General features: G+C 33.3%; 5 protein-coding genes across 8 annotated transcripts in view; 3 read left to right on the top strand and 2 right to left on the bottom strand.

Moving 5' to 3' along the window:
* LOC124355708 (astakine-like) overlaps positions 1-1,042 on the top strand; it is a 1,947-nt gene extending 905 nt beyond the window's left edge. The window contains exon 2 of the mRNA XM_046806869.1: positions 784-1,042. Coding sequence (XP_046662825.1) covers positions 784-980 — 197 coding nt within the window. The 3' untranslated portion in view covers positions 981-1,042. The remainder of the gene's footprint in view (positions 1-783) is intronic.
* Positions 1,043-24,260: 23,218 nt separating this feature from the next.
* LOC124352730 (spermine oxidase-like) lies at positions 24,261-55,626 on the top strand. Of its 3 annotated transcripts, XM_046802364.1 has the most exons (10): positions 24,350-24,368; positions 33,053-33,109; positions 41,629-41,777; positions 43,249-43,507; positions 45,321-45,528; positions 46,633-46,860; positions 52,771-52,902; positions 53,668-53,864; positions 54,248-54,371; positions 55,437-55,626. In XM_046802364.1, the coding sequence occupies exons 2-10, from the start codon at positions 33,102-33,104 to the stop codon at positions 55,551-55,553; spliced, it is 1,422 nt and encodes a 473-aa protein (XP_046658320.1). In that variant the 5' UTR covers positions 24,350-24,368; positions 33,053-33,101; the 3' UTR covers positions 55,554-55,626. The 3 variants fall into 3 exon arrangements, with proteins under 3 accessions (XP_046658318.1, XP_046658320.1, XP_046658319.1); XM_046802362.1 differs by lacking the exon at positions 33,053-33,109 and having other exon boundaries at positions 24,261-24,368; XM_046802363.1 differs by lacking the exon at positions 24,350-24,368 and having other exon boundaries at positions 32,846-33,109.
* An 11,379-nt stretch (positions 55,627-67,005) lies between these two features.
* LOC124352729 (spermine oxidase-like) lies at positions 67,006-91,625 on the top strand. 2 transcript variants are annotated; one of them, XM_046802360.1, is made up of 10 exons: positions 67,006-67,160; positions 71,996-72,089; positions 76,224-76,372; positions 80,202-80,448; positions 83,109-83,319; positions 84,660-84,890; positions 87,394-87,525; positions 89,333-89,529; positions 89,651-89,774; positions 91,229-91,625. In XM_046802360.1, exons 2-10 carry the CDS (start codon positions 72,016-72,018, stop codon positions 91,367-91,369), a joined length of 1,506 nt encoding a protein of 501 aa, XP_046658316.1. In that variant the 5' UTR covers positions 67,006-67,160; positions 71,996-72,015; the 3' UTR covers positions 91,370-91,625. The 2 variants fall into 2 exon arrangements, with proteins under 2 accessions (XP_046658316.1, XP_046658317.1); XM_046802361.1 differs by lacking the exon at positions 67,006-67,160 and adding an exon at positions 67,186-67,344.
* A 2,676-nt stretch (positions 91,626-94,301) lies between these two features.
* On the bottom strand, positions 94,302-106,192 carry LOC124352728 (venom serine protease Bi-VSP-like). Its single transcript, XM_046802359.1, has 5 exons — positions 106,068-106,192; positions 99,526-99,687; positions 98,839-98,955; positions 96,251-96,416; positions 94,302-94,539 (listed from the first exon to the last, which is right to left on the bottom strand). The coding sequence occupies exons 2-5, from the start codon at positions 99,599-99,601 to the stop codon at positions 94,317-94,319; spliced, it is 582 nt and encodes a 193-aa protein (XP_046658315.1). The 5' UTR covers positions 99,602-99,687; positions 106,068-106,192; the 3' UTR covers positions 94,302-94,316.
* A 9,851-nt stretch (positions 106,193-116,043) lies between these two features.
* Positions 116,044-140,090, bottom strand: LOC124352727 (venom protease-like). The gene is made up of 8 exons (XM_046802358.1): positions 139,931-140,090; positions 132,058-132,177; positions 130,025-130,141; positions 129,253-129,400; positions 125,462-125,628; positions 122,456-122,563; positions 118,932-119,077; positions 116,044-117,171 (listed from the first exon to the last, which is right to left on the bottom strand). Exons 2-8 carry the CDS (start codon positions 132,119-132,121, stop codon positions 116,989-116,991), a joined length of 933 nt encoding a protein of 310 aa, XP_046658314.1. The 5' UTR covers positions 132,122-132,177; positions 139,931-140,090; the 3' UTR covers positions 116,044-116,988.
* Positions 140,091-143,723: the final 3,633 nt, after the last annotated feature.

Raw genomic sequence — 143,723 nt, 5'->3', positions numbered from 1 at the left:
GTCCAATGGCAAAAATGGCTCTCATATTTGCAAATAAAGAGTACAAAAATCTAAATCCGAGTCAAGGGTACCCTTTTTATTCTATTGACAAATTAAGGAAAGTGTATACAATTAACATAGAGCGAAGGGCAAATAGTTAATGCATTTATTCAAAAAAATGTAGTAAAGAGTCAAAATAAAAGTCTTGACTTGGTCCAAGCTAAAATAATATAAGATAGAAAGTCTTAATACGCAAGATAGGATTTGTTATTCCAATTTGTTTGATTATTCCATTTCCTTTTAAAATGTAGATATTAAAATAGATACTTTAAAGAGCTTATTTTAGAAAACGAGTAAAGTAAACCTCTCAAGTATTTAATGGAGTTTTTGCCTTTCATAAGTCTCGAATATCTAAGACTATTTAATATCTAAACACAAACTATATCTGATTTTCGTAAATGAACATCAAATGTATAAAAAATGACAACTAGGTATTCCTCTCCAAATACGAGTAGTTAGTATTAGTTGCCTATCGAATATATTAAGTCATACGTAAATTATTAAGAAATTTATCAATTCGATTAACAATATGTAAAATCTACGAGGCCCCATGATTGTACGAGTCATGGGGATACCAAAACGGCTACTGTCAAATTTATCTTGAAACTTCTAATTTACTCATAATTAGTAATTACGATTGGAAAATTTTCAAGTAGCGTAAAACGAGAAACCTTATGCTAAAACTGACAAAGTAAAGAGATAAATCAATAACTGAAATGCTCATCCTCTAATCTTTGTTCGCAGTGAACGGGAGGTACCCTACCACAGCGTGCGACTCCCACCGTCGGCAAGGGGAGAGCTGCCGTCCTCGCGGCCAACCCTTCAGTCAGGCACTGAACTACCCCGGGGGCGCCACAGTGCAAGTCACCGACGTTTACCAAGGGTTGTGTCCCTGCGACCTTGGCCTTTCCTGTAATAAGGCCCAGTGTGTTAAGGCGTGATTTCACACTTGAGTCTGTCTCAGTCACAGCTTCTACTATCTATCAAATAGCTTTATTATTTATGTTGTTATTATTTATTTATTTATTTTGATTGTTATTTGTCATAAAACTGATTACTCTTTATATTCAAGATTTTAAACACCAATTTTAATTCAATCAGTCATTTCTGTCAATTATTGTTGGGCATTCACAAACAATGCAAATAAACTATGTAAATATGAAGTTATGTAATTGATTTTTTATTTCCTTCAGGTCGTTGGTCCTGGAAAAAGCATTTATTATTTATTCATACACTCAACCCCACTTGCGAAGATTGTAGTAATGGAAAGTCCTGCCAACGCCCTACACCTTGTACGCACACATACCTTCCAGTGCTGTTCTATTATATTATTTATATTACAAATGTAAACGAAGTAAGGATTCCCGAAAATACTCCTCTTGGAGGATCTGGTTCTAATACAGCAAGATGGTTTGTGTTGTCGTAGAGCTGGGATTCCGGCTAATATCATATACCTTGTATGGTTACAAGGCTTCGAGTGTTGTTCTACTGTATTATTTAAAGTACAAATATAGACGAAGTAAGGATTCCCAAAAATACTCCTCTTGGAGGATCTGGTTCTAATACAGCAAGATGGTTTGTGTTGTCGTAGAGCTGGGATTCCGGCTAATATCCTATACCTTGTATGGTTACAAGGCTTCGAGTGTTGTTCTACTGTATTATTTAAAGTACAAATATAGACGAAGTAAGGATTCCCAAAAATACTCCTCTTGGAGGATCTGGTTCTACTACAGCAAGGTGGTTTGTGTTGTCGGAGAGCTGGGATTCCTGCTAATATCCTATACCTTGTATGGTTACAAGGCTTCGAGTGTTGTTCTACTGTATTATTTACAGTACAAATATAGACGAACTAAGGATTACAGAAAACACTCCTCTTGAAGGCTCTTGATGTTCATGTGGCAAGTTGGGATGGGTTAAGAGATGGGAATTACTGCTGTATCAGTAACTATCCATCAATTGCATCTTGCCATTCAGATTAAAGGGCCCGATTGCACTAATGCTGAAGGTCCAATACTTGTGTTCCAATCCATGAAACTGTATATGAGATAGATAATTATCTGATATACTACAGCAAATCTCCTATTAGGGTAGTATTACTCTTATTGTTAAGGCACTCGGTTTATGGTGGTTACGGTACCTAAATTGTATACAGTCGTACAATGTATAAACATAACCCTTACTTTAACTGAGACAGATTATTGATTCACCATGTTAAATATGTGTTGAATTGATAATTGAAGGCTAGGAAGGTATCCTGGGAAAGTTTTAAATAGGCAGGAGAAATTCCAAGGGTTTACTAACGAGGTATTTTAATATACCAATTTGGTAAAGAACCCTTTATCACACATCAACAAGTTTAATAAATTGCTTATCGCAAATCAACAAGGAAATTACAATATTATATTGCAGTATTTGATTACAAGACAATTAACAAGCCATACACTATGACATCTCTACACTGACTAACCTGTTACAGGTGATTTCGCTCTAAGATGTATTTTATATTATTTTACGGTGAATTTCCAAACTTCTAATCCACTTCTTATCTTCCATTTTACAAAATCTTCGCCACAGCTAAGCCGGTTGAACTTATTATCCACCACTAAAATCTTTCTCTGTTATATGATGAAAGGTTGCAGGTTTAGATCTACACAAGTTTTAGTCCGCCTTGATAGTAAACGTGATTACATAGGCAGAGAAGTAGTTTTAAACCCAAGCAAACGCCTCTACAATGTCGATCACCGATGCTGTGACTACTGAAAGTGAATGAGGACCCAAAGAAGTGCAGTTGATTGGAGAGTGGTTCCAAAGCAATATCAATATTTGAAAGGATTTGTGTGGTCTCCCTCCCCCTGCGGCAAAACATTAAGTAGCTGAAGAAACTGGGCGACTATAGACATTTAAGTATTTTTAAGTAGCTCACGCTTTTTTCAATTAATATATTTAAGTATTATATAATACTTTTGTTAAGTAAAAATCAATATTACTTATAACACCAGAAATAACGTATATAGTATTTTAATTACATTATAATTAAATGACCTTATATTTTTGTACTAATACTTATTCGTAACTAATTTAGCTATAAAAATATTCTAATACTCAGATTTATTACACAAATGGTTTCTTAAAATCTGTTTGTTTAGAAATGTTTGTCGTCACTCTCAGCCATTATAACTGGGAACTATAAACACAACACATTTATGCATAGAAGAAAGCTAACTGAGAAAGAAGGCACTTTAGTCTTCGTGTTAATTTTAATTTCTTAGTATGAGCACCTGATTAAGAGGTCTATGGTTATGTTATGGTCTATCCCTATTAAATATTATAGGCATTACAGAACATGTTTTCTCTAGGTCTTTAAATAACAGAGTTATGATTATTTTTAACAGTTTAAACTGTTTAACAGTTTAAACAGTTTAAAAACAGTTTAAAAGTAAACAGTTTAAACTGGTGCCATAAGGGAAAGAAATGACTTTCCAAGCTGGTCAATGATAGTCGGGATATTTAGGATATCAATTTTGTGCCAAGTTAGAATTTGTTCCAGCAATCATATCACCAGTTCTTGGCGATAGAAAAGTTCTTAAGGGATTTACGTGTAAGCAATATGTCGAAAACCGTTCAAGATGTCAAAAGGTTATTTATTACTTATTGTTTATTTGGTTTCATTTTTTCATCATCTTTCTTCTTCCTTATCAGAAACATGTTGCCACAAGTTTTTGAATTTGCAGCGAGAGCTCCTACATGTAATACGTTTATTTGCTAATTAAATATATTTTATTATTCTTGACTTGTTAGGAACGTAATTTATTCACTATTACTTTCTTTTTATATTTTCAAGTTTTACTACTTTAGTTGTAGTGCTATGAATAATTGGTTCTGACAATACCGAAATCATAAATAAAACGAATTATATTTGTACAAAATAAATGTTTGCTTTTTGAATGGTTGTAGAGTGAATTTAGTTTCAGTAATTAGAGTTTAAAGTAATCAAAATCATTGTACTCTATACTCCCCATACATTATAAATAATTTTATTATCATTCTTCAAAAATAAACCCTACCAAAAAAATTGTAAATTATTATATAAAAATTGTAAATATTTACATTGTTAACGGTTTTGTGTTATTAAAACGTTAAATAGTGAATAGACGTCAATATATTTATTAAAACTCCGTAAGATTGATTTTGACAGTGTTTGCACCATAAATACTGAAAACATCTTGAACACTCGCGTCCGTGCTTGATATTCTAATATTGCAATAACTATCAAGTTGTCAAGTTTAATAAAACGAGAAGCTGTCTTGACATTTAATTGAAGTCGAGTTTTTTGGGTCATCCTAATGTCCATCTATAAATAATTGTTATCTCCTTCGACAAATCTCATTAGAATGATGTTAGGTTATAAATACTACGAAACCTTCTCGTTTCAGGATTCCTTTCTCTGGCCATTGAATATCATGTGAATGAAGCGTGGAAGACATCGTAAACTAATTTTGTTGATTAGTTTCTTTTTTTAAAGTAAAGACAAATGTTTCTATAAATGTACGTGTTGTTATATAATAATATTGACGTTAGAACAATAATTTTAAATATATTTTGGAAGTGGTTATGGTTCTGATACGAAGCTCGTTTAACTAATATATGTGTAAGTTACTAAGATAAGTGTAACATAATTTTCTCTTTTAAAATTATTAGGAAATAATTTGAAAACGAATTTCAAGAAAAAACCATTTTTACAACATAATGCAATGACAAATAAAGGTTAGCAGTCATATTTAGATAATAACGATACTTTTGGTTTTAGAACTGAATAAACAAGAAGCCGCATTGCCTTACGAATGATGCAGTGGATATATTGCAAGTGCTGGAGTGGGCCAGGCCACCTCCCGTATAACCGACAGTATAACGTAGTTATTATTTAAAAGAAATCTACTAATTGGGCTTTAAAGAGATAATTGTTAAAATTTAAACATTTTTAAGGTTCACTATCTACAAAAATAAGGTATATTTATATTTCCGCCGCAATTCAAAAGTTGCCTTTTAAATCTTAAGAGCACTGATCTATTTTTCCACATTTACAGATAGCATTCTATGGAATTTCAACATTTTCGTAGTAAGCCTTCTAAGTAATTACTGTTATATTACTATTATAATGCTTGAAAAGCATTATTTTAAAATTGGACATGGGGTGAAACTGCATCTAAGTGCCGGTGGTGATTAATTACTTTAGCTGTAGGCTAATTATCATGAGAATATATTCCACTCAACTGTATACACAATTATATGTGAGCGCGCAATTGATGTTTGTATCTAATCAATTGTTGCTTACGCGTCTTTGTTGTTTGTATGAAAGTTGCTCTATTTCAACGTGTAAATTAATTCAAACAAACTTTTTTAATACATTGTTTAAATTAAAAGTTTATCAATAGGCGGGTAGGCAAAAACCAGATGAGTTTGTTTTATATATATATATATTATATATATATATATATTTTTTTTTTTTTATTGTTGTTACGTCAAGGGATACACATATCACATGTTCCTTTTTCCTCGAAATCTAATTCAATATCGATATGAATTATTCATATAAACTTTCCAAATTAGTTTTGTTCATTTACAATTGCGTAAGGTTATGTATAATAAACATGATGAGTGTGGTGTGTAAAACATAAATGTGGAGAATGGTTTACGTCACAAGAAATATAACAAAATGATGCACCTACTATTTGGATTTTAATTTAGTGACAAATATTTTTCTAATTCGATAGTCCCCAAATAAGTAGTGAAAGTTTTGCCATTAACATTTTAATTCGATAGGAGATGTGTTTTTTGACGTGACAACGTCTTAAATTAGGTCTCATGAAAAAGTGTAACGCCCGGTAACGTTACGATGCCCGTCCAGTGGGTCCACCGCACGGGATAAAGCAGATAACTATGTTTATTCGTGAAAATGTGGAGTGCTTAGATTCGTCATTTACAACAACTACAACAATAAAGGTAAATAATTGTACACTGATATTTCATTATCGTAAACTATGATTGATTGATTAATTGTTAGATTGACACAAAAGTTGAGAAACTGAGTTTATAGGTTATGTCATACTATTGACAAATGTTGATAGTGTTAAGTAAATTATTAGTTTAAATCAATCTGCAATCAATCGTAATTCAGTCGATTGAGAAGAAACAGCGCGTATTGCTAGTCAAACATTTAAAATAACAAATTATAACCTCTAACCTGTCATAACAGTGCGACCAAACAAACGAACTAAACCGACCAATCACCACGCGCGGAGTTAGAATTTAACTGTGTTTAGCAAGAATTTCAAATTCCAATTTTAGTAAATGTTTTATTCAACTTTACCATTTACAATAACAAATTATAATTAATTTCAAATTATGTACAATGTTTTAGTAAACAAAATATATTTCTATAGTTAAAATTTGTGCAATTCTTATTTTCATTCAATTCCTTGTTCCTATTGTGCAATTTAATAATATTCATATCAATAAATATTCTACCGAGAAAAAGACGTTGTCACGTAAAATCTTCGCCCGTAAAACCGACTTTACAGGCAACCATAATTTTTTAACATTACTTCAGAATATCAGAATAGAATAAAATGATATGTTTTTAAAATATAAAGTCCCAAAGAGTTAAACTGTTGACTTTATCAAACAGGTAAAGAATAAGGATTATGTCAAATTTATAAAAAGATGAATAACCTTATTCAAAAGTTATTAAACTGATAATAATTATTCTCAGTTTAATAATAGGAATATTATAGGAATATTAAATATTACTTTTCCCAGATTAAATTTTTTATTAATTTGTTCCATATTTTAATTTTATTTGTCCTCCGCAATGACTTCCAAAAGTTTTAAAGTCTGTATAGTAATAATATTAAAATTATTAATAATAATAATATTAATAATAAACTAATAAATATATAATATACTTTTCTTCAGAAGAATAAAAGAGTATTTTATCTCCACTGGAGTAGAGATAAACGAATAAAAGCAGTCCATTGCTTAGAGACAGTTTTGTCAAACTTTCTCCAGACAAGGGAAGTTTTACTTCCTGTTTCAAAACTCCGAAAATTTGTTAATAATAGAGACTAGCAGATCAACAAGTATAACTGCTTACTTCTTTAAGTGAGTTGTAAGGTTAGTAAGGTTGTTTGAGTGTGAAAGTGTATGATAATATTTTAAGTGAAGATTTGGATTGTTCGTAAAAGGATTTCTTGCAGTGAACTATTTGTCAGTGATTTCAAAATTAGACCACTCTTTCAATCACATGGTCATTTATACTTTTAGATTTCATATTAATTTTAATTTGACTGCTTAATTTGCTAGTGTTGTGAATATTATCCGGTAGTAGGCCTATTTGAATTCCTTCATTTTATAAATTTCAAAAAATCAGTAACACGACGTTTCGACATCTGCAATCTGATATCTTCTTCAGGTAAATAACTAACCTAATACGTAATTACAAACTAGGTTAAAATACACAAATCATGCCAGAGCGATGTGACACGTTTACGTCAGGATTCACAACCACCATGCTGTGTGTCAACTTCATTAATTCTAAAACATGCACTTTAGGATAATTTGATGCTCAGCCAATAATCTTAAAACACTAATTTGAGACAAATTTCTCTATTTCCAATCCAACAACTTATATTTGTCTTAAAATGTGTTGAAATTGTTTTTTAATTCACAACACAGGTTCATTTTCAGTTTTAAACTTTAGCCTAATTTTAAAAGCGGGGCCTCAGATACGTGGTCAGTAGCTGACTAGCATGTTATGTTAAGGTGATGTACGATTTTACACACAAGAAATTAAATTATGGTGCTCCCCTGGGCACATCACTGTCTGGCTTTTACATCGTCTCCGGGCACACCGAGTAATTAGAGGGGGTTGGAAGCGTAACGATGCGGCGACAGACGGCGAGCAAGGGCTCGATCCTGGGCAAATGGAGAGATCCAGAGTTAAATCCGTCCACCATTCGGTATTTATTTATTCAATGAAAAATTGGTAATACAACCATAGCTTATCTTATCTAGAACTGTGGAATAATAGCTTATAACGTAGCTGTCTAGAATGGCCTCATAATAATAGCTTGTTAAGGCAGATCTGTACAATAGTATTAGTGGTTAAAACAGACGAACATTTCATGCAAACATGGTAACAGATTTACTCACGTTATACCCCACACTTCTAATGCAGTCAGAAATTTACGTTATGAATGGCAAATCTTGTTGTAGTTAAATATGTGAATCTGTGAGATCCTCGCTAATATGAGTTTATGTATAGCTCAGTTCTAATTGTACAGGATTTCACTGAGAATCTAGGATTACGTAAATAGAACTACGACCTCCCAATAGCATCCATCATAACCAATTCCTCTAGTTATGAAAGATCCAACTTCATGTTTGTGCCATCCAATATCTTCCTGCAAATGCTGGCATTAACGCAAAATATTCCTCCCCCCACAGGATTTTTATCCATCAGTTATATTAGTTATATTATTAAGGATCCCGTAACCGATTTTCTAACCACACTAATCTATGTTACAGCCTTGCCATGAGTGCACTGAGATAGATCCTGGTTCTCTGTGTAACCGTCACTGTCTGCTTTGGTGGGATCGTTGACTTAAATTGTCGATCCAGTTCTGAATGTGTAGCTGGCAGTTGTTGCATCAGCCGTAGTAACTTTCTATCTATATTTAAAAGAATCATTTAGTACGTCTAGAAAAGAGTAATTCCTGTAACAATCATAAGTAGCAGCCGGCATTCAATAATGTAACTCTGGAGTGTGTGGATCCGATCTCGTTGCTCGTTTTGGGCCGGGCATTCCGTTGCCCTTTTTTTCTCTTGTGAACTAAACTTCCCCTTGATCCGCTTTAGATTTTACAGTAGAACCCCTCATATCGGCGACCACGGGACCGAGCCTCTGGATCCGGATAACGATTCGGCCGGATAAACCAACCTACAGTACAAAATACTTGACGAAACAAAACAATTGTATTGTACTGTACTAACTGCACTGTGTAATCAACGAACTGTTTACAGGTTAAACCTACTAGCTCATGGGGGACAACACAGGAAAATGTAAACAAATAGATACACCAAAATAACGCACGAGTCGTAGAACAAAGTGCGCGCATAAATTAAAAAATAATATTAAAATGCGCGTCCGTCAAGCCGTGGTAAATAAATTTCGATATAGGCTTCCGGGAAGTGGCCGGATAAACCGAGGTGCGGTAAAACCGAGGCCGGATATGAGGGGTTCTACTGTGCTCCATGGAGAGTTCGTCTTCGCGACCCTGGACAGATGTGGATCCCGTGTAATTGGACATTCCTACCCATTGATGCCAAAATACTCTGAGTGTAAAATGTGCTATAGTCTTATCAGTAAATGTGTCTATTGACAGTGTGTAGACCCTGTGACAGTTCTCTGGGAGGGTGAGACATCTCTGAGCCGTACCATGTTGCATGAAGCTCATAAAGACGACCTTTGTGAGTGTTATGATTCCTTTAATCAAACATTCCCCCCTCCTCCTTCCTTTTTTAAACCTCCTCCCTTCATACGTACAATGGTCCTTAAGTGGTTAAATTATTGATTGGTCCTTAGAGCCGGATTCAGTTCTTAGTTCTATTTATTTAATTTGTAATACACTCCATTAATTGTGTTGTAATTTATATCTATCTAAGTCCGTTTTAAGATAGGCCAGCATTTTACATTGTAAAAGTGTTGTGTCCAATGTGTTGCTAGAGTCGTAGTTCATTTTTATTACTAGAAATAGCGAGGATTTAAGACTGGTAGAATTAAGTCTGAAACCGCTTTACCCCTCGCCCACGACCGATGTATACGATTTGAGCTATTGAAAGTTTGGCCCAACTCCAGCACATTCCATTGCCATACTATTGTTTAATTTCTGAAAACGTCTCTCCCACTGTCAAGTACTGCCGTTCAGGCTATTGAAAGTAATCTACAATATAATGATATGTTGTTACCTTTTGCCTTGAAAATGTCACTCTTTAATATGGTCTTGTAACTTTAAAATATTAACTAAACTAATTCGAACCTCTTCTATAAGGGAGCAATTACTTATTAATTTTCCTTTAATTTGATTATGTATTCTACACTACATGCTTTAGGCGAGTCACGAGACTACCCTAGTCTTTAGTATATTGGGAAATTGAAGGCGCTAGTCGCCTCTCTACAGACTAAGCGTAATAACAATTTCGTATACATAAGTTAGAAAAACCTTTTTATTACAAACCTTTTTAAAATAACTCTCATTTCAACCATCCACAACTGCATTTCTATTATCAGGTCACTTCCTATTTTTCCAGTAATAAGAATTTTTTCATTTGGTGTGTTTCTTTGGTTCATTTTGAATACTTTTGAAAGTCTTATCGAACATGTTACAATACTTTGCAGTCTGTACAGTTACCATTGTCATAGTACAAAAAAACTATTTTCCCGTGCTTATTATCACAACACTCACTCTTCTAATCACTATTCTACATATGAAAATCAACCACCATAATAAAGGCCGTCTATTAAGGAGTACCACTGAACAGTCCTGCCATAAACAAAAATACTCTCTTATATCAAATTAAGGCTAATGTTTATAAATGTTTTATTTTATAATATGCATATTTATTAAAGTTAGTTAAATTTTTAATGATTTATTGCTTGCTGTTTGGAGTAAATAATGGCATATTGATTCAACGTTGTTCTTTAGTGTTATAATAAATTTAACAAAATAATCTGACATCAGTGCCTGAAAAATCGGGTGATACCGCTCCAAAACACAGCTGTGCCGCGTGTTTGGCCAGGAGCCATCTCGTGACACCTACAATTTGTTTATTAAATGTAAAGAATGTCTCTCTCTTTTCGTAGTATTTCCAAAGCAAGTTAAACTTTTCAAAAAAGCTAAACAATTTTTCTTTATTTCCTTTTATTATTCCTAATATACATATTAGGTTAGTAAGTAATGTACAACTGACACACTTCATTGAAAAAGAGTTAAATTTTATCATTCTCCAATTGCTTATATTGTTCTATAATCAAATCAGTATGCTGTGTAGTCTAATAGGCTATAATATTTGTTCTTTCAAGCATATATTTTGTTCTTTAAAAGTTATTAAAATATTTTACTGCTCTGTAATAATTATAAATCAAACATATTATTGCAATATCTATATATCTCTAGTAGGTTTTTAATATATTCCAACTTTATTCAAACTCTATAGTAAAGTGTTCTACTTGCTCATAAATACTAATTTTATTTAAAACTGAGCTTATGATTTTTTTATAATAGCCTACCTATTCTTGGGCATATTGTTATTCTAAACAACTGATTTTATTTACTACAGTTTACATTGAATGTTTACGATTACTATTATGTGTAAAGGGTTAGAACATGACTTTGCTAATGCTGTATTTCTCTTAATAGTATTTAACTAACTCTGCCTGTATACTCAGACCACATACAAGTTTTAAACTTGTTTATTTAAGCTGGACTTCTTTTTAGAATTTGTATTATTCAATATTGATTCTATTGTACTTTAGAATATTAATGCCCTCTCAATTAGGCTATGTATAATAATTTTTTAAACAGTCCCTTACACCTTTATTACAGGCTAATTAGCTGCTATAGTCGGTTCAATTCTATCAGTTGTCTCTAATTGCCACTAAACTACTCATGCTAATTAAATATTTGTTGTGTAGACGCTCACCTAATGAGGTCATACTCAAGCTGAAAATCAGTTGTACTTTTTATTAGCTTACTAAGTAGGCATTTATATCTCTTTTTGGGATTTTATATCCAAGCACTTGGCACATTTGTCTATTTAGGATGTTTGAATATCTCAAGGTTTTATATATATATATATATATATATATATATATATATATATATATATATTAATAAACATTGAATCACAAAAAGTACTTCCTTCGCCGGAACTCGAACCCAGATCTCTCACTTGCTGGGTGAATATGCTACCATTACACCACAGATCCCTTACTTTTTACAATTTCATTATTTTGTATTTGGCCGTATCTGTCACATATGCGTTTAAATAACTAAAATAACATATGATCGGAAGGCCAAATACCTGTCAAACGACTTTTATTTACATTAATTAAATTTGTATAAATGGCAAGTAGAGAAGTAGCGTTGATGTATGGCTGCATCCATCAGGAAACCTTACGAGATACGAAACAATTTGTAAGAACAAACCTTGTAACTATAACCTGAGCATACTAATCTCGTTGTTGTTTTTCTCTATAATAACTAATAGCTGAGGTATAACCATTATTATTGTAAAATTTAAAAGACCGCCATTTTTTATTTGCTAGAGACATTAAACACCCCATTAGTATTCAGCTATGTTGCAATTATATCCGTGTTCTTGTTCCCTTACTCCTATGTGCTGGATAGGAACCAATGGACTTTATACTATTCAAACCATTCATTAATACGTTAAAGTCATCATAAGTCACAAACAAAAAGTTTAAGAGCCAATTTGTGTGTGTTAACCTAGCCATAGTAAATTTCAGTGTTTGGGAATTCTTCTTAATTGACAATAGATACTTCGATAGGTTTTATTACACACAAATTAAAAATCATCTTAAGAAAACATAATTTTAAAACTACAAACTTATACGAAAGGCTACAAATTAACAGAAATCGGTTCAACTATGAAAACAAACTAAAACCCAAATCTCAAATGATATAAAGTTACAATAAAAGTAAAGGTTCTCATTAAACATTTAATTGTTGGGAATGTGTTCAAACTTATGTTATAACTAACTGTCTAGATAAAAGGCAGTTTTTACATGAACTATAAAATATAGAACATGAAAGATAAATATGGTATTAATTTAAACTAATAAGTTATTGTACTCGTTTGGTGTGTTTTTATTTTTATTCACAGCCATTTATGAAATCATTCCTGAAAACAAAAAATTAGAATAATGATGGTTTAGATGTAATTAAAACAAGTTGATAGTTTAATAGATAATTTTAATTATTTGGAATTTTGTTAATATTGGCTCATAGTATATTTTTGGAGTACCTTGTGATCTGACCCAGACAAACAATAGAAGATAAGAATAAGAAATTGTTCAATAAGAATTGGCCTGATTACAAAAATTGTCAGAAATGTCTACCATAAATGTTTAAAAATTATCGTGAAGTACCATAATAAAATAAAGTGTTTTTGGTCTTAAGGGACGTTTTCTTCAAGCAAAATTGCTCTGAAGTTATAAAAATCACAAAAAAATGTATTGCTCCATCTTAAATCGTAAAGTATGGGAAAGCCAAATGAAGATGATGCTATCAATTACTTTAGATAAACACACCAGTGGTGTATAAATTACATTCGCAACATTAGCCCCGGTGCTTAGAGAAAGCTTGCCACAGGTTTTGCCCCGTTATCGGTTCTTGTATCCAGAGCCGCCTCTACCGCTGCTGCAGTCAGACTCACTACTGCTGAGCCAGTGATCACTTGCTGAGCCACTACACCATTTATCTCTGCTATCAGCCAGAGCTATCTGCTGACACACAGAGACCATTTCTCCTGCTGTTTTTGTTTATCTTGAGTACATTCAGAACTGATCTAAGTCTGCTGTATATTTTAACCTTGCACTCGATCCCCCTCATGTGACTGAAATAGTATAACTTATTAAACTGTTTTCCCAATTATAAAATATAAAAGTGACTGGGAATGAGTAGCGGATTTGTAGAAATCTATTACCTTTGAGATTCTGAGTAATAAATTATGAGATAATCACACACGTCTCTAAAAATTCGGTTTAATACAATAATAAATCTACTTTAAAATTTACTTGATTTATTCAATTCATCACACAATAAACTTAGTATATGCGGTACATTTAACAAGTACTATTATACCCTAAAATTAATAATTAAATATTTTAAATAATTAAAGATAATTAATACCTTTTTACACATAATTTAGACCAAACCGCTACTAATTAGATTGCTTTAAGTGATCAAAATTGTTTCTTAACGATCAAGAAGTAAAAATGTCTCTTAAGAATAATTTTCATTATGATCAACACTACATAAACTATAAATGTAGCATGTTTTCGTGATTAAATTATTTGAAAATATTCGTGATACACATGACACGAGGCACTGAAATGTGACAACAGTCATGTGTTTGTGACCGCATCCACCAATTCTGCTGATATTGGTCAAAATATGAGGTTGCTTTTTTCTCTCAGTAATAAAACAGGATATTATAAATAGCTACGACACACGATTCTCGGCGCCTTTTTGGAGTTTCTTTTGCGGTTAATTTAGTTGGTAATTTTCGTCTTGTTAGTTCCTTTACCCATCTGTGAGGGATTTTGAGTTAGTAGCTCTTTTATAGTCGAATTACAATTTTCAAATGGGGGTTACTGTTTATGGGAGTAGCTATAGTTTACAGGGATATTGTATAAATTTTTATACAAAAGGGAAATAAGAAGATTTGAATTCACTTAATAATTAACGCAAGTTTTCAAGAGAGTACATGTCGTTGCAAGTATAGTTCAGAGTAAAGTTTTCCATTTAAATATTATGTAAAAATTACTGGTAGTAACCATTTAGTATTCAACGGTCAGAATAACTGTTATACATCAAGATATAAAGGGTTTAACAAATAGTTTTATTATTTTGAAACGTAGTTAAATTACAGATTAAACTTTGAGACTGTGCCAACAGCAACTGGTCGTGACACATGTGATACAACGAAGTTTTCAGGAAGTTTTTAGTTCACCTTTATTTAGCTTCGTATATGATAGAGAAAATTACATTTTATTTTGTATCAAATTATAAATTTTATTTTATTTGAGTTTTGTAAGAAAATACAATTTTTAGTTCGATGACTCGAGGACGTGTGAAGTTGAATTAGACATTTAAAAAATAATCTATCCAAACTGCAAGTTCCTAAATATTACAACATAGAATAACTTGTAATACTTGTATATTTAACTTGTTAATAACTTTAAATAACTGTAACGTCCACTATACGTGTTGCATTGTAGAACTCGTTTTCATGCATAATTTCAAGTCTAAAGGTCATTTCAGTTTTAAGACGTACTGCGAACATACAGTCATAGTGAAAAAATATTTTTTCTTCCCTCGGAAGATAAGAGAGAATTTGTGGGTACCTACTGAGTGATGCACTTCAATGACGCTCAGCCAAGTCCCATGAACAGGCGCGTAATCAGGCCGGCTTGTCAGACTATTTTACAGGGGCCCGGATCCCACCATACGACTACGAGAAGGGGGTAAAATATCTTTTACGGGGCCTGGCAAAGCTGAGTACGGCCCTGCCCATGAATAGACATTCACAATCATAGAAACTATTCTTGTCTATATAGAGATTAGGTTTCATACACAATTTAAAATGTAGAGATGAAATCTTTCTTGAGATGCCACATAATATATCAACAGTGTTGTACATAAGGTTTGGAAATTGACGCCACAGAGAGAAACCGGAAACGAGATCATCATGTTTTCGGTGAGCTAGGGAAGTTACTAAAACGTAAGAATGTGCTAAAATGAAATCATGTCACCGACTTTTAAAAATATGTTTCCACTTTTTTAATTTGTTTATACTCTATGTCTAAACAAAAATTCGATAAAAGATGTTGTAGTGTTGGGTAGGCTACATGTGTTAATATGATACAAATAAAAAATTCTGATCATTTTCTAAGTTTGTTCTACAAATTTATTTCTTCTGCTGTTCTCATTGCCTTTATGGGTACACATAATACTAATGTAAAAATATTCGCTTACGCTCAACCAAATTCCATGGAGTAACATACACCATCATCGACTGAGTGTTGCGTTTTGGGAAATGAAGCTTCATGCAAAATTTCAAATTTATAGGCATTTGGTTTTTGAGATCTCGTCAGACAGACAGACATAATAATCTTTTTTCCAGCCCCTCCAGTGATAGACTTCGCCAACGCTTAGCCAAAAAGGTCACATTCGTGTTAATAGAGAAATATTTCCGTATGTTTCAGGCTTTTCAATTAAAAAAATATCAAGCAATGCATCACATAATTAAGAGCAGTTGTGGAAATGTAGTAGAAGGTTATCTAACTGGTGTTTTCAATAAAATAGGACTGAAACATTAGATTGAAGATCTAGATAAAATAATTTTAAATTTGCCTTTATATATATATTAATCACCTTATATATATATATATATATATATATATATATATATATATACATGATTTTACCTATTGTATATCTCTTGAAAATGTCTTAAGACGAAATATAGAGAATTTTTATATTATTTTCTATTCTTATTGAAGATATATATATATATATATATATATAAAAGGGTTCGACTCCCGGCGGAGAGCAAGTACTTTTTGTGATTCAATGTTTATTGAAAAATAAATATGGCTATTGCCATTTATACAGTTTAATGTAAATAAAAGTCGTTTGACAGGTATTTGGTCTTCTGATCATATGTTAGTTTGCTTATTTAAACGCATATGTGACAGAAACGGCCAAATACAAAATAATTGAATCGGAAAAAGTAAGCGCTCTGTGGTGTAATGGTAGCACATTCACCCGGCAAGTGAGGGATCCGGGTTCGACTCCCGGTGGAGCAAGTACTTTTTGTGATTCAATGTTTATTGAAAATAAATAAGGCCATTGCCATTTATACAGTTTAATGTAAATAAAAGTCGTTTGACAGGTATTTGGTCTTCTGATCATATGTTAGTTTGCTTATTTAATCGCATATGTGACAGATACGGCCAAATACAAAATAATTGAATCGGAAAAAGTAAGCGGTCTGTGGTGTAATGGTAGCACATTCACCCGGCAAGTGAGAGATCCGGGTTCGACTCCCGGCGGAGCAAGTACTTTTTGTGATTCAATGTTTATTGAAAATATATATATATATATATATATATATATATATATATATATATATATATATATATCAACGAGGAAGATGAACTGAAGCTAAACTCAACATTCACATTGAGTAAACCCTACCCACCATATGTACGTTGTACGGTTGATCAACCGTGCTTAGAAATCATGTCTAAAACATAGCAATGCACTCAATCTCTTCACTCAGATTATACTATATTTGTATATTTATTAGTATAGGTCTCTGATGTCGTTTTAGCTTCTTCCAGGAGTCAAGACTGTACTAAGAGGAATGTGAAATGGATCAAAACAATTGTTGTGAAGTTCAACAAATGCTAGCTTATTAAACTTGTGTCAATGTATAAAAAAATAATTGGAAACAAACTTTAAGTGGTTCATTGACCATCCTCTAAGTTACAGGAGAGGAAGAGCCTGTGCTTTATTTCCAGTCTTTTCCGCATTGCTCACATATGAATAGAAGTATAAATAAATGCTGTCCAATCACAAATGACCAGCACGTTACAGCTAACACAACACAACAATCGAATTGTTTATATTCCGACGAATGTCCATTGACTGTTTACTAATTCATAGCATTAAATGTAAACAATGAACGCTGAATAAAAGGTTACATTGTGCTGATTGCTTTGTTCACACCGAATAGTGGGGATACCGCTTTAAATAGTGGAGGGGAAGGGATTATTGGATTGTTATATAATAGAGGATATTTCCTGAATGCGCAAATACAATTTAGGAGCCAATTTATTGTATAACAATCAATAAATCAAAATCATTCAAATCATATAGTACTCAAAAATACTGACTTAATTAGAGAGAAATCCCAAATATGTAAGAGAGTATGCCTTACAATGCCTTATTCTGTAATGTACAGTATGCTGTTCTTTGGTACCGGTACACTGTTGTTTCACAGACTGTTCATGTCAATAAATTATTAGTTAAAATACGATAACTAGGAATTTTGTGTTGAAATATTTTGACTCTGTAACTCCTTGATTCTAAAATTCCTAATAATTATTGTGTTTCTTTGTGTGTAAAAAATAAACCTGTTCAAAACATCTACTGCAATCCAAACTTTACTCGTAAAATAATTGTTGTTATTTTAAATAAAACACTAAGGTCCATAAGTTTTACACGACACCAACATCTATTTTTACTAGTTTAAGGATTTCACTTTCAATAGTTCCAATAACTTTACTAAATAACTATTATTTTATTTATAAAAATAACCATACACGCAATGTAAACATAGTAATTTAGTCTAGAAATAAAAAAATTAAACCATAAAAGGTTATAAAACTTAGACAATCCCTTACTTTTACTTCATTGCGAAATATTGCGCTATAAACCTAAACAAAACCCATTTTTGCAAAAAGTGATCGAGAATATGTTTTATGGATCATATGATTAACAACACACATCCATAAAAACCATAGAATTCGTTTAACTGTGTAAATTTAGTGTAGTTGGTAAAACTGTGGAAATTGTTTTTAAATTTACGGATTGTAATTACGTTAGTTCATTTTGAATATTATAGTTGTTAAACTATATACTATAAGAGTAATTAGTTAGAACGATTTTAAATATTTCATGTGTCGGATAAATTCAGTTACGAATGCACATTAGATATCAGTAATCACTAGTTTATACATATTATATGTATAAACAACACAAACATGCACTTGGACGTCAATAATTATTTGTAAAATAATCACTTTTAGCACCAGGTAACCAAACGAGAACAAATTTTTGTACAGAAAAACTTCCACTTTTATACAACATATCCCGTATACGGATTGAGGATATTATATTCTCTTGTTGATGTTCAAACAATACAATTGCTTAAACGGCTACATTTGAATTATAACATTCTTCGCGATTAATGGTATGACTTTATCTTCAAGAATCGTAAGACTTAGACCTGGAGGAGACTTTAAGTTATCTGTCTGTCAGGCAAAAAGAGTTATCGCTAAAAGTTGTCTAGTGAGGCACGCCCAGCAGCTGTAAACGTCGGACAGAGTTTCAAGTCCGAGTCCCGGCGATCTGACACGGTCGGCTCAGGATTTTACGAGATCAGCAGGACCATAAAACAAGAAGCAGGTAGACACTATTAATGCCCACTTTTTATCACTTTCTTGCAGCGCTGGGTAATAAAATTGCGCCGTAGTCTGGTGTCTCCGAGTTTGCTCTTTTCGCACAAAGTAAAGAGTTTTCGATAACAATGTACATTACTTTGCCATAGTATTCTACGATCTACGTAATATTTTTCACTGTCATTATCCACCAAGTTTTAAGCCGTAATTAACAATGAATTACCTAACAATACGAACAGAATATTATTGTTATTTTTAATGACCAGAAAGAATGAGCACTGAAATGTGAAATTTTATAATATCTAGGTGGTAAGAATGCGCCCGACCAATGTCACAGAACAGGATTCGCTAAGCTTCAAGGCAATAGGTGTTTTGTCAACGGCATCTATGGAATACGGTTCAGCCGTGTTCCAAAAAGGTGTCTTAACCTAACTTCCAAAAAAGTACCAACAGTTTTTCTGTAATCAAGTCAGAGAGACTCTTGCCTAAAATTTATAAATGACCCGTTATTTTTTGAATGATGAAGGTTATGGTTATTTAACATAAACAGAAGCCAAACATGGAGTTTCGTCGAATATAGTGCATAAATTATTATTTAAATTCTTTTAAACTGTACAGTACTCGCCATTAATACAACCATTCACTTAAAGTATACATATGTATAAATAACCTTTACTCGTAAGATTTAATATATCATAAAATATATGTTTTAGCAAATACTTATAACGTACCTAAATAAATTGATTACATTTTATAAATCATTATTTGTTAATTTCTCGTTGCACATTGAATACAATATTTTGTCACAGGGGGAATTTTTATCCCTTTTTACTAAGGCACAAAATTAATAGAAATATAAAACGGCATTGAACATTAGAAATGTTACGCTTGAATTGATATACCAAACCCTACCACAGTATGCTCTGAGCGATAACGTATAACTTATTTTGGAAACATTCCTCTAAAGCTGTGGGTAAAGCTCTGAATGTTATAAATGTTTACTCGTACAACATTGCTTTCAGTCATCTTTCTGTCTCCTCCCAATGTTACGTTTGTTTTAAATTCCAGTTAACAAACAATGACTGATTGTCTTTTAGCATATAAACTGCATTGTTTCACAGTTTGTAATGTGAGGTACTGTTTAATAGTGCGCTCCTAAAAGTTTAAATTTAATTAAAAATAATGTTGAGCATTTTAAATGATATTAACTTGTATCCTATGGAATGCTATTGTGTGTATATTATATACATCACATCTTCGAAGGGATTGGATAATCCAAACACAAAATAATAGAATCAAAAACGACAAAATAATAGAATCAAAAACGACAAAATAATAGAATCAAAAACAAGAGCCGAGTTCGAGTTTCTGTGGACCAAGCTCTTTATGTAGATAAGTATTTATCGAAATTATAAATAAATCTTCAAGCTTACTTCTTATGATTTTATTTGTTATAAAAGCAACGCACTAATTCTATTATCAGGGTTTTTAATATCGTTTATTCACTTCAGAAAGATAAAGGGCGCATTGATTAAGATCCTTAGTTTTAGATACTTAATTTAACTAATTAATTAATCGATATTACATATGAACCTCTTGTCTAAAAACTTCAAGGAACCTTTACTTAAAATTGCGGGTATCAAAACATTAAGTAGTCTTTCTCTATACCCTTAGATCATAATTTTAATCAAAGTTACACTTTTTATAAATAAGCAGCAAACTTAAGAAAACTTGCAAAGATTTTAAACTTGCTTATTATAATTATTGAAATTTGTTCAATCTTATCTTGCAAATATCTTCATTACAATCATAAGTATGTTTTAAAATCGTTTAACGTTTATTTTTTAAACAAAATGCCAATTTTTAATAATACAAGGTAGGAGTACGACACACCAAGTGGTTGCGTATATGACTTCTGTGGTGTTGCTTGCAAAATTTGAGATAGTTAGCTCATTTCACACTCGAGAAGTCCGGGTGAAATATAGAAAGAGATAAAACTTTTTTACACCCCCTCCCTCCGCAGCAGACAGAGAAATTATGGCAGCCTACTGAGTGGTATGATAGGCTTCAATGACGCTCCGTCAAATTCAACTGTTCGACATGCACTATCATAGAACCAATTTAAAAAACTGTTAAAACAGTACTAACAAACATATCATATATAATTGGCTTACTTTATGTAATACAAGGTAGACATACATAATACAGAACATAAATTTTTACGTCCTTCCGGCAGACAAAAAATTATGTCAGCCTACTAAGTTTATAACCAATGACGCCAACCATGACGGTAAGCCAAATTACGTGGTTGGACGTGTACCATTTTATAATTCATTCTTGACTATGTGTAACTGAGTTTCATGGAAAAGTTAAAGCCTGCAGATGATCTTTAACGAGATATCTTGCCAAATGATACATGCACATTTTTTTCGTTTAGTTAGGTTGCAAAACAGAAATTATATAGTAAAATTTCCTGTTTGATAGGGAGTGTATTACAAGGCAAGAGTACGCTTAAATCTCTTGTCACCAATTTGATTTTCGCTTCATGCAAAATTTAAAGTCTGTAGTTCATTTTGTTTTCGAGATATCATGAGGACAGACAGAAATGAAATTTTCCAGCTCCACGAGACATACGCTTCGCTGACGTTCACCCAATAACGGTACCAGAACAATTAGTATTTTGTAGATAAACTAATGTTTGTAAAACTGTCTCGCTTAAAGCTATGAAATAGGCTACAGCTGAGCTGGCCATTAGTTATATTCTTCTCTTCAGCTATTCTGAGCATAAATGGAAAGGAATTCAGGACAGGCCCAAGACAAAGAAGATAACAGAGACCAAGATCCAAGTTCACTCCCTTATCCACCACCCTATTTACTTCCAGAAATGTTTGAGTGTATGTTCATTAAAATAATGTTACAAAACAAGACTTTATATTCAACTTCTACTGTGAAACTTGGATTGCAATATATTTATCTCAATCACGCTTATACGCTTCACTTAGTTGTGTTTTTTTTAATGTCAGATTGCCAAATTCCTTTGTTACTTGAGATCCATCCAAATCTAGCATCGTGCAATTGTTATTTTCCTATTCTGCAGAATGCGCCACGCTTCTTCTCCTTGCCAAGTTTGTAGTGAATAGTCTCATTTCTTTCCACTGGAGGTTCTTTCCACCTTTCTGTCTTAATAAGGTATGCTCATGTAGTGAGTTTAGCTTGTTTTGAGAAGGTTTGTTGCAGTGGTTGGTTTAGCCTACTTGGAGTCAATAAGAGCATTGGCAGTAGGGGAACTGGGATTTAAGACAGAAGAAGACATTGAGGATATGATGTATCATGTGAATAGCCGGGCAAGGTGTTGGGACTGGCGGTAGTTTGGCAATTTTTCTATCGGATATGAAACTGGAACCAGAGTAGCCCAAATCCGCTGTTTGGGAACAATCAAGCCACTAAGATAGTTTAACGCTAAACATACTCATAGCTTCACTTAGATTCCTGCCACTTTTTGCAAGGAGCTTTTTGGTCAAGAAGTGTTTTAAAAGAATCAGAGGGATTTTAGTTGTCACTTACAGAGAAATTAACATATTATTGAGAATGTCTACTTCAAAGGTTTTTGCAGTATACTCTCTCAGCAGCTGAGGTACTTCAGAGGAAACTATTTTTCATGAGAAAGTATTAATTATATGTAACAACATTTCTTTAACTTGTAAGCTGTGATCAAGGCTTATCTTGTTAGTAACTCTAACAGTTATCACTATGTAGTTTTCATTACAAACTTGCTCACAACGACTAAACTTCGAAAGAACAAATGCCAGGAGTGCGCCTGGGTACAATGCTCGGAAACTGCATTTTTTAAGAAGGCTTTTCATATTTTAAGGCCCCTTGTGTGACTATCACCATAGATATTAACTTTACACTTTTGTGTTAGTTTGGACTAGTTAGACAAAACAGCTTTACCTCATGGGGTTCCGTTAGTATAACTGGTGGCTCACGATTCTTTGTTTACTTTTACTTTATTAGAGTTTTCATAGAGAGCAGTTAATTGGTTGTATTTAGAGACACATGATTTGGCGTTGTGTATTAAGTCCGAACAACAACTAAAACTATCCTTTGTTGTTCACAGGTTGTTTCTTCAAATGAAATGTTTTTGGTACTGAGGACTTTGTCAAGACTGTTACAAAGATTGAGAGCACAAGTTCTGTTGACTCCTTGCAGGGAATCCAAATAAACATGCGTCCAAAGCCCTCGACCTCATCAAAAACAATCAAACTCCAGTGAGTCCCCTCAGCGTTACAATATAGGTAATAAAAAAAAGTAAAATCGTTTTTGTTCAACATTTTTTAGACTTTCCAAGATGAAAAACTCGTATTAAAATAAATACAAAAATACGCCCAATATTAAAATAATTAAGTACCATAACTTACTGAAAATTATGTAACTTATAATTTGTTATTGCTTGCCTAGCATCTTAAAGGTTAGAAAGTACTATCATCAACATAAAGAGATATTTAGCGTTCATCATCGGTGCCTTCTGTGGTGGCAATCAAAAACATATATGCAAATTAATAACTATTCATATTTAATAATAACACTTACGCTGTTTATCCGTTACTTTGAATGCAATACTGAAAGATTATATAGAATAATTATCTTAAGATAAACGGATAAACGGATTAAACCCATATTAACCAAATTTAACTCTTTAAAGAAAACTGATTTATTAGAGTGGAACACTAATTATAAAATAGATACAAATAATCAGTTATTATTTCTAAAATATACAAATAAGAGAAACCTCTAAATTAATATTTTTTGCATTGCCTTTTTGTTTTACATTTTCATTATTTTATAATACTCAAATAAATAGCTCATTTTGACAAAAATGTATGAAGAACAAGTCCTTTAACACCTCATTTTTGGTGATAACGGAGAACTTCTTTGCACAGAAATATTTAAGCATATATTGTAAAATATAGTTTATTTAATTGAAACTTATCAACTTTTTTACATTCATTTAAAACAGGACAGACATCAAATTGCTGTAATCTTCGGCTTTACCCGTAAATCTTCGTAATCGTTCGGATGTGCCTCCCACCTTCATCTCGTTGGCTCCTCTACCGGTCCTGGTACTCAGAGTTTATAAAATAGTAAAAAGAGACAAATAATGTGGCTAGAGCAGGAGTTTCAGCATCAGATTTGAAGTTCAGTGTTGCTCTATCTGCATCATGATGTACTCCTTCTTCCTGCAGACGCTGCTCGTTCATCTGACTTGCTCCGAAATCATCAGGTACTTAACTAATGAAAGTATAATCATTCTTTCTACGATTTGATAAACATTTTTGATTAAGCATAACGTTTCTGTTCTTACCCTTGTACTTATCATTTCGTAAACTACTGGTAACGTATATGATTATGTAATTAATTTTAATTAATGAAATATATACTTATAATACTGTTCTTGTAGATTAAACACTGAATCCGTGCAGCAGATTGAAGAATATTGTTTATCCATTATTGTTAGAAAGTTATGTCCGAAATATTGTATATCGGAAATATTGTAGGCTATGTCCTAAACATTATAAGACAAAATTCTTTCAAAAATATTTTTGTCTGGAATATCGTGTGTGAAATATGTTTTCTACGAAACTGAACTACCCGTTTTATCCTCGTTGTCCCTCAATTTCCTTTTCTCTACTGCGTTGTATGTGTTAACAACGGTAGGTACAATCTTTGACCTAAATCATTTTACTGAAACGGTTATAGATTTATTGCGTTAAATGTAACCAGATAATAGAATTAATTATAAAGTCCGGCTCTAGCAGCCAAGTAGATAAGACGCGTATTGCGCTACCAAGTTCAAGGTCACGCGACTGTTTGCTTTGGTGCGAGTAAAAGCCTGATATAATTACGTAATTTAACCGTTCAATTTGCTAGCATGCCAGTGATCTGCGGTATTTGTGTAAAGGAATGTCACCCAGGTGATAAAAATGTTATAAAGTGTAGTGGTTTGTGTTCGGCTGTGTTCCACGTGCAATGCATTAAGACGGATGGAGTTACTACCAGAACGAACCTGAAGGACTTCAAGTGTAATGACTGTAAAAGGGATAATCCTACATCTGTAAGTAGCAATGCTTCGTCAAGTCTCACTACTGCAGTGGACGAAAGAGTTTCTAATCTCAGTATTGGAATCGTTTAAGCAGGAAGTCTCAGGCGAGCTGAAAAAGTATTCAGAACAATTCGAAGAATTTCGCACATCTGTACAATTCCTCTCAGACAATATTGACAAGTCAAATGATCTAACTGCTAAGTTGAGAGAAGAATATGCTGCCATGAGGAAAGAGAACGAGCATTTGCAGGAACAGAATAAAAAACTAAATGAAACTGTGACTGATTTAAGAACCAGAGTTAGAAACCTTGAACAGTACACTCGAAAAAATAATATAGAGATCAGTGGAATACCCCAGACACCTAACGAGAACAGCCTTAATCTGCTAAAGGACGTAGGAGAGAGCTATGGGACAGGAACTAGTGGAAGCCCAGGTGTCAGCGGTGCACAGAGTTTCCAACCTACAAGGCCGACAGGACGCCCTCCATCGTGGTCCAATTTACGGAAGGATGCAGCGGGATGCCTGGATCACAGCTTTCAAAAAGAAGAAAACCCTGACGGCATCGGAGATTAACCCTATCTTCCCTAAACAGCAAGCCGTATACGTGAATGAACACCTGTCACCAGAAAACAAACAGTTACTAGGCCAACTTAAGAAGAAATGCAGTGAAAAAAATGTGAAGTTTGTTTGGGTGAAGGAGGGGAAGTTCTTCGTGAGAAAAAAAGGAGGGGGAAAAATGCCACAAGGTAAATAACATTGAAGACATTGAAGTATTATTTAAATAGGCCTATAGGCAAATGCATAGTAACATGTTTTGTTTTATGTTTTCTTTAAATTAAATTTTAAGTTGTTAGTTTGTAACGGAGTAGAACAAATTGTACTATGGTAATTTTTGAAGGATTTACTCAAAATTATGATAGCCTAAATTGTAATTTTTTTAATTCCCCCAATGAACTTCAAAATATAACTTTCATTCATGTAAATATAAGAAGTATAAGAAGAAACTTTGATTCCCTACTCGTTGAGCTAAGCCAATTAAACACAAAAATAGATTTTATAATTCTATCGGAAATATGGATTCAAAGTGAGGAAGTAAATTTTTTCAAAATTCCGGGATATAATGTTAAAGCGAAGTGTAATGACACTTACAGGGCCGGAGGAGTGTTGTGTTTTTGTAACGAAAATGTTTTAATGTTAGGGAAGTGGAGTGTACAATGACAACTGCAGATTGCCTTTTACTTAACGTCAAACTTGATAATAATTATTTCAACATATTTTGTATATATCGATTGCACGAATTTTCTGAGTATAATATTTTATTAATGAACTGGAAACCAAACTTTTAAATATAACTAATAATACAATTTTCATTGGCGATGCAAACTTAGATATTCTAAAAGATCTTCCTTGTGTGCATAAGTATATGAACCTAATGTCGAATAATGGTTTTCATATCGGTGATAAATAATCCTACAAGAATTACTCTGCACAGCTCCACTTGTGTGGACCATATTTTTATAAGGTTCAAAAATATAAACTTATTCAATAGTGCCATTTTTTGACATAGGTTTAACAGACCACTACCCTGTTGGGCTTAAGTTGAAGCCTACCGTTATAAAAAATGTGAAATTCGAATCATTTAATAAATGGGTTTATGATCTGGAAAAATTAAACTTGAAATAGAACTTTTTGATTGGAAAGAAATTTTAACTTCAACTGATGTAAATCATTGCTACAATGAATTTATAAATATATTGACTAATATTGTGCAACGTAATAAAATTGAAATTTATATTTCAAACCGTTTATGCAAAGCAAAACTTGTTAGTCCCTTGGATAAACGTTAGCATTTTTAAGTAGAATGAAAAAAAAGAAACAAGTTATATAAAATATATAAAAGAAGACCATACGACATTAACTTTAAGAAATACTTTGATCGATATGGTCACATTTAAAATCTGATATAGAAAAAAACTAAAAAATAATTTTTATTCGAGGTTAATAGGCAGTTGTGGAGGTGATACCAGTCAGCAGTGGAGGGTTGTAAATAAGTTAACAGGTGCTATAGGAAACACAAAGTTTGATAAGGTAGTACTAGAAGATGGTTCAATCATTGAAGACCCGCTGTTGATTGCAAATGAAATCAATTCTTATCTGGCTAATGTGTATAGTGTTGCTGATAACATTATCGGTAACGACCCTGCTTTGAATGTAAGCTTTGTCAACCAAATGCAATCATTTTTTATTTCTCCTGTTGACAAAACAGAATTAGAGAATGTTATCAGGAAACTAAAAAACAAAAAGTCCACTGGATATGACGGTATAATGTCGAGCTTGTAAAGAAGATTGCTGTAAATATTTCACATATTCTTGTACATATAATTAATTTGAGCTTTTTGACAGGTATTTTTCCTGATAGCCTTAAAAAAAGTATAATTGTACCTATTTTCAAAAAAGCAAACAATTTTAGTATAGAACAAATTCGTCCCAATTAGCCTACTCTCAGTTTTTTCAAAAATAATAGAAAAATGTATGAAATCAAGATTGATGGATTTTTTTTAAAATTACAAAATTTTCAGTCCAAAAACCAATTCGGTTTTACTGCAGGAATAGGGACGGAAGATGCTTTGGTGCAATTCGCTGACTCAATTTATAGTAAAATGAATAGGAATGAAAAAACTTCCGGAGTTTTTGTAGATTTTACAAAGGCATTCGACCTAGTCGACCATAATATTCTATTTGAAAAAATGGAGGCAAGCTGGAATCAGAGGCGTAGCTCTACAGTGGTTTAAAAGCTTTTTAATCGGCCGGGTCAGCAAGTGAGAGTGGACAATCACTTGAGTGCGCCTCTTACTGTAAAGGCCGGAGTCCCACAAGGCTCAGTCATCTCGGCTAATTTGTTTATTATTTTTATTAATGATTTGTTAAAACAAAATTTTAATGGCACAATCAGTGCCTTTGCTGACGATGTTGCTTATTTATATTCAGATACATGTAGAAATAACTTATGGGAAAAAATAAATAATGATCTTAGACTTTTAAGAGCCTGGTCTAATAAAAATAAAATGTTAATAAATGTAAATAAGACTAAGTTTATCAATTTTGATTTTAAGGGCTTTGGTTTTGACGTGCCTGTGAAGTATCACGAAGAAACTTGTACAACCTTTAATACATGTAAATGTATTGAATTAGAAGAGGTAAATTTTTTTAAGTATTTAGGTGTATATTTTGACCAGAAAATAAATTGGAAAAAACACATATCTTTCATCCAAAATCAAATTAGAAGTAATGTTAGGAAGTTTTATTTTTTTGAGAAATTTTTGTGACGAAAAAGCTGTTACGTACTCTGTATTATGCACTAATTTACTCTAGGTTACAGTAACGGTATTGTATGCTGGGGAGCAGCTCCAAAAACAAAAATAGACGAAATTAGAGTAACACACAAAACACTTTTATACGTTTAATCTTAAGGAAAAAAAGGCGCGACTCTTCTTATCCTCTTTACCAACAATTACAAACTTTTCCCATACAATATATTTTATTTATTAAAGTATTAAGATTATTTTTTATAAGAAGTGGAAATAGAAATAATATTGAACAACAAAAAACAATATGTCACAAAGAAATTTGCAAAGAGGTCTTATCCAAAAACCCAAAGTTAATAAACTAGCTTTCAGGCGTTCATTTTCCTACATGGGTCCACATTTGTTTAATCAAATTCCAAATAAAATTAAAAAAATTAAAACCTTAAATGGCTTTTTGTAATGCTATAACTAATTGGTTACTTAGTCAAACTGAACAGATAGATATTATACACAACAGATTAGTCTAAAAATATTCTTAAATGAATTCATTCTTTTTCTCATATGCAAACTAAAATTCGTCCCCTTTATAGACAATTTATTTTATTTGATTGTATTCTCTATTAAATTAGTAACCAATATAACAAAACAGTCTGTAGAATCTTAATATGTGTTTAGTAACCATTTTAATATATCTTATAATCTTATAATATCTTATCTTATCTTGTAATATATATATATATATATGTATGTTGATATATCTTGTATATCTTAATATGTATATATCTTAATATGTCTTGATGTATAATAATATAACATATCTTAATATTAATTAGTAACCAATATAACAAAACAGTCCTGTAGAATTCTTAATATTGTTTCCATTACTCTAAAATGTTAAGATAATATTGTCATTAGATAAATTGTATTTTTTACATAGATGATTTAAAGTCTTCAATATATTAGTCTTTTATGTATATTTAAACATTGTATGTACGAATAAGATTGACTAGAGTTTAAATTGATTAAGTTGTACTCTTATCAACGTTAATGTATTTTTATTTTAATGTTGATTTTAGTTAATATAGTGAGAAGATTTCAATATACCGCAGTGATCTGCACATCAAGTCCTTTTCAGAGAAAACCGGACTGTTATCAGACCTTTCCTTGTTTTATTGTTAGTTTTATCTAACCACGCAACTTGTTAATGTGGTTAGATTATATTCCTTAATAATCTTGTTTGTAAAGTTTATATTTTTTTGGAATAAATCTCATTATCTCATTATCTCATTTAATATTATAATTTTATTAATTTCAGCTAGTATAACAATTATTTCATTTCTTAGTATTAACCACAGAAATTGTTTAGCCTACCTTTAATAGTACATAGAACTGCTTAAACTTTCAGCTGGAGAGATTATGAAGTAACAAAAATATAAACACCTAGTGTCTAAATTTTTTATATAATTAAGAATTATTCTTATATTATTTGCATGGATATGTGCTATCTAACTTGGAGGAGTACAGAACAACCAGAGGAATAGACTTTTATTGATGGGTATTAGGCTTTTTTAGTGTGACAATTTCCGTTTACCTTTGCAACAAACTCTCTTTCGCATAAAAGATTTTTTAGAAATAAACTATTTAAATTAATTCATTTATAAACATCCATAAATAACTTAACTACATAGAGGTTACGGTATCAATACATAGAGTAAGTTATTAAATCCTTATTTAAATATTATGCCATTTTTGACTCACAACAGTTCCCACAATATCCTACTTTCTATGTTTAGTTCTCGTTTATTATATTTAGGTCAGATACGAACATACCTAATTCAAATTATGTTCAGTTCTGGAAATATTTTGTATCATCAAATATGCTTATCGTTCAAAACCGTGATTTATGTTTTATGAAATATGTGGTATGAACTTAATAACACTTTATATAAAAAAAGATGTATCGATGCATTAAATCTAGGATCATAAAGTTACTTCAGCCTCAATAATGTCTTAAATAAAATCATCATATATTCGAAACTGCAATATTTTATGAGAATAATTAATATTGTAATCCCTTTACATACTATGTATGCCCAAATAAGCCTACATAGTCGCGATATTTATTATCATAGATGTATAATATGCTTTTAGGTATATTTTAATAACTATTAAAGGCAGTGGAATCGATTACATTTTGTATGCTAAATTCATAGATTTTTAAGATAACCTTTCTCAATATAGTAAAGGTAGAATATTTTCACTCCACATGGAATTACAGGCACCTAAAGTAGCAAAATTTAAGCATTTTGTAATCAAGCCCAAATAAAACGGCTGAAGATTAAAATTTATGAATGTTCTTTTCATTTATAATTTTTTTGAAGAAAAAGAATGTCATTCTTAAACTATATTTAACTAAACAAATATCATTTTCTTCATTCTTAAATTAATATAATAATGCACTCCCTGAATCTACAGTATTATTCTGGTACAAATTGCAAAACTTTCAAACTTTTATTTCCAGCTGTTTGTATTTAGACCTGACTACAAAACTGCATAAATGTCATTTTTTTAATGTTTGTAATATCGGAGTGAAATTTCTACTATTTCTGTATTAGCCTAAGGAAATTATCTTGAAAAATTATAAATTTGATATAAAACATATTTTTCAAGCCCAAAATCGACTACACCACCTAACATTGTTCAGTTTTATTTTTATTCGTTTTGATGTTGTAGCTAAACAACAGGCAGACAGTATATCACAAGATTCGCGCTTAGGGATTTTCGCGGAAAAGCGAGTCCATCTGCAACCCATAGGGAGTTGACTATACAGCTACTGCTTCCAGCGCGGGAGAGATAACTAGTATTAACAAAGAACACTATCGGGTCGTCTTCTTGATTGATAGTTGCGTTAACAACTTTGTAATCGCTTACGTTGTTGACGCTATTCGTGAAATGTTGATTATAAAGAGGGCAGATAGTAGTAGTAATAAAGTGATTATTCACTATTTTAAAATGTTTTGTTTCTGTTACGCTTTTCAGTAGTGTTTTTACTCAAATTGCGCGCGTGAAAATATCTAGAATGTATTAAAAACAAAACTAATATTTTGCAAAACCTTTGGCATCGATTTCCTGATACAATATAAAAAAATTATGTAATAATTTGTTTATATTGGTTTTATCACATTTTGTATTAAATGTTTCTAAAAATTAATATTTTTGACTAAAAGTTCTATTTGTAACAACGCGTAATTCACGGGCAACATCTGATCAGAAAATTATGTATCTATTGTACAAATACAATTACTAAGATATTGTTTATAAATCACTATTATGTACTTTATGTATGAAACCCCATAGTAAATTATAAAAGCAGAGTAACGTATTTGCTGTGTTTTAATCATTATACAGGTAACAATGAACCCATCAGGGCTTAAGGATTCTAAAATCATAATTACTACTTTATGAACGTCATGAATCGAACTAATGACAGTATTCTTTTCTATAACGATGATACCACGAAATTTTGTTTATGTAATGAATTTTGGTCAAGCATGAGTGTTATGCGGTTTTGAGAGAGCTCCCATAGGGTTGACTTTCGAAACACTAGTGAAAAGAACTTGGTTATGCTATAAAGGGAACTGGGAAATTGGTTTTATAAACCACTTTAAATGGAAAAAAGGAAAATTAATATTGTAACAAATATAGCATAACCTACTTATCTGCCACGTGGCCGTGATTTGTATATTTCTGAATTTAAAGTAAACTTTTCCTCAATCAACTCTTCAGTCGCTGCAAGTCTCTGAGCTTGGTGAGTAGATTACAATATTCATTCCGTCATCAATTACAACACATTCCGAAACAACAGTTCAAGTTTATTAAATACTAGATAAAGATAATTTTCGTATCACTTATAGATGATGCCTTCATCATTTCGGCGTTTGGGCTTCCCCAGTAGTTTTATCCAATCTTGCTAATACAAGTGGCACTTTCCGCAGTTCCTTTAAAATGTATAACCATTCTAACTTCCAAAATTTGGCAATTATGCTCCTATTGATTTTGTGTTAATCACAAGTACCTTGGCAAAACCATTTTATATACGGTACTAGAATTAAAGTAAATTGTGTGGCCTAGTAACCTTAAAACTGACACTTTTCCTATTGTCATGAATAAAACAACGTATAAATAATATGAATTTGATGACATTGAGTTGAATGACATCAAAGCAATGCTAGCGTAATTCTTATGTAATACATTTACACCAAGACACATTAGTGCAGTGTTATTCCTGACCTTGCCCAAACAGACAGACAGTGAGTGGCGGCAACGCTGGTCAATAAACGATCTGGCAACGTCGCAGCGCGGAATATCAGTATGGCAGTGACTCAACACGTGTGCGGTGTAAAGTAAATCGTTGCGTCTTTACGACTCACTAGACCCAGCCTTGATGGAAACTAACCTATATTTCATTACGATATAGCACATAACGATCTCGTAGTTAGTTATTAGTTATTACAAGAATACAATACCTGAAACTCAGTGACAATTTAATGGTGTTTCAGTTAAACAACTCTTATAAACCGAATTTTTCCTAGCTGTCATCAAGAAAATATGACAGGGTAAGTATGTTGTTGTATGTATAATATGGTATCAAATAAATTATTGTTTTAATAAATAATTTATTTTAATCTTACACAATTTCCAATGATGACGCAATCGTCAATATTTAATTCGCTAAAGTATTGCACCAATATCTAACTTATTGATTATGCCGCTTTTCCTGGTTCGGCTGCAGTATAATAAGCGGACACCACCACAATCAAATCAACTAAATAAAAACAAGGCGCGTAAATCTGGTGCGTGAACAGTGGAACGTACACGCCATAGAGTAATAACTGGTTGCTTCATGAATCCAATTTAAATCAATCAAATTTGAGAAGTTATCTATGAGCTACTTCAGTTTACTAGCGATAAGTTGTTGAAATCGGTTTACGAAATTGCACAAGTTATTGTACATTTATTATCATTTTGTTACCTGGATATGAAAAAGATTAATAATGTTATTCTTCATATAAGAATGTGGAAGATTAGTTTTTTTCCGGAATGTAAATTCCAAAACCAATAACATCTTAAACTCTATGCATTGAAAATATAAAGCTTTTTTATATTCAACGTCTAATAAACCTATACATTTTCATTGATATAAATTTTCATGATTTTCATTGATCAGCGTCTATAATTTCATTTATCCTAGATCTAAAATCTAAATAAATATGGGCCCAATACATCCTACTAAGTTTTACTTGTATTAGATACATATTTATTTTTATTTTACTTCTATTATCAGTGAAAGAAATTATACGATATATGAACACAATAATAAATCCATTAAAAAGCCTGCTGTTTCAAAATTATTTGATTTTCTTCACCCACATCATATGAGGATTTTGCATACACTAGAGGTAATCATAAAGTGGGACTTACAAGGCAAGATTTGACTGTATATTTTTTTCAATTTCTCATGTAAAATATATAAAGTAACTCATTATGATAGTTAAATTACAGAACAAGAATAGGTTTGACTCATCAAGAAAAATGCTTAATCAAGCGACGTGACCTTAACTGCGATCAAGATGAATGAATACTATAAATTACTTTATCAACTCATGTGTTATTGTGGTTATGATGTTGGTAGTCTAATACATAATATTCTTCTTCAGAGATTAAAACTATATAACTTAATAATCAACAACCTCTTTGTAATAATATTAAAATATTTTACTTTGAAAATTTAGTTTATTAATTCCTACAATTTGTAACGTTATTTTGTAAAGGTATTTTATTATCTCACCTCTCAGGTTCTTGGAAACACGCTGTTGTTATCCATAACCTATCAAAACCTAAACTCTTTCCTAGCCTCCTCATCAATATAAAATGTATTGAGGAAATTTCCTTTTAAAGCAATAGTGTCTAAAATAGGATATTTCAACTTGTTTCTTGCATAGTATCATGTCAATTTCCCCTCAAACATTTTTAAACTCATCATATCTAATTCCAAATGACTCAATGCTATAATGAGCATCACTCATCTACAGCAAGCAGGTTCACTATCATATCATAAGCTTCCGGTTAAATGCCATAGCTAGTTAAAATTCCAACAATTTTAAGGTTCTAAAAAATCTGTAAGTATAGTCATACAATATAGATATTACATCCATATCATCCCACGGAACAATTCATCCAATATAATCAGATATACCTCTGCCATTACATTTTATGATATAACTCTTAGTATCTGAACTTCCTAACACTCTTCCGCCTCTCTGTGTAGAACATCTCTAATAGTCCAAATTCAGATGTTACACAACAACCATTCTATTATAAATTTCCAATGTGAGCTTTCACGGTGGTTTAAAAGTTTAAATTGTATATGAAAATCCGGGTCTTTTTTGTTTCAGGCCCAGCACAAAAGACCCTAGCTTGCCTATTCAAAACTCAGCTCACGCGATTCTTGCCCGCTGCGCAGCGCTTTGCGCTGCTTGCTCTTTTAGAAAAAAACTAACTCGAGCTTGCAAAGTCCAAGCCCATATCAATTCACGACTGCTTACACACACAAAACTCAGACAGAACTAACGCAGGTTTCATCACAGGCAAAAGATAAGCGGCGCGCGTTTATCACTGATAAGATAAGGCGAGTTTATACTAGAAGTAGTACCTGGACTACTGTCCTACGAACTAATAACACAAAAAAAACGATTAAATGCACTGTCAGTCAGGTATAGTATGTTTGTAAGGTGCTGGCCCTTAAACGAAAAAGACCCGAAAATCCTTTGATTGTGAAAACCCTATTTTCTCCTAGAAGATTCATACTGAACACGGAATGTGTTTTTAGTTACATTCATTAAGAATGTGATATCTATACTATACTCTATTTTATAAAAATAACTTCTTAAAAACTACTTGTCTCATCTAATTCTTATGTAAATTGACGTTGATCTTTCAATTTCCAATTCAAATTGACATTTAAAACTTGAACCTCTCAAGACACTTAGTAATACGGACTCCTTCATTTAAATGCTTCCTTTTCTGTGATTATTTATGGCGAGAGGGGATGACTCTTTGCATGTGAACACGTGTTTTCATCGGCTCTTACTTTTATGTCTAATTTCACGTACTTTTTCGTCACAGTATTTATTTAAAGTTATATAAGTTTTTAAAGCATTTCTTCCACTTCGTTTTAGTGTAATAGTTGCGGGTTTAAACTGGCCGAAGAGTTTTATTATTTTATAAAAAAGATTTTATGTTTCGGTCGCCACCGCATCTGAGGTCGGGAGCGAAGGGCAAACCCGTTCCCTTATCTACAACTGATAAGAGTAAACCTACCTTCCAGCGCTCATTATCAGCGTCATCAGCGATAACTTCGACCGGATCCACAACAATGGCAAGCTCTGATAAAAACACGGGAGGGGAGGTCTCGATTCGGTATCTGTGGAGAGTTGTGCGTCAATTCTTATCTGTCGAGCGCGGGTGTAATCACTGAGCTTGTTTCAGCGCCTCGGAGACAAAATAAAGGACATTGTGGAGGTAGCGGTACGAGCTGCGTTAGCTACCTTCCGAGAAGAGTTGAAGAGGCTGCATGACAAGTTGGTCACCGTGACAGCAAGAGTAGGCGAGCTGGAGGATCGAGTGCTGGACAAGACGGGGACGATCTTGAACAATATCAAAGGCGGGATAGCCTGAGAATCTTTGGCATACAGGAGACCAAGGGCGAAGACACGGACAAGCTGGTAGTCGAGTTGTGTCGGGAGAAGCTGGGAGTGGAGTTGTCCGATGCGGCGATTCACCGGAGTCATCGCATCGGTCAACAGTCCAGGCAAAAACAGTGAAGGGAAGCAGCTGCCTCGCCCTATTATTGTGAGGTTTACCACCTACCGGCAGCGCCAGCAAGTGTATGCTTCGAAGAAGAAGTTAAAGGGCTCAGGAGTTACCATCCGCGAAGATCTGACCGCACGCACGCAGGATGGAGGTGTTCCGGGCGGCAGTAGCTCAGCACGGGCCGAGGAACACTTGGACGCTGGATGGTCGTGTTCTGTGGGTTGATCGGGGCGGCAGGAAAGGTGTTGGTACTCGGCTAGCGGACCTCGCATCGAACTCAACAGGCACCAAGTAAATCGTTTGTTGTATCTATCAAGTTATTTTAGTTTTCATTTCTTTGTTCCTTTTTATTACTTTTGGTTCATAAAATTTATTATATAAATATTACCTTATTTTTTTTTTTTTTTTTTTTTTAAGAATATGAGTATAATTTAATTTTACATATACACATTTTATTTATTCCAAATAAACTTTAAAAAGGAAATATCATAATATAACTATTTCGTTTAATAATACAAATAATTTTCTGTAAATGCTACAAATTAATAATCAGTCTATATTATATGTTTAGTTCCAATATTATTTTATTAATATAAATTTTTATTTTGTTATTAAATAGTACTTCTACTAATGAAGAATAGTCTAAGTATTCCGTTTATCTAAACACGTACTTCATAAAATCGTATAATAATTGTTATTTATATTAGGCTATTCTATCCAAGTTTACAGTAAAATAATATTTTTGCAATAGATTTCCACCATTTACTATTTTCTGTTTTACTAGAATAATAAAATATTGTATTTTATATAATATATTTATTTCATAAATATGACTTTTATTTCGTTACACAATATTATTCTTTAAAACATTCAGAACAATAATTTTTTATACAAAACTATAATATTTTCTATTAAATCTCACATAACAATCAATAGTCATAATATATATACAAGTTTGTGGTAAATTGTAAATAATATTAGGTACTTAAGATCTAATGGTTAGTTTTATTGATTTTTTTTTTATATTGTGAGTTTCTTTTTTTTAAGTAAGTGGAAGTCAACTGTGGTGTATTTATTTATACTACTATTTTAGCATTATTGATATGGTTTTGTTTATTTTAGTTGATTAGATTGTATTTATTTGAGCTGATGGATCTATGTTGTGTTACTGTATGTTACTTATGTGGTCATATATAGCCCTTTTTTCGAATAATGTTAGTTTTAAGTTTTGTAAATTAAAACTAACACGGTGAAGTTGGAAATGTGTGTGTGTGTTGCATGAAAGGGTTGTCTGCAGTGACGCAGCCACGGTCTGTCGGTCGCGGCCCGCGGGGCCTCGCGGCGTGTTGTGGTGCTGGCGTCTGACGGTGCTGCCCCCGAGCCAGCGCGTGCTTCCGTCAGCCCTCCCAGATCTTCTCTGCAATCTCTCACTCCTTTCTCAAACTTCTTAAAGGCAGCTCATGTCAATGCACAATCTCTTTATGGCCACATTGATGAATTTCGTTCCATGTTTCAACCATCTCCTGTTGACATTATTCTAATTTTCAGAAACCTGGCTGAAAACCTCACTTAAGTGACAGAAGTGTCGAGCTTCCAGGTTTTAACCTGTACAGAAATGATCGCCTGCACAAAGGTGGTGGCGGGGTAGCTGTGTACGTCAGGTCACACTTCCTTGTCTCTGTCCTGCTATCATCCGATACATCCAGAGATGGACGGCCAGAATACATGTTTCTGGACGTCTTGTGTTAATGGATCACACATTTTAATTGCTGTTTGTTTACAGAGCTCCTCACCTGGGCTACATGGCTGAGTTTTGAACATGATCTTCTGGGTTTTTTGGCTCACTACAGTCATGTTATTGTGATGGGAGATTTTAATACTGATTTACTTGGACCAATTACTTATGACCAAACTTTTTTAACTAATATGTTTTACTCGGTGTAACATGACCCTACTTCCTCTGCAAGCCACTCACCACACTGAGACTGCCGACACCTGGCTTGATATCATTGCTGTCTGTGACCAAACCCTGGTTGCGCACCACGGGCAACTTCCTGCTCCTGGCCTTTCCAAACATGACCTTATTTTTCTTGCTTATAAACTAAGAACTCCCAAGATCGAACCAAAAGTTATGTTTTATAGAAACTACAAAAATATCAATCTTTATTCCCTGCTTATCGATGCTTCTATAACTCCATGGCATGAGGTCACATCGGCTGATAATGTGGACATTATGGTATCAAAATTTAATTCATTAATGAATGGCCTTCTTGATAAACACGCTCCATTTGTTTCAAAAAAGAGTAACTAAACAGCCTGCCCCATGGATCTCAGAATTTATTCGACACCTTCAGAAGCAAAGAGATAGAGCTTTCCTTAAGGCTAAGCGATCAAAGTTACGTGATGACTGGGCTGTATATAAAAAATTAAGGAACAATGTGCAACAACAAATTAGAAATGCCAAGATCAGGTTTTACTACTCTTCCCTGTCTAAAAAACAATCTAGCAGAATTTTATGGTCAAAAACTGAAAGATCTTGGAGTTGGCAAGCCTAACACTTACTCCCCGGTTTTCCCTTAATCTCGATGATATCAACAACTTCTTTGTTGAGATTCCTGTTGATCAGTCTGGGGCTCAGGAGTATGTCTCCGAGCTCGAAGGTGCTACTTTTGATAAACCTGAGTTTCAGTTCTCTTTCACTCCGGTAACAGAGACAGATGTGTTAAAGTCTATTATAAGGATGTCCAGTAACGCAGTCGGGGCCGATGGCATTCCTATAAGGTTAATAAAAGATACTCTTCCAGTTACTCTTCCAACTATCACTGCTATTTTCAATAAATCTCTGGCTACTTCAATGTTCCCATTGACATGGAAGTCTGCTTTAGTTCGCCCACTTCAGAAATGTTCCTCTCCACAAAATCCTTCACAATTCAGGCCAATAAGTATACTCCCTGCTTTATCAAAGTGTTTGGAGCGGATTTGTTCATCAGCAATTTTCAATATACCTTGAAAGTAATAACATTTTATCAAATTTTCAATCTGGTTTTCGCTCCAACCACAGCACTACTACTGCACTTCTAAAAATAGTTTTGATGATATACGCCTTGGAATTGATAAGAGTCAGGTAACCATTTTAACCCTTTTCGACTTTTCAAAGGCTTTTGAACTGTGTCTATTATCCCCTTCTCCTCATCAAACTTAGGAAGGAATGGTTTCTCTGATGGTAGTGTCAAGTGGGTTGAGTCTTATCTTTCGGGACGACGCCAGTGTGTCAGGTCGGGTGAGAAGCAGTCGAGATGGAGACCAGTCCACTCGTGGAGTTCCGCCAGGGTTCAGTCCTGGGGCCACTTTTATTTTCACTGTACATCAATGACATTACTACTCAAATTACTCATTCCAATTTTCACTTATATGCAGATGACTTACAAATATACCGCCCACTTTTCTATAAGGGACATACAAACTTGTGTGACTCTCATGAATTCCGATATTGACGCTGTTACTCACTGGACTTGGAAACATGGACTAAAATTAAACGTAGACAAAACTCAGTGTATTATGATAGGTCATTCAAAGCTTGTTCGTAAAATTGACTTTACCTACGGCTCCCAAATTAAAACTAAATGACCAAGATCTAGAATACTCTGAGAAAGTAAAGAATCTAGGACTTATTATTGACAAACACTTAAGATGGACTGAACAGGCTTCTTTGATATGTAATAGGGTCTTTGCCGGTGTTCACAGCCTCAAGCGGCTGGCTTCATATCTACCACACCAGGTTAAAATAATGCTGATAAAGACTCTTGTACTGCCTCACTTCAACTACTGTGACATAGTCATTAATGACATGACTGTGGAGCTTTCAAATAAACTCCAGCGTGCTCAGAACTTTTGCATTAGGTTCATTTTTAATCTCAGACGTGATGATCACGTAACGCCCTTCTTCAAACAATTATCTATATTAAAATTACAAGATCTTCGAGACTATCACTCACTCATTCTGTTGCACGCTCTTTTAAATACAAATTGTCCCAGTTATCTTTCAAACAACTTTCAATTTATGTCTGAAATAAGTGAACGAAGTACAAGGAGGGGTACATCCTTATTATCTATACCAATTCATCGAACAACTACCTTTAGTAAGTCGTTTACAGTTTCTGCCTGCCGATTGTGGAATGCCTTACACTATAAACATCAGAGCCATTGATAAGCGCGCTCGCTTTGGGCGGGGGTCAGGGCCTTGATGCTGGGGGCTCAGGGGTATAGCGGTTGGCGGCCTTTGGAATGTGTTACTTTAGGCAACTGAATGCAAGTTGAATGAATGCATGCGTGTATGTCTTATTATAGTTTTGTAAATATTTATAAAGTTACATTAATTATAGAATGTTGTTTTTTATTATTTTAAAGCTAAGATTCTTTTAATGTATAAGGTAAATTAAATAGATTTATTTTTAGTTATACATGTATATGTATGTTAGTTTAATTTTTTTACGAGGTTAAGTGGTAGAGAGGACTTTATAGTCCTAACTTCGCCTCTAATAAAGACATTTTTCATTTCATTTCATTTTTCATTTCATTTCCTTTCTGGTTGATTTCGTAATATTATTTTAAATGTTTAATTTTTTATGCATTATCTCTGAACAGAATAAAATTAACATAACATTATAATGTTTTAGTTAATTGTTTCTAGTTCTTAACTCTGTGTATAATTCGTATCCTATAAGCGTAAATATACTTATTAAATAAAGGATTTTTATACATTGTTTTTTAGAATTATGTATCTGGTTGTTTACATTTTGTATGCGGTTGGAAACATTAAGTCGTGCTCAATTTATTTTTTACGGATTCAAATTGGAAACAAACAAATAGGAAACATAGACAAACTAAAAGATAAATTTTTACATGGTTTCTATTAAATTGTTTTCAAAATATTTTGTTTAATACCAACTGCTAAATCAGTGTAAACATTACTTAAGACAGGTTTCTTAAGCACTAAAGGAAAAACTTTACAATAGAGTGATAATAATTCATATTTTTCCGAACTAAAAAATAAGATTTCGGCCCTGACGGTTTTTCATACAATATTAAAAAATGTTTTCCCAATCATAAGTTTAAAATGACTAAATAAAAATATTCAATTTAAGTAGGTTTATTGCCTGTTCGTTTTTGTGGGGCAACTGCATAGATCCAAGGCACTAGCTTTCATTTTACGGCTGTCACGTAAACGAACTATACAGATGTAAATGGTAAGGCGATGTTTCAGTGACCCACAGAAACACCGTGTTGTGATCATCGGTGCTGGAGTCTCCGGGTTTTCTGCAGCAGCAACTCTCCTGGAGAACGATGTCTCGGACATTGTTGTACTGGAAGCTTCCTCCAGGATCGGCGGCAGGATACACACCGTAGAGTTAGGTATTTTCTCAATTAATTGTTTTTTGTTTTTGTGAAAATGTAAACTAGAAAGACATTCATCACATCAAAGATGCTGTGTCATCGACATATGATTAAGGCTACCGGTAACATAATACATCTAATTGTCTAATTGAAATTATTTCACAAGTGTGGTTCTTTTATGCAATGTCCCCCAAAGACAAAATATTATCCATAAAATCTAGACTGCAGTAAATGATTTTAACAATATATTGTCCGCCCGGGTTATAAGGATTAACTATGGTTTATAAATACGTGTGTTGTTACGACTGAGCAGTGTATGCCATGATGTTGGTTTTGGCCCACCACAATATGATAAGCGTTATCGCTTTTACTATCAGATGAGGGCCATCTGTTATGTACACGCCTATCAGTGAAGCTATCCAGTGTTTACTTGTAGCGGACCAAAGAGTTTTTATTTTGAGTTTATTAACAAAAGTTACATCCAAAAAGTTCATATTTATATTTTACAATATATTTGGTACGGTAAATTTGTCATAAATGTTGGGACATTCCGGAAACCCCCCAAAGATTTTAGAGTGAGAAAATAGATTCTTGTAAAAGTCTATGCACGGTCTTCAGGAATTTAAACATTAAACCTAGGAACTCTCTATCTAAATCAATCAATGCACATCTAAAATGTATTGCAAATTAGAGAAGTTTCAGAAGGTTAAAGGCAGATTACAAAGGTACGTCAGAATTTGAACATTCAAATATGGATACCTTTGATCGTAAACAATTGTTCATTAGAAATTTCTGATATTAAACAGTATAAAAACAATGTTCTATCGCTTATATTAAATTACAAAGATTACCCCATGTGAAATTACAGGTATTTAAACTAGAAAATTAAATGTATGCAATTTTGCACTCAGGTTTAGTTAACACGGTTGAAGATGATAATGTGAAAATTTTACAGTATGTACATGAGTTACAGCTTCAGGTAAAGATATATTTTTAAATTCACAAATAACCTAATGTTTCTTAATAAAATTTAATTTGATGAAATTATTTGTTTTAAAATCATTTTTCTTATTATTATCTTCAGGCGTTTTGATTTGGGTCTGATCAGAAACTGTCTACATTTCTTATTTAAAATATGTGTAATTGGACGTGAGGTTAACGAAAGAATGTTCAATGTACAAATATATTTCCTACCCTAATCGGTTGCACCACCTCAAAGGGCTTTATTAAACCTAAACGCGTGGGAGGCAAATAATTCGATTGCGCGCTTCAACCATTCGAAGCTGGAACAGATAAATCCTTTTTAATTTATCCTTTTTAAATTTCCTAGATGGTATGTCTGACATAGTGCCCACTACCTCTCCTCTTGTATGTGCCATGGAATCTTTACACACTCTGATATCACTTCGAAAGCCATGCAGAAGGCCTTTTAAGTTTAATTGTGTGTATGTATTCTTTTAACACAAACCAATCATGTTGGGCGTTTCAGGAGGAATTACAGTAGACCTAGGAGCAGAGACCATTAACGGAAATGTGGACAATGCAGTGTACGAACTGGCCAACCCTCAAGAGCTTCTCGCTTCCTTCAAACCTTTCACCCATCCCGACATGAACATTTACGCCAACACGTCTGGCCACATCTTTAACACCGCCGAAATCAATTCTCTGGCAAATAAACTTTATGCAATGTTTAAAGCTGAAGAACTAAAAAACTGCAATGGTTCTCTTAGTGATTATTTCTACCCCAGGTAAGTCTATAAACGTAATCTCAGTAGTAAATTCTCACATTTATAACTAAATGTTTTAAAAACCAATTTATTACAAAATTACATAACGCAGCTATGGTTGGATAGGTTATTTCAATGCAAATGTTGAATTCAGCTCAATTTCATCTTCCGCTTAGCGCAGCGTCTGAAATATGGCTTGACTCTTGGAATCTGGAGTCCAAGTCCGTTTGAAGAGATCCAAAAAGAGTCGGCAACGAAGAAGCTCAAAACGACCTCTTTGCATCGTTTTGACATCAGAGACACCTAGACTACGATATCAAGTGTAATCTAGATGAAGAGGTCTTCCCGTTGTTTCATCAAGTAGACATTTGAGTGCAAAGATATTTCAAAAACAATTCCAAACCACGGCGAAGTAATGACATTTTCTACACATATAGTAACTATGGTGGGAAGGGTTGATTCAATGCAAGTGTTGTTCCATTTCACCTTACGCTTAGTTTGGGGCTTCTTCGTCGCCGACTTTTCTTGGATCTCTTATGGCGGATGTGGACTCTAGATTCCAGATGTCAAGTCTGTGGTAGGCCTAGCGTGTAACAAGAATTAATTGTAGGGCATGTTGTGTACTTGTCTATATATATAGACTACTATCGGTGTAGTGTAGTGACCTGCTATTAGTTTATATTTTTTCGTTAAACGTCAAAGTCAGTAAAGTTAGTTTCTAAACTTGATACCATATTACAACTCCAAATTGGTACAGTATTAACTGAATTGAATGAACAAAACGTTGTATTCTTCTGTAATAAGAATTTGAATATTTTAAATCACAACGCTGAGACTGATAATTATCATTTTAGCTGATAAGGGTTCGATTAGTTTGTAAATTAGTCTACTTGTTTTGAATGTAACAATATCTTTATATAGTTGTAAACAACGCCAACTTTAATTGCGGCTTTATGACCAAGGTTTATCGTTATAATATTACTGAACATTCCACTGCTGGTTTTCAAATTGTTTTATTTAAATACGAGTACTTTTTACTGTGAGGTGTATTTTCTTCAACGGAGGTTAACGTGAAAGATGTCGTACTTTTACCGGAGTTAGAGATAGCTGAGGTTCAAATTCTGTGTGTGACCGTAGCAATTTTTAACAGTGCCATCAATCATGTTGTATTGTACTGACTCTTTTCCTTATTCTGTTTCGTAAAAGCCTCGCAAATGCAAGTGGCCCAAGAGGACGGGCAGAATAAGATATCTTATAATAGAAGATCGATCTCTCTTTTTTATAAAAACATTAATAAAATAATACCTAGGCCGATCATTATTGTAAAGTCTGTTTAACAGGTCGATTAAAATTATTAAGATCCACAGAAACTTGGAATGGGCAATGCTTTTTCAAAGAAGCAATGGTGGGCGATATCCAATTCTATGAGAGGGCACCTTCAACGTTTAATTGTCTCTTCACTAACTGGACTAACTGACGGGAGAGCGAATTAGGGAACGCCCTGGTAAACTATGAAAAACACAGGCTGGTCCTTCTTTGTTATTCTGTTATTCTCTAGTCATCAAGATAAAACACTAAGACCTGTCAAATGTATTTTCCAATCCCCGCCAACAATTTCCTTAGTCGATACCGAAACGCATTCGAACCGCGGGAATAGACATTTCTCGTGCTGACTCTCACAACTTGAGGGTCTAAAACTTACCGGACATGTCCATGATGACTAGGAGTTGCAGAAATCTAAATTATATCTGAACAGACTATACTGTCCAACATCTTCTAAACACTGATATCTTGTTAAACATGACTTATATTTGAAATCTTTTTGGGTTTGCAGGCTGGATGAGTTTTTCCGCTCTAACAACGTGGACACGGCGATTGGTGAGGCTCTCCGCTATCATATAGAACAACTGAAGGGGGTTTATTACGCCGTGGATACTCTAGACCAGCTGGGAGCCTCGGGGACCACACGATATCGGATGAACGAACCCGTGTCCCTCAAGTGGAAGGTCGGGGGGTACAAGACCATCTTCGACCTCATATCGGTAAGCTAAGTTTTATAGTGTTAGATAACGTCGGAATTTGAGACGCACCTAATTTAAAGCACTTTCTGGTTACTATTTGCTATTCCAATATTTCATGCTATTCCATAACTTTTAAACTGCTCAAAATTGAAACAGAGCCCTACATTGAATCTGGTGAAGTGTTAATAACGTACACCTGTAAATGAGGATAAGTACTCACATACCAAGCTATATGATCCAATATGATAGTTGTCCCTTCCTTTGATCTCATGCATATGTATGTCCTGGTCGTATTTGAGAACACATTTGTCGATGGTCAAAAGTAGACTGCAGTCTCCAATATAGAGGCATGGAATCGTCAACAGTTACTTTATGGTCGGCTTGCAAAAATCTTTTTTAGTCAGTTTTGAGATGATTTTGTTACCTTTTCTACAGTTTTAATACTCTCATAAATTCAAAATTTGCTGGTACTCTAGAGCCTCTCGTAAGATAGGTGGGTGTAATTGAGTTCATTGAAATTATCAGTATCTGAGTTGGATATAAGGTTCACATTATTAAGGTACTGAATGTTATCTGCAAATTCAAAACAAAATCTAGATTTTCATATGTTTCTTGTAATATTTACAAAGAGTAGTTTTATCAACATATTTCACAACTTTGGAGGTGTTGCAAAGTTGAGCCAACGTCGTTCACTTAAATTTAAATAAAGAAAAGGTGGACGAATCAGGTAGGATATAATAGTAACACATCTTGCACCTCGTAATGTTCAAAAACGTTAAGCAGTGCTCTTTGGTTAAGGCAATCTAAAGCTCTCGAAAATCGCACTATATAGTTGCAGGTGTTCGACATAAACAATACTGCGTATGTTGTAGATTTGCCTTCTCAAAGCCACTTTCATCATGTTTAGGAAGATTAAAAACTGTTTTAAATAATTCAGATTTAAATTATTTATATTATTTCTTAGCACTAGGAGTTAAATTTTATCACTTTTATCTAAATGTTTTGTTTACAATACAATACAATATACTGTTATTGCCAGAAACAATTTTAACATTGCATAGCATGCGTCACATAATAATAATTGTATATTCATTAAAATAATAAAATGTTTTATTCCGGCTGTAGAAAAGATTCCTTAGTCCTGACGAAATTCCAGTACAGAGCAAGATCCTCCTGAACAAGCAGGTAACAAGGATAGAACAGCAAGGATCAGAGGTTCGAGTAGAGACTGCGGACGGCAGCATCTATCTTGCCGATCACGTGATTGTCACCCTGCCTTTGGGCGTGCTCAAAGACGAAGCAGCGCAGATTTTCCACCCACCACTGCCAGAACGGAAAGCAGCCGCCATTAAAGTAAGCTGAATATTATTTCTAATTATTTTTGCGGCGAGTGCCGCTACAGATTTTGAATTTGGCGCGCGTAATCCCTTCAGTAGCCGCGAACGCGATAGCCAGCTGCGCTGACCTCTAGCCCTTAGCTCAAAACAATAGGAGCCTCCTACCATCCGGAATTCTTCTGGACATGTTCTAGTAGGATCTGTCCTGCTAGTTTAGCAGGCTGAGACCGGAGGTTGTGCACAGAGTCGTTGTGCAGCGATCGGGTGAAGCGGACGGGGGAAAGTGAGTGTACGTGGCCTGGGACTTGATATAATTATTGTTAGGGAAACCTTTCGGAACCATATCCAAATTATTAGTTTAAATCTTTATTCATCAAAGCTGGTTAGGTTTTGGATAGAGGGAATCTAGTGGCGGATCCACGGTTAATATTCCTCTGGAAGGTGCCCCTCTTCCGGTCGCGACGACACGAGGTTGCAGATATTGGTAGCGCGAGCCGTCCGCCTCGGATTCTCAACACCATTCCTAACCAGCATTAATTTTAATTTTTCACGCTTTCCGTCCATTTTTTTAGTTTTCGTATAACAGTGGTAATTTTTCAAACTATGGCGTAAATCACCACAGGGCAGCGGACCGACGCCACGAGGGAAGCAGCAGGCGACCTTCACCAACCGATCAGATAACTAAATTAGTTTTAGTAATTTAAATTAAGCTCAATTATACTAAACTTCTCTTTACATAGAAGTTGATTTAAACATTTATTTTTTTTGCTCTTAATTTAAAAAATGTTTCATCAATTTTAGCTCAATCTTAATCATTTAATTTTTTTTGCCCTTTTTATAAAGTATTTCTTAAATAACGTAGTTTTTTTTAATAACTACTAACAGTAAAGTCTCCCTTAAGCTTTAATACTAAGCAGAGTTTAACGATTTTAATAACCAATTTAATTAGTTTTTTAATTACTAGTAACCTGAAGTACACTTTGTATTAGACTGTAACACTATTTTTTTCACTAATTATAGGTGTTATGCAGTATTTTTCTTTGTTGACTTTAATTTACATAACTGTCCATTTATTATTTATTACAGCCACAATTCCTTTTTCAAGTTTTTCATAAGGCTTAAGTCGTTTAAAATTTATTATCACGGAGTTCGTAATTTCCGTCTGTCTGTCTGTTTCAAACACAGAATTTCTCGTTTCGTTTTTAAGACTGCAGTTTTAAAATTTAAATTTGACATTTTTCCTTGTAATTATACTTATAGTTCTAAGCTCGCAATTGTTATAATTATTTTACTTCATATTTTTATCCGAATTAGATCTTCTTATTTTTGGAACTGCAGTAATATTTTTCGACACAAGTTTAGTCAGTTTGCCGTGCAAGCACGTAATTGCGTAAGCAGAGTTCCTCAGATCCGGTTTTTGTATCACTCCGTAGATAACGAAGTCTAATTATTTTAATCTACATTATAGATTTTACTACTACAGTTAAGTACGAATATCTTATAATTTCCGGTCAATGTTTTAAGGTACTACGTAAGTTATCTTTTGTAAGTAAACGGTAATTTGTTTTCGTTTTCACTTAAATAAATTGTAAACCGAATGATTTCTTTAAATTAATTTTACGACTTAGCCTTATATACGTTTAGATGTTGGTTATATTAGTTAGTGTTAGACACATAATAATAACTGGTGCTTTTGTCTTGTGTAAATTACAGCTTGCGACGATCATCATTTGTAACTAACTTGAGTTACGAATACAGGTAAGGTAGTTGGTGACTTTGTTATTTTTGTTATAGCCAATATTTTACTTTCGGTAGAATCTTAACCTTTGTGTTCTAAATTTCACTTCGCTTGGAAATATGTTTAATGTTGGATACGAGCGTTTGTTTTCAGGTACTTTAACAGTTGTTACAATAATTTATAAGTCCTAACAATGCTATGTGAATATAACTTTTATTTATTCAAAAGAGATATACAAGCTAATTTACAGAGTAAATTGGTATAAAATTAAACTACTTAAAACTTTTTAAACATCAATATAAAACTAATTTTATAATTTATTTAAAGTGACTACCTGATTTTTTTTTCCTCCCAGTAGGTGTTAGGTTTGCTGTATTTTACTCAAAGGTCAGCCCAAGTTGTTTGAAATGATTGTTTTATTACTGTTATTGTTTTCAACTCCTCCAGTTCTAATAATTACAAAAGTAAACATATTTTTGGTACCAGTTTGCTTTGTTTAGCTTAGTCCTACACAAACCCAAATCATACACTATAACGCAACTCCTTTGGAAAATAAATGGAATCTTGACCAACTTCTAGAATCTAATTCTGAACCAAGAAACCATGGAACAAAGATGGAGTAAAGCTCTAGACAATCTGATCCGTGCTAAGGATAAAGTATCCAAACAGTATAATAAAGGTCGAGCACAAGTTCCCTTTAGAGTGGGTGATACAGTAATTGTATCGACTTTTTAACCTGAGTAATGCACCCAAACACATCTCAGCCAAGTTGCAGCCTATGTGGTCTAAACCTTTGGAAATTGAGACCTTTACCTCCCCTGTAACAGTTTGCCTTGTGTGACCCAAAAACCAAGAAATTTGTGAGGTCAGCACATGTATCCCATATTAAAAAGTGCATTCTCCCAACCTACTCCACAACAATGATCTGCCACTAGATATTTGCTCTATTCCGAAAAGCCATTGTGATATTAGGTTTAATTTGAGTTTATTTTCATTCTTATTTCATATTACACCTTACAAAATAACATTTAATTTTCTTCTTCTACCCTTTCTTTGGGACCCTGCATTGGTGGCTGGCCTGACACTGAGGTGGATTGGGCTTAGGAGTTCACCTGCGTGTGCTCTACCTCTTGCTACCTGGTGTTGGGTTTGGCAATTCTGGTGTTTGGTCCAAACTGTCTACTATACACTTACACGGGGATGGGTGGTTTGAGATCTGCCGTTTAGATTTTTTTGTTTGAAGTATTTACAGCTTCCACGAATTAGCATTTATTTATATATTTTTTCTGTAACCAATATTGGGAGCAGCGACAGTCTCATTGCATCATATGCGCAACCCCAAACACACTTCATTAACACATCTTTAACTTTCTTTATCCTATTCATTTATTTTTTTTTAAGTTATAACTGAAGGCAATTAGGGATAGAGAATAATTTGTATTGATTAATGCTTTAGAACCGACATTACTTAACATTTCACTTATAGTCGACTATGCAACAAAGTATTCTCCTATATACAACTAGGCTAAAAGCTATAGCGAAGCACTCACGCCAGTTAGTCAAACTTTATTTATTGCTATAAATGTTTATTCTCTGTGTAATTTAGTGTTCGTGTATGGTTTTTCGTTGATAAATTTTACTTTGTATTTTCGAGCATGCGTGTTACGACCTTATAATGGTCAGTTATATGTATATTTATTTGTATGTGTTTAGTTATATAGAGTGGTTGTCCTATCCACAAATTAATGGTTATTACCAATCATATCCTGGGCCTACTAACTTATCATAACTCTGAGCCAACAGAAGTTTTTTTTCTTTTGATTTATTGTTTGTGGCTCATCCCTTCTCGATCTGAACACTCCATTTAGGGAAAGCTACTCGCCATATGTCACCAAACAATCTTGAAAAACTATTAGGGTAGATAAGTTTAAAGAACTTCTTAGCAGACCAATTCTCCTCTTTCCTTGCCTCTTATGACTGTAGTCACTAGGAGACCTCATCATTTAGATTTGGATTTATTTTTCCAATGGCCATTTCATCTTTTCACCACCTTTCCTGTTTTTCAAAATATTGAAAGAATATGAACAAACAATTAATTGTATATGTTCTTCCAGAGAGGTCATGGGGACCTTTTTCACTCCCTCTCATTCTGCGTCCGGTAGATTGGGCTTGTTGGTAGCAGGCTTGTCTCCCGCTGCGGGAGGGGGGGAGGGAAGTAAGGGGAACAGGACTAGGATTATGGCCAGCTACGATGGAAGAAATATTCTATGAGTTTACACAAGAATAAAATTTCCTTAACTTCTCCTTCCTACTTGGCCTATTTTTGGAGGGAAATCTGAGTCTGATGATGGGGCTGAATGAAGGTTGTGATTCTCAGTCAAACACGGTTTTCCAGATTCCCTGATTCCTTTTACCTGGACTATCTTCTATAATTTAATTAAACTTTTTAAAGAAGCCCAACCTTAACCTTGGAAGAGTTAGAAGTATTTAGCAGGTATGTGACATATTGGTGATAGATAGATCTTAGTTGCTTTCCACTTATGGGTTTGAAGTTGTCTGTGGTTGAGGACTGGAGCTGTTCAGCGAGTGAATGGGCGCGGTTTCTGCACCGCCTTTCTGCATGGTAGTGTTATTTGAATATTTTAGGTAAACTCTGCGTTCTAGTTTAAGATATTTGGCTCAATTAACTATAACTGGTTCACTTCCAGATAACTTTCCTCTCACCCTTTCTACCCACTCTTAATGGGCTAAGCCTTCGAACTCCTCGGAGAAGGAGGGGAGGATGCGGCGAGTGCCGCTACAGATTTGAATTTGGCGCGCGTAATCCTTCAGTAGCCGCGAACGCGATAGCCAGCTGCGCTGACCTCTAGCCCTTAGCTCAAACAATAGGAGCCTTCCTCCTACCATCCGGAATTCTTCTGGACATGTTCTAGTAGGATCTGTCCTGCTAGTTTAGCAGGCTGAGACCGGAGGTTGTGCACAGAGTCGTTGTGCAGCGATCGGGTGAAGCGGACGGGGAAAGTGAGTGTACGTGGCCTGGGACTTGATATAATTATTGTTAGGGAACCTTTCGGAACTATATCCAAATTATTTAGTTAATCTTTATTCATCAAAGCTGGTTAGGTTTTTGGATAGAGGGAATCTAGTGGCGGATCCACGGTTAATATTCCTCTGGAAGGTGCCCTCTTCCGGTCGCCGACGACACGAGGTTGCAATTTAAAACTAATATAGTAAAGTACCATTTAATACGCTTATTTCAATTACTTATCAATAGCTAAGGCAGTGGGTGCAATGGTACTTCTTTACTTACATTAGTGATAATTATTCAACAATTTCACTGCCGGTCTGTACTGAGTAAGACCAAATAGCTTCACTGTGTTTCTGCGAAGTAAGTCAACACGTCTAGCGCAGTCAACATGTTAATCTGTTCAACGTGTGTATGTAAACTATGTAAAACTTGTCGTATATGTTTGTTTGGATAACGGAAATTTACATAAGAAACTAAGACAGAGTAGATATAATTATATAATCCCAACTTTGTATCTCAATAGTCGTTTTTCACTTCATTTGACAACTGTATTATAGGCAATATTGTTATCAATCATTTGATTTTGGAAAGCCGAACCCGTCAACTCATATTTCAAGATGGTGAAGACAGATGTATCGTTTTTAATACTACGAGTATCTATTAACGTAACACGTACTTCTTTTGTATAATATAGAAGGACATTTGGGAAATAAAAAATAAACTATGTTCTCTTGTACTATGTCATTGTGAATTACAAAAAATAACTTGTACATTTACGTTCTATGATTCTACATGAATTGCAGTCCTCTTACGAAATGCATAAATTAACCAGAGCGCGAATAATGTAAAATGCTAGATTTAAATTAACGTAATGCATATCGAATTCCGTTAATATATTCGTGGTCGTTCTTTTATAAAAACATGAATGGGGTTTCAGACCGAGTAATTAAATTTACGAGTTTAAATCACATGTACTCTGATATTGCTTCGGGCCTTCCCACTACTTATTTTCATTTTAAACTTGTCGAACTTATTTTAAATTTCTTTCCTTGCAACTATTATGAAATGATTATCTGTTACATTAACATTAGGGTCCACTACTAATTTAATCGTAGTAATTTACAATTTCTAAAATGTTTATTGTGACATATTTATAACAGGCACTGGGTTTCGGAGGAGTCGTGAAGGTGTTCATGCTGTTCCCGGAGCGATGGTGGCCAACTGATAAGAATATCATTACTCCACTATTCTCTCAGAAGGAATTGGAGGACTTCAAAGCTAATTCTGTCCATGTAAGTACAAATCGATATAATTTTAAATATCGATGGTCTGTAACAAACTACTACAAAAACAGTATTATCCTCAGGATTCAGCATCACGGCAATACCATTACAGCTGACCTGGACCTTTGTAATGATAGTAGTGCTGGTTTCAAGCGCAGTCTGTTGCAACTCCAATGAAATAGGTAATATTGACGATTTCACTGTTATTTACGGTTTTATATTATTGTTGTCTTTTATATTAACAAAGTTTACATTTATTTATTATTCGTATTGTTAAGTTTATATCTATTTATTCCTGATATTGTTAATTAGTTTTGTGTTATCACGTGTAATTCAATTTGTTATTGCACTTTTTTGCTGTGTAATATAAGTATCTACTTGTAATTTGTTGTAAATATTTTGGCTTCTTGTACCCGATACAGTACAGATGTATAACTGTATATAGTAGCATTGCCATTAAAGTAAATAAATTGTAAATTAATACAAGACGAGGACCCAACTAAATTAAGTTGCCTATTGATTTTTATTGTGTTTCTTTATAAAGTTCAAGAACGAAAGAACGCCGGGACGCATGTTTTGCTATGCACAATTCGCTACGCTTTATATATGCGCTCCTCCCCCTCCCTCTAAATTTGGTGCGCAAGGCTGCCGCCTAGGTTGCATATATGGATAAGCCGACCCTGAGAATATGATACTGTCATAAATACTGTTCATAAATATATTGTCATGATCTCACCCATCCATTAAGAATAATTTCTTCTTAACTTTCATCAGGGTCATTGGTCAGCGAGTACAGCGGTATTCAAGCCCGTGATAAGCAGCAACCGCATGCTGTGTGCTTGGATATCTGGACCCTCGGCACTCCATGTGGAGACTTTGTCCAATGATGAAATCGAAGAAGGACTTATGGAGTTGTTGAATAGACTCTTAGGGAGGACTCTTAAAGTAATGAAACCCGAGAGGATATTGAGGTTAGTAGTGTAGTAATTGAGTGGTAGGTAATGATTTTGTCAATAATTTCATAAGACTTATGAACTGCTCGTGAATGTGAACAGGCTGAACTAATTTCAAACTGTTAGAGTGTTAGATTAAAACCAGTTCAATCTTGACAAAGATAAATCAAGGTGTTGTTTATACTAGTTAAAGGTTTTAATTGTAAATACCTGATACCACTAAACACTGATGTTTAGGTGCGAGATGAAACCAGTTCCTTTTAAACAGCGATATTTTCATGATTTATATGTGTATTTAATGACGAGTATGACTTTGTATGGAATAATTGGGATATTTGGCTCTACACTTTATGTATCCCAAAGACTTCCAGAACACTTTACAGTAATGTAATTATTCCCAGGTCTGACTGGTGCAACAACCCTTTCTTCAAGGGAACCTACAGCTACCTGTCAGCGGTCAGTGATAGACAGAACATCACAAATGATGACCTCAGACAGCCTATCCTGGACGCCAATGACAAGCCAGTGAGTGTTCTTCCTTCCTCCTACATTCATGCCTGGGAAACTAAATTCGATTAGTAGATTATATTTTTTCAGGATTGTAATAGTTATTTACTGTCTTTTTCTAAAAGCTCTAAACTACCATAATATATTACTAGTATACTCTTTAAAAAAAGGGTTTTGTTTAAAAATTGAATTTTCTTAATGTATGTATATTTTTAAGGACTGTTATCTGAGACGGTAGATGTGTAGGATAGATAAAGGTTAAAGGATATCTTATTTTACAAGCTGAAATTATTGCTAAGAAGCTCTCTCTTACACTCAACCTGGGGACCAACGGCTAAAGGTGACCGGAACCACCACAACGGCCGGGCAGGCGAGCTGCTCGAAAGGAAAGAATATATCAGTAGTCACCCACCCAAGCAGCAACCACACTCGACGTTGCTTGATTCATTTATCTTGCGATAACCTCTGTATCTGCTACACTGCGCCATTGGTACGGATGTAGTGGGTAAAGAGGGATAGTCTTGTGCAGTGCCGGGTTTAGCACTACTAGCGCCCTGGGCGAGATTTTTTCGGCGCCCCCTAACTGCAATTCAATTACATACGAAAAAAGGCTACCGTCGCCCCTGGGCGGTCGCCCAACCGCGCCCTACCCTAATGCCGCTCCTGGTCTTGTGATGACCAGTTGAGATTTGCCATCCTTAGCAATAGTCATTAACATCCCATTACATAGTGGTAACCAAGGAGTTCTACAGTTATATAAGTAGAGTGTGGAGTTGGGAATCTAAATCCTGGCTACAATTGGCTAATCCACTTTCCGATTTTCATTTCTTCACACAGTTCATGGGAGAGCAGGACATTTTACTGTTATTTAAGAGATCAGAACAAGCGCTAAGTGACTGAAAATGTGACCCCAATATTTCCTTGGTTCCAACCAATCCCTAAAACCAACTTGAATTTTGTTCTATTAATATAGTAATTCTTGAACTCTCTACTTGTTTAGCCAACCTTGTATTTCCTAAACCCACTTTGCTACTTATGCTACGTAAGACAATTAATAATTTATCTAAGCTTTGTTTACCTCAGGTAGTCCTGTTTGCGGGGGAGGCTACTCACCCTTGCTACCAATCCACGGTCCACGGAGCTATTGAAACAGGTCGAAGGGAGGCTAACACCATCATCGACTATCTAAATAAACTGTAAATTCCAATACACTTAATTTTGTTACATAAGAACAATTTTATCTTAATTAAACAACTGGTTTTTCATTTGCTTTTCCCCTGTTTTGTGTTATTGCCTGTGTTTTAAATTTAAGGTCAAACCGTTGTCTGTGCAATACTTTCCATCCCTACTTTCCATTGAGTAATATAATGTGTATATGAAAAGTAATACTTATATTAAATTATTATAGGTTGGTTTGAATTAATCCTTAAATTTATAAAGCACTGTCTGAAGTTGTATTTCATTTTAAGTCAAGCAGTCAGAAATGTCTGTTTTAAATTGTTAACTTCTCATATTAAACATACGAGTAGACACACAATTTATGTGTAATGAATGACATCGTACTCAGGAGTACTGATTCGACAAAACGAGATTTACATGTATGACTTAAATACAGTTCGATATTATCCAACGTATTATGTTTTATAATTATCCAAGAGATAGTGGTGCCTGCTCAAATATTTTAACAGTGTTTCGATCAAATAAAGCGTACTGGGTATTTTGATTTATTGTCAATGGGGATAACTTCTTAGTGTTTGGTTAATATATATATTTCCCAATTCTAAAATTGATTTAAAATAATTTTAATGTATGTTTATAAAGTCCAAATGTGGACTTTGTACACACGACGCGGGACAGTTTCAATTAATGATTCAATTAACGTTTTAAAGATCTACATACTAATGTGGTATTTTTGTTTATGTGTATTAAAACATATTTAAAGTTCTTATTAAATCATTAATTTGTCATCTAAACACTAATTTAAAAATAAAAAGTATTTATTAAGTACTATTAACTAAAATAAAAATTCTAATAAACTAGAAGTTGGGTTCTATAAATTTTAACCAGCAACATACCTCGGCGTGAGATGTGAGTGTGCTATTAAATATTAATATGTTGAAGACCACTGCAACATATTAATATTTATTATGTTCTAAACTGAGAGATAAAATTATACAACTTCCAAGACTATTATAGTTATCTCTGCTTCAATTTTCCAACATTACTTACGAGATTGTTAAAAAAAAAAAACGCATAATAAAATAATGTTTCAATTACAAATATACAAGCAGCAGTTGTACAGTCGTCGTAGTTCTCGTGGTTTTACCTTGTCTTGATTCGCTGTATGCTAAAAGGTTTAAAAGATTTGTTGGTTTTTTCTTAGTTCAATTGACTAGGATAGGATGTATACTAAAAACAAAAAAGATAGGAGAAAATGAGTGTTTTATCAACTTAAAAATGAGATTTTCGCCTGAATCCTGTTTGTTTTCTTGCTCCAGTCGGTGAGCTATACAGTTGTACATTACGACAACGTTTCAAAGATTGAAATCAACCCTCTTCTTCAAGTCTAAACAGTCCTATTACATTTAAGAAACTTATAAACTAAACAGTGCGGCAGTGGACTGCCACCCAATGTTGTAAACATTATTAACTGATACCTGAATAGCGTACGAGTGGCATGACGTCCAGACTGGAGAGAATTGACACAAGCGAAGTCACTGCACGAGAGCCAAAAGCACTACCATCGCGTCACATCCGAACTAACGAAAGTGGAGCTCTGACAAGGAACTCAATGTCGGCATCTTCTGTGGTATCGCGGCGCGACAATTTAAATAAAGAAAACAGGAAAGCAATTGTCGGGACGAGGGGCTAAAAAGGAAGCCGCCTCTGGCCTTATGTTTTGGTCCTTTTCCTGAATGTCACTGTATGCCTATGAATTTGATTTGTTGACGTTTGTTTGATTGGTAAAATCTATTTCGGTTTCTTAGTTAATTCCAAAGATGCCTAATCTCAACTGAAGTTTGATAGCGGTTAATTTGCTAATTTTTATCTGTGAAGCCTCAGTAAGTTTGCGTTTGAAAACTTTTCTCCTCTCGGTGTATTATTTTAGTTTCATTCCCTTTCATATACTCATTTTCAGACCAGCAGTGATGAGCAATTTTGGACTTTTACAAAAGACATTTTTAGTATTTTCCTTATTTTTTATAATTCACATATAATGGTCTTTTTGTCTCACTTGTGTTTTTCCTATTACAAGAACATGTTATTCTATAAAAACAGATTTTTAGTTCTGTGTGAAATTGAAAGACTTTGCCTAAGAGCGTTTTTTTTTTCTATTAAAATCGTCTCTAATATTGTATTTCCTGGCGAACCCGTATTGTAGATACGAACCCGGGTTCCTTCGGCGATGAGCTGAGACGCTACACACTGAGCAACCAGGGACAGCTATAAAACTCCTTTTACTGTAGACTCTTCAGCTGTACTTTATTGTGTAAAAATGTTATTTGAGGTGTAGTCTAAGATTTTAAACAAGAGAATAGTGATCACAATTTTGAATTGCTTCAGCTGACCAGACAGCATAATTAATGGTGGGGAAATGGTTGGTGGGATATCACTGTCAGTTCATTTGACGGTAACATTGGCGCCGCGGTCACAAAACCACACCTGGTATCAATATGCAGTCAGATTCACATACAGCAAGGCTCATGCTGTGAATCTTTCTATCTATACTGCTCTGTTTTATGCACTTTTTGAAGGCATGAACTTGGAACTATCATTTATATGCAATCCAAACTGACACTATTTTAGAACTGTTCCTTTATGAAGGTACTAAAACGCACGGTTTGGTTAATATTTTGCAGGCTAATTAATAATTATAAAGAGTCTACTACGATAGAAGAGAAAATACTGATTTATGAATATTATAATATCAAGTAAATTAAAATTGGCAACTCTTCACACATAACACATAGCTATGGTGAGAAGGTTTCATTAAATGCGAATGTTGAATTTAGTTTTATTTCACGTTCCGCTTAGTGCAGTGTCTGAGATCTGACTCTGTGTCAGAGTTGTAAACTTGACTGGATTCCTTCAGAAAACCTTGGACTTCAAATTAGATGAGCCAAGCCTGTGACAGTCTCACTCTCAAACCGGCACCTAAATTCACCTCGAATGTACAGCAGATACTATTAAATTTGAAAGAAACATAAGGCTTAAATTTCACATTTTCCAACAACAATTAATAATTAACAAGGATATAATTCCAAATTCAGTATCAAAATTTCAATCTAAGTCAGAATGGACTCCACCAAACCTGCCATCTAAACATCCCATCGAACACGTTTTAAACATGACAAGAACAAATTTGACTCAACCTTCATTTGCTGACACTTTACAGAAAAAGAAAATCGTTCCATTACATTCCAAAGGCCTATTTCATCTTAAGGGGATTCACCACTGAAAACATACTTTTTTTTAAATACACAATAAAAATAGCTTAACCATTTTTTTTTCTAGTGTGTAGTAGGCTAACAAAAAATACAAAAATATAAAACGGCCAAATAGTTGTCACATTACAGATTACAGCGTATAAAAACGGGGGTTTTTCGCGTTTTTCAGACCAAATTTTAAAATTGATATATCTAAGAAAACTATCCAACATATTGCACTACTCATGGTCTAATTTTGAAGATATGGATCTATTCTAAATATTTAGGTAGATTTATCATGGTAGCATTTGTCGTTTTAAGAAAATAATTTAGTAAACTTTAGACTTTAAAAAAAAAAACATGCATATATATATAAAATTATATTTCTATTCATCATATATACCTAAAAATTTAATTCTACCTAAATATTTAGAAAAAGATCTACTTAATATGTGGTAAAAATATGAACTTTCTATCTCAATTAGTTCCCAAGATATATCGATTTTTGTCCGAAAATTTATCGAAATTCAAACTTTCGGAAAATTGCAATAGAAAGTAAACGTAGGTTCAACACTAATATATCACGTATATTTTTTTAGTTTATGGTTCTGAAATAAATTTTACACAATATATTAGGTGAGAAGGTTGTATTATACATCAATATTAGGTCATATTATTATGCCAGTGTTCAATAAAATATACATATATATATATATATATATATATATATATATATATATACTATATATATATATATATACATATATATATATATATATATATATGAATCACGATTTGTTAAAAGGGCATTAGTCCATTTTTTTGAGAAATTCACTTTTTCACTGTTTGGCATTCTTCAGACATAGATTCATCTAACTGTATTAGAAAGGCACAAATCCACCACATAGCATAAGCTACAGAGCTTGTTTGGTATTGAAAGTTTTGTTAAAAGGGCACTAGTCCGGGACTTGTGGCCCTTTAACAAAATGTTTGTTGGCAACACTGTCTCCAGCTGTGTTGTTTAGTTTGTGTCTCAGCTGTTTCTCATTCCCAGATTGTTGTTCCAGACTAACCTTCTACATTTTAAGGTTATAACTTGTTTTTGTTGTCAAAATGCTTTGTGTTTAACATGTCAAACGACGGTTTTCCTGTTTTAAATGCCGAAGTTGCAATTGAAAATAATATTTCAAAGAAGAGGAAATATGATCCTGAGTCCTACAAGAGGAACATCATAAAAATGTTTTCCATTTTGAAAGGAAAGGCATACACAAAACCACAAAGGAAACTTTGTGAATGAAAAACGTCCAAAGTTATGTTGCGGGTAAGTTTTTTACAATAATAACTTATAGAAAACTTAAGAAATATGACAGGACTCTTCACCCCTATGAAGTTGTGGAGCAAATTGTTAAAAGCAATCATACCAGGAAAGTTTTCGGTCAAGAAAGTGAAACTGTGATGAAATATTGGATTTCAAAAACTGGTGGGGCAAGCATTACAAACTCCGCACAGTTTCTGATGAGACGAACAACTCGAAAAGAGAGAGTAGGGTTCGCTTTGGTATTAGTAAAACTATACCACTTTGTGTATAGATCAGACTTAAAAGGGTACATCACGGCCTATTCCACAATTAATGGCCTAGACAAGCAAACATTTTTCATGTCTGCTCAATCAGGTACGCCTTCAGCTCCAACCAGACTTGCATACCCGGGAGGGAAAATTCCCTTGAGGGAAGCCAAAGCCAATGGCATCAAGAAATACTCTTCAGTATGTACCAGTAGAACATCTGGAATTTTATAATGAAATTGTAAATGGGGCCCATTGGAACAGCTGAAGAAGAAGATTTGAGTACCAGAGGTATGAGACGTTATAACACATTAAAAAGTGACCAACTAATACTATGGCTCAAAAATATTTTCTCAAATCAAATTAAATGTTTATTTTGTTAATTTGACTAATTTATAATCCAAATGATATACCAAACTACTAATGTAAGCAATAAAAGCATAAGTTTGATCAGAAATTGTTTATTTTTTATCCTTTTTTTTAGTACATTTTGTTAAAAGGGCATAAGTCCATAGTTTTAAATAATTTAAAAAGTAATATAAATGAACAAAAAACACCATATCTATTGTTTCAGTAATTAAAAAATAGTAATAAACTAAATATAACTAAAAAAATATAAAAGATAAAGTAAATATTTTTCCAAACAAGATAGTTTTTTGTTAATTCCTGAAAGTTTTACCAAATGGACTAGGGCCCTTTTAACAAATCACGATTCATATATATATATATATATATATATTTATATATATATATATATACATTTGTAAAATAAAACAGAGTTCGGTCGGTGACGTAGGTTGCAGGTTGCACCTCATACCGCTTTTGCAATATTGTCCTTATTTCTTCTAGCAACATATTTTTTTTAATTCTTGACTCTTCCCATATTTTATGGTATAAAAATGAACTAAAACTTCACTCAAAAACAAACAGCCTGAAACTCAACAGTAGAATGACAGATGACAGAACACAAATTGTTTTGTTTTTTATTATATTACTACTTCTTCTTCTTCAGCATAGAGTAATGAAAATAAAACAGTACAATGATTGATATGCGTATTAAACTAGATTTAAATATCTGGTTTTACATATTTATAATGAAATATATAAAAGAAATTATGATGTTTTTAGTAAAAAAATAAGGGTATCTAGTAAAAATGTGAAATTTTGGACATTGACGCGCTTGCAAAAAAAACGTTATTTTTTCATACTTAGGGTTAAAATATAGGTCTTAGGATACTATGTTTTTGTTCAGTAGGTTCAAAATGACAAAATATGACAAAAACACTTTTTTTTTAATTTCATATTTTTTCATTATTTTCAGTGGTGAATCCCCTTAAATACAAACAATAATATAGACGTAATTTTACCCGCTGATAAAGGAAATTCCATTGTCATTTTAGAGTTTAATTTATTATATATCCAAAATTAGAAAACAACTGCAAGATTCAAAATTTTATAAGATGAAGTTATATCTTTTAAATTTAAGGATAATAATAGAATATTTATTACAAGATGGTCCCAAAGAAGACACCAGTATGGAAACCATAAATGTATTAGTTCCAAGAACACCAGTTTTTTTTTTTTACGATAAACTTGAACAAGCCGGTAGTCCTAACATATAATTATGTCAGTTGAGAGCTTTAAAGTGGTTGTACTCGCTGGTACATGTTATTATTTAAGAAAGTAACAGATTTGTTTTACATTTTCCTCTTATCTATTTAAACCTAAGTGCCTAATTCTGTTTCTTTAGCTTAACCAGTTTTAAAGATAACAGTTTCTTTTTAATGACGGCTAGTGGCTAAATGAGTCATTTCTCGACCTATATTTATATGACATTTTTAGTTTGAAATGATGAAAACAATTTTCATATAATACCAAACGTCAAAAGGAACAAGCAAAAGTAACAGTGTAAATGAATTCTGGTTTTGCATAATACTAATGATATGTCTAGATATTGCAAATGGTCAATTATAAAAAATTTTTGCAACCGTTTACACCTTTTAAATTTAGTGATTTATTATGTCCAAAATATTGTACATTTTCTGGCAATTATGAACAAAGCATTCAAAATTAATTTTCTTAGCATTTTATTTAATTAACAGGTTTATCTAGATTTTCAAAATAAAATTACCTTATTTAATGATTTGGTACATCCAATAATAAAATGTATAGTTATATATAAATATAATGTTTATAATCTCGTCAAGATCAAATACATTTAACACTCTGTTTAACAAAGTTTTAGATGTTCGTAGACATTAACCTCGTTTACTGTAACTTTTGTGCCGAAAGTGTTGTGTAAACACTATTATAGCTGTTCCATTCAATGTTAACACTTTTATCATGAAGCGACGCATTTATTGGTGTTAGAAAACACTCCATACACTGCTACTGTAATATTTCGTTCAGGATTTTCCGTATTTTATATAGTGCTGTTGTCCTGAGGAAGTGGTAATGATTTGAACCCACAAAATCTTATGGGTCGTTACGAGTTGTAGAATTATGAAGGCTAAATATTATGAAAGCTGAGACAACATTGAGAAGGATTGTACAACAAAATCTTCTCGTGTATCGTTTCTTGTAAAAACGGAACACAGCAAAATTTTATAAATACGTCTTAAATTTATTTCAGTTAATAAACAGATATTTAAAAAGTGAGCCATTGAACTTGTACCTCCGGTGGACTTATACGTAGGTGCTAACATCTTACTCAAAACAACACCCCCACCACCTCTCGTTGGGACTTGGACTTGACGAGTTGACGGCTATTTTTAGACTATCAATTGGCACAACTGTGTTCAGACTGAGAGTAGAGTACTTAACATTAAATTTATCCCACGGTCATCAAACCTTATCAGTGATGCAACATTTGAATGTCGGCATATAAGTTGAAAAATCGGTTGTGTTTACAAAACATCTGATGTGATAATAACACTTATGTAATATTGAAGTAACCATTGTCAATATAAAAAATTCTACAGTATTTAACAGTATTACTATACAATGAGGGTTTTACTGCATTTAAGCTTGAAGACCTGACGAATCTAAGATAACAAAAGGGAAAAAAATGCTAAACATAATTCTACATGTTCTTCATACATGTTCAAAAAATCAAATGTCTATTTTCAGATCTAATCTGCATTTCCTTAGAATGAGGATACTAAATTTGGAGTGCTGTTGACTCAATTGTTATTGCATAGAAAAATCAATATTTTACTACTTAATAGACCAAGAGCAGTGAGCCAATTAACAATGTATAAGCACGCAAACTAGTTAGTGAAGACGATAAAATTTACCTTAAGAAAGAAATTTAACGTCAGCCACGTTAGTTTTATCGTTAGAGTAACGAAGCCCCCCAATAGAACCTAACGAAAGTGGTAGTGCACAGACAATACGTAAAGGCAGACGAACGGCCTGCCCTTTTTGTTTTTTGACCCTAAAGTCAACATAGCTCTACCTTAAACCAAGAGAAAGGATGGTACCAGGGAGAAGCGGTTATTCATGACCCCTCCCCCCTTCAAACATTAAGATTATACTCGTATATTGCTTTTTAAATTACCTAAAGTAAGAGTGAAAGTGTTTTGAGTAAGGTTACTTGATCGCAACATGTGTAACTTAATGCAAAACAAAAAATCCAGTAAAGTAGATCCTATCTCGTTTCATTTATCGTCTGCATGTGGCATGTGCTTTTAATTTCAAAAGAAATTGAAACTCTGTAAGGGTTTAAGGTTCAGTATTATGTGCCTTATTGTGACCAATTTGCCTTATACATATTCTAAATTGGTGGCTATTTTGAATTTAAGGGAAAATTTCATAAAACGCCTAATAACTAAATAATGTTTAAACAACCCACAAGGACCAAAGGTTTGTTACGTTATTTATTGCAATCAGATGAAATCATGAACACAATTTTAATGCTCTTGTGTTGCCATATATAACTGAATTTATAAGGTATTTACCTATAGTAATTATAGCAGTAAAATGCATTTCCTTAGCATTTTTCATATGATTGCAATAAATGATGTTTTATTTTTCATTCTTTGGCTAATTTTTTGTTTTATATCAGTTTTCATAAAATTTGACTTTACACATTTTAATGGCCGTAATTTTAACTTTAAGATCCTTTCATACGAATATGCAATGTCCTTTAGAAATTTCTGAATGGTATAATAGCCGGATTGCCTCTGAAGCCGATCAATTTCCATATCAAGCTATAAACAGTACAGACATCATTGTTTTTGTGTGTTCTTGGTAGGTTTGCGTAGCTTGATTTTAACTTCAATAAACATTATCGCCTTGTAGTTATATAAACACTGTAAAAATATCGCAATTATGAGTTTGTTGTGTTAGTATTGAACGACATACAATTAATATAGCATATTGCAAATAAGTTGCCTTTTATCATAAAACCAACAATGATCATCGTAAGCATTTCAAACAAATAATACTTTTATTACGCCATGTGTACTATTACTTTTTAAAACATTTCACTCGGTAACTTACTAAAATCTGTTTTACAGTTACTGTTATACATCATTTTATAAATTCGCGATATTTATATTTTGTCTGGTTCCTGAATTGAAACTATTTAAATGTCACCTGGTCCATAAATTTGTAAGTTTGTATCAAGGTACTGCCTCTAAACAGATTTCTTCAGCTTCCAACGGTTGACTGAAAGAAAGATTCTGGATGAATTCAAAATTCTTGGGATGTACTCGAAGATATGAGGCTGAATGCAACGAAGATATCGGTCAACTTTCTCCCATATCTCGAGATGGTATCAGAATTGGATAGAGAAATTAAGGTACCTCGAACAATACCTTGTAGAACGTAGCATGCAAACTTGCTAAGGATTAATTTTGTGTAGCCATAATCCAATTAATTGATATATACTTAAATAACAACTAATGATTAGATAGCGCCATATCTTATTCAAACCCATGTTTATCTCCATACGTAATAAAACTTAAATTTGTTCTTACCACGAATCTCAAATTATCATGATACAAAAACAGTGAGGAGGTAGCTGGGGCCAAGTGGAAGTAAATCTCGTACTCGGATCCAAAAAAGCCTTCTCGCAATGCCTTCAACAAATAATGGAATAATGTACGGATTTGTATCCTGCAATGAACTGCCTGCTTCAAATTCTTACTATTTTGACGGCAAGCAATGCTACTGAAAAATTAAGCTTTTCAACATTTCAACTTGTAAAAATCTGATTCCCAGAGTCTATGGGAGAAAACACCTTTTCGGTATGGCTTTCCTTGATATTATAGGGAAATTTATATCTATTTGTTTATTTGTGTACGCTTTCACCGTTTTTAACTATGCAATAGGAAATTTTAACCATAGAAAATTTTTAAAAACAACAATGTTTAATAGCAGCAACAAAAAAAACATTATCAATCAAGAATGTTGGAAAAAATAAAATAGTTTGCATATTATGAAGGATAAGTCATAATCAAATCAAACAGATTATCAAAAACTGTTAAATTCAATAATTACTTTTGTGTTATTAAAATTAAATTAGGCTATTGCCACTTAGACCTATACAAATGTAATGAACGTAAATAAAAGTTATTTGACAGGTATTTGGTCTTCCGATCATATGTTAGTTTGGTTATTTAAACACATATGTGAAAGAAACGGCCAAATACAAAATAATTGAATCGTAAATAGTAAGAGCTCTGTGGTGTAATGGTAGCACATTCACCCGGCATTAATATATGTATTTAATGTTAAAAAGGGCAACATTTCATGAACTTACAGTCTGTATTCAAGAATAACCAATAGTTACATTATATTAAGAATGTATTGTTTGTGATGAATTTGACTTCATTATAGCATAACAAGTATACTTTTGAATTAAATAAGTATCCTATCAATGGTTTTAACTGATTGAAAGTTATTATTTTAAGTTTTGATAATTTAAATTACTTATTAACATTTATTGTTACTTTTATTTTTTTAGTACTTTTAAAATAAATTTCCTAATTTAGTCAAAATTAGATCTTCTGTGCTGTTATTGATCTTCAAACCCTTTCCTACGAATTCATTTAAAATATATGGAAATATAAATTAAAAAGTCCAATAGAAAACAGTTTCATAACAATTAGGTATTATACATTTTGTACGTGTTGTGTCTACATGGTGTATAAATTGTACAGTAAATATAAATTAGGATTAAAGGGAATGGAATGTGCAGGGACAGGCAAGTTCGCCAAGAGCGCAGGGATACCAAGATGCGTACTTGGGCACGCCAACAAATAGACAGATGGACTGTACTTTGACCTTAAAATCAATGAGGTTATTCTTTGGACTAAGAAGAACGTATGCATTAAGTTTCCAGTCTCTAGGACCTTTATATCAAGAGTTATCACAAAAACATTCAGAGAACCAGACGGACTGTCCTTTGAACTTTTGAACCCCAAAATCTATCATCTTCGTCTTTCTTGGGCCAAAGGGAAAGGCCCTGTACCAGGTGTTCTATTATGCGATCTTTCTTTCAAGATTTAAAAGTTGTTGCATAAACAGACGGATGGACAGACGGACAACGACATGATTACAAGAAGCTCTGTCGAGTCCTCAATAAATTAGAAAAGAATACGCTGTTGTAATTTAAAGAGATAATAGCTAGTCACATTGTTGTTAAATCGCGAGCTAAAACTTGTTATTTCACTGAGGGAATTTTACTTTTCCGCGTGGATGCACTGTGTCGCAAGGTTAAATTTGGCTCACCGGCCTTTGCAGCTTCCTCATTGGTCATTATTGATAATATACAGGTTGTTGTTGAACTGCGACGCTGCCGGTTCATACAGTAAGTGCCTTCTCAATCTATTATAGAACTATTATGTATTTATTGTTGATTTTAAGTAGTTAATTTCGTTGTTGATTGATGTCAACGTTGAAACTTAAAACAGACAGCTATATTTCCATTAGGTTCCTTTACTTAGACTAATAGACCATTATAAGCAATCAGTCTGATAGTGAACCAAATACCGGTAAGTTAATATTATATAGATTGTTATTGGTAAATATAAGTTTCAGCAATCATAAATTGATTTCATGGCTGCATTTCCATATTTGGTAACTAAAGCGATAGAATTATAATATTGAACGAGATTGCATCATATGTCATAAACTTTGTTCACATTCTTTTAAAAGTGAAATAAGTTACAACTATGGAATATAATAACAGAATTAATTATTCTTATATTTATAGGCTAGAGATATTTTTAAAAGCACCAATACTACATTTTTATGCATTGTCACCAAAAGTAGCAAAATGTAATGTAAGCATGACAAAAATGTTAGTATCAAAGATAAGAACTAAGAGCGATGTGGACGTAAAGAATCATGAAAACGCCATTTCGCTTAAAACAGTGATAGGCTAATATAAAAAAAAGGTAGAAGTACGCCACACTGTGTTGCGTGACAGAATTTATTGAGATTGCATGCAAAATGTTATAGTTTATTTGTTTCTTGAGATGCCCTGTGGACAGACAGAAAAGTAGTGTTATATTCCCCTGATAGGCAAAAAACAAATTGTGTTAGCCTACTGAGTTAATAGACTTTGATGACAGTCCGCCCAATCCCATGGATGGATATTCACCATCATAGAATATGTAGAAGTGAAGTTTCACGCAAAATTTAAAATCTGTAATCTTTTTCGATATATCTTGCAGATAGCTAGGCTACAGTCGCATGTTAAAATATATGACTGTACTCAGTTTGTTTGTAAATTTATTTAATCTGTGACTTTTCCGTTGCTATCATGGTTACCCTCAATACCAATTATAAAATTATTACTAATGCTCAACTAACCCCCATTAACTTAAGTTACACCAATGAACTCGGATGTTGCCTGGATATAGAAGTAAAGCTTCAGGCAAAATTTCAAGTCTATGGGTCGTTCTTGAGATATCACCTAGAGAGACAGATAGACAGAAGTTACAATTTTCTGCCCATTGAGTGGCAGGATTAACTAACGCTCAGCCAATTGTTTAGCAAACCCAGCCAAATATTTCAAAAGAATGGAAGTTACCTGGTGTGGAACCATTTCTTTTGTAATTCCTTAAAACCGCGAGAAATTTTTCACCCAAAACAGTAGAAAATTTAAATCTATTCAATTATATCATGTTTTTTTAGGTAACTGTAACTTATTAGTTGAACAGACTGATGATAATGCCCCCCTCACTGATAGTGTAGATTGCTGCAGCACTTTCTGTGCTACCCCACGCTTATGGCAACAAATAAGAAACTTCTTTGGAGGTAGTACCTATCAGTAAAATATCAAAATTCTAGATGGTTTCATCACATATAATATTAAGAGCTAAAAAAAAATACAAACTCACATAACTATTATGTTTTAAATTACATTGTAACACTCCTATTATGCAGTATTCAAATACATAAAATAATGCCATTAATTTAATTATAATAAAATTTAATTTTTTTGTTTATTTCCAATTTTTCATTGGATTTTATTTAACATTCTACACGTTTAACAACAAATATATCTCAATATAAAAATCATCGTGGGTGAAAAGTAAATTGTATATGATTACCAATGCCTCAGGATTTTTTTTAAATTTTAGGCCTCCAAACCTTTCTTTATAAATTATTAATTCAAATTTTATGGTGTACTCCATCGCTGAGGTCCATCACAATTTGATCATGGGTAAGTCAACAGTATCACTCTCCGAGATTGACTCATCATCACGCACCTGGAACCAGTCATTGATGTGTGTCTGGAATTTCCATTGCACACTAAAAAATGTTAATATAACACGCAATTGAAAAAACACTATTAACACAATGGCTAAATGTGATAGAAAACTGCACCATTTCACCATAGCTGAACCCAAGTAAATAATGATTAAGAGCAACATGCAACTTCTTGTGTAATAGTACGGACAAATTCCAGAATAAAATGGCACAAATTCCTTGTAAGGAAATATTGTGTCAGTGGCACAGTTTTTAACCCTCGAACTGGTGGTGTCGCCCTTGTACTTACACCCTCTTTCTTAGCCGTTTGTAAGAATAACATTAAATTGTTATATATCTCTCAAAATTCTTCAAATATACAACTCATTATAATATAATTTGTTTTAGAATATTCCAAATAATAATAAATTATATTCATTAATTTTTTTTTTTTCAAAAAAGATTTGTCTTTAAATGTGCAGGATATAACTTTGCACTATCTTATCATATAGGTATGAATGATTTATAAAAAAACCCAAAATATACAATAGGCACACAATTGTATCCTTATCCAAAATATATATATATAGTTTTAGTGGCTTTACCTGGAAAATGATTACTTTTTAGCAATTGTTGTACTTTAGCGCAAAATCCACTTAATGTATTTTCAGCCATCTGTACAATGGCTTCAATTCAACGTATATATGGCTTATTATATATCATTGTTTTCAGAATATTCCAAATATTAATAATAATAAATTACCTTCTTTAACATTTTCTTATTTTCAAAAAGCTTTCAGGGTTTATTCTTGATAAGAATTTTTTATAAGTTTGCACTAACTCATAATATATGTGTGAAAGGTTTGTATAAATTCTAAATCATACAAAAGAAACACAAATTTATATTTACTAAAAATACATATAGTTTTAGCGCTTTTACTTTTTAGGAATTTGTGTGTTTTAGCTATTTCTGAACTTTAGCGCAAAATCCACAAACATTGTATTTTCAGCATTTTTTTTGTACAATTGCTTTACAACACTGAAATTCAACCTATGTATGACTTATTATTTATCATTGTTTTCAGAAAAACTAAAGTAATAATAATACATTTATTGTTACACGTATTGTTGCTGTAGTTTTTTATTAACAAAAATTTAAACTTGAACAAGTCTAATAAGGATGCCGGTTCCAATTCAGCTAATAGTTCTCTCAAATCACTTGATTTGTTCCTAAAATTAAGTCATATTACTAATAACAAAAACAAAATATAAAATAAAAATAAATCAATTAGACACTGAAACACAACTACAGCAGACATAACTAATAAAACAGTTGGCCCGGTCAGCTGGTCACAGTCAAAACAGTTGCTCGTACAAGACGTTTCTTCTAACCATACAAAGAAAAATAAAGTTTGATTTATTGAGTGATAATATACCTCAACCTATAGCTCGATTATCCTGTTATCAATTTATATTCAGTTTTAATTCGTAAATAAAAACCGATTTCCTTATATACGGCAGTGCCAGTACACGAGCGGCCTATACAGCAGTTGCCAGTTAGAGGGTTAAATACAATATTATATCAGAAACCACTAAGGGGATAAACCTTATCATACCCATGGGCTAGTATATTGGTCCTTAGAAAGAAAACCAAAGATTTACCTATCTAACCACCTGATTGTCATGCACTTACATCAATTGCTGTACCCAAGGCCGAACATCCTATCCTATACAAAAGTCATCCGTCTTGCTGACTTGTAAAATGATCTTTACCATCTGAGACAAGATAAACCAACACAAAATAAGAAAGAAAATATTTGTTCAGTTTTAGTAGACTAGGCCTATATATTCTTTTTATAATATAATTTTTAGTTAAGTTTTTGTTATTTTTATCTGAAAAATGGTTGGCATAATTTCAGAAATGCATAATGTGTGTGTGTTTTGTTATTTACTTTTTCTCATTATTTAAATTTGATTTCATAGATAAAAACATTATTGTTAAATTTCTATTCCCTAAACTATGAATTTTTATCTATACGCAAACTTCCATGAAATAATCTTAAACTGTATGAAATATCATTTCACTTGAATGTATTGTGCTTTAAAGGCCTAGTTGTATTAAGATAGAAAAAAAACCTCGCGACTTCAGTCCATAAAAGGCTCAGGGCTCTGTTCAATACCACTCATGGTTCTTAACACATACGCTGTGGGCTACTGTCCAGTCAATAGTGTGTCCCTGGCCAAATCTGAGGGATACTGTCTGGGCAGATAACAACGCTCTTGTTATTTCATCTGTCACGTGCTGAAATCTTGCCTCAGATCTCTGAAACTTTCTATATGACGTGTGCTTTCTCTCTGTTGCTGTACCTCAGTTTGATCTGCAATTGTGGGACTACTGTCTGGATAGTATCAGTGAAACACATAGACATACAGATTCTTAAAATGTCCTTTGTAAATGAATGTGTGTTATTTTGCATGTTAGACTTATTCAAAATATATTTCTGTTTTTTTGTGTGATAAAACACACCACCAACTTTTGCGCTGTGCCGTGCTGTTACACTGGTATACACAACGTGAGAGCACTGTTCGGACAGTTACGTTACAAAGTCACCTGAGCATTTCTATTCTTTATTGATATCACAACTGATACATTACTATGTGTTATGTTGTTGTGATATATTATTCTATGATATAATTCGGAGATTGTTTTTGTTGTATCTGTATTGAGTTTATTTTCACATCAAATCTGTCCATATCATAAGTTTTATAAGGATAACAGGATTCATCTGAATGTATAATCATTATTTTGTACAAAAAATTCTAGTAATTACATCTTCTGTTATCTTCACATAAAAAATTTCAAACCGTAGGTCTTTACTTAAACTTTACTTCTTTTGTATTATTTTATTTTACAAAACTAATTAAAAATATCTCTGTATGCCCTAGCTGATCAGTAACTTGTTGCAATGATGTCTATCATGAACAGCGGGCTGGTGTTGTTTACAATAGGCATATGCCTTTCCACTGTCTATTGTGATAGGTGAGTCCATGAACTGTTTTAGTTTTAAGTTAAGGAAAAAGATCAGTAACGTTTCAGTGCAACAAAATTTCAATTATTTGAATTATGAATTTCAGTTCAATAACATTAAAAACAGGCAAATTAATTTCTAGAGTTTAGCTGTAGTATCTATTACAAATAGATTACCTTTCATAAGTCTGCTTGAGGTTTTTCTCCGTATTGTTTGAATTGTGTAGTCTTAGGTTTGTTATTTTATTTTTTTATTACAATAGATTAACATTATGTATGTAAGAGTCAAAATCTGTACATTAGTAAGCATCAAATAAGTGAGTTGCAGGACAATGACCTGCAAAACCATTCTGGTTGAGTAGTTAGGCGTACAGAATCTTCAACATTGTGTGTGAATATTTAGGAGTATAGGACTGAGTATTGTTGACAGTCCAAATCTTTCTTCGGTCTTCTCAAAAATAAGTATTGGTGTCTTAACCCTTTAGGTGCCAAATTTTAACGGTTTTGTCACCCAGTACTGTCAGGTTTATTTGCTATGCACAAAGCCACTCCTCACAGTTATGTAGCGTATTTCCCATCAACAATGATCAACTTATATATATATATATATATATATATATATATATATATATATATATACAGGGTGTATATTATGTCTGGAAACACCCAAATATATCCTTTAATAATTTAAATATAAATTTGAAAACCTCTTACAATCGTGATAGAGATTGGGCATCTACTTTTTTGGAACAATGTTTTGTTATGTCACACCAACGGGGGACGTCCTGCCGAGGGTATCGTGAATATTCTTAATGGAAGCCTATACCTTGTGATACATAATTTAAAGGTAATAGCTTACTGAATTGAATGCCACAAACCCCCATCTCAAACGAATTATTCTATCAGAAAATAGAGCATTTTTAGTAATTGAAAATTTACTGATGTTCAACAATGTAATTTTAACATGGTTCTTGCCACAAAAATGTGTTACACACTAATTTTTTAGCATTTTTTTAAATGTTCAATTAAATAAAACAAAAATTTCATTTTAGCTGGTTCTATTAGCACAAATTTGCCAGTTTTTATTACAGTACAATTATGGAAATACTTATGTTATTGATTTCTTATTACAAATAAAAAATAATGTATGCCTGTTAGAAAAGTCTTACAACAAACGTTTTACCTGCATTTGGTGTCAAAGCAATTGTTCGAACTGTGTTCCTTCTACGGTTTGACAATGAGCCAATCTTGTGTAAAATGATTCGACAGAGTTGCCTAACATTTCTTCAGTTATCAAAGCAATCTCCTCTATAATCCTGTTTCTTAGGTCTTCCAAATTATGAGGCTTTCTTCTATAAACATTGGATTTTAAATGACCCCATAGGAAATAATCGATTGGTGACAAATCCGGAGATCTTGGAGGCCATTCGATTTCTCCTCTTCGGCCAATCCATTTATGAGGAAACCTTAAATCCAAATACTCTCTTAACCTGTCTCCCATAATGGGGTGGAGCACCATCCTCCTGCTGAAACCATACATTATCAAAGTATTCCTCCTGATGCAATTTGAATAGCTGGGATTATTTCATTTTGGAGCATATTGTAGTAAAGTTCGGCATTTAAATTTCCATTGATGAAAAAGGGTCCAACAATTTTGTTACCTAAAATTCCACACCATACGTTCAGTTTTTGTGGTTGCTGTGAATGGGACTCAGTAATCCAATGTGGGTTTTCACTAGCCCAGTAACGGCAATTGTGCCTGTTAACATTGCCATTTAGGAAAAAAGTTGCCCTCATCAGAAATAGTATGTTGGTCAGAACATCTCTATTGTCATCACATTTGCGCATCACAAGTTCACAAAACTCAACTCTTCTGTCGTAATCATCCTCACTTAACTGTTGGACTAAATGAACTTTAAATGGTTTGTATTTATTAATTTTCAAAATCTTACTCACAGACATAGGGTGCATATCATGTTGCTGTGCAGCTTTTCTGAGCGATGTATGTGGGTCTTCAATAAATGTTTGCAAAACATCTAGTGCATGTTCTTCATCTGTTGCAGATTGTATCCTACCCCGACTTTGGCCGATTACGTACACTCCCTGTCATTTCAAAACGCTCAATATAGTTTTTGATATTGTTGAAACACACTTATGGGATTCCTTCTCTGGGAAAGTGTCATTAAAACAAATTTACAAACTTCCCGATAAGATCTTTGACGATCGCCATATCCTCGCATCATCAACAGAGTAATTCGTTCTCTTTCAGACAATTCCATTAAAATGCCAAATAAAAACTGAACTACTGTAATTAGATAACTTGTTGACAGCAATGCTTCAGAGACACTGATTAACTCGACAGGAATGATATGACCTTTGTCCATTTGTAATTCCCCAAGCTTAGACCTGTCTAGTGAAAGCTCCATGCTCAACAAACTGAAACCTGTAGACCAGATGATTAATAACACAATAATGTTTCTCATAGGCTAGTGACCTTTGTCTCTTTAAACCTTCCTGCTGACTGGAAAACACCAAGTACAGATTCATAAGTAATCAGAGAAAGTGACTCATAAGTTTTATTCATTGTAATAAAAACCTGGTAAATTTGTACTAATGAAACCAGCTTTAAAAATAAATTGTTTATTTTATTTTAATTGAACATTTAAAAAATGCTAACAATTAGTGTAACACATTTTGTGGCAAGAACCATGTTAAAATTACATTGTTTGAACATCAGTAAATTTTCAATACTAAAAATGCTCTATTTTCTGATAGAATAATTCCTTTGAGATGCGGTTTGTGGCATTCAATTCAGTAAGCTATTACCTTTAAAATTATGTATCACAAGGTATAGGCTTTCCATTAAGAATATTCACGATACCCTCGGCAGGACGTCCCCCGTTGGTGTGACATAACAAAACATTGTTCCAAAAAGTAGATGCCCAATCTCTATCACGATTGTAAGAGGTTTCAAATTTATATTTAAAATTATTAAAGGATATATTTGGGTGTTTCCAGACATTAATATACACCCTGTATATAGATCATATATATATATATATATATATATATATATATATATAAGTAAGTAAGTATATAATATAAGTATTTTATATATATATATATATATATAACTTATATAAATAAACCTGACAGTACTGGGTGACAAAATTTACCATTAAAAATTTGGCATCTTTATTTACTAAACTACTATCCGAATTTCCTGATTCATCATGTCAGATAGTGGTTAATATGTTGAGCCCACATCACGATCACCATCATTCTGAGAAAAGAAGCAAAGCAGCATTTTGGCACGTGTGAACATGGCATGGCAGTTAAACACAAAGTGGGATTGCCCATGTAACACGAGCATGGCAGTTCAAATCAAATCACATTTATTTCAAAATTTACAAACAAGCATAGTACACGTAATGTACATGAAATTAGTCCCACATGGCCCACAGAGTCTTGTGCGTGGTGACGAGTCTGTTTCTTGTTGCTGTGCCAAGAAGTTAATATATATTTTACTGGTTATCACCATTTATGAAACATTTTTATAGCTTTATGAAATGTAATTAATTATATGTGATTCTTGCAAATTAGACTTTATTTTATTAAAAGAGGAATAGAGTCAGATCAGTGAGGTAGGTACATAGGCTACATATCCATTTATTTTCTAATTAGACATATACATACATAATGGCTGACAGGATGTTTGTGATCATTTTCAACAATTGGAAAAAACTGTTTAAAAACCTGCTATCTGAAATATCCCTTACCGAGGTGGGATAGAATAGCAACTTAGGAAGACAACTTGGTAATGAATACAAATAATCAATATATGCTGAAACGTGCAATAGTTAGAAAACACCATTGGAATGCAGCAAGAAGCACCATCATAACAAGTGAACACATTCTAAAAACCAAGAAACATCTACATATATTAAGCATAATGAATGATCACAACTGGATCTACGTATTTTTTTATTATATAACTCTTAACAATGGCAAACGTTCAATAAAATTCTTTTTTTCTCATACTAAAACTTAGTTTCAGGTATAAGCAGGGAACAAAGTAGGTTTTTGTGTAATTATTTCAAATTCTTACCAATAAATTCTTAACCTTAAAATAATAAATATTTTCAGTGGCGCAGAGAGGCACCGTGTGGTGGTGGTCGGTGCAGGAGCATCTGGATTCTCTGCAGCAGCAGCTCTCCTGGAGAATGATGTCTCTGACATTGTCGTGCTGGAGGCTTCTTCCAGGATCGGTGGCAGGATACTTACTGTGGAGTACGGTATGTTTACACAAACATCTTCAAAACTATTTATATTCAGACTAACACTCTATTGAATCCAGCCCAGGCATCACTCCCTCTTGGGACTTTCCGCATTTTTTTAATTGTGTGCCTATTAACCTTTGTGAGGTGGCAGTCAATGGTTTTCCAACGGTATTTTTTTTTCCTTTAATTCATGATTTAATGTTTATATCTACATTTAATCTAAATATAGCATATATCAATGAAAAGACGAGATTGTGAACTTTTATTTTCATATAAAAAGCATAAATAACCTTTCTTTATTTGTCTGAGAATAGTACAAAAATATAATAATTGATAAAAGTCATGATTCTGAACATCAATAACAATAAAATTCAATAACTGCAAAAAATTCCATACGCGTTATTGTTTTTAGAAAGTTATTAGTTGTACCAATGAAAAGTACAATTTTTGAAGTACGAGGGGTATTAGAAAAATAAGGTTCCCATGATTTTTTTAAATAGACAGCTCTATATTTCTACTTAGTGTTATACATCAATTTAACACGTAAAAGTTAAGCTATTTCTCCACATAATCACCGTTTCTGTCCAAACACGTTTGTAGACGATGCTCCAACTTTTCTATCCCCATGTGTAGAATTCTGCCGCCAATCCTTTGAGTAACTTCTTCCTTGACTTCATCATTGGTACTGAAGCGTTGGCCACCCAAGTGGTCCTTTAATTTTGGGAATAAGTGATAATCACTTGGGGCTAGGTCTGGGCTGTAGGGGGGATGGGGCACAATAGTCCAGCCAAAATTTGTAAGCAGTTATTGAGTTTGACGTGAGACATGAGGTCGAGCGTTGTCATGGAGAAGCCTCACACCACTGGACAATCTTCCTCACCGGCGGTTCTGGATCGCGCGTCTCAGTTTTCTTAATGTGTCGCAATATCTGTCAGAGTTTACTGTTGTTCCTGTGAATGATGATTGGTAATTCTAAGCAATATATGGGTCAACCTCGATTTTTCTCATATTACAATATAATGTTCCAATAGTCAATTAGAAAAGGAAATGACTAGAATTTCTTGCCGGAAAGCAGTTATAGGGAGCAGGCAACCGCCAGACGGTCATATATTGCTTAGAGTTACCTATTAGTGATCAGGGGCACTGACGTGATCTGGGCTTCAAATTTGGAACTACTCGAGTTAATTTTTTTTCTAAAAGAGCAAGCAGCGCGAAGCGCTGCGCAGCGGGCAGGCACCATGCGTGATCCTTTTTTTTATTAAAAATTTCTGATAAATTGTTATTACATATTACAATATAATGTAGGTAATGTATGTAAAACAATTTTAAACACATAATTACATGCTAAAAAGCAAAGTAAACCAATATAATCCGCCCAATACAAAATTACCGTAAAAATCTGGTAAACGAATCTGTGCCATTCCTTTGACCTGAATCAATTCAGTATAGACGAAGATCACGCACGATGCTTGCCTATAAAGGCAAGAAAAGGAAAAATTAACTCGAGTAGTTCCAAATTTGAAGCCCAGATCACGTCAGTGCCCCTGATCACTAATAGGTAATTCTCGCGGTTGCCTGCTCCCTATAACTGCTTTCCAGCAAGAAATTCTAGTCATTTCCTTTTCTAATTGACTATTGGAACATTATATTGTAATATGAATTGCCTGCTCCCTATAACTGCTTTCCGGCAAGAAATTCTAGTCATTTCCTTTTCTAATTGACTATTGGAACATTATATTGTAATATGAGAAAAATCGAGGTTGACCCATATATTGCTTAGAATTACCTGATGATTCTCCAATCTTCAAGCAGTATTGTCTCAACTTTTTCAACAACTCCATCTGAAACTGAAGGCCGTCCACTTCGGTTTTCATTGTGAATTTCCATGCGGCCTTCACTGAATTCTCTACACCATTTCCGAACGTGTTGAACAGATATACAGTTTTCCCTATAAACTTTGATTAATTGACGATGAATTTCAATAGATGAAATCTGTTTTGCATTTAAAAAACGTATCACAGCACGAATTTCGCATCTGGCGGTAACAACGACAGGGAGCTACATCTTCGAAGGCAGCTATGTCGGCACTGTTGGACGTAGCGAGGTGCGAGTGGTATGGATAGAGACAGGGACAGCTGATGAGTAAGACAGTGTTGCCAGATTTCTCCCAACATATCGCATTCTGTCTCGGCGGCATAGGGAACCTTATTTTTCTAATACCCCTCGTAACTGTAATCATTTATGTGTTTTTATACAGGATATATAGTTTCCATGTAACAGATTTTTGAAATTGTCTTATTTTGGAAAATTGCCTACAAACAAAAGTTTCATCAGTCGGGAAGCCGACAAATTTTTATTTTATTTGTACATACAATATAAAACAGTTTTTAATAATGTTATTTATACTACACTAAAGTATAAGATCTGTGCTCTCATTTGGCTATCTTTGTAATAGCTTTCAGGCAGCAATCATCATGATACAGCTGTTTCCAAAGTAACAATTTTGTTGGTTACGGCATTACCTGATGCAAGAACTCCCCCGAGTCATTTTGAGTTGTTCATTGTTTCATGCCCTTGTTGAACTGTATTTTGACCTAAGATAGTTCATTTATATTAATCTAAATACAGCTCATATTTTATACAGTTGAAATGTAAAGAAGAAGTATAGTACCAAAAATGTGCTATGAGGGCTATTCGGAAAGTATATTACGTTTTGGAATTAAAAATTAACAAAGTATAGGAAAAATTTTGTATTATATCAATTTGAAAGCCACACTTAAATACTACTTTTCAACATAGTCGCCATTTAAATTTAGGCATTTATCATGTCGATGGATAAAATTCTGCCGCCTGTGTCTTCAACCAGTTTGTCACTTCTTGTTACAGCTCTGCGTCGTCGTCAAAGCGCTGCGTTGCCAGCCACTTCTTCATTGTTGGGAACAAGTGGTAGTCACTTGGTGCAAGATCCGGGCTGTATGGTGGATGTGGAAACAACTCCCACTGGAATGATTCGAGAACATTGCTGCCGACATTGTTTGCAAACATTTTCTTGATTTGTGAGGGGAACTTGTGTGTCCCCACTCCATTGACTGCAATTTGGTCTCGCAGTTAACATGTTTCATCCATGTTTCATCGCCAGTTACGATGCGATCGAGTAGTGATTCACCCTCTTTGTCGTAAGCATCCAAAATTGTTAGCGCTGTACCCATGTGCTGGTTTTTGTGGACGTCGGTCAGGATTTTCAGTACCCATCTTGCACAAAACTTGTGGAAGCCAAGCTTATCAGTGACGATTTCGTACAACAAAGTTCGTGAAATTTGAAGGAAACTAAGCGAGAGTTACGTTATAGTTAACCGTCGATTTTCTCGGACCTTTGAGTCAACTTTCTCAACAAGTTCGTCAGTCACTATGCTGGGTCTTCCACTTCGCTCTTCGTCATGAACATTTGTTCGGCCATTTTTAAACTTAATGACCCATTGTCGCACACCACCTTCAGTGATAATGTTGTTCCCATAAACTTCACACAACTTCCGATAGATTTTTATACGCTTACAGTTTTTGGCAGTCAAAAACCTAATTACTGCGTGCACCTCACAGTTGGTGGGATTTTCAATTGCGGCAGACATTTCAAACAGGCACTGTGACTAGATGCGTTGCAACACGAACTTCCCGCTAGCACGGCTGGATAGCCACTGAGCGGTGGGAAGTCCTGACACCAAGGTGGCCACGCTAGTCCTGCCCCTAGCGGCCACAGCGCAAAACGTAATCAACTTTCCGAATAGCCCTCGTATTTTCTCAGACCTGTTTAAAAATAGTCATATTTACTGAATTGTCTGTACTGCAGGAGGTGTTCCAATCGATTTAGGAGCAGAGTACTGTGACGGCATGAAAGAGAATGTTGTTTATGATTATACCAAGCCTCACGATCTCGTTGCGGTGTTCGCTCCTGGTGCAGTCTTGTATGCAAACACCTCCGGGCACATCTTTGACACCAATGAAGTCCAACCACTTGTGGACCAGGCTTACAGTATCATTTACGAGAATGACATTCGACATTTTAAGGGATCAGTTGGAGATTACTTTTTCCCCAGGTCAGTGAGATAACAATGGGTGTGACTGGGTTATCACTGAGTGAGTCAGACCTAACATCTATAGGCTCTAAAATTATGATACTGTATACTTTTAGTACTTTGACGAGTCAATAAATCTTTTCCAATGATTTATATTATTGTTTTGCATTGCGACAAAGTTTTTTGATAAAGCCTGCCAAAGAGTTCTTATGAAAGGCAATACACAAGAGATTATTTTTCATTAAGTAATTACTAATGTTAACTTACAATATATACTCATTTTAACTAACATTTTTATACACAAACCTTAACAATGTTAATCCTACTTAAATACAATATTCTACAAAAATAATATCAAATCTTAGGTTATAATTTTATTGACAGTAGCCAGTATAATTTTTTTTGTTATTGGGTATGGTATTAATATTTTCAAAAAATTTAACATTTACACATTATTTCCTGTACGATTTGTGAATTTAATATTTTTTAAATGATGTTGTTAATCTCCTTTAATCTTATTATTTTATTTGTATGAGAAGTTGTGAGATTTTTACAAATTATTTTCTCTTGTCTCAATGGAGTGAAGAAATGTAAGATAAACATTATGGACATTAAATTTTATTAATTAATTCAGGAAACTGTTAATTACCATAAGTACTATACAGTTTAGATGATCTATATTACAATCTTTGCGTTTCATCCAACTTTATGATCAGTTAAAAAATACAGATGGTTTTCCAAAGAAAATTTTAAAAAAATAACAAAACTTGTTTGGATGCTTCTGCTTAATACACAGGCTAGAAATGTAATGCAATCAGCTGATAATTTGCCTGATTTGTCTTAAAAGATGATCATTTCTAGTCCACCTTTTACATGTATTTATACAACTAGAAAATTTGTAAGGAATCTGTAACTTGCACAATAATATAACATATGACCCACATTTGCAGCTATTATGTGAGTAAACCGTACAATTATCAAGTGAAGTGATGTTCTAGTGAGATGATTGATACTTACTAATGACTAATATTTACCCAATTTTATGTAACATTCTGTGTGTTTTTGATTGAATAGCTCACAGGATTTCAATAACACTTGACTATTTTACACAAATTTATAGGAACTCCAAAGTTCAAGTTCATAGCTTTCTATGGCCCTATGTATTTTTAAAATGAAATTAGTCATATATCATGAGTCAGGTACCCATTTTCAGTTTTCATGATTAAGAGAGCCAGAGTTTAAACAAAATTACGAGTATTTTTTATTTTATGTTTTGCACTTCTAGTTCTAATTAATTATATTTCCAACGTAAAACGGAATCTGCTATTTTGTCCCGAGAGTACATATTCTAGTTTCCTAACTCATCATACCATTTCCTCGGTCCAGTCAAGGAATTTATCAGTATTTACAAATCAGTATTGTATACCTCATCAGTGAAAAATGTATGTGATGTCCTCTTGAAGATTTTCTGTAAAAAAAATTGTCATACAAATTTCTAAGGAAACCAAATTCAGTAGCTTACATGTACACATTCACATTTGGTTTACTGAGGTAAAATACAGAATTAATTGGTTAGCCTTGTTGCCACAATGTTGAAATAAGAATTGTTGTTACGTTTGTTACGCTTTCCTTCTATAAATGTCAACAAATTTAGAATAGTATTTAGACACATGATCGTGATGTTTACACATAACAGTTGATTACATTTAACAGGCTCTTTCAATTAATATTTCCCAACTTGGGACCAAGATGGGATGTTTTATCACTTTAAAGACCAGTGGGGCGTAGCCTGGAAGGATTTTTTAAATAAGAATTGGCCTATATTCATTCCAGGACCCGTAAGAATGTCCATGTAAAATTTCAGTACCATCAGTTGAAGAGTTTATGCGTGAAAACAAAACAAACAAACAAAGACACTTTCACGTTTTAATGTTATTGGGATTAAAATTAAAACTAAGTAAAATTCTCATAATAGTTTTGGCCACCAAACTTTAATATTTTTTATTGTATTGACCTAATCTTACATCGGCGATAGACATTGTACCAAACTGTTCATATTCTCTATACTAATTCGTTGTGTGTAGGTTGGCTATGAAGAAATTTCTGAACACTTAAGTTTTAAAAAATCCTGTAATTTTTTAAGCTATGTCCCAGATTTATAAGGTTTAATTATAACTTCAATATTCTTTTCAATCTGTTCTAAAGTTTGAAGTTAACCAAATAACAGGAAGTATACAGTAGGCCTACACTCTTGCTGAGCATTATTTTTATTATTTTTTTTATTGCAGATGTTTAACTGCCTAATGTTCTTTTGATTGTAAGCAATCTGCTTACCCAACCATCATGTGGTTCATCGTTGGGTCAGATATCATACAGTTTCAGAGCTGCCACAATGTCAGTAGACAACTGTCTCAACTATACAAACTGTCTCAGCCATACATACTATCCCTGCAGATTTCTCTTGCATACTACTGACACTGCTACGTTAAAGACAATCAGATAAATTACATGACATTAGCCAGACTGAAATAAAATTGTATAAAGATAATTAAATTTCTTTGAAGGAATGTAGATATTGATTATGAATTAATGTGAGTTCATTTGTACTGTTTAATTCATTGTATGTCCCAATTTACTTGTTTTATCTTGCTTAAATCTCTAAGAATGACCTTTGTTTTAAGGCTTGAGAAACTGATGAACACCAAGGATGTGGAGCCTGAAATGAGAGAGGCTCTCCAACATCTCATCCCCCAGCTTGAGGGCCTGTACAGTTCCACAGACGATCTACATCATCTCGGAGCCTGGGGATCCACTGAGGACTGGGAGAATGAGATGCACGTCTTGTTAAACTGGAAGAGTGGCGGTTTCAAAACCATTTTCGATTTCATATCAGTAAGTTTTTATCTGTTTTGATGAACTACAACCAATCAAAAATAATTGTTCATAAAAACTTAGGATTCATTGTATAATACTAGTTACATCATTACTGGAGTTATGATTTAAAATTCCAATTTCACAGAGCAATTCCAACGATTTTAAAGACAAAACTCTCTGCTCATTTCTCTGCTCTGATTAAAATATACTATTTCTAATTCCACAATACAGTATGTTTTAGAACTCTTCAATCCTTATCAGATTTTTTCTCCAAATTAAGATTTCTGCTACAACTGTAAGCAATTTTATCCTATAATTTTTTGTCAAACATTTTAAATTTTATAACTTTGACGAGAACAAATATGTTTATTTACGAATGACAAATTTACATTGCTTACTTCCGCACAATCCTAACATTGGGTTGGAGCCCTTTAAAAAATGTTGCAATGACTTCAGTGACAATCTTAGTATGCTGGGCTAACTTGTGTTTTTTGGAGTGCTGCTTGTTTTAGTAATAATTATAGTTTAGAATTTCTTCAGAACCCCTTCACTTTTTATTGTATTTTATACCATTGTATAACTCAATGAATTGTCTCAGATAGCAATGTTCTTCTGATGATACCAGTGACTTGTTTGGGAGTAGACAATGACAGAGGTTACAGACCAACTTATTGATAAGCAAATAATTGCAACAAGTTTAAACAAAATGTCAGATACGGTGATGATAAGGATGAGGAAAATGTTGAACACGCAGTAGTTATTAGTCATGTTGGAGCAATAAGTAACTAGAATGAATGGTCTTTATTAGTGGTTGGAGGATACTGTACTGGCTGAAATTCTTTTTTGAAAAGATTGCGTGTCTGTGTGACACTTAAACTGTACTGAAAACTGATGTAACAGAAACTTACAAGGTTCAACCCCAAAATTTATATTACTTTACAATTCACATATGTGCCTTTTAAATTTTTTTTAAACACATATTCTAAAAACAAGTTTTATAACAAATATTTAAGTATATTATTTAATCCATTTAACAATTTCTCAGAATAACAGTTCACTTTTACACACCTCTATAATTGAGTAATATTTAAAAAAAAAATGTACTCAACATCATTTTAATTAACTATTTGCACTGTTACTATTATTAGTGGAATACATCATTATTTAAAATTTGAAAGATTCAAAACATATCATCCCTCTATTTTGAGATCCCTCTCTGTATAGTTAAAACATAATATGATGGGTTTGGAGCCCCATTATCAATCTCTGGATACATCACTTCTAGTAGGAACAGGATAAAAACCAACTGGTGTAATAGTACTGCCCAAATACATATTGCCATTTTTTTATAAATACAGAAAAGGTATGGAAATCCATCTAATGAAATTCCAGTGGAGAGTAAAATTCTCCTGAAGAAACAAGTGACGAAAATCGAGCAACAAGGAGGAGAGGTTCACGTGGAGACTGCTGATGGTAGTACCTACCTCGCCGATCACGTGATCGTTACTCTGCCCCTGGGGGTACTCAAGGACAGAGCAGCGCAGATTTTCAACCCGCCACTGCCAGAAAGGAAAACAACTGCTATTGAAGTAAGGCTCACACATTTATTGAATTTTAATTGTATACTATATAACATCAATATAGGTTTTAAAAGAAACCATTTAATTACATACTGTGATTATATAAGATAAGTAATTCAAGCTATTGTCTCATTTTCCACTGAGTAGTAAACAAAATTTTCAATTTTAAAAGTGGCTATCTTGATTATTTTCCCGTTATTGATGTCAGCTGTACATGTCATTCATTTGGAGCAATGGTTTTATTGTGTAACAGTTTGTTTACATTGCATGTTATGATGAAATGTGAAATCTCTGATTGTGAATACATTCAAGTAACAGTGAGTTATGAAATTGTCTCACTTGTTGCAACTTGAAAATTGTTTTAAGGATAGCAAATAACTGCAATTGTACCAATAAACTTTGTAAAACCCATAAATACTGTACTTCACCACGTACAGTAAAAGGTTATTTTGTTAGTGACGATTGTTTATTAAGTTTAAACTGCAATGTTTGATACTAAATAAATAAATAAAGCGCAAAGTTAAGTCATTGATATTTTTAATTTTTAATCAGTAGTTTTATATATACAGAAATATATATATATATATATATATTGTGGAGTCCTTTACAGAATACATTATATGACCTGTTTGAAAAAGTTTGAAATATTTTATTAATGTAATATTAAATAATATAAAGAAAACTTACTAAAACTTAATTTTAGTTTTATTGAATTTAAAATAAATATTCTAGTCTTGTCTGAATTTGATCAGTTGGTGGCAATAATGAACATTATAATAAACATGTTCAAACGTAATTTTTCACTGTTACTACGGCTGCCTGAGGTCAAGTCATAAGAAAACATTTTTGGCTGCCATTGCACTTAGTGTCTATAAAAGTGTTTTGAATTTATTTAATGTTATATAAATATTAGAAGTTTAATTGGAATTCCAAGTGGACCTTGTGTTTTGTGTAGGGTTATTTTGGTATATCACAGTATCCCATAATAAATAATAATTAAATATACCGGTTTCAAAATTGTGGTGTTGATTTTAAATTCAATATAAATATCTGTGTACTACGAATATAGGCTGATTCTTAAAAATTGTATAGTTATTTTAAATAGTGTACCTCCAGACTAAAGCTAACTGAAAACTACTCATTTATAAAATGTACTATCATTATAATTGGACCATAGAACTGAATAGAAAAAACTAATGGAAAATTCGCTTAACTCTAGAACTGGCTAAAGACTTGTGGTGAGTCCTTTGCATGTGTTCTCACATTGGCAAAAGGCTCATGGTGAGAATAACATATGTTGTGCCATTATATGTTAGGTAGTCATATATAACAAATTTTTTATACAAACATTTTTAGTATTTTTTTTAAAGAGCTGAACTAGGAATTTTAATTAAATGGCAAACCTTGTATTAGTTTTGCTCATAAGAATTGTGCCTAAATTTTTATAATATAATATGAGAGAACAACATGTCCCTTGTGAATAAACCAGTATGCAATATGATGGTGTGAGTATAAAAACTATATGTTTATGAATTTGTAAAATATACCTTACACAGATGCCAAAAATGCCTTCACAGTGTAAAAGTTCACATTTTAAAGTTCTTGGGTTAAATTTAACAACAGTGACACAATCAGCCATCTTTTACTCTAGATAAACATGTGGCATTTTACAATAAAATATCTTTGTTATAAATTTATTTTGTCATTGAAATTATAATGTAATATTGACATTATAACTAATTATTGCAAATATTATTACTTTAATTATTGGTCATGAATAGTAATGGTTGATTAAAAAATCTCAAATCTGATTCAAAAATTTTAAAATCAATTACAATAATTACTAAATTAATTTTGTAATTTTAAAACTTTTCTATACTTTATAAAACAAACAGTAATCAAAGAAAACTACTTTTTAGGGAAATTGGAGAGATTCAGGAAATGGCTCTATTTTGTGAAGTCATAATCTATACCCTTTATTTTATATTTTCATTTTGTAGAGTATAAGCTTCCAAAATATATTATTTCTATTTACCTGAAAAGATATGTAAAGATACTTATAATTTTAAATTTAAAACATTTTGTAATTTAAATCATTGTAGTCCACTCAATTGTGCTCCTGAGGCAATGATAATACCTCTTCACCTAGATTACTCTATATTTTGTATACTGCGCTCTTATTCTGAAATGATGTAAAGAGTTAATTCTGAACATCTTCGTCACAGACTTTTTTTTGGATCTCTTCAGACGAACTTGACTCAGATTCCAAGATTCAGGTCTGTGACAACATCAGATTCCAGATGCTGCACTAAGAGGAAGGTCAGCTGGAACGAAACTAAACATTCAAATTCAGATATTGATTTTGAATGAAGTAACATCAAAATGAAATATTTTTCTGAGGCACTTAGATTATTATTAAGGCAGTATATTGGAATTTTATGTTATTTGAAAAATGCCTGCTGACTATTAAACAATTGTAGGATTTATTAAATTTTAACGATATTATTTACAGACTCTGGGATATGGATGTGGAACAAAAGTCTTCATGCTGTTTCCCGAAAAATGGTGGACAATTGATAACACTATGATCACACCCCTGTTCTCTGCCAAGGAGCTGAGCGACTACAGAGCAAACTCGGAGTATGTGAGTATATTGTTCATTTGTACATTATTAGCTCATTAATTTTACAATAAAAAGAATAGATTTTGCAGTCAAGGTGGGCTTAAATTGTGGGAGAAGTTATTGTTCTAATGCAACACTTTTTTATAAGTTAGACTTTCAGTTTATTTCTTGATCTATTATACTAAATATATTATGTGATGTATGCAGATACGTAGAGTGAGACATATAACTGTATTCTTGCCTTGTCTATACACAGGAGAAAGAAAAACTCAGGTGCAATGTACAGAAATGTTACAGAATATTTTTTTTTAATGCCTTATATTTGTTCTTTTAACACGTTCGCTGCTAAAAATCCCTATATAAAGTTATATGCTGAAATTTTTCAAATATATTTTTACTTACTTTTGGATGAAATATGATGGAAATATATGAAAATTACTCATAAATCACAAAAATTATCACTCTCTACCATTTTGGGAATGCGGTAACTGCGGTTACCGCTAGCTCCTTAGGACAGTCTCCCTTGCCAGCTGGTAACTCTACTTACCGCTCGCACTAGGGAACGCCTTTTTATGGCAGTGGGAATATTCAAAATTAATACATTGTAGCTAAGTAAATTTTATTTTATTCGTTTTAGGCACATATAAACAATATTTATACGTGAAATGTGAAAACCAAAATGAACGTAAAAGTTTATAAAAATGTGAAAAAGTTTATCTCTGCTAACACACTCAAATTCAGTTATTATTTACAAATATGTGGTGAGTAATTATAACAAAACATATTTAAATGTTTACTTGAAATGATACAAAAAATATTGTAGTACATAAGTTTATAAAAATGTATTCCAATCCAGTTGTGAGCACTCCATTGGTGTGAGTTGGTCTCGTAATCAGGATCCTCAACTTCCGAGTCTGTCTGGTACTCCACTTTGTCCATGTTGTCATCCTCGTCGTTTGAACTCAATACTGGGCTCTGTTGTACGCTTTGAACTTGGCTATTGTACACCACTTGGTCCTGGGGGAAGATGCATTGTGTTGCACAACCACTTACTACTATAAAAATCATTGAAAAAGTCTAATGTGAAAACGAAGTACATAAAAATGCCGGAAAAGTACCTCCCGAGGAGCGAGAAATACATCGTTGTGATAGCTCGATTGCTGGCCGCACACTGACCTCATTTCAGAACAAAAGCTCTGTGGTAACCACAGTTACCGCCCGCAGCGAACGTGTTAAATGGGAACTCTATGATGTCTTTCATCAATAGTTTATTTAAATAGGATCTCAATGAAAAACTTTGTCTACATTGATTAAACTGTGTTTCCACATAACAACAACCCTAGAAGCATTGACCTAAATAATGCTCAATAACATTTGGAATGAAAATAGTCATGGTTATGGCATGCATCCAGAGAGGGAAATATTGAGTACCTATCACCTATCAGATATGTCAAAATAACCTTGACATTAAAGCATTATTATTTGCCAAGCCTTTTGGTGACAATTTAACTTCCTGCTGATTTAACCAATGTTTTCAAATACAGATACAGTAATCTTAATTAATCAGTTGCCACTCAAGAAAGATTGTAGTAAAGCAGTTTTCCTCTTAATCCTTCAATATTCACAAGAGGTTTTGATGGCAGTGATCCAAATTTAGTTTCACAATGTGCTTGTATGTGTGAGCTTTACTCTTTAGAGATGATAAATATAGTACTTATTAAAGTAAAAAATCTATACTAAACCCTAATTCAGCTTAAAAAATAATATAGGGACCAGATCCTTTATCTGGAATTATGTGTTTTTCATGTCTTTTTATCTGCCCTTAAAGGGACATTGGTCAGCGAACACAACAGCGTTTCTCCCTGTGCTAAACCATGGCAGCATGTTGTGTGCCTGGTTCTCTGGGACCTCTGCAGAGTACGTGGAAACTCTCCCTGAGGCTGAGGTTGTAGATGGGCTCATGGAACTGCTTGATAAACTTGTGGGGAAAACCTTTAAAATCTCAAGACCTGAGAGCATTTTGAGGTTAGTAACTTTGTATTTATAGCTTATTTTTAGCATGCACAGTTCCCTTTATGAAATGATAACTTTTGGTTTTATTGGTCACAAGAATGAATTTGATGGACTCGTGAATGTGGTGTTGCAGGTCGAACTGGTGTAGTGACCCTCTCATTCGTGGTACTGTCAGCTACCGCTCTGTGGCCAGTGACAGCCTCAATATCTCCAACACTGACCTGCAACAGCCTATCTTGGACTCAACAGACAAACCTGTGAGTATAGGTTCTCATTATATTGTCTTAACTAATTCAATGTAGGTTTTTAGTACTATTTAAAAAAAGTAATTGTTTTAGTTCCCTTTTTCCATCTTATTCCTTCTATCCTAACAAAAGGAAAGGATTAGAAAAGAATAATTGGTATACATTGATGAAGCATGTATACTCTGTAAATTTTGTTGGGTTCTTACAGTTCAAAGCACATCACTGCTGAGTGATGTGTAATGATGATCTTTGCCTTTTAACAGAAAGACCATTTTTGTATACAGTGCCTTTATTCAAACTAAATAGGCATTTCAATTTGTTCTAGTGTGTTGAGCCTCGTATTTTATTTATAATTTTTATCTTGCCCTTTTCATGTTACTTTTGTAATGTTTTTCATCCATACCATAATCTTATGTGATTTTTCTTTAGCACTATATTTTGCTTGAGAGAAGCAACTTGATTTTTGTTTAGCTTATCAAAGATTGATCCAAATATTATTAGTTTTCACCAAAACCATAAACAGTTTAATTTTTTGATATTAAACATTTTTTTCAAGATGACTTTTATTCCAGTATTTGGTTCCTGGTTTTTTTAGAAGTACCTTACTTTCAAATAGCATTAAGTAGAGTTAGGACATATAAGTGTTTTTTAATAATGTTTATTTCTTACAATGTTCCTATATTATTCGTTGTTCCATTAGTATAGTAATATGCTCCTTATATATATTTTCTCTTTAAAACATATCATCGGCTAACTGGAGATGGTATTTTAATCAGTATATTGGAAATTTTCACTATCGTATACGTTAGTGTCATATATGTGGACCCTTTCTTTGAGATGTTAATGTTTGTTTTTTATGTATAATATAAAAAAAAACAATTAAATTTGTAGCTGGTAAAAATTATCAAACCTCTAACTGCAAGGGAATGTTTCAAATTTTAAAGTTATGTTTCAGTATTTAACTATTTTGTATCACCCTTTTGATATATTAACAGAAAAAATGAAAAATTAAATAAATCGTTATATTAAGGGGACACATTCACACTAAAAAGTCCAAACATGCAAGATGATACTTTAAATACCCCCGACAGAAAAATTACTCTGTCTTTTTATCAAAAAATCAATATAGTATTTACTTATACCAAGAGGAATCTATGTACCAAGTTTCAAGTCTCTATGAGCTTTCTATAAAGAGTACAGCAGATATAGACAGACAATGACATGATTAAAAAGGCTCAGTTAGTTTTGTAATTAAAACTTGTAAAGCTAGGTTATTCGATTTTTAATTATATTTAAAAAAAGGCAATTTATTAGTTTTTTACAACTTGAGTTTGACATAAAAAATTGAAGTTTCACGCTGCCTAGTGTTTATATAACCCTATACTGTTTAAGAAGTCCATGATATTTTGTGGAATATTACAAAAAATCATTCCAATTTATTATTGCCTGTTAATACCCCCTCCCAGGTGATCCTGTTTGCTGGGGAGGCTACAGATCCTCACTATCACGGCTCAGTGCAGGCAGCTATATCTGCTGGTCGCAGGGAGGCACAGAACATCATAGATTATCTAAAGAAAGATGTTCACTCACTACATCAGGAATTGTAACAATGTTTCAGCCATTTGAGCTCAACTTCTGTATATATGTTAAAACGTTGATTAGACACAAAATTTAAACTTTGTGAATTATATAAGTTTATAAACTGCCATTGGATGCAACCACAGAAATTTAGGTAGCTCCTTAGTTTTGTTTATTAGTATTTATTTTTATATACATAAACATTTTTGTGGTTTCTTCCAAAATATTTTGTAATTACGTGATGCTTATCACACCAGCTTTATAATAAAGTATTTTGTACGGTTATTGTATCCATTATTATTTTAACCCAAACTGTGAAGTATAAGTCAGAACTAATCAAGATTTGGAAAATCATTTGAACTCTGTTGAAATCTTTGAGTAAAAAGACTACTCATTTTAGTTTTGAGTTTTATCATCTTGATGTCAATTAAAAGCTTATTTAATCCTACAGCTGGCATGAAAGGAAGTTTTGTCACCAAAGGTCCATCTGATTTTGCAACAACTAATATTTATTGACAAAGTAGACATATACAGTTATTTAAATTTAGGCATTTAAGGTCATATGAATGATTTTTATTTGATATATTCTGGCAGAGTATAGTACTGATTTATTGTTCTTACTTCATACAGTATCAAACATAGTTCTCAACGGACAGCTGATGTGAACGTAATATGCATCAGCCATGTAGTTATTGTGAAACTGTACATATCCGACAGTATTTGTGGAAAAATGTATTTTATAGTGTTTTTGTGTTATTACATTGGTTTAGCTTTCATAGGTTATAATTTAAGCTGTTCATTATGGGTGAAAGCTTTAGAGTCAATCATGTGATCTTAAAGAGATCGTTTTGGATCATCTTATTTCTAATAATGACAAAGTTTATTCTGACATTGAGGTAAACCTGACAGACCATGTAGCAGACATGATATCCTAGTAAGTGTTCTCTCTCTCATAATTGTGTGAGTCAGAGAAATTGTTCTTCCACCTAGTTTGTTCTTCTTTAGCCCTGCTCAAGAACTCACGAAACTTCCCAACACGAACTGCCGCTTTTGTGCAGTATGTGATTAAAAAAAGACTTTCTTTTGCCCTGGTTGTAATTGTGAAGTTCAACTTAAGTACTACCATCTGCTCGAACACGGCAAGACCAGTTCAACAGGGAGACTGCAAATGCAGGATGGAGTCCAGTGACTCTGAATAAAAGATGAAACATTTTATCTATTATACATTTTATGTAAATAAGGTAAGATTCAAATTTAGTATTTTATTTTATTTTTGTTTTAACTATCATACTTACATTAGTAGAAACGCAGTCAAAAGGATATGTTTACCCATGAAAGATAGTTTTTTAGAAATCAGCCTATTTTCATAAAAACAAAAACTGTGCTATACAAAGCCATGTAACAAATAAGTTTTTAGGGAAAAGAATAACTATATAATTTTGGAATTGGTACACATTTTAGAAAAAGTTATACACTTGCAGTTTGGATGTAAAACTTATTGCTAAGCAGTTGCACAACTTAATATTTAATTATTTATTAAATATATTTTCTTTTTAATTTTGTAAAAAGATTATTTACATGGAAACTAACAATTAGGTTATTGTCATAGTAATATTCTAAAAATATTTGTGACTAAATTAATATAAAACTGTTTAAATTTGGACTGACAGTCATGAAATTGGATGGGGGGGGGGGGGGTGGGGGGGGGGGGGGGTGGGGGGGGGGGGGGGTGGGGGGGGGGGGGGGTGGGGGGGGGGGGGGGTGGGGGGGGGGGGGGGTGGGGGTTAAAAAATATTATATCATATAAATCCAAACACTTTTGAATTTTTTCTTGTAAAGCTTACACTTTATGAATATTTTGAATGAGAAGGTAGGACAATCTTGAGGTATTTTACCAGTATCAGTATTTAGATGCATATTTATCACATCTTTTTATTTATACATATCCCATAATTATACAATAAAAAATAAATAAAAAGTGATTGAGGAAGCATTTGTTATGTAACAAAAGTCAAAATGCTGCAGTGTAGCTGTCTCTCAAGGTCAAGACACAACCAATGAAAGATTTACTGAATGAGATGCAGGTCCTACGAGATTCTAGGAAACTACCTTCAATGGAGCAAAAGTAGTTACAGAGGTAGTAGGCATTCCACCTAAGTTTGCCTGATGAAAAGACGCCTGAATCTGAACAACTTTAGCTAGAGGCATCCAATGCATTAAAATATTCTGTTATTTTTTCTATTTGGATTTCATTATGGCTGATTTAAAAACCAGATTTGTAAGTTGTAAGCAAATATGTGAACTGTTTTCACCAGTTATTTCATTTATGGACTTGGAAAATGATGTACGAGTACTTAAAGTAAAAACAAGCGATCTTGTATCTAAATATACTTCAGACTTTATAGATTCAGACAGCTTAGCTGAAAAAATTGTTCATATGTAGACAGTTCACAGTATAGTATTCCACTCAGAGAAAGACCCAATGAAGCTTCTCAACTCCACCTACGAGAAAAATCTGCAAACGATTTTTGAAAATCTGTGTACTGCAATAGGATTTTTTTTGTACAATTCCAGTAGCTGTGTGTATAGAGTAGATTGGCCACCTCCTTAAAAACCTGGCAGATAGGTACAATAGGCCAAAGTTGACTAAATAATTTAGCACTTCTGTCCATTGAGAATGTGTTGGCCAAGACGATTGACTTTTCTGATATGATTGACCTTTTTTGAACTATTATTCAATAGAGTTATTGTAATGTAACCCGTGTTTAATGGCAGATGAATAGCAGTGACCGAGTGACCTATTGTAACTGAACTAAATATTTGTTTTAGTCAATGATAAACACACGTCATTATCATTTAAATAAAACTGATTGAACTTTTAAAATATTTATGATTATATTTTCAGTTTAAGTTATATTATAATAATATTGGTTTTTTGAATCTTGATTACAACATCCTCATTTTTACAACTTGTAATTATACACTTAATTTGTAACAGATAATATAGAAAGAAACTACGAACACGTACATACCTGAGTATGGCACTTTGGTTTTGAGTCTGATGAGACCAATGTCGTTTATTTTCAGGTTATTGTTGTATTGTTCGTGAAATATCACTGTCTCGATGTCAACGTTAATAGGTCTCGCTCCATCATCGACATCAGGGTCCAAATCCAACTCTCCTAGACGGACTGTTGTCCTTAACAAGTACAATTTATGCAATACACATTTCAAAGCTATTTAGCCGCATACAACAAATTTGACATATTATAGAATACTTATAAATTTAAGAAATCGAAACTGTACAAAAGAAGATTTAGCTAGAGTGTATAGAATTTCTCTGCAAAAGCTTGGGACATGGGCATCTTGTTATAAGTTTATTGGCTATTTCTACATTAAAATAGGTTGTAAAGTTATCTGTATTATGGTTTCTACTTTGTGAAACTACAACAGGCGTATATTTACTTAGATGAATTCTCGAATCTTGAATGCTTTTAAAATTTGGATGTAAATAAATACGCTCTTGTATAAACTCTGGAAGTACCATAACATGATATATAGTTTTTTATATAACGTTATTTTGTTCACATTTGTTTTTGTCAAGACCACACTCACTACGACTGAAAAGCCAACACGGACACTACTAGACTATAATAAAGTCTTCGGTTACAGATGCGGCCTCACTAAGTGAAATTTGTTATTTTCATTCGTAAATGTCATTTAATAGTAGGAGGATATCTTCACCGGCAGGTCTATTTCTTCATAAGGTAATATTTAAAACACAACAAAATTACAGGATGGCACACTTTATGATGATCGGACGATTCCGATTGATACACTACTGGAGGGGTGAACAGTAAACACAAGGTGAAAAAAAACTACAGTATAAACAAGAGTGCAGTTGATGGAGGAGGTTATTTAGCGCGTGACCTTGGGCTGCAAACGAGTACTTAGCGACGTTGCCAAACATCCCGTTGAAACCGCAGCGCTTCGTGTGAGGGGCGGCAGTTGACATGCCGTGTGGCAACGTCGCACGGGCCTGTCCATTTTATTGGTCATCGCTAAATGCACGCTTTCGTGGCCCCTACTGTAGTAGTGCAAAAAAGCTACCAACAAACCATTTCCGTGAGTTGAAAAGCAATAGTTAAATACGCATGGAAAAGCCTCAGATTAAAAATCTTATCAATTAAAAGTACCTCATGTAGAGTACGTCACGAAAACTTAGGTATACGTGGTGAATTTTATTGGACGAAAAGTACTATAGCATTAATAACATACATAACTTACGGTTGTTGTGATAATTCTCATTATCTATATTTTTTTGGTCTTAAACCTCAAATACAGTTACCAACAGGGTTATCTCATGTATTTCCGGTCAGTAAGAAATAAACAAAATTATTTACGTGAATGGTGAATAACCATGAGATCAATCTCGGTATTGAATTTCTTTTTTGTTTTGTATCGGATGGCCTGCGATTCAAATGAACCAGTCAAATACTTAAAGATGTGGTCATTGGAAGGAATTTATTTCTTTTCTGAATCACTACTCTCTATCATTAAACAAAATATATCATAAGAAAACTAAAAACCATATACTGAGTTGAATGTTGCTTCTGAACTACATTATCATATACAACATGCTAAACTATCAAGCACTCAAGAGAAAGAACACGTTTTTAAGACGTAAATCAACTGCGTACTTTAATTTCAGCCAGATATATCATGTAAATAGCTAAATATGTTATTGAGCATAGAGCATGTATAGTTGTGGGACTGATTATGGCTATGTTTCAACAATGCCAGTTTAATACTTGTTTTAAGAAATGCCTGGTTATATCTATTTATGTTGCTATATGAGTTCTTTAAATTGACAATTTATAACTTGAATATAAGAGCCATCTCGTACTTACGGCACTAGCTGTCTTCTGGTAGCGATGACTCTGGGGTCCAGGCAGTGGGCTGCGGAGAGGACGTAGAGATCGGTTATGAGGCTACCTGCGCAGAGCCACCGGGGTACTTGAGTTTCTTGTGATTGCTTCAGCTTGTACCCCACCAAAGCCATCCAGGGGTACGATCCTGGATCACATCCAACAATGAAATATCACTTTTCGTCAATGTCAATCGATGATGTATCAAAGATTTGATTTTTCCAATGCCACATGATCTTGACACGATCTGACAACAGTCCCTACTGAACACAGAACTTTTCGAAAGTGCCATTAGGAAGGCTATGTTCTACCGCCTAACACCCCGATTCCTGGATTTTATGACACCTATTTATACATATCCTATATTGAAATTCTTATAGAAACACATAAACTTTAAAATCCCCCAATATTACTTGAAATCCTCAATTTCTGAGATTGATTTACTTTTCACTAACTCCAACAAATCATATGAAAATTACAACTACCATTGGATAAGAAATTGAATTGAAACTACGTTTTATAACAATTACCAGCAATATTTGCTCTCATTGGTTAGAAAACTGTAACCTTTTGAGTGCAAAGCACTCTTTTGGTGCTTGTGTAGTGTTCCACCATGTAATTCATAACTTTTTCAAAAATAAACATAATTGTATGATTTTTGTTTTATTATTTAGGGGGAGAGTAGATTTTAATTTATAATATTTATTTGAATGATAAAATCTGGTAATATTATTAAATAAAAATAATACAAAAAATTAAATTGTAATTTTCTTTACATTTTGTTATAGACAAATTGTAATTTTGTTGATCTTGATAAATGTATTGTTGCATATGTAGCTAGGAACAGGTATAAACTTAGAGATCAAGTTTAAAAAAGTAAGTATCTGTAAGAGAGTTTTTATTTTTTTTATATATTAGTTCAAATATGCAAAAATCTGAACTCGCGTGTAGGCTGGCTCTAGCATTTGGTTTTCACCAGCTGTAACAAATCTAATCAAGATAGACAATATATTCTTATACAATGTAATAAAAGTTGTAAAATCCATATGTCAAAATTTAGTAACAACAATAAAAGTTCTAAAAGCCGAAGTACTCAGCCTTCGGCACTATTCGGAAATACCAACTGGCGATCTCGTCGGTCCTCGAGACTTTTAGGAAATACCAGCTGGCCGATCTCGTCGGTCCTCGAGACTTTTAGGAAATACCAGCTGGCCGATCTCATTGCTCCTCAAGACTTTTAGGAAATACCAGCTGGCCGACCTCATCGGTTCTCGAGACTTTCAGGAAATACCAACTGGCGATCTCATCGGTCCTCGAGACTTTTAGGAAATACCAGCTGGCCGATCTCATCAGCTATTGGCACTCAAAGGGTAACAGTTACAGTGGGAGATAGTAAAGAATGAATCTCAGTATCATATTTGTCCAAGTAAAACGATAAATTGAGTGTAAGATTCGCCATGCCATCACAGCTGATGTCGTCTTATATTTAAATCAAGCTCACTGAGCTTATGAGAGCACACATAAAGGTAAATCTGGAGGTGCATCAAGATGATTTGATTATAATAAAATCACTATAGTAAAAATCCCTGAGATTTATTATGTGCAGTGGGTACAGTGAATGATCCGCATCCACCAGTTTCCTCATCCACTGAAGTTGATCGCAAAACCCTCTCATGCTCGATTGCTACGTGCCGTTCCGAAAACATTAGTTTTACTATTGTATACTCAAAAATTCTCTGTATTATTAGTGCATTTATTGTAATTTGTTTCATATGCTTTTTGTGCACAATGTATGAATAAGTCTTCAAAGATTAAAAACTCTAATGTTTCCGAAAACATTTTATTTCAGATGTTGTAGACGCCTGTGGGATATCTCACAGTTTTGTTATAAAATAGTGAAAGAAGCCGTCTAATTCTCTGTAATTCTAAGAGGACGCTTGATTTATCTCCTCCCGGAGGAAAAGGCTCAAGAAAAAGTCCAACATTGATCTGGACAAGTTTAATATATGTTTTGTGCGACAGGCTACAAATATTAATCACCTAGAAGAAGAGGAGCTAACTTTAAAAAAATAGCATTTTCGGGTCGAATAACTAATTTGAGGAAAACGATCACTGATTATGTGGGAAAACCTCAAACAAATAGGAAATTGGTATTTGAAAATACAAGTTAGACTGGCCATGCTAAAATACTTGTGCAGGATTAAAGAGTACGGAGCAGGAAAGTTTAATGAATACAGTTCAGCACCCCATCGTGTACAACGATGAAACATATGTATTCCTTCCTCGACAGAACGTAGGCTGAAAGTGAGACAATCGGACTTATTCATAATTTAAATTAGGTTGTTTATAATTATATCTATAGTTGTATATATTCGATTCAAAAGTACAATACATATAAAGTTGGCTAAGTTTGTGCCTCCATCGATGTCGATTCCTTAATAGGAATCGACAGAAGAAATTATTAAATTTCTTCTGTACAATACATACATTATTAAATCCTCCAACAAAAAAGAAAGGCCAAGAAAATACAATTTAGATTAAAACTATGTTATATTAAAATTAATATTTACCTAGCTCTGCAGGTCTCCCATTAATGATTTTTGTCTCAAATGTGGAACTCGATATGCCACAAACATCCAGTCCAGGAAGTCGCCTTATTTTGTTGATGTTCTGCACTAACCGTTCATCTAAAAATTCAAAAAATTCAATTTAAACACAAATATATAATCATGAAAACATGAATAAAATGTAACTAACAGAATATTCAGAATGAACTAGATGTTCCTTTTCCGCAACATATAATTATATCTGTTACATTTTTTTTCAATTGAGAAGCTTTTTATGTATGTGAAAAACTTATTGATGAATTATATATTATAGTGAGACATCATTAATATTGGAAAATTCACATAATGAGGCCATTATTGTGGTGCATATAAATGCTAAGCCACATTCTGTTAATTATGTTTTACAGGCTATAAATATTTGAAACAGTAATCAAGAGTAAAACAATTTTTATTTTTATTCTGATTTGTAGTAAATATTGTGTATTTACCCTGCCCAAAATAATAAAATGGAACCATACAGACATCCTAATTATTTATTATTGTAATTTGCCTTTTTATTTGACAGCAGATAAGCATAACTTGTGTGTTTTCTTAAGAATACCCCATTATAAATTTAATCTGTTTATAATTTGACATTAATTTCTTTTATTAACAATCTGTAAATCAATACTTAACACTTTTAAATCATACCTTGATTGAACTGACAAGTGCAGAAGATTAGAAGGGACGAAAAAACAATTAATAATATCGGACAATTTAGATCCATATTTCCCACAATGGTATGAAGGGTAGTAACTTTCGCGAACTTGTGAGTCTGGTGGACTAAGCGCTTGTCAACTTGGATGATTAGACCTGAAACAGAAAAAATTGGTATTATAGTAGAATTACATTTCAAAAATTACCAAAGACAAGATTTGGTGGTAGAGAGGACGTTAATCCTAACCCTGCGTATTGGTTATGAAACTACATAAATAAAAAAGCTAAATAATAGATTGAATATGATATTGAAAGAGATCATTTTTAAAGATACCAATTAGTTATGGAATTCACAGTTTGTTTAAAAAAATTTAATTAAGCTTCTTTTAATCACATAGACACACAACAAACACACAAACATTACTTTGTGTGTTGTTTGTTTGTTGTACTTTGTTTGTTGGTTTTGTTTGTTTTTTTTTTACTTTTCTTTTACATTATTTTTAATTTGTGTTCATTATGCAACAAAAGTATATTTGGATATAACTCAAATCAACATTATAACAAGATTACACTATTAAAATTTTGTCATTTAAGAAATTGAAGTTCTGTTTAGTTTAAATCGGTTATGGTGTTATAATTATATTATTATTTTTCTCTGAAATTTGTGAATTTTTGTGGAATATTTCTAGTCAAAGCCCGTTAATCCTTCCTGAAGACAAGAAACTCAGGACATTCATTGATCAATCCAGATGAATGTAAAGTCCACAAAACCCTGCTAAAACAATCTTTTGAATTTTGTATAATATGTACAAGAAAAATGACAGAAAGGATTGAATCGATTTTCCCTTATTGCAATTTTTATTTAACTTTTAAATGGAAATCATATAATTTTTAAGATCAATTAATATTCTTAAGCATTAAAAACCTGAAGTCATATTTCATATACGTACTGTAACAAAATCGTATATTTCCTCTAGCAGTTTTTTCTTGTGCTTGATTACAAAATGATCTACATATTACTACTTTAAATGTCTGTAACACCTAGTGGAGTGTTAAAACAAATTAAATTATTTGCACTGAGAATAATTATTTTAAATAGCTTTTTATAGGTTATAGGTCTCTATGATATTAGACCTGTTGTAACGGTTCGAGGCGAGGTCTGTTCAACACAAAGGAGCTTAAGGTGGGGATGATCAGGTGGAAGCATTCCCAAGTTCTTAAGGTGCATCCTTAATCTTATCTCCTTTGATATTGTGACCCAAGCTAATACTAGTAGCAGTGCTTATAGTTTTCAGTATGAGGATATTAATCGGCCTCCGGCTGCAGCCGGATTACCCTTTGTACGTAATCTCTTATGACATAATCCAACATTTTACCTTTGACATACCCTTCAGGGTAATGATACATCTTGAAGAAGCATGGCTAAAAGAAAGTAAACCTTTTTTACCAGTGGAGCTTGACTAGGCTAACGATGGATTTAAGGCCAAAATGGTACGGATGCTGGAATTACCGGAGTGAACCCATATAGAAAGACGATGGATCTGATGGGTTTTTGCTCAACAGTTTTCCAAGTCGAGGTCATTGCCGTTATGGCTTGTGCTTATAAGAACTTTTGTCTGTATTTCTGTCGTCTGGGAAAGACAATCAAAATGTTTTCAGATAGCCAGGCAGTTTTGAAAGATTGTGTGTTCACAAAAAACTTGTATAAGATTGTTGTTACATAGTGTGTTCTAACATCAGGATCAATAAAGTTACTGTTTGTAACGTTCCAGTCCATGAGAAGATATTGGGAAAGCTTTGATAACATGTGCAAAGTCTAAAAAATGACAGGGGTTTATGGGTACTCTATGCATAATGAGCACGCTAAAAGATAGTGTTTGCACTGCCTACACATGAGTAAGCTTGTTTTAAATTTGATCACAGTATAGCCTTTAATCTCTCCAAGAGAGATGATCATATTCTCAGAAGAGCGAGCCTTTCACATAGCCTAAGAAAAAAAATCCAGGATAATCCATTCTATATGTCATGCAGTAAAAATAATGAAACTTTGGAGCAATTGCTTTTTTATTGTCATATGGCGAATAAGAACAGTTTTAAAAAAATATTTGGTACTTTATAAGCATAGGAAGTTTCCTAAGAACCACCTGGTCAGTTATTTTCAGCGGTTGGATGATTGCTGAAAATATAAACTTTTAGGGCTTCGTTTCATACTTCCGGTATACTCAGTAGGCCCTTAAGGCGTAAATGCTTGGTCTCTTAGAAGAAAAGGAAGAAGAAGAAGCGCCAATAAATATAGACTACTCGAGAGACAGAGCCAGTTTCAATGTTTGCGTATGCAGTAGTCTAAGGTAGGTACATAATACACCAGGACATTATCTAAATGTCATTTTCATAGTAGTTTTCTCTCTTGTAGGGACACAAATCTGTCTAATTTGGGTGAACTGAACAGAATCCCAACATGAGATTCCAAGCGAAGCAGAGTACACACTCAAGTTGTTACGGTAGTAAGTTTGAAATCTCCTTCAGTATAAAATCGCCAGTCTCGCCTAATACATCTCTCACTATTATTTGGTAAGTCGTTCTCCATATACCCAAGCAAGAACATTCCGAGTCCAACAAAACTTCCAGTCTATCCGGGAAACTGCTGTAATGGCTGTTAGTAATGACGTATATTACCCAAATGACTAGTAATCCTCCAACTACTAGGAGGATATAGCGTAAAATCAGCATTCAAATCTTCGGACAGCGAGGCTCAGAACCAAAGAGAAACTAAAGGAGCCTTTGTTGTCTGATCTGGAAGAGAATTGTCCCCTTCTTTGGTGGAAAGAAGTTTACGCTAAGGAAACACAGGCAGATAATTTAAGAAAGTTCACATCTTACAAAATAAATGTAGAAGTTATAAGTACCTTTAATTACTTTCCTGATGACTGATGAGTGTAAATGATAAAATACTGTACTTAGCCAAACTGAAGGCAAAACCGCGCGGCCGTTACTTGCTCCACCTGATCGAGAATGTCTGAAAATCGTACGATGATTCCGTAATCAAGAGAAGATCGCCAAGAAAAACCTTATACTTTATTTGTTTATTCTCAATCACTAAGCTCAGGTATAAAAAAATAATGGAGTATGACTTAACTTACAAGAGTGGCAAAGTATAAATTTCATATTTAATTGACTGTGTTAAACTAGAGTCGACATTTACAATGTTTCAGCTTTAAAAATTAAATACGAGTACATCCCATATGCGTTTGGTTCCGTCCTTCTCCTAGACACAAATTTAAATCCTCTAATGATAGATTCAAACAAAAATTTAAATACTCATTTGATGTGTGGAGGATTCAAATGGCTTCTTCGTTGTAGTATTGAAGAAAAAAAATACTCTTTAGTTTTAGGAATGAATAGCTGTCACCCACGGCTCGGCTCAGACTGCCTGACAGCTCTGTACTTTATTCGTGGTGTGGATTTATTTATTGAGAATAAATGTTTGTTGTGGATTATGTTCAATTAAGTATTGATTAGTCACCGTGATCCCCAGAAATTAATCACCCCCATCTTCACCACAATGCAAATTTTCTTTTAGATCACCATTATTAGAATTAGAGTCCTAGATGGTTCAGAGCATCCTTGAGTATATGATACTCTATTTGAGAAATCCACACGAACGCATCCTGTTTCGGTTCACCAGGCTAAGAGTAATCTTCACCAGAGATTAAAAAAAGCGATGTGTCTACAATTATTTCTCAGGTCAGTGCTCCTAGGACCAATTAATTATCCCTGCATCAAGCTTAGAAGCCAGGGACATCCAAATGGCTGGATGGAGGAGATAGGAAATTCTGCCGATAACATAGTGATTATTACAATGATGCTTAATGACTTACCGTAATTTAGATAATAGTTACTAATGACCTGCCTGCTGAATACCTCGATACCTCGAATTTCGAGACATTTATTAATGCTCATGCATTAATAAATCTAAAAATTTGTGTTTGTATATTTTCTTTTAATATCGGTACTTTTTAAATATATTAAAGATTTTAATTTTTTTTCATATTTAAGTCCTTCCACCTATCATAAATTATGGATTTCCTCTGTGTTTAAAGTCATTCAACGAATTCGAACACAATGGTGAAATATATGTTAAAACAAGGCAAAATCAGCTGTGGCATTGATGATACAATTCAGTTGAACCAGAAATGCTACTATACGCGTGAAATTCAATATAAGAGATAGTCCTTAACCTTTGATCGTCTAACCTTGAACATTAAACATTATTTGCCATATTGTACGTAATCGTATGCCTACTTACGTTTGAAAAAATCCATAGGAGACCATAACATTACATTAAATGCAGCACTTATGAGTGCTTTCATTAAATAGGCTACCGAAATTGCGTGCGAAACTACAAGTAATAGCTAGAGTAACAAATATTTTGGCTATTTCTCGAACTTAATCTAAAAGAGTCAACAGCTCCTTAGTGTCAGTGAAATTTGGGTTATAAAACATAAATATTACAATTTTTTTTCAGAACTCCAAGATATTCCAGGTAATTTTTCATATTTTTCTTTTTTATGAACCTTCCTTGGATTTCAACGAATATTAAAAAAAGAATTAGCCGAATGGGCCCAGTCGTTATCAAGATTAGCGCTTATCAACGCATTTCGCAATTGTTTCCTATTTATAATACACGGGATTTACTGCCGGATTGAAAGAAACATAAGTGTGTTAGTTATAGTGCTTTAGTATTGCTAACTTCCCAGTCTATTTCAAGGTTATTGTTTGTTTAATTAATTTTTGTACTTATAAAGGTGAAATTTTTTAAAGAATTCATTGTTAACATAATACTTGTGAGTAGTACTACTACTATTAAATATTTAATCTGATGGTAAGAATGAGCGAAGTTATATGTATTACTTCTCATTAATATGACAACATCTGCGCGTAAATCAATTACAGTTACAGTCTTTCAGAGTTATGTTACCATGAATAAAGTCGTTAGAAGTAGTTTCTGAGAAATAAGAGTGGGGAAGTCACCTTTAGATTGTTTTAACAGTAATATGCAGGTTCCAACATTCATTTTAGAAGTAATTAATTTAATTTTCACCCTTTACTTGAAGTTCGACGTTAAAAAAATGTAAGAAAATCATCAGTAAGATAGAGCCACTAATCTGTAATAACTTAGATAAAACTTAAACCATTCAGACCAGGATATTTATACAAAAATTTATATAAAACTGATTTTAATACCATTCAGATCTTGACACCTTTACATTACTAAATAAAACTGAGTTAAATGCCATTCTAACTGAAATCTATACATAACTTTGTATAATAAGTGATATTATCTATACATAACTGAGTTCAATGCCGTTTCAAACTGTGACGTCTAACATAACTTATACTACAACTGAGTTCAATGTCATTCAGACTCTGACATCTATAACATCAGTTATTATATAACGAGTTTAATACCATTCAGATTCAGGATATTATACAAAATTGAGATAAAACTGAGTTTAGTACCATCCAGACTCTGACATCTATAACATCAGTTATATATAACGAGTTTAATACCATTCAGCTTCAGGATATTATACAAAATTGAGATAAAACTGAGTTTAGTACCATCCAGACTCTGACATCTATAACATCAGTTATATATAACGAGTTTAATACCATTCAGCTTCAGGATATTATACAAAATGGAGATAAAACTGAGTTTAGTACCATCCAGACTCTGAAATTTATATAAATACTTAGATTAAGATGATTGGATATTGGTTAAAATTGGTAAACATTTAAAAACATTATTATGAGTATAAAAGAAAACATGTTTAATAAACTTGATACTAATTTTTAGGACAAAAACACAAATGTTATCATTGCCCTGCTCGATACTAAAGAAAGTTTTAATATTTTAGTAATTTTCGTAGGTTTAAACTCTTCAAAGAATTCTGTTTGTGGATTTTGTCAACACAAAATTTATTATTAGCAATAATCCCTGCACAGTTACCCTACTCTAAAATCGAAAAAAAATATTTTGGAAAACTCATAAATTTAAAGCGCTAAACGTTTAAAAGTAAAATCAAGAAAATAAGTTTCAAATAAGTAAAACTTTGTACTATCCATTAACTTAGTTAAAAGTGTATTTCAAAATTTTAAAAGATGTTGCAATTATACCAAATAGTATCTCTTATAAGTATAACTTACTAGTTAAATCTATTAATGCAAATTATTAGGTTTTTGGCAGAATTCTTTCTAATTCTTCGTGTGTATTAACGAGTTAATTACAACCATGTATATTATTAGTGCATTGTATCTATGAAAAAATTGAATGCAAATAAATTTTGCAAAGTTGTGTTTTAAAGCAGTATTTGTTTATTTTCAATGTAAGGACAGAATGACAGCTTCTTAACAAGTAAAATAGCGAAGTAATAAAAGGATAATACGTTTTCTTATGATACTATAATCTATCATAAAACAATAAAATTAACAAGCATAACGGAGACGCAAAACCTGTTTCTTACTTAAATAATTACCTGGCTTCTTCGTTTACCATCACTGTGGACGCTTCGGGACATTAACAGATAATGACTACCAGACTGTTAGCGGGAGAGGGGAACCTCGTCTGACTGGTCATTACTTCCCCTCCCCTACTTCTCAGCAACAGTCACACGCACAGCAAAACTCCGAACTTTCCGGGTATTCCCGAGTTTTCTCACAACACTCTTTCCTCACTCAGAGTAAAATACAACTTACGAAAGTGGATTTCTAGAAAAGTTCCTTTGATTTTAACTACCAAGACAAATGTGTAGAACCTTCAGTCAATGTTTTAAATTCATTCGTTCTGCAGATGAACTAGTTTGTTTATAACAAGTAAATGTTACAACTAGCTAGTTCCCATTTAATTTAGTGCCGTGTAACTGGTATGGGTGTCATAGCCAAATCCTTGGCATTACAAACACTCCTGAGATAATCCTTGGTGACGTCACTGGAAGGCTATCTCTGGATCAAATTTCAAATAATTAGAATTTAAGTTAAAGTGCAGCTCCTATACTTCTCATCAGGATAAGTTTCTCTGTTTTACAATATTTACACATTTTATGTCACTGCGGACTTTAAATGAATAATAACTCTTATTCAGGCTTATATAGAAAACATGAAATTTAACTAATGAAATTTAATTGTATTCTTTGTTCTATATTGTAATACATTTGTTCTATACAACTTAGCGGTGAGTACCGTTTAAAGCTGCTGCCCCCCTGGACCCCGGCTCCGGGGATTTTGCCCCCTGCCACTCTGTAGTCGGGCCTGGGATCTGAGATGCGGGTTCCTTCAAAACAAGGCCCCATTGATGGAACAATTTTTGTTTTTCATGTAAGGGTCCCGCATGACGTTCCTGTTTAACACAATGGGGAATATATATTCCCAATATATATATATATATATATATATATATATATTTCTCGAGGAATATTCCTCGGAAACAATATTGAGTGCAATTGTAGTTATTGAAATTTTAACGACACAATGCACGATTTAAGTGAAGGTAGTAGTTATTCAGCCGTTTGTGTCACATTCTAAGGTGGGGTCATATCTTGGGAGAGCATAAAACCTGTTGTCTTCCGGTCCAAATGGTAACGTTTACCGAGAGTAATTTCCAAATGACCATTAGTGTAAGTTTAATGTAACTTTAGTGATTTAACAGAAAATTTCAATTTTGATTTTCAAGTTGTAGATGATTTTTTTGTCTGGCCCTATGTGGAATATACAGGAATAAACATAAATAAATAACAATAATAGTAACAGTAATAGTTTTTTCTTTTTTGGTAGAAAACTAAAGCAATCAACATTAGTAGTTTTTATTACCACAGCAAACGGTACCAAATAAATACATTTAAGAAGGATGTAAATTTTGTTTACAAGCAAATACCCACAAATAATTTTTTTCACAATTTGGAGTACCATACATACTGTATATACATGATATTCCATAACATAGCTAAATATTTATTAGCTTCGATTCCGGTTGACACAGAAATGTGAAACAAATTTCATGTAGCCTACGCAATGTTTTATAAATACTTTCAATATCTGCACATCTATAAACTGACAGAAGTGTCAAATACATTTTTTTAACGTTTATGTATTCTTTTACTGTAAACTAATGTAGTTTTGCTATATTACGCTATTACTACTACTTACTATAATTTACTGTAAGCAATAAGAGCACAAAGTAAGAGCGAAACTTTCAGTATTCTGAGGCAATCGCAAATGGGTTTAATAGTTGTAATTATCATATGATTATATTACGAGTTTTCCTAAATTTTGGAGTCAAATTTAACAGTATACACTATTATAATGTATAATGTGCAAACGGACAAGAAACAAATCTTCTTATGTCGTTTTGTAGATTAGTTATGATTTATTGTGAGAGCATTTCACTGGTCCTAGTATCGTATCAGATGTTCAAGAGGTCGGGTCAGGGACCGATTAAGGTTTTTGGCGCCCGTAGGCTATCTTGTACTTCGCGCCCCCCCCCCCAACGGTTTCCGGCCGGCTTCCCTCTGTCAATTTTCAATAATAAAAAGTGTTCAGTGTTCTGCTGTATAGCGGCCATATTATATTTTTGTAATAAAATTTCAACTTACTTAAATTTAAAGACCATTACAGAGAGAGACCATTTAGAGTATTAAACTTTAGGAAAAGAACAACATTCAGCAACTAACTATAAACTTTAATTATTGTTCAAAGGTCTAATGATACATGTATGTATAAACTGCTATGTAATATGTTCAAATTCAACGGTTAAAAGAACTATGCTGTTTGCTGTCATTTCCTAAAAAACACACAAACAAACGAACAAAAACAGCAAAATTATAGAAAGTGCAAACTTGCAAAGGGAAAGAATGCTTACTGCTGAGCATTTATTTGTATCTTTAAAATGGAATATGGTCTATTGTTGTAGACTTGTAGGTAACATTCTTTAAAGAGAATCAAGGGTTCTTATTTACCACTGGTTTTGTAGGACATACAAAAATGTGTCCTAGCTACAGCCAAACCTTACATGAGTTTTTAATTCTTATACATTTTTTGTTGATTACTATCATTAAATAGTCACAAAATTCAAAGTTCAGCACTTTGTAATGTTACTTTCAAAAAATCTGTAGGCTTATTTTTTCAAAATAAATTAAAATGCATACTGTAATTTTAAGGCTGTTAAAATTATGTGAATTTTATCTCTTACTTCAGTATAAATGCTGCCATAATAATGGAGATTTTATTGTTGTCCATTTTAATAAGAAAGCTTAGTAGCTACGTATAGCCTGTTTAACTAGCGTTTTAACTGTAAATCACTGAAAAGGATTTATAATAAATCAATGAACACGGTCAAATTGGTCATCAACTTTCTCTGGTTTATTCAAGTACATTATGTTACATAGAAATGACATTAGACTTTGGTATACAACTTGGTGACTTGAACATTTAATCACAATAACAAACAATGAGCTAGAACTATAAAATTATTAGGCCTACTGTTAACAAAAGAACTTTTTATTTTCTCATGACGATATATTCCCTGATTAAACAAAGTCTTTCTTCCGTGCTTTTGATGAGGCAAACGCATCGATCAAGTCATCAAACGGAACGAGCTGTACATAGTCACTTTCTATAAATAAGAGAGCGAGTGCCTGGAGTTTTTCTTGCCGTAGAGTCGACCTCAAATAATTCTTGACTCGAGTAAGAGCAGAAAAGGATCTTTCTCCGCTGCAATTAGACACCGCCATGCTCAAGAAGATCCGCAATGCCACTTCCACGTTCGGAAAAAGAGATTCAAGTTTTAGGGTTTTTACATGTTTCAATAGCCTGTAGGCTTTAGTCCCGGTCGGTTTGACTTTCTTCTTTTCCTCCATTCTGTCTGACAGTACATTTTCCTCTTCATAGAATGTATTATCATCTTTTAAAAATTTTTGAAGATACAAACACTCATCTGGAAATTAATCATCTAGGTCTGTTGAATATTCATTCATTAGCTTTGTTGCCTTTTCCTTCAAGATTGAACTCTCAATTTTATTCAAATTCCATAAAAAGTTGAAGGAGTCTCGTAGTGTGACATAAATTGATTTTCTCCTTGTTAGTTGCCCTAGGAGTGTATCAATTGCTTTGTAGTAACAATTTATCAGGAATGATTTCCGCCCATCAAACTCAGTGTGCCCCTCTTTGCTTTCTCCAAAAGGGATTTTTGGTTTCTTTTTCCTTGTATTGTCTTGTTTGTACTCTTGAGAATTGCACATAAGCTTTGCCTCACTTTCAAAGTTAGAAAATTGTTCCTCATTTCTTAATGAACTTAGAAAAGACTCTAGGAGCTCGTACGAAAGTGCTGTCTGATCTAAGTCTCCATCTTCAGATTGAAGTCGTACACTGATGTCATGAAACTTCATGAGTACTTTATTCCAAAAACAAATCATCATGGTCATTTCCAAAGACTGGAGCTTCTCTATCAGTTGTTTGGCTTCAAGTCGTACGTCTTTTTTATTTTCTTCGTTTGAAGTGATGTCTTGTAACGCTGCGATTATTTGTTTATATGACTTGTGCATGGCTTTACTGGCATCTGCTCTTGCACTCCAGCGAGTTTTCGAAAGGGTCTTGACTGTCAAACATTCTTTGTCATATTGCGACAAGAGAATTTCCCATCTGTGTGTAGATGAATGGAAAAAGTTGTACATTTGCTGTGCCAGGGCAAAATATTCAACAGAACTACTACTACTTTCTGCAGCGGTCGAACCTACTAGCTGTAACGAATGAGCTGCGCAAGGAACGTAGTGAGCAAGAGGATTTTGCTCTTTGATTCGATTTTGAAGCCCCTCGTAACACCCAGACATGTTACTTGCATTGTCGTAACTCTGACCTCTACAGTCACTGATATTTAAGTTCAAACTTTCAAGAGTATTTATCACAGCCTTCTCCATATCTTCCCCTTTATGGCCACAATTTGGGATGAACGTTATGAACCGCTCATTAGGTGACCCGTCAGGTGCTACAAAACGAATGACAAAAGTCAATTGATCCACATTGGAAACATCTGGAGTAGAGTCGACAATAATCGAAAAATACTTAGAATTCTTGATATCTGACGCGATTTTGGATTTAACATTGTCAGCTAACAGAGTAATAAACTCGTTAACGATCGTGGAAGATAAGTATGAGGGCACTCCTTTACCTTTATTTCCGAAACGAGCAACATGGTCAGCCATGAAAGGATCAAACTTGCACAAAAGCTCGATACAGCCAAGGAAATTACCATTACTGGTTGACCCCAAAATTTCATTTTCACCATAAAACGGAAGCCCTCGAGAAGTTAAATACTTAACTACTTCAACAACTCTTGACAATACATCTCTCCAATACTTCACTTCTACTTGATGCTGCTCAAGTAGTTTTGCATCAATTCTCTGAGGTGCATTCATCCGGGTCAAATATTTGTTCACACATTCTCTGTGCTCTAGACTATTATCATGTTCTTGAATTTTGTGTGAATTTTTCCAATCATTAAAGCCGCATGTAGCTAAGGCAGTCGTCCCCCCATAGAGCTTACAAGGAGCACAGTATACATAGCCAGTTGATTTGGAATAAACTAAATGAGTTCTTTTTACAATCTCTCCATTTACAAGTTTTTTGAAAAAACAAGCTTTGTTCAAATAACGGTTTTGGTCAGAATACTGCATCGTTCAGTTCCCGTGACGACCGGCAATGTCTCAGCAGAACAACTGGGAGTTTCGGGTTTATTGAAAAAATCGTCTAGTCTATGAATTTTATTTAGAAGAGCACTTTCCCGTTCGTTACGCTCCCGGACCCGTTTACGGTATTCGGAACCACTTGGTTTTTTACTCATAATGTAGCCTACATATGTAAAACAAGCAAACCACTGCTTCTTCTAATATTTCAGTATCAAACACTCTACTCGACTTACGAATAAATGTCAGTGTTTATAATAACGAGCAATGACACCAATTAATCACAACGAAAGTCCAAATAATTCATAGGCCATAGGCCTAAAACAAACAGTGCAGACGAGGAGACGACTGACTGCAGCTGCAGCTACACTCTGTCTCTATCTGTCAGAGAGCGTCAGTGTTGCAAACGGCGAAGGGCGGCGGCCGGCGGCGCCCCTCGCGCGAAGCAAAATTTCCCTTTTAGTTTCCCTACCGTTACGATAATTACTATGCGTTGTCACTAATCGCTATTAATTAATTTCTTTTTCTACTTAATAGTTATTTTTAAGTAAATGGAGTAAATCTAAGGTCTAGGTGGATGTGTAAATAATGTACAAAAATGTATAGTGAAGTTTTAGACCATACCATTTTATTTACTACATATAAAAAGCACTTCATCTTGAACTCCGAAGCGCCCCCATAAAATCGTCACCGGTCTCGCGCCCTAGGCTGCAGCCTACTTAGCCTACTGGTTAATCGGGCCCTGGGTCGGGTAAGAAATATTATAAACGATCAACTTTTAGGTTTGTTCGAGTAGAATATGTACGAATAAGTTAAAATGTTGTACCTACGATTACCAAATTTCTAACTAGAGAAAGCTTATTAGACCAGTCAATGAAGGTCATGAAGGTGAGGCTTGGAGTAGTTCCCGGAGAGTTGTATTTTCCTTGTTTCTAGCCAATGGTGACGAGTTATTTGCTAAAATTTCCCTCCCCTCCCTTGCTTCTAGACTAATTAATGTGTAGGTTTGTAGAAAATCAACTTTGACTCTGAACACTTAATAAACTATTTATTTATTTGTTTAAAGTTTACCTACAAAAAAGATATATATATATATTTCTTTAATTAAATATGAAACGAAAAATGTGTTGCTAAGCGTTAATCTCGAGAATGGATGGACCAATTTGGCTAAATCTTTTAGTAACATTTTCTTTGAAATCCGAAGATGGTTTAAATTAAGGTATATACTGAAAAAGTTACCTAGAATATTTTAGAATTCGGAAATATAGCAGTATTAATGTTTCAAATCCAAATTTAACTGACACTAAACAGCTGTTGAATCTTTTAGTCTAAGTTCGTCAGAGGCTAAAAAATTTTGTTTCACTCAATATATAAAACAGTACTTGATTCGTAGTGATGCAGATAGCAAAGACAAAGTTCATATCTAACTTTTACTCCAGATAGCACAAGTGATGCATTTAAAACATTGAATTTATTATAAATACTATTTAAACAATGTTAAAACGCCAACATTAATGAACAAAGTTGTGATTGTTTTCACATAAGATACTCGAAACTGTTGGCTTTAATGACATTGAGATATGGCATTTTTACACTTGCTTAAGGAAAAACAGAGAAATGAACACTAACATGCCTCAACGATTCATTCTTCCCCAGACTACAGGCCAAAAAACAACAAAACGCAAAATATTATGTACATGTTACATAGATATGGTAAGGATTTCCCCCTAATACCGGAAGTAGGAAGGTTTTACCCCTAGACCGTAGTAGGCTTCTTAGTTCTATGTGAATTTGTCTTAATCGGCACAGCAAGGAAAACATAACTAGGGTGCTAGAATTATCTTAGACCAAAAGCTTTTTGACAGATTTAGGTTACTGAGGCTACAAACGTATATATTTAATGTTTGGGGGAATACGGTAAACTCATCTGTGAGGCCGTAAGAGAATTCAACGACCGGAAGTAGGCTAGCCACTTCTACGTATGTATTTATTTTTCTTTATTGGTACACTAAGGTAAATCTAACAACGTCAGCATTTTAATAAAGATCACAGATCTATAGAAGTTGAAGTGGGGATGCAATCCCTAGAAGAACTATATTTTTGCAAGTTCTCAATGTCGTAGGAAGAGGAAATTCGTCTCTTATGCTTTTAATAGACAAATAAAATATTTGTACTGATACTGAAAACTAATCATGGAGTTACTACCCCTAGAATACTATATATGTTTTTTTCAATTTCCCGATGTCCTAGAATGTTTAAATTTAACACATACATACGTGCTACATGATTGTAAATGAAAAGAAAACAAAAGAATTTTCATGAAGATAACCACTTATATGGGTTTAAATAGTATTGAAACCCCTAGAAAACCCATATTTTTCTTTTTCAACTTCCCGATGGCCAAGAACGATGAAATTTCACGGCTTAAACACTCAGCAGAAACAATATTTGTCATACATCATAACTGTCTAATAGGGGCTGATGTAAGGTTAAGGTTCCATCTCTTAAAAGAATTATATTTTGTTTTTCAACTTCTGGCTGTCTTAAAAAGGTGAAATTTGACACACGTTTAAATTAATACACTTGTACTCAACAGAATATCATCGGTACAGCAAGTGTATTAGACCGAAACTAGATTACAATGACCAGAAGTAGTCTAAGATATTTCTGGTGCCGTAGTTTAGTTTGCATTGACCCGATAAACACACACACACACACACACACACACACACACACACACACACACACACACACACACACACACACACACACACACACACACACACACACACACACACACACACACACCTTATATGATATGTATACTACAATGGCCAGTAGTAGTCGCTACCGAGGTAGACTTTTCATACCGACGAATGTAATATAGTTTCTTGATCAGGACAAGGCAAACGCTACTACGGCGACAGAAATAGCTGACCAGAAGTAGATGTAAATAACCAGAAGTAGACAACTTTTGATTGAAGTTGACCATTTAAACCATCGTTTGCATATCTTTTTTTCTAGGGGGGTAACAATGCAAACATTATTGGTACACTGGGAACAAATTAAACCGTAAGAACATTACAAGGGGCTTAAGTAAATAACTATTAATTTTATTAAATTAGACTTATTTTTCAGACTGAGTATGTTAATATTGTTTCATCGTGGAAACAAGGAAAACTCTTGTATATTTTGTGACATATCACTGAGTAGAGCTAGAAATACCTTTTCACGTACATAAAAACTGTCTTCATTCATAGCCCCTATACATCACTCTACAAACTTTAAGTCCAACTATTCTGAAATGGATCAGGAGATAGGAACATTTTCCAGTGATCATTACTTATTATCAAGGGTGTTTATTATGTTATTTAAAAAGAACATGCTTATGACATACCTGTTAGTCAATAGGAAATCGCGTGCGAAGCCTCTGGTAACTGCTAGTTAATATTTCCTATGTCCTGTATAGTTCAATAATAGATGCAGCGCTTAAGTAAAAAATATAATTGAATTAGTTTTTATAATAACATTTGGCTGTAAATATAAAACTAATTTTGTAGGCAGTTTTTTTCTTTGTTTATTTTGAATCCTTACTTACGATCCTTCCTTTAAAAGTTTCTACACTTTGTAATCTTAACACGTGAGTGGGTTAAGTGTGTGCTGTGTCGTTCTGCAGGCATACATCGTCTGTGTTACTTGTGTTTTTAAATGAAACTTTTGTAATTAATTTATAATTTTAATTCGTGTCGGAGTTTCTACTGACTTTTTAAATTTCAATACTTGATGACATTTTGACGTTGAAACCACGGTTTTTACGATTAGTGACTGACGAAAAATCAGGTAAGTTAACTTACTAACCCACAAATGAATAATATGACGATACTTATGTTCATTTTGTTGCTTATACTACTCATATTGAAGATAAACGAATGCGCCTTATGTCAGACTACTATAATAATAATAGAAAGCGCAATGAGTGAACATATCAGATCTTCCATTGCCGAACATTGTTTCAACAAGCAAACACCCACTGATTCCAAACGACTCTCGAATGTGAAGGAGTAACAAGACGAGAACCATTACTGTAATAAACATATTTTGTCAGTTGTAAAAATAGTTTTTCAGAACAATGTATGGGATAATACATACATAATATAAATGACGGAAAGCAATCATCTCTAGACAGAGATAACACACACCGGAACACTTCGATAATACTTAGCTCTATAATTGGTAACGTTTGGATATTGTAGTTATCTACACTGTTTTGCTATTTTTCTGTTTCACATTATCTCTGACAGTTTGTTATGGGCGTGTTACAATGTTCCTCTCACTGTTTTGATATGAGTGTATTACAATTTATATATGATTGTTGTGTTGTGGTTCTGTTACAGTTTTTCTCTAATTACTCTGGAGCGGTTGCGTCGGGTTCAATTTCTGCGTAATCTTGACCACAGATGACTGTTCTGCTATTGTCGCTTTCCATAATCAATATGAATTTTGCCTTGCTACGTTATTTCTGAATATTTACTTTTAAATGCTCAGCAATTCGTCTTGACCAACAGTTCGGGGCATTGTGGTTTACAGCTTGGAATGTGGCCTTCTCTGGAACGTTCTAAATTTGCTGCGTCGGGATACATCTTAACTAGATTAATGCATAGGAGTCATACAGGGCAAGATATTAACATAATTGCAAAGTATTGATTATTTATATTATTACCTGTTATACAGAAATTCGTCTTGACTAGTTCCATGGGCATACAAAAAAATAAAACATTAATTTACCATAACAGTTTATTACTTGATGAAAACAAACAAATGAAAATTCAAAAATTTAAACCTAAGTTTAATTCACCAAATTATTATATCGCTTTTTTTGTAAAACTTATAACATTCTAAGCAGCAAATTATTTTTCAAAATAGGCTCTTAAAAGAATTTCTAATTTTTAAATTATGGTATACCACATGCCTGATAATACCTTCTGTGATTCAATGCCCATAAGAGCCGGCTCCATTTTTACGTTTGCTCTTTACAACAAGTACAATGTGATGTTGAAAGTATAAATTTTTGTTGTCTCTTTTTAAATACTGAACTTGTGCAAGAATTTACGAGTAAAAGTTTTAACTATATTTTGCTACTGTTTAAATATTAAATACTTATTACAAAACTAAAAAAAGATTTGTAAACTTGTACCGTACCTTTAAATTTGACAATTTACAACTCTGCGACCTGAAAACAAAGATGAAGGTGGTTTGTCCTGCAACACATTTCTTGCAGGACGAACAAGACAGTTTTAGTACAGACGGCTCTTAAGAGCCCGTATTGCTGAGTGCTTCTGCTTATCTTCCGAAGATTATTAATGAGGGTCTTACGGTGAAAGCTGTGTTTAATCTGCTTAACTGCATCTATTTACAACATGAATGTATTGGTTATTACATGTAATACATTTTTAAACCAATATATTTATATTATTTTCAAAGAGAAAGTATGCCGGTATTTAGATTGCGATTTTAATAACAATTATTGATCTTAACAACATTGAATAACAACAAAAAAGCACAAATTTGGTGTTATAGGACTAGATTACAAAGAAAACGGCCTAAATGTATAGAAAATGAAATAAACAAATAAGGTTAATATCAACAATTCAAGATGAAATAGCTCGCTCTTGCAGTATGACTACTTCTCCATTGACTGGGGATGATAAAGATTGGATAATCCATATCAGACGTCCAAATGTTCAACGATCCAAGCCATGTGATGGGCTACGCGAGTGTATACACTAGGAAACCCTGGGAGTGCACACATGTAGCCATAGGAGACGATCCCCATGAGAAACATGTTGCCGGTAGTATTGACAGATCTGCTCAGCGTCTTCGGGAACATTAGAGGTCCTCCAGAGTCACCCTGCGGGCATATTGGCATCATTAGATCTTTCTAGCACTCTATAAGTGAACAGGAACATAACTAGGATTTTAGTTTAGGGGGGAGGGGGGAAATAATACTAGGGTCAAAACGTTGTGTACTACTAAGAATAAAGAAAACATATGAATAATTATTAACATATATTCGAACGATTTTAGTTGTGTCTGACTAAAAAGACAAATTACACAAAAATTCGGGGGGGGGGGGGGGAGGAGATTATCTCGGTTAGATTCCTGCAGCTAAATCTATAGTACGAAACAAGTATTGCTGCAGACTTATGAAGGAATTAAGTCAGAAAACATTGAGTACCCCGGCTTATCATTCATAATATGATCTATTTCGAGTAATTGAATGGTGCCACTGAAGCATTGCATTATACAGTAAAAAGTGAAAAATGAACGGTTTAAATTAATGATTGGGTGATCCAATTCGTTTTTATTATTTAGAAATAACTTAATACTAATAAAGGATTACTAACATGAATACATTGTAAAAGTTTGTAACATGGTAAATGTTTACATTCAAACAATATTTCTAACTTGTATTTTTCTCAGGTCAGACCAAAAAAATTTTGATAACTGATTTTAACAACACCTGTTCGTACAGATATTTTGGTTAAGGTCCCTAATGATTGTTACTTAAAAGTATCAAACTCGTAGGCCTACACCCACATCTCATGTATCAAGGGTAGTTGTTTTGCAAAAATTTGACATTGTATGAAAATCATAATATTATTACTCGTATTAAAAAAAAAAAACCATTCATGTTAATTTGAAACATTTCAAAATAATGATTATTCCAGAATGCTAACTATATAGTGGAAGTATGGTCATGGAAATTCATTCACCCATTTCAAATAAAAAATGCTATATGAAATCTACTAGATTTATTCTGATTGTGGTGAATGGAGCTTTTGTACCCTTAGTTGATTTGTGGACATATCAGTCTCTATATCACGGAGCAACGCTAATGAATACTCTCATTGTAAGTTTTGGCTATTGTAAATAAACTGATTAGTAATTGCGAGAACTATGGCTGTTATAGCAGACTAATTCCCCCCAATATATATTTTGCTCTTGAATATTACAAAACAAATATATTAATGCTCACTGCATCCTGTTGTACCTAACTTTCTAATCTAAAGTGGAAAATACGACCTAATAATAAAGAATAAAGTATTTAAATCAATGACAAATAATTTATTAGCACAGTTTAAAATCAGATTTAGTCTAAACAATAATACAACGTTCTCAGCATGGTATCAACAATAATGGTATCAGTAGTTTTCCACATATATTGAAACATGAACACCAATCATGGATATTTTCATGCCTTTCATGATAAGAGGTGTTCCTGTATTACAGCCGACATTTAATAGATATAATATAACACTTTCTCGTCACTTTTTGGAAACGGAAAACTTTACTCGTATATTGTCAAAAATATAACCTATACCCCTCTCAACATAAAAATCTACGGATCTGTCGTTATATAACATGCGTTTTTCATTAAAAAATGTCAGATTAAGATTTGAAAGGCCTATATATATATATATATATAGGCCTACATAAATGGGGATTCTTCCCAGTTAAAGAAAAATATTCTCAGAACTGTCAATTTAATAAATGCTACTCAAAAAGAATAAATCATAAATATTTGTAGAGAGGCATTACTTGACTACTATTGTGTCCTCTTTACAGACTTGTGTACATATGTATGTATGTGTATATATGTATAAATACCTGACAGGTATCGCTCGTGGGCGAGTACGCGCAAATTACGCTATCATCAATCTGAACATCGGTCAATTTTGTCGTTACGTTGGTCCTGCACTCGTCCAGGTCCTGGATTGTGAGCTCTGCCTCTAGCAGCCGCGTGTCTGTTCTGACTGTAGGATACAGAGGAATCATTAGTCAATGAGATTACAGTATTTTAAAAGAGGCAAAACAACTCAAATGGAAAAGGTTTTTTTGTAACTTAACAAATGTTGTTTATAAACACTCATTGTTGACGTTGGATCGGATAGCAGTACGTCAGACGTTTGCCATCGTTAAGCGTTACCGCAAACTAGAACACTAAGTTTCGAGAAGCAACTGTTTATCTCTTCATATGTCTTATTCTTATTGGTATCTATCTCATTATGGCACAAACCTAAAATTGCACGTAAGTTAAAAAATCAACAAAAGCAGAGATATGAAGATACCAAAGCCGTAGTTTACTACATAAAAGTCAAATTTTTCATTAATTTGTTGGCTTATTTGTCTTTGCACATTGGTAAATTAATACTAGGTAATATAGTTGTCACTCTTTCTCGTCTTATTAAAAAAATAATTAATGTAAAAAGTCATTAAATTTTTAAATAATGTTATAAGTTATATCAATAATAGCCTGTCTTGCGTTGTGTATGCTTAGGACAAGAAGATGGGGAAAACCTTCATTGGTATTAATCATCCAGTTGACCTGCATGAAAAACTGTATGCAATTTAAATTTTCTTCAGTACATGTTCACTATGCTATGGACAGCTATATCTGGGCCCCATAAATATGATGTTATTCACTTGATCCTCTTCCAGTGTTAAATATTGTGTTAAAAACAGTAAACTAATAGGATACGTGTGTCGTCTAGTTTTAAAATCGAATAAATAAATTGTTATACATTTTACTAGACACAAAAACAAATTAAATTAATTATTTGTGGTAGCATAAAAACATCTTTTTTCCTACACGCTTATATAGGTAGGACGCAGGATTCGGCTATATTTAAATTATTTAAGTGTAACACTTACCAAATGCTTTTAATTTTCGATATACCTGGTTTTGTAACAACGCATTGTGATCTTTCTGGTTTTGCAACAAAACCTTTTGATCTTTCTGAATTTTTAACAAAGCCTTGCTATAAATAAGTTTTTTTTTTCATCAAAGCTAAACGTACCTCACTTTCAAATTTATTGTGCCCTTTTATACGAACGAAAAGAATATTTTTGCACAACCTTTGATAGATTATTGTAGGACTAGTAATGAGCTAATCCGACTTTGCTAGGAACTAAAAAATAATACGGTAAATATATATTTACCAAGCAAATTATAGTATTTTATGTAATAGAAATTAAAAAAAAACCTATAACATTGATTCAAATTTGATAGTAATTTCTACTTACAATCTAGATTACACGATTAAAGTTCTTTGAATAAATATATCAAGTTTATCGGAGGCTTCTTTCCATTTGTAGTTATTTCCTAATAATCGAGTTATGGTCAATTGAAACGCTAAATACCAAGATATATCTGCTTTAGAAACGTATATCTATAACCATTTGTGTTTTAAACCAACACCAACTTTTTCCTCAAACTAAATTAAGGAAATGTACCAAGTTTTACATATTTTAGTCTTTAATCATGTAGATGCCACAAAGCACAAAATAACATAACCTTAAAATTGTAAAAGCGATTTATGTGGCTTCTTCTTGGTGCAAAGGAAAATTACCTTAAAATTGTTTACATTTATACTATTATTTTGGTAGGAATTGTTATTGCATTAATCTATATACTCGTATATTGCAAACTGCAATGTCAGCACTTACAAATAGCAGAATGTATGACATTACTATTGCTAACTAACAGTATAGTGGTTTCTTTGTAAAATTCAAACGTTTGAAGCAAAGTCATTAGAGTATTTGCAAAAATTTCCCTGAAAAGAATTGAAAACCCTCTGGTTGTACTGAATAACAGATAGTTAACTGATGTTTTTAAAAAATCGTTCAATAACTCTCCAACTGTTGCGATCGAATTAAAAGAAAATTATAGAATTTGGCTCCTTTTTAATTTTAAAGACACCGTTAGAAGAAATCAATGTGTTTAGCAGACATTTTAAAACGTTTGTTAATACCAACAAAACTATCGCTTAGAAAAGGAGGCATCCTATTTGAAGATCAGGAACTTAAAATGTACGTTCCTGATAAATGATAAGGATTTTGGAGCCTTGAAGGTAGAGAGAAAATAGTTTTCAATGAGTAAAAGTGAAGAGAAATAAAGTTATTTCCAAAATGACAAAATCTGTTTTTCATTAAAACATTTGTTACCAAAAAATTCAAATAAAGCATGAAATCGTAAAATAAACGTAAACCATAAACCATAAAGCTACATGAAACATAACAGATGTATATACATAGGTCAAGTAAACACTTCTTTAAATTTGAAACTTTCTTTGAATTTACGAAAGCATTAATATTTTTAGTGGGTGGCAAAGCATTGTACCTCTTTGGCGAATGTAACTAAAACCCTTTTCCCCCGTCTCTAGATTTGTCTTTGGCAGGTGCAATAGGCTGTCCTATTGGGTACTGCGCACATTAATTGCATGCCTAAACACCAGCTTTTTCTTGAGGTTTGCAGGTTTTCCCGTGTGAAGAATGTTATGTATCAGATTGACGGTTTGTAAATCGGAGAAAGCCATGATTGAGAAAACTTAAGCGTTTAATCTGTACTCGCTGTTGTGGTCAAATTTCTTCAGATTGTAAACGAATCTTAACGCTCTATTCTGCAGCCGGGTAAGGATCATCAAATTTTCCTGAATCAGACAACAAGCAAAAGCTGGAAGAAATGTATAGCAGGAAATTTGGTTAAACGAACGATTTTCACCTTGGAAGTTCTGGCAAAATTGTGTTCAATCTGTAAAGGGCCTTTAATCGGATTATAACGGTTTTACATATAGCTTTAACATGTTGAAAAAATATAGTCTGGAGACAATAGTGACACCGAGAATATACTTGACCACTCAAAGGTAACCTGTCTACAAGCAATAAAGGGACATTTATTAGAGTTCAATAGTAGATGGTCACCCAACCATTTATTTACACACTCCCAATCAGTATTAATATGACGAACAACTTTAGCTGTTGTTAAGGGTTTAAAAGAAATCAACAGCTGTGAATCCTTTGCATAAGAATGCTAAGAACAGTGACGAAAATGATCCTTCAAGTCTGCTGTGTATATGAAAATGTATGTATTGAATCAGTTAAGCTCAGCGATACAGATTCCTAAAGAATATAACAACCCTTATGTTGTTCTTATTTAGCACTTATTAAGTAACATTAATTAAAGTAAACATTTCACAACGTTTGGTTCGGCATTATTGACCAGTGAACCGAAAGTCAGTTGTTCAGTGATATGATGTCTTCAGTATGTTAAAGTGGATTTATTTACGTAGGATAAGATCGACTTGGACTGTATACAATACTAACTATTAATGACTATAATACAATGTACTCACATGCAGTGTTGTTTACCGATACTCCCCAACCGGCAGCCACGGGGGCAAAGTCGACAAACATGTTTGTCCTGAACTCTGGCGGGGGCAGACATATGGGTCTGATGAGATCTAAAACACACACTAGGAGATCAGAGGAATTTATATATACCTTTGCAGCAGTGGATATGCTACACTTGTATACTTCACAAAAGCTAATTCTCTTTACAAGGTACATCACTTTTCACGTAAAATGCTGAGGTAGCGTGCGATATTTATAATCTATAACTAAGTTTGTTCTCAAGATGTCCTGCGAGCACATACGCAGACAGACGTAGAAATTGACGTACTGTACAAATACAGCAAAGAAATTGACGAAAAATACGCTCAGCTAAATTCCATGATCGAACATGCTCCATGATAAAAATACTTGCCTAAGTAGAAATGAAGTTTCATGCAAAATGAAAAGTCTGCGGATTAAGTCTTTCTATATATATGTTACCACGTAATACATTCATATATTGTCCATTAAGTTAGGTATCATTGCAATGTTAAGTAACGCAGTTTATGGTGAGCAGATGGTACTAAAACGGAAGAGTGCGCTGAAATAAAATCTTATCACTAACCTTGAACTACTCTGCACTTTATTATTACTCGTTTTAATCTACGTGAAGAAATATTACACATGTTAAAATCACATATGATTTGTACGCAGTTTCCTTAAAAATTTATTATTCTGCTCTTTCCTCATCATTATCCATAGATAAACGTAAGATATTCGCTAACGCTCAGCCAAATCCCATTAAGTGACATGCACCGCGATTGAAATTAGTGTTGTTCATATAGAAATGAGGCTTCATGCAACATTTAAAGCTTCGAGAAAAGAATCGTTTTCGAGATATCATGCGAAAAGTCATACAGAAAGACGGATAGACAGACAGACATAATGAACATTTCCAGCTTCCTAAGTAATAGACTTCGCTAAAGCTCAGCAATCTTTAATCTTGTTTAAAAAATAAGATTACGAATATTATGGATGTTGATAAAGTGATTTTGTGAGTTATACAGGTGTCATTTGAGTCATTTATATATTTTCAAAATTGGTTGCAAATATTCAAATCATAAATAAATCCGTGTTTTAAGTTACTGGATATTAGAGGTAATATCAAACTTTGACTCTCTTTAAGTGGTCAATGCGTGTTACGTAACTATCACATTTTGTTAAACTATACTCAATTAGGATGTATAACGCGTTATCACGTAGACAGATATAAGGGACCTTTTCTTTCTGCTACTGCACGAATTCCCGATACAACAGAATAGATGAGGAACCACCATAACCTTGAATTATCACAACCATCATAATCCTGAATAATACCAACGACCTTCAACTGGGCTTCAATTTCTGGATTAGGCAATCACTTCAGGTTAGGTGTTTAGCGGAATCTCTCGCACCGTTATTGAGAAAATCAGATTTCTGTCTTTGTGTGTTTCTTCTGAGTTATTTAGCTTCCGAATGCGTTAACTCAGAGAGTTAAAGTACTGTTTGATAGTCCATCTCCACTACATCTATATATAAAATGTAAAAGCTCAACATCTATTCATTAGGAGTCGTTCTTAGGATAGGATGTTGTCCGGTGTGGGTCGAACGAAAGCTACATCCCACTGACTCGATGTCTGACGTGTCATGCGTTCATACTTGCATTGTATGGATATATATATATATAATATATATACAGTTTATAGAAAAAATTAAATAAGGCTATTGCCATTATACAAATTTAATTAATGAAAACAAAATTCGTTTAACAAGTATTTGGTCTTCCGATCATATGTTAGTTTAGTTATTTAAAAACGCATATGTGACAGATACAGCCAAATACAATATAATTAAATCGTAAAAAGCTACGATTTAATTATTTAAAAGTAGGGGCTCTGTGGGGTGTAATGGTAGCACATTCACCCGGCAAGTGAGAGATCCGGGTTCGAGTCCCGGCGGAGCAAGTAATTTTTGTGATTCAATGTTTATTGAAAAAATTATATATATATATATATATATATATATATATATATATATAAATTCCCTGAATAACTATTAAAACATGTAAATGTTGAGTTTAGCTCAAGTTTTATTAGTGCAGCGACTGAGATCTGAACTTCCAGGAGTCAAGTCTGTGACAGCGTCAGATTTCAGACGCTGGAAAGTGAACTGGAGCTAAACTTAACATTCTCATTGATTCAACCCTTCTCACCATAGCTACGTTATGTGTAGGATATAAATATTTTCTGCGGACACATAAAACTTGATTTATTTTTCACAAAAAATGGATCTATAGGTACAAAGATTGTTTTATATTTAGTACGTACTCAACAAAATGAAAATAGTGACTGGTACTCTTAATTTGATTTATTTTTAAGTTAAAGATTTCCATCTGCTATGAGTAAACAGGACGACGCCGTACGTTAGGAAATATATTTTTATATTAGACATAAACATCCTTAATCTATTATTTATTAGTGAAGCCTCTTATTTTTAATACGATAGATCGATAGAAACTCAAGCGTCAGAGGTAAGGATCAAAATCAGGTCAGATAATTGATGCTTCACAGCAGGTTGTAATATTACTAGATAATAGTAGGCCTAAATATCTCACTTAAAAGAGCGAACGCAGCATATGAAACTGTCACACTGTGGCCGTTTACTGATTGGTTCCGTATGTTAAAGTTAATTAGGTTACATCACACTTCATTCCAATACACATATTCTTTTAGCACTCTCTCACTATCGGTACACGAATAACATGTATCCATGCATATGTACCATAACAATCTATAAAGATTGAGAAATCCGTTAATGAACTACGAATTCAATACAGAAGAAGGAAGAAGGTGTACAATTATAATTGAAACCTTGAGCGAGAGCCAGAAAAACAATTTTTATGACTCATTTTCAAATAAACAATCACACAAGAGTAATTAGGATCCGTAGTTAAAATGTTAACCATACTCGTCTGTTTTGAAGTGTATTACCTGTAAATTGAACCTTTCCCTTAATCTTGATGATTGCCACATCATTCACTTTCTTTTTATTGTCGTAGTGCTCGTGTATGGTGAAGGACTCTACTCCGAAATCCAAGGGGTATGCACCGTCATATATCGTATCATTCATGTCCAGGTCTCCGAGTCGCACCTCATATCTGAACAGAAAGAACTATATGAGGCGGTGAAAGGAAAAGTGGTGTTACTCATAATGTGCATACTCATAATCTCCATATTATAATCCATCAGAAGCAACTGTACGTCATTAACTTTTCTCATTTGTTAACAGAGAACAGCGCGAATGTGAAAGTCAAACAAATCTCTGCTTATTAGGGATAATTGTGGTGCAAGTCAGACTTTACACAAAAATCCCTAATTCCTAGTTGTACAGTATTTCACAGTTGTGATTCCTCAATAAAATGAACGAAGACAGTTTAAGTGGTGTGAGTGATGAGTCCAATATATTTTTGCTTACTCAGTAGGCGACTTGGTACTTTCTTATTCTGAACTATAAAAAAATACTGCTAATTTAAATTTGTTTTTGATTAAACTCAAACTTAAATTGAAAATATTACATTTATTGCAGGTACATTCAGCGTATTGAATAACTGTTTGAAGAATGGCTTTATCATCCCCTTGCACAAGTCCAAGGACATTAACAATGTACGGAACTACCGGCCAATTACCATCCTTCCAGTGATTGGCAAAGCTATTCGAAGGCCTTGTGGTTGATAGGCTTAGTCGCTTCATATCGAGATCAATCCACCCCCGCACAGCATGGTTTTATGCGTGGTAAAATCCACAGTAACCAATTTTCTACTCTTCCAAGAGCATGTGCTTGGTTCCTTTCGCAAGAATAAGCAAATGGATACCGTGTACATTGACATGGCAAAGGCGTTTGATAGGGTTGACTACTCTATTCTTGCATCAAAAGTTGAGGGGCTACGGAGTTGCCATCCCCTTATTGTCTTGGATCTCCAGCTATCTCCGGGATCGTGATCTTTGTGTTAAAATTGGTTCCTCCACATCTACCAGATTCTCGCCATCTGCTTCAGGAGTGCCTCAGGGCTCGTTGTTGGGCCCCTGCCTCTTCAATGTCTTCGTTAACGATCTCATGGAGGTGGTCGATGTCAACGCCCTGCTATTGCGGATGATCTTAAGCTCTTCATGGAAATTTCTCCCCACAAGACTCTTTAAAACTACCAAAGTAGCTTGATTTGCAGTGGAGGAATGGTGCAAAAGCAATTAATATGTCTGTGAACCCCGGCAAATGCTCTGTTGTTACCTTTCATAGAATCAAATCACCGATTCTGTACTCTTACTTTTATATCCAATTTCCGAAATTCCAAGACTTTTGAACGTAACAGATTTGGGCGTGTGTTTTTCTAGTGACATGGGATTTACTGAGCATTTGAATATTATTTGTAGTAAGGCTAACAAGATGTTGGGCTTTATATCTCGATTCTCTAGAGGCATCAATAATCCTTCTGCCCTACGTTTTCTCTCTATTGTTCGTTGGTAAGACAACTCTTGGAGTATGCCAGTCCTGTGTGGTCTCCTTATACAGTTGGTGCCAGGACTAGACTTGAGGCCCTCCAGCGACGCTTCATTCGTCTGGTCGGTGTGAGGATTGGCTACAAACTATCCTGGATGTTCCCGTGGAAGCATTAACTGCAGAACTTAATATTCCAACTCTCACTGTCTTTGCGCCGTGATGTAGCAGATGTACTCATGTTGTGGAAGTTAGTTGGCGCCCATGTGCAGTGCCCAGATCTTCTCGCTGAAATTGGTATCAGGATCCCTGTAAACACCAGATCTAGCGGGCTTTTCAGCCGCAAAGTACCACTCCACTCACGAACTACGACTTCAACACAGTCCACTGGCAAGATTTGTTCGCCTGGGGAATCGTGTTGCATCAGAGTGCGATTTTTTCGCTGATGGCCTACATCAAATCAGAAAGCGGGCCACTTATGTTTTGTCTCAACACACTTAAAATCCCTTGTAACTTTAAGACTGTTTAATTTTTTAGCTTTTGCTATTTTGTATTTTTTATTATGTTTCTGCTCTACTGCAAGGTACATTTAATTTAATTTCGACTTTTTGCAATCATTGGTGTATTTATAATTATTTTGGGTTGTTGTTAGTTACGTGTACTTGTTGTTGTTATACTATTCTATTTTATACATTGTTGTTAATTCTATTGTTACGTTGGTCTATTTCATTAATATATATTGTTGATTTTTAATATTATATTAGTGTTATAACTAAACTTTCTTGCTGTGATGGACAGTTATTGGGACTTGGAATCGATCATTGTCATATTGTGTTGTGTTCTGCCATTACTATTATTATTATATACTTATGCTATTATTATTATTATTATTATGCTATTATTATTATAACTTTGTATTATTTTATACTAGTTGTACTTTTTACTGCACTATATACACTGTACTGCCATCTTATTGCATATTGTATGTAAATTGGCTGCTTGCCGTTAATAATAAATAAATAAATAAATAAATAAACTGTTTCTTAAACTTAATTATGAAATTATTCGACAGTGGCTCCAAAGGTTATAACACCTTGCACTATGGTGGATCCAATACACGATGCTTACCTATCGAACTATGCTATTGGTGAGTGTTTTAAAGATATGCCTATGAAAACCCTATTATACAGCAAGAAACTAAGTATGACTACTAATTAAAGAAATTAGGCAAATCAGAATTGTCAAATAGCACAATAAACCAAATCCAAGTAAACTACAAAACTCTTTCATTTCGTTGCAGAGCTTTCGTCAGTTGTTTGGATACTAGTTAGTACACTGTTGGAACCCCAGTGTGTAAACGCATTTACTTCTTCCTTTAACTTTGTGTCCTCTCTAAAAGGACCGTTCCTGGCATGAATTGAATTTAGCAATACTAGCGCTTCAACTCTATAAATATTTTTTTGCTACAGATCATCAAAATTTATAGATTTTTAAATTTGGAGCAATTACTTGTGATCAAGTTACAATCGTGCTGTGCTACCTGACTATAAAGTTGTTTGATTACCAGGGCACTGGCACAAGTCATTGCAGTCCTGTTCAGAATCGTTGGCAAAAGTTCAATAAGTATAAGCTTCTTAGTTTTAATCTCCTTAGAATGAGACATCTATCCGGCTTTGAAGCCACACTTCAACACAAGACACAGTAGAATACACAAGACAGAGTAAGCGTGACAGATAACACATTCGTTAAGCCTTAAAAAGCGTAAAGAAATAAATAGTACATGGTATATTGTGGAATTAAAAAATTGCAAAAAAATAATTAACTTTCCTTGTCAATTTACTTTTCCTTACATAAAGCTTTAAAGCTTGTATAATAAGAAAGGTAGCTCTAAAAGGTTAATGTGTGGTATTAATTATAAAATCGTTATCAAAATTGAAACTGAAAGTAAAATGGATATGTTTAGATGTACTATTAACTTGTGTAAACAATTTCTGAAACGACTTTACATTGCATTATTAGTAGGATCGTAAAGAAGGTAGTTCTCACATTATACTTATTAACCAACCAGTAGTTCATCGCTGCTATCAATCGTGTTTTTCTATTAATTGTTTTAAGAATCAGCAAAGTGCAACCTCTAGGGTTTATTTCGACTCCAAAAGTATAAAAACATTAACAATTTTTCAGCATTGGAAGTTCAGCAGTCCACAAAATCCGACTGAAAAACGATCAGGTCTTCTCGTAAAACTAAATATCTTTACTCTGAGTGCCTGAGGTGAGTATGAGAACTTACACATTGTACCCGTCCAATATGGGAGAATAGCCACAGTGGGCGGCGGTTACAACATGCTGGTTGGTCACCAGACTCCCACCGCACCCCCACATTGTCCTCCTGCCGGATTGACGCCGGTATCCAACAAGAGCCATCCACGGGTACGCCCCTGAACAAGACTTTTTGTGTGATAATTTTAATATAGTAAATACTTATTTTTAATATTATCAGCAATTTATTGAGAGAAAGTAACATTTTATGAATAGTTTTTAGTTTTCAGCCCACTTAAATATATTTAAAAACTTTTGAATATGATTTTTTGTTAATTGAATTTAGTTCGTTTATTTTATTAAAGCGTACTTTATTGCGCACGTAACACAGTACGTGGTTTAACAGTATTTGTTTTAATTTAAAAATGCCTTTAAGTTTTGAAGAATATTACTAAGAAGTTATAGAATACCATGTCAGAATTGTCGATGGAAAATAGTAATTTCTTTGTGAAAATAAAACAAAAGAAGTTAATAAATATTACTACAGTTCAGTAACAAAAATATTAATTTTAGATATTTTAAAACATTGAAAATGCATTATATTTTAATAAACGTTATCACAAGTATGTAGCTTGCTTTTGTTAACAATATTAATCAGTGCTCCTTTGCGCTTTTAGTATCCTTCAGGATCCAGTTACTAATAATTTTCGTTCCCGATATTAGTAACTGACCCACACACTAAAACTGGCCACAGTTAAAAAATGATTTCCTGGACATTTCATTAATAAATAACTTTTATTAACCTAGTTTAGCTGGTTTCCCGTTGATTATTCTGGTGCCGATGTCTATACGGCTCAAACCACAGACGTCCAGTAGCGGAAGTTTTCGGAGTTTCGACGCCCCTTCAATCATCCTTGCTCCTAAAAATAAGAATATTAAGTATTAAAATGTATAAAAACAACAAGTTATTGAAATATGAATCACCTAAAGAGATTTCTATAGACTGAAAGAAATGTAACGATCTGACAGTAACAATAAGTATTTTTATCATCATTATGTGTTAAGACATTATAAATTTCGCTATATCTTCCATGTTACATAATTTGTTTGGACTAATTCAGCCAAGTTTCCTCTGTAACCTTCCGAATAATTATTCATACGAAATTTATATTTAATCCCAATATAACACTGATGGAACTGGAATTGAAGCAATATTGTTGAAATTTTTTCGGTCTAGAAGTCGGTTTGGATCCGCCAATATTATTAACTTGTAGATAGCATATTCTTTTTCTTGACTTAGCAAGTTATAAAGGAACATAGTATTTGTCTGTTCATAAAGTTTTCCTCGTATTTTTAGGAAAATATGAGGTTTTAAATCCATTGGGCGTGATAATGAGGTGTATCATTAAATTCTCAATTTGTCCTGTGATCTTGAATTCTGTACGAGACCGGTTTGTGGCAACCTGTTCATGATTACGAGTCAAGGACAGGAGCATCTGACGCAAAACGAAAACATAGGTCGCGGATGCAGCAGCTTTATTTGTATAACAATTAAATGTATAACTATAGATATTTTTTCATCCATCAACACGATACTGCAATTAGTCATCCAGTATAAATGGTGAATTATCATAATTGCTCAAAAAAATACATGTGGATTTACTACCACTTATAGTATTTAACAGAAAGAGACCTTGAAAAAATATCTCAAAAAACCTACAAAACATAAATTTGACTTCACTAATTTTCTCCTCGTCCATTCTGATAGAGTATTATTAATTCTAATGACATTTGGTTGGGTAGCATGCGTCGTAGAGGAGTGTGCATGCAACTAAACTCATATACGACGCATGTCTTCAGGAAGGAGTTCCTCTTCACCCTTATCATACCCTCGTGTCTAGGACCTCTTAATGCTGTATTTTGTAATGGTGTGTTCAGTTACGCTGTACTTGAGAATTAAACAACGAAATCCACAAATTTAGTATGCTGTCTTAACTATAACGTTATCAGATTTCAAATGTTCAATTACTAAATTTATCAAGGTGTAAAACATCTAAAGTTTCTTTGGAGACTCTATTACATACAAGGGTTTATAGACAATCGCAGCCAGAAAATTTAACGAAAGTATAATTTTCCGACTGAAGTAAATCGATTGAAAATTTACATCCCAAAATTAATTTATATTGGGGTTTCAATAATAAATAATTGGAACTACAGTATGATATCCACTAAGATATCAATTTGAACTACTGCATAACTTCCTATTACTAGATACACATGGTTTGGTTGGACAACTCTTGACGTGATTCACCTAGAGAGGGTAACCCGTAATGACAAGGAACTCAGCGCTCATAAACAATCAGATCCCGTATCTAGTGAACTTAGATTGTATTCAGTTAGTATTTCGGTTCGTCGCCTCTTTTATATACCGTTCAGACTTTAATACATCACCCCTCTTTAGCATCAACACCACCAAAAACTGCTGTTGCCCTTCAACAACATCCTTTGTGCTACACATAACCCGAGGCCATCTTGTACCATGATGGCTTATTTGATAATACCGCCATGATTTTGATGGCAACAAGTGGAAACCACACAGGATATCGATATCTTGCGTTCCTCGTTTGGTTTACGCCTAAAACGACAGACCCCTTAACCGCTCTATCTGTTAGGGTGTTAGGGTGTATCTGTTAGGGGGGAGGGGTAACAAATGAATTACGAGTATAACTTTAGACTAAACAGAACATAGGTAATAATTAGATTTTCACTCTTATAATCATAGTCAGTGAACTTCAGCCTACATATTTAACACAACTATATATAAAAGTATACTTACTGTCATACTGGCATTTGCAGGTCAGAGACAATAGCAATAAAATAAGTAAACTGTAGTAAAACATCTTCTTCTCCTATTGAGGGTGAGCGGGAGGATTTTCGTTTTGTTGTTTCGGCTCCTCTGTAACGAAAATAGTACTCTGTTAGTTATATATAATTCCGAATATTGTTATAAATTTGATTAATATGTTTATCTGTTACTAAAGTGATATAAACACTAATAATAATAATAATAATGAAAACCAATAATTGGAATTTCTATAATTAACTCTATGCATAGAGCTTTTAATCTCAAGATCGAGAGGGTTCCTGGTTATTAATGTCAAAATTAAATCTAAATTTAGTTGTGTATACTTTGCATATATCATATAAGGACCATAAACTGAATATGACCCTGAGCTCCTTATTGTAATTAATTATAATTATAGAAAGCAACAGCTCTACACATCGATGCACACTTGTGCTATCGACGATCTTTTTAGTTTGGATTATTAGATCTTTACTAGTTTAGATTATGCCATGTCTTTGCCATAAAACTGCTTGGCATTTAAAACCCTGCAGTGCAACAGAGACGCCAAAGGCAGTTCCTTCTTAAATGGCACAGCAATGCCATAGTTTGAAATGTGTTTGAATGAAATGTCATTGAAAGGTGGTCTCGTCTTCGGATCCATTTGAGACTAGATGAATATTTAAGTTTAAAGACAGCATTTCGGGGCCTGGAAGTCGATGAGCGAAACAGTTTCTATGAACACTAAGATGTTTGGAATTTGTATGTAAGATTTCAGTAGTTGTCATTGACTCATATCCATATGCACTCTGAATGCCTTGCTATTTCTTACTGACCATATTTAATTTAATATGGTGAAGCCATACAATTAAAACTAAATATAATTACATTACTAATTAATCAATTGTTAAAATAAGTTCATGTAAAATATTAACCCAATAGTATGTAGTAGTTTTTGGCGGGATTAAAATACAAATGTTCAACCTTGAAGGTGTATTATTTAGGTTTAGGATGATTTCTTAATATGGCATCTTTGTCTGATGGGTATTTTCATATTCCTTGATCCTTTGGAATTATAATAATTAACTGATCTGTTTTGTACCGCTCATTATTATAACTGTCCCTGATAGCTTCCTCGACACTCAGTACACTACACTTGTGTTTGTTACATTACATTGTATGCCATTGGCAATGGAAATCTAATTAATTATTATCTTAGATTATTATTATAACTGTCTCTGATAGCTTCCTCACACTCAGTGCACTACACTTGTGTTTGTTACATTACATTGTATGCCATTGGCAATGGAAATCTAATTAATTATTATCTTAGATTATTATAACTGTCTCTGATAGCTTCCTCGACACTCAGTACACTACACTTGTGTTTGTTACATTACATTGTATGCCATTGGCAATGGAAATCTAATTAATTGTTATCTTAGATTATTATAACTGTCTCTGATAGCTTCCTCGACACTCAGTGCACTACACTTGTGTTTGTTACATTACATTGTATGCCATTGGCAATGGAAATCTAATTAATTGTTATCTTAGATTATTATAACTGTCTCTGATAGCTTCCTCCACACTCAGTACACTACACTTGTGTTTGTTACATTACATTGTATGCCATTGGCAATGGAAATCTAATTAATTGTTATCTTACATTATTATAACTGTCTCTGATAGCTTCCTCGACACTCAGTACACTACACTTGTGTTTGTTACATTACATTGTATGCCATTGGCAATGGAAAATCTAATTAATTGTTATCTTAGATTATTATAACTGTCTCTGATAGCTTCCTCGACACTCAGTGCACTACACTTGTGTTTGTTACATTACATTGTATGCCATTGGCAATGGAAATCTAATTAATTGTTATCTTAGATTATTATAACTGTCTCTGATAGCTTCCTCCACACTCAGTACACTACACTTGTGTTTGTTACATTACATTGTATGCCATTGGCAATGGAAATCTAATTAATTGTTATCTTACATTATTATAACTGTCTCTGATAGCTTCCTCGACACTCAGTACACTACACTTGTGTTTGTTACATTACATTGTATGGCATTGGCAATGGAAATCTAATTCATTGTTATCTTAGATTATCTTGGAGGCTAAATGTATTCTGACCTCAATGTTTTCTTCATAAAAATTAAAAAAATCGTCGCTCACCAAAAATAAGGAAGCTTATTTCTACTATATTATATTCAAAGATTAGTAGATTTCCCATTATGTTTGCTTTTCTAGCAATGCTTTCTTATTCAAATGCACTACATGGGTCGGATTTATCACTGGCGCGATATGTAGTAAAAGTGAGTTACTACATATATATATATAATATATATATATATATATATATATATATATATATATATATATATATTCATTTCACTTCGGTTGTATAATGCAGAATTGCTCTATTATAACAAATTAGACTTCTTAGTTTAAATTTCCTTTAATATTTCGGCTTTGCCGTTTTCAAAAAGGTATAATAAAAGGTATAATAAAAAGTATAAAACAAAAATAACACAGCAACAAAATTTACACAAGTAAATAAATAAACATTTGCATAAATAAATAAATAAACAGGAATTTTTGAACATGTGATTAACACCAAAGAGAAATATCATGAACAGAGAAAGAATTTAGAAAAATAATTTAGAAAAAATTATAATAACAAAAACAATTGATCATTTCATCTTTTATTCAGACCAAAGGGTACTTTTGATTTTAATATTAACTGATGTGCCTGTTCTAAATTTTCTAAGTAAATTTTGTTTCCATCTTCTGGTACTTTGCAAATACCTTTCAATGAATAACATTGTTCAAAATTTTGTTTGTGGCCTAATGCGTGTTGTGAAACCAATTTTTCATCCTGTTTTTTAGACGAACAACGATGATTATTCATTCTTATGTGCAATGGATTGGTTGTCAATCCAACATAATCCATTGCACAATTTTTACATGTTAATTGATAAATTACATTTTTGCTTTTGCAATTAATTTCTCCTCTAATAGGGTAAATTTTCTTTGTTTTACTACTGGTAAAAAAATTTGACGATTTTATAATTTTGCAAGTATTACATCGTTTGTCTTTACAGGGTTGACACTTAAAACTTTTCTTCTTTTCTGAATTTTGAATGTCAGTAGGTGGCAATTTGGGCCGTACCAGAAGATTTTTCAGGTTGGTATTTCTACGAAACACTAGCCTGGGTGGTTTTGAAAATAAGTTTTTAGTAATTGGTGAAGATTCAAGAATTTTGTGTGCCGTTCTTAGAATATTGTTTGTTTTATATAAACCAGGAAAATATTTTGTTATAAATTTTACATCATCATTATTTTGGATTTTATGAACATTAGGGTGTTTAATTTGATTATTTATAAATTTTGAAGGATATTTTCTTTTGACAAATGCATTTCCAAGTTTTTCTAGATAATTTTGATAATCTGCACTATCAGTACATAATTTTTTGGCCCTAGCTGATAAACCCTTTGGTACTGATTTTTTGACATGTACAGGATGGCAGCTGTTGAAATGTAGATAATCCATTGTGTTACTTTCTTTAATATGAATTTTTGTTTTGAGAGAAATCCAGATTTAATAAAAACATCTACATCCAAGAATGTTATGATTTCTTTAGAAAATTTCCAGGTAAATTTCAAAATAGAGAATTTGTTCAGATTTTCCAAAAATTCTTTTAAATGTTCAAAGCTATTATTCCAGATCATAAAAATATCGTCAATGAATCTCAACCATACAAGAGGTTTGTAGGATTGAGAATTCAAAAAATCTTCTTCTAATTTTGCCATAAATAGATTAGCATACGCAGGTGCCATCCTGGTGCCCATAGCTGTTCCATTAATTTGGAGGTAATTTTTTATCTTGAAATTTGTTATATTATATATATATATATATATATATATATATATATACATTAAATTCTATAAATGGCAATAGCCTTATTTAATTTCAATAAACATTGAATCACAAAAAGTACTTGCTCCGCCGAGAGTCGAACCCGGATCTCTCACTTGCCGGGTGAATGTGCTACCATTACACACACACACACACACACACACACACACACACACACACACACACACACACACACACATGTATATCTACAAGCGATGAGCTTTTCATAGTTGTCTCAATTACTCAGAACTAATTATAGATAAAATTCATTCTATATACTTTGAATTACATTTGTACATTTCAAAAAATACATATATCGATTAAGTTTCATATTTTAATTTACATTACATTTGAGTAGAACAAATTTGTTTATATTTAGTATTATAATATTTAAGCCAATTTCCATCAAATGTTTTATAGTGTACCAAGGAGTACATAATTACAGAATAATTTAAATTTAAATTAATATTAGAATAGTTCAGCTGATACAAATAATTATGTTTGCTTTATATTTCTTGACTGTATACGTTATTATATTTTGTATCCTTTTTGACAACGACCATTTTGTCGAAATATTAAAGGATTGTGAAGAATTTTTTTTCTTTCTTTTATGATATAAATATTACAGTTAATTATAAGACAATGATACAGAAGTTCAAGGATGTTGGAATAAGAAATAGATTGTTAAAGGTATTTTCAAATTACTTTGAAGATAGAATACTATCAGTAGTCATTGGACAGTACATTAGTGGTAGTTATACTCAAAATAGTGGTTTTATACAGGGAAGCATAATATCATCATGAAAATAACTATGGCAAATTAATACCCGAATTTAGAATACCGAACCCAATAAATTCGTCACCTCTGAACAAAAATCAGAGAACTATTTTATTTCTACATACATAAAGGACGAGTTTTCCAGTTTAGTAAAATAATTTTTTTTAATAGTAAAAAGAAAGTCATACCAGCAACCCAAAAATTCAGAATATCATCAGGCAGCGCCCACACGAACAGGTACCTCCACCACCCGCTCTCAATTTTCCTATTCATTTCACAACGATAATATTCAAGAAGAAACAGAATGCAAGGCATAAAAATATCTTTCGGCTCAGGTTTATTACTCATCTCATTAGTTTCCCATTATTTTGGACATATCATACAATTAAACAACCCAACACTGATAACCTCATAGGCAACTTTCTCTTTCAAAGTACAGACAGGCAAAGGTTACTCACAATGGTTTTGAGACCGAATTTCCACTCTATCAAATATTAAATGTTAAATTTTACCTTCATTTTTTTATCTTACTTTTCTAACAATAAGAATTTCTGTATTTTTTTATTGTAAGAAGGAATATGTGTAATATCTTAAAATTATTTTAAATTTTTCATTATTATAAGAATTATTCATTTCTGAATAAATGTAATTAACATTATGTACATGTATTTATGCAAAAAATATTCATCTAAAGTATGTTTAATATAATAAACAAACGTGTTTTTAAATCAGATTTTCCCCCACGATTAGAAATACCAGAGGGTTAGATATACTTATACGTATGTATGTAAATGTAATAAATGCACTTTTTTATTACGAGTAACCATGATGGCAGCCTCAGGAGGATTCAAATCTGGCTAGTTTATACCTTCTTGATGAACTTACTCTGGTACCACAAACAACGATGTGTCACTTGATTCCTGACAACCTTATGTATGTTCAGGAGCGGCACATCACTAACCACAAATCTAGAGATTCTGGGGTGCAGGGGTTGATCGAGAGGTCCAGTCTACTGCGGGAGAAGACTGTTGAAATGGTTGGGGCTCCCAAGTGTTAAGGGCTTTTGCTTGCATACATATAAGGGCTTAAGTGCGTGCCGCCCCCCGCCTGATTTGATTGGAGAGACTGGTTCAGGGCTGGCTTCCCCCTTTCTCGAAAAGACGACCGAGATTAATGCCCGAAAAGTCCTTCCTCATTGATCTCGAGAGGAGACGCTCCTTTCCCTCAACCTTACACATATAGAATATCCTTTCATTATGGAAGCAGCGCAAACTTCCTTCTAGGACTGAATGCAATTTATAAGCGTCTTGTCCTATGAGAATAACTATGATAGGAAGCCGTGATGAATAAATCGTGGAATAAACAAATATATAATCAAACTTGAATACATTTGACATCAATTGACATTTAAAAATGTGACATAGGAACACAAGTAATGAGGTTACTTTGATTGATTGATCGGTAAGAGTGTCCTTTTGTTTTGTTGGGTCGTTCAGCACTCCATTGTATGAGTTAGTTTGTATTTAGACAGATAGAGTTCGTTGATGGTGCATGTATCTCCTTGGTATTTGGCTGAGCGTTAATAGAGAGAGTAATATTTCGAAAATAAAATGAATTACAGAATTGAAATTCTGGATACAGCTTCGAAGCCTGTAATGCAACATTATGTTTTGGCTTAACTTATATTTATTCCAGCTTTGCTTTGATATAGGAAATCGAGTTATAATGCTATAACTAAGGCTTCTATGTTACATTATCCTGAGATTGTTAAGTGTAATACTTAACGAGTGCTTTGTAGTGTTTTGTAATTAGTCCAAGTTTCTTTGAATACAAACTATTGAGTTTTTCTATTATAATTAAGGCTTTTATATTATATTAGCTTGACTGTGTATTGTTGGCCTAGCATTGCTTAGTGTAATATTTGAAGAGCTTCCATAATGACTTTGATAAAAAGCGTAATATTTGTACTTTATGGATGCCTCGTTATGAACCTACATGTTTTGGTTTTAAAATTTACGTTAAATAATTTTTTAGTTACTCTTGCGGTCATTATTGTTTAAATTAAGTTCTTTAAATTATGCTTTACTAAGTTTTCTTGAAGCAGTTATATAATACAGTAATTTAACTAATGCGAAATAAACATTATTTACATCAAAATAATTAAAACTTCAATTACGAAATATAATAATAGTATCTTATTTTTATTAGTCGTAAATGCCTTATTCTGTCTTTATTTGTAAGTTAAATAATGTAAAGGTAACCTGAAATCTACATTAACTTGCCTCATTCTCATAATACAATGTCGTGCAAGCAGACTTGTTATATACTTATTTCTAAACATCTCGATCCCAACCTTCTCTAATTTTCAACTTTATTGTATCCAAGACTAAACAGGAGAAATTAGGCCGTTGACTTGACGAGGATTAAAACATAACGATAAGATCGAGGAAACGAGAATATACTACCCGGGATCAGCAGAGGAGCGATCAGGGTTGTCCCTTACTTATGGGATACATTTATATTTCAAATATTTTTTACGCCGATGTACTATTTAAGTTTCTTGTAAGTAACAATTTAAACAATAGATTCTAGTAAACAATAGTAAAAAAATATATATATATTTGTCAATATCAAGTTCTCCCGACATCTCAATTATTTTTAGCACAAAACTATGGTCAATAAGGGATTATTTTATATAAAAAGGGAAATTCCAAGTTTAAACCTAATTAAAAACACATGCAGAGTTACTATATATTTACGTTTTTATTAGCCATATATGGTATTTTAATCAGACCTATATGTAGCCTATATTTCTACAAATTATTGACCTTTATAGAAAATACTTTCTCTATAAATATAAATACAAGCACACGATCATAATATACACATATAAAAGTAAAATATTTATTTTTTTATAAAGATTAACTTAGAATAAATTACGATCATCGGATTAAACTTCAACAAGAGTAAACAATTTAGGTAGGAACATATTGGTCTCATAAATAGAAAAAAACATAAAATATAAATCTAATTATATTGACATAAAACAAATCAGTAGACCTAACGAAATTACACCGAACATAAATTCACGTCATTTAGAAAAATGATTTAGACTAACCAAACACAAATTATTTCAAAGAAAGGAATGCACTTGACCTGAGTAATAAATTGATGCTGCACCGTTTACATCTGCTCCGCCGGGTGGTCGTATTGACTGTGGGTTTGAGAGGTTTAGCTGATAAGAAATAACAACACGATCACTACACACATGCGGACAAGCAGATACACAGACAGACAATGTATTTCAACAGGTCGTGCTCCTCGATTTCTATTCCGAATCCCCCTCCTAGCTCCTTGCATTACGTGTAGAATGGAAACCCCTTCGTTCAGGGAATTTTTGACTTCTTCTGCGATAAGATAAGATTTGTTTACCCGACTGAATTTTTATCTACTGAATTATGAGAATTGCCTATTTCCACTCTGAACGGGTTCAACTCGATTATCTTAATAGCGCTGAACGTTAACTTTTTAATTTTAATTTTGTTAAGTTACACTTTTTAGCACGTTCACTCCCGGAGATTACACAAGCTGGGGCTCTGCTGCAGAGGTTAAATACTAACTTTAAGGGGGTTCGGTAGGTTAAAAATTAAAAAATTATACATTTTTTTTATTTCAACTTATTTTTCTGTGTTGTTTTCTGAACATTTTGACATAAAAATTATTTAATTCTGACAATGGGAAGTATTTAAAAAAATAATATAACATATTGTCTGCACAGCTGCAATTTTTACCAGAATTGTATCTATGGTAACGACAATACTATTATTTATTTGTTATAATAACTAGCATCCAGAAATAGTTGTTTTTCTTTCAATGGTTGGCTAACCTGAAGTATTGTGCCAATAAACAGCAGACAAGAGAAGTAAGAAAACATTGTTTGTTTACGTTCATGAGTTTATTCTTTATTGTGAAAACTCAAAAGTAAATACACATTACAATTATTTTTCTAAAGTGTTGTGTCTAGTGTTTTAGAAGAATATATTATTCAAAATGCCTAGGAGTACTAGTGTTTTCAAGAAAAGGAAACGAGTATTTTGTAAGAAGACAGTAGAAACTGAAATTAGGCATAGTCCTAATGCTGATGTTTTGGAAGATATGACTAGTCTAGATTAGTGCTTCAACCAGTTAGTGCTTCAAAAGCAAAACTAGGAAATATTTCCAATAACTACCAATCTATTGTTGATGGTGAGCCTAGTCTAGCCTATGAAATAGTTGATTTGAATAGTTTGTTGAAAATAATTTCTAATATAGCAGTTTGTAAACATTGCCATGAAGCAATTGATTTCAAAGTCGGTAGGCGTGTTGGACTTTTCTTTTCAGGTGATTTTACATGTTCAGGTTGTAGTACAAAGACATTAGCTTCATATGAAAATTGCTGTACTTTACCTGATAACCCATCACACAATAAAATGTATGACCTAAATGTTAGGTTAGTGTACGGTATGCGTACTATTGGAAGGGGCCAGGTCGCTTGTGAAACTCTTTGCGGCGTGCTAAACTTGCCTAAACCTCCTACAAAGTTTAGTGAATACATTAGAGTTCTAGGGTCTACAGCTGAGGATATATGTTTTTCATTTATGAAAGAGGCTGTAGAAGAAGCAGTGAAAATAAATGATGGAAATAGGGATTTGTGTGTTGCCATCGACGGCACTTGGCAAAAGCGTGGACATACATCTCAAAATGGCGTTGTAACTGCTACAAGTGTTGATACTGGTAAAGTTGTAGATGCCGTCATACTGTCTAAGTACTGTCGTTGTAGAGGCAAGTTTACTGGCCATCATGATGATAATTGCAGTGCTAATTACCAAGGAGTAAGTGGGGGTATGGAAGTGGTAGGAGCCTGTAAAATATTTCAACGGTCCGTTCCAACTTATGATGTTCGCTATATTGAATATCTTGGAGACGGCGACTCTAAAGGGTTTGCTAGTGTATTAGAAAGCATGCCTTATGGTAATGACTGTCCAGTTACAAAATTAGAGTGCATTGGACATGTCCAAAAGCGTATGGGCACACGCCTAAGGACATTAAAACTAAAAGAAGGTAAGGCAAAACAAATTGATGGAAAAACCTTAGGCGGTCGCAACCGACTAACAGATGCTGCTATATTATCAATTCAGAAATACTACGGATTAGCCATACGCAGAAATATAGGTAATTTGAATGACATGAAGCAAGCTATATGGGCAGAATACTACCATTTACTATCAAGTAACTCTAATCCTCAACATGGACTTTGCCCGAAAGGAAGTGATAGTTGGTGTAAATATCAAAAATCATTGGTCCAAAATGAAAAATATGATCATGAAAAACATTTTCACCTACCACTTGCCATAATGGAGAGGCTAAAACCTATTTTCAAAGATCTTAGTGCTCCTGACCTTCTAAAAAAGTGCTTACATGGTAAATCACAGAATCCCAATGAGTCTGTGAACCAAATAATTTGGACTCGCCTACCGAAAACCGTGTTTGTAAGCATTCACACACTTCACTTAGGTGTATATGATGCCATCAATACTTTTAATAAAGGAAACATAGCAAGGTGTATGGTATTTAAGAAACTGGGATTGATTGTTGGGCAGAATTTTTGTGATGCTATGAAAAATAAAGATATATCCCGGCTAAAAAAGGCTCAGCGCATGATCTCGGAAGTTGCAAAAAGAAGCAGACAATCCCGTGAAAGTGCTAAAAGGAAGTTGGAAGATGAATGGGAAGATTTGGAGGATCCTGATGATCCCAGTTATGGAGCAGGATGCCATTAACTTCAGTTACATATTACCAAGTAAGACCAAATGTATATTTTAACTTTAACGTTGATTTCCCGGAATTTAATTTTTTTCTTACTTATGTACCTTTATCTCAGGAAGTATTAGATGGATCATTATGAAAAAAAAACCACTTGTACATGCCACCAATCAATATACACATTTTAAGCGCGTAACATTGTAAAAAAAATCTTTAATAATTACGAAAAAAAATAAATAACATAAAATTTTTTCCAAAAAAACATGTATTTTTAAAAAAATTCTTTTTTAATGAAATTTTCTTAAAAACCAAAATGTTTTGCGCTCTATTTCATGATAAGGACCTAAAAAATAACACATAAAAATTTTACTGTAATCGAACCAGTTGTTCCTGAGAAAAAGGTACATAAAATATAGGAATATAGCATTGTAAGGATAGGGCCTACCGAACCCCCTTAAGGGTAGGCCCTATCCTTACAATGCTATATTCCTATATTTTATGTACCTTTTTCTCAGGAACAACTGGTTCGATTACAGTACAATTTTTATGTGTTATTTTTTAGGTCCTTATCATGAAAAAGAGCGCAAAACATTTTGGTTTTTAAGAAAATTTCATTAAAAAAGAATTTTTTTAAAAATACATGTTTTTTTTTTTGAAAAGATTTTATGTTATTTATCTTTTTGCGTAATCATTAAAGATTTTTTTTACAATGTTACGCGCTTAAAATGTGTATATTGGTGGCATGTACAAGTGGTTTTTTTTTTCATAATGATCCATCTAATACTTCCTGAGATAAAGGTACATAAGTAAGAAAAAAATTAAATTCCGGGAAATCAACGTTAAAGTTAAAATATACATTTGGTCTTACTTGGTAATATGTAACTGAAGACTTAATGGCATCCTGCTCCATAACTGGGATCATCAGGATCCTCCAAATCTTCCCATTCATCTTCCAACTTCCTTTTAGCACTTTCACGGGATTGTATGCTTCTTTTTGCAACTTCCGAGATCATGCGCTGAGCCTTTTTTAGCCGGGATATATCTTTATTTTTCATAATTTCAGTTTCTACTGTCTTCTTACAAAATACTCGTTTCCTTTTCTTGAAAACACTAGTACTCCTAGGCATTTTGAATAATATATTCTTCT

The sequence above is a fragment of the Homalodisca vitripennis genome, chromosome 1, assembly GCF_021130785.1.
Source record: "Homalodisca vitripennis isolate AUS2020 chromosome 1, UT_GWSS_2.1, whole genome shotgun sequence".
NCBI lineage: Eukaryota > Metazoa > Arthropoda > Insecta > Hemiptera > Cicadellidae > Homalodisca > Homalodisca vitripennis.
Note: the sequence above shows the minus strand (reverse complement) of the source record. Positions and strands in the feature narration are given on the sequence as shown.

Bases quoted from the DNA above. Each gene is read 5' to 3' on its own strand.
- LOC124352730 (XM_046802362.1), top strand. From the start codon at position 24,307: ATGATGTACTCCTTCTTCCTGCAGACGCTGCTCGTTCATCTGACTTGC. The intron at 45,529-46,632 runs GTAAGCTAAGTT...TTCCGGCTGTAG, and splicing joins CCATCTTCGACCTCATATCG to AAAAGATTCCTTAGTCCTGA. The intron at 53,865-54,247 runs GTTAGTAGTGTA...AATTATTCCCAG, and splicing joins AAACCCGAGAGGATATTGAG to GTCTGACTGGTGCAACAACC.
- LOC124352729 (XM_046802360.1), top strand. From the start codon at position 72,016: ATGATGTCTATCATGAACAGCGGGCTGGTGTTGTTTACAATAGGCATA. The intron at 83,320-84,659 runs GTAAGTTTTTAT...TTATAAATACAG, and splicing joins CCATTTTCGATTTCATATCA to AAAAGGTATGGAAATCCATC. The intron at 89,530-89,650 runs GTTAGTAACTTT...GTGGTGTTGCAG, and splicing joins AGACCTGAGAGCATTTTGAG to GTCGAACTGGTGTAGTGACC.
- LOC124352728 (XM_046802359.1), bottom strand. From the start codon at position 99,601: ATGGATCTAAATTGTCCGATATTATTAATTGTTTTTTCGTCCCTTCTA. The intron at 96,417-98,838 runs GTAAATATTAAT...GATGTGATCCAG, and splicing joins TGGGAGACCTGCAGAGCTAG to GATCGTACCCCTGGATGGCT. The intron at 94,540-96,250 runs GTAAGTACGAGA...GTACTTGTTAAG, and splicing joins ACCAGAAGACAGCTAGTGCC to GACAACAGTCCGTCTAGGAG.
- LOC124352727 (XM_046802358.1), bottom strand. From the start codon at position 132,121: ATGTTTTACTACAGTTTACTTATTTTATTGCTATTGTCTCTGACCTGC. The intron at 125,629-129,252 runs GTAAGTTCTCAT...CTTTCTGTTCAG, and splicing joins ATATTGGACGGGTACAATGT to ATATGAGGTGCGACTCGGAG. The intron at 117,172-118,931 runs GTATTTATACAT...ATATGCCCGCAG, and splicing joins CCACGAGCGATACCTGTCAG to GGTGACTCTGGAGGACCTCT.